Source organism: Muscardinus avellanarius, assembly GCF_963383645.1.
Source record: "Muscardinus avellanarius genome assembly, chromosome: 2".
In the NCBI taxonomy this organism is placed as follows: Eukaryota; Metazoa; Chordata; class Mammalia; order Rodentia; family Gliridae; genus Muscardinus; species Muscardinus avellanarius.
In genome coordinates, this window is record NC_137787.1 from 123122123 (window position 1) to 123266301 (window position 144179).

A 144179-nucleotide genomic window follows, 5' to 3' on the forward strand; every position below is an offset into this window, starting at 1 on the left:
ACATGCTTATAATTCCAGTACTTGGGAGGCTGAGTCAGAAGGACACAGCCTCAGCAAGTAGTGAGACACTTATCAACCCAGTAAGACCCTGTTTTAAAATAAAGATAAAATAGGGCCGGAGGTGTAGCTTGAAAGTAGAAAGTCCCTGGGTTCAATACCTGGTACCATAATAAGTAAGTAAGTAAATAAACAAATAAACAAAATAAATGGAGTCGGTTTTTAGCATCTTCAATTTTACTTAGTATGTGCAATGTTATAATCAATCTCTAATAAAAATTTAAGTGTACCTTAAAAAAGAGTTATGAAACATTTTAAAGACGTATAGAGATCTTAAATTACCCTGGAACAATGTGGATAACAGGTCTGCTTGTTTCTAAATGAACTACAAATTTAAGATGAGTAGTAACGGAGAGAAAATCGACTTTTACAGAATGTTTTTCTCCTGTTCGATAGACCTCCAACGATCCTATAACAGTATTCAGTTCTTCCGCTCTCAATTTCTGTTTTTTCCCTCTCAAAGTTGTAGTTTAAATGTTACTGAAAAATTACTTAGTAATACTTTGATGTCACTTCCTTTGGATTTACACTTTTAACAATCATAAAAATACTTGCTCATTCTCAAAATAAACGTCTCTCACACACAGAAATAAATATGGGATTTAATAAGTTCAACTGAGGAAAGTTCATCCGACCTTTTAAAATACGGTACAGCAAGCCTGCAGCGGTAGCAAACACCTGCAATCCCAGCGCTTGGAAAGCTAAGACAGGAGGATGGGGGTTTCGAGGCCAGTCTCAGCAACTTAGACTGCCAGCAACCTAGCAGGACCATTTCAAAAATAAAAAATAAAAGCAGGGCTGGGAGTGTAGCTCAGCGACAGAAAGCCCCTGGGTTCACTCCCAGTAACAACAAAAAACACGGCACAGCATTTCCGCCTTCTGTACAACTCTGTTAAGTATTGACATTAAGGATAATGTCTAAAGTTTGAAGCACAGAAACATTGGCAACCGAGACACCAAAGTGCCCAGAACTTACTGATCATGAGTCTACGACACGAGACAATGAAGCGTGAGCAAAGACTACATTACAGGACATATTTAATTTTAATTAGGAGAACACACCCGTTTTTCAGTATGCGAGGCGGGAACGGCTGAGCGCCCCCAAAGTTAAAGCGGCCCCAATTTTGCCCAGGAAATGCAGAGTTAAGCAGATAGCACCCATCTTCCAGGACTTCTCCCCAGACTCCCGAGCGGCTGAGACCCGGCGGCCCCGCGCCCAACCCCGCCCGCCGGCTCCATCCCGGCCGGCCGCCTCTGCGGTGCGGGACGCCAGCCCGCGATCGCCTCCCGCGCCCGGCTACCTTGGTCGTCCGGATGTGCTCCATGGCGAGGGGATGGCGGCCGGCAGGCGGCCTCAGAGGCGTAGCCTGGGGCTATGGGGCCGGCGGCGGCGGCGGCCCCGGAGCCTGCAGGAACCCCTCCACCCGCCGGCCAGCGCCTACGCCTTCAGCCCGCCCCGGCGGCGTCACCGCGCAGGCGCAGGCGCCAGCGCCGTCTCCTAGAAACGCGGCCCACCGCGCGGCCAACGAGGCGGCGGGCAGAGCGTCCCGGGCCACAGCGCCCCCAGCGTTGGAGGACGGACTGGCTGGGCCCGCCAACCCCCACCCCACCCCACCCTCACCCCACCCCTGCTGCTGGGTCCCGCAGCCCGGGGATTGCAGCCTAAGCAGAGCCCAGGCTTTGGAGGACAGATGCGAATACAGGGCATTTGAGGGTCGAGAACCAACTGGATGTTTCTGAAGTCCATCACCACTCCAGTGGACGACATCAGACTTCACTTGTGTTCCAGCAGCAAATCTGCTCATGAATATCTTTTCCAAGGAAATAACCAGATGTATTTAGTGGAGCCTTACTTGAAGTAATCTTATTCTCCAAGGCTACAGGATTCATTATGTAAAATACAGTGCATTCATTCAATATTAGTATTGAAAGGCTCCATTTTAAAAGAAAAATTATAAGCCCCTAGCAGCCAGCTAATAGTTAAAAGAAAAATATTTTTGCTGCAGTTTAAGAAATATAGGCTTAAGAATGAGTAATATGCAATAAGCCCACCCTGTTCCAGGAACGTACCTAGCATCTTATCTATACTGACCTTGTCAGCGCGTCCTGTGCTGGGAGCTTGTTGACTACATCTGGTATCTTATCTAACACTTGACTACAGAATGTACTTTTCAAATGATTCTGTAATGTTTTGTAAATGCATGTAATCGGGCCCAAACCCCCCCTAACTGGTGGTCTTTTCCCTATAAATACCCTCAATTCCAGTTGCTCGGGGCCGAACTCCTATACGAGTCGGCCCCAGTGCACTGGCTCCTTAATAAATCTTTATCTTTTGCTCATTGCATCAAGGACGTAGTCTCTCGTGGTACTTGACGTCGCTTATCCCGAGGTTGATTGAGGGTCTCCCCTCGGCGGGGGTCTTACAGTATGAGCATTCGTTAAAATTTTTCATATAGAGAGAGATAACTCATAGCAATTAACTGTGGCCCGGCGTGAGGCTAGCCTCAGCAAGTTACTGAGACCTGGCCCAAAATGAGTAATGAAAAAGTTGGAGGTGTAGCTCAGAAGTAGAGCACCCAGGTTTCAATCCCCAGCAATACACACACACGTTCATACAGTGATGTTTTATTATTGAGTTGGGGGAGAATAGCTACAGTACATTAAGTTCAACATAACTATGCTCTGCAATTTCTATTTGTCTAATCAAAGTTTATATTTCTAGATGGCAGTGTTAACACTGTTAACATGTAGGGCAAAAGGGTAATTTCTACCACTCTCGGCTCCACAAATTGGAGTTTAGTTGGCAGGAACATAGGTTTTAGTCAAAAGCAGCTTTGAATGAAGATAGAGGAAATTCTCATCTTCCAAATCTCCATCTTTGAAGGAAGATAGAAGAAACTTTCTTCTTCCAAATCTCCATCTTTGGAATCCAAGGATTCCATGGCTCCTTTCTCTGGGGCAGCCCTCGGCCTTTACTTTCTACATGAGGAAATACAGGATGTGGAAAGACAAAGTTATGAGGGAGTCTGTTCTAGTAGGACCCCAGGTAATCTTTGTAACCCTATGAATGCAGTAGTTACCCTAGCATTTCCTCCCTGGGGATGTTTGGCCAGATCTGGAGACATTTTCACAAGTCTTGATTGGGAGTATGCTACTGGCCAGCTAGCGGGTGAGGCCAGGTCTGCTGCTGACCAGGCTGTAATGCATCAGCCCAGTCCACAAACAGAGTTACCCCCAAGAAGCGAGCAGCCCAAATGCTTAAGCAGTCCTGCACCATGCTTCCTAGATGCTCTGCTCTGCGATGTTCCACATCTGTAATCAGAAAGGTTAAGAAAGGGGCTGAAAGTATAGCTTTGTGGGAAAGCAAGTGCCTACCATGTACGAGGATCAAAAAAGAAAAGCAACAAAATTTAGCAGGAAAATTATATCATCCTTCTTACTGTGGTTAGTATAACAAAGGTCACTCTAACATCCAATTTATCTTAAGTAAAAATTCTGTTTCATTTATTCATGTTTCTTCATGTTTTGGCAATATATTTCAATATATTGCCAATATAACTGAAATGGGTTTTTTTATTTTTTATTTTATTTTTATTTTTTAAAATTTTTTGTGGTACTGGGGTTCCTGGAAGCCCTTTTACCTCTGGGCTACACTCCCAGACCTATTTTTTATATTTTTATTTGGAAACAGGGTCTCTTAAGCCAGCGCGGCTGGCTTTGAACCTGCGCCATCCTCCTGTCTCCGCCTCCCAAACAAGAGGATTACAAGTGTGCACCACCACGCCCGGCGCATAACTGAAATGTTTATTAACGCAAATATATTTGTAGTAGAATTGTTGATCCCTTTAAGGTAATAAGATTGAGCCACCTAGAAACCAGTCTTGGTATAGTATCACATCCAGAAACACACACACACACACACACACACACACACACACACACACACCTTGTTCTGAAAAACACATTTAAAAAGTAAAGTAGATTTTTATGGAATGTCTCAAGAAAATAGAGGCAAATTATACTGCATAGAACACAGCAAGGCACTCTTAGTGAAACCTCTTTCCAACTCACTTTCCCTCCAGAGTTTATCTTGCCCGCTCCCATACAAGTCGCCCTCCCTCTTCTCATTTCCTAATGCTGGTCACTTCCTCTCTCTCACCAATTCTCAGAGAGACATTCATAGTGAGGGTAGCTAACATTGACTAAGTGAAAATCAGGTGACAGTATACTAAAATTTTACCTGTATCGTGAGGAAAATACTATTACTAGCCCTTTTTCAAAGAGAAGTGAAATGCAATGAAGTAATCTATTGAGTCTCACCCAGCAAAGACTATATTCTTGATACAAAACCACACAATTGGACTCCAGAGTCAGTATTCTTAACAATTATTCTGTATTTATTTCTATTTTAAAATCCATATTAAAATTCCTTTTATGAAAGTGTGATAGGCTAGAAAAATCACGCTTGCTTTGAAAATCTAAAATAATGAATAAAATTTTAAATAAAATTTTATCAAATATCAAATAACCAGCAAGTTAGTGAGACCTTACAAATGCAAAATGTGTTTGGAATGTCTCTGAAAAAGCTCATATGAAGCCAGACATGGTAGAGCATGCTTGCAATCCCAGTACTCTTGGGACACTGAGACAGGAGGATCATGGGTTTGAGGACAGCCTCAGCAACACAGTAAGACTCTCACCAACCTAGAGAGACGCTGTTTCAAAACAAAAAATTGAAGAACGGGTTTAGGGTATGGTCTAGAGGTACAGTGGCCCTGGGTTCAATCCTAGTGAAAAAGAAAAGTAAAAAAGCTCTGTTTAAAGCATAGTTTCCAATGCAGGCAGGTTCATGCTCAGAGGCGGGCCATGGCTGCAAGAGGTCCCTGGGGCTGTGGCCTTGGGGATTATATCTATCTCTGGACCCGCCTCCTTCTCTCTGCTTCCTGACACTCTGAGTTGAGCTCTGGTTTCCTCTGCCATGCCCTGGTGCCATGATGGCTCTGCCTTGGAGCTGGCCAACCATGGACTGAACCTCAGAAACTGTGAGCCTGAATAAATCTTTCCTCCTCTGAGTTGTCTGTGTTAGGTATTTTGGTCACTGCAATGAAAAGCTAACTATATACCCAGAGAGGTAAGTAGGACATGCAAGTTGTACTTTTGAGAAGCCATTTCAAAATTAGGGGAATTTAATATTTTTGATGCCCTCCTAAGACACAAAGTTCATAAGTCTAAGTGTAGAGCTTGTTTTAGATGAACAATCTACTGGGAAACTCTCCCTACATAAAGCCAGAGTCAGAAGGACACAACCAATCCAGCCACCAAGACTACAAGGAAATTGGCCTTGAGATCGGGGTGGAGACTGCCTGTCTTGGCAGTACCACACCCATGACAAGGTCACTGGGCATGTTTATAACTGGATTCAAATCACCTATGGGGTCTCAAAACCTTCAAGCTACAGATGTAGTTTAAGTGGTTCAGATTAATAGTGCCTAAGAACTTTACTACAGCAAACACAAATCTATTTTGATGGAACATACCTCTATAATAAGCCTTAAGTAAGTCATTAAATTTCCATGGAAAATTAAAGTCAAAATATAATAACAAATATACAAGGAAACAATATTCTAGGTAACTAGCAGGAACAATATGATAAAGTTTCATAATTATTAGGCTTAGTTTACAAAACAACTAAACTCATTGTATTTTAAGAAATAAAAGACAATAATGCTGGGCACAGTGGTGCAGGTCTATAATCCCACCTAGTAGGGAGACTGAGGCAGGAGGATCACAATTTCAAGGCCAGCCTGGGCAACATAGGGAGACCTAGTCTCAAAATAAAATTTTAAAAAGCTTGGATATAACTTAGTGGTATAGCATTTGCCCAGCATGTGAAAGGCCCTGGGTTCAATCCCCAGAACCATACACATATACAATAAACAATAAAAATGCCTGCAATATGTATATATTTGAGACGGAGTCTGACTACATTGCCCAGGTTGGTCTTGAACTCATGGGCTCAAGAGATCCTCCCACCTTATCCTCCTGTGTAGCTGGAAATATGCATAACCATACCTAGCATGTAAAAATAACTTTTAAATGACCTTGAAGACTTAGGATAATAAATAGAATTCTGTAAATGAAAATAAATACAGGCAGCACTCCATATTTGTGAGTTCCACATTTATGTAATCAACCAATCATGGACTGAAAATATATTTTTAAAATTGGGTCTGTACTCAGAGACTTTGAAGGGCATAGGACCAACACGCCAACATATAGGCACTGATAGAAACTTCCTAATTAAGACCTCCAAAGCTCAGGAAATGAAAACAAGAATTAATAAGTGGGTGCTAAATTTAAAAGTTTCTGCACAGCAAAAGAAACCTTCAAGAGTCTAAAGAGAGCTGGCAGAATGGGAGATCCTTGCCAGCTACTCTTTTGATAGAGGACTAATATCTAGAATATATAGAGAACTTAAATTACTTCATGATAAAAACAATCAAGAAGTGGCCAATTGAACCAAATAGACACTTCACAAAAGAAGAAATACAAATGGCTAATAAATATATGAAAAATGTTCAACATCCTTAGTAATCAGGGAGATGCAAATCAAAACTACACTGAGGGACTCCCAGAAAGATGGCAATGGAGAAAAGCGGGACTTACGAGCCCCACTAACAACCAATCTCTATTACCACAAAATCAGCGCCTTTCATAGCCAGAAAACACCATCAGCTAGAAACAAAAAATGTAATTACAAAGAACAGAGAAAAAGAGGGCTGGAAAAACGAGACACTAGAAAGAAACCAGACCGCAGTGCTGTGGCCGAAGCCACGGCACGGAGGGGCAGGCGCCATCTTCCCTTGCAGCACCAGGCCCCAGAGAGGAGGGGGACTCAGAACAGAGCTCAGAGCCACAGAAGAGATACGCCGGCCTCATGCCCAAGGACGTGGCAGCAGCGCCTTACTGCCAGCGGCAGTGGTAAGTTCACTGGACGGCTTTAGACCAATGCACTCAACAGCCCACCAGGCTTCAGAGAGGAGCAGCAGACAGCGAGCCAAGATGAGCGGCTGCGGATCAGGTGGGAGGAATTTGGTAGATTTTTCGATGCAGGAAGCATCTAAAGCTCAGCACACACTGCAGGGACTCAGAGCGGAGCTCAAAACCAGAGAAGAAATACACCAGCCTCACGGCCGAGGGCGTGGCAGCAGTGCCATATTGCCACCGGCGGCAGCAGCAGCGAATTCACCGAGTCCACTACAGCTCCATCAGCGCACTCAACAACAGTGAGTCAACCACTAAGCCAAGCATGGGAAGGAGGGATGGGGAGGGAATTGGGTGGGGATCAGGTAGGGGCTAATTGGAAGATGTGTGCATGTATGTCTACAAAAGTTTTTTTTTATCCCATTATGATATATGAATACAGTGCACCAATTAAAAAATTTTTAAAAACCTACACTGAGAATCCATCTAACCCCAATTAGAATGCCAGTCATTGCGAAGTCTAATGACAATGAATGATGATGAGGATGTGGGGAAATAGGAACTTATACATTGTGAAATTACAAATTAATGCAGCAGTTATAGAGATCAGTGTGGAGATTCCTCGGAAAACTGAGAATGGATTCACCATATGATCCAGCTATACCACTCTTGGGTAACTTTCCAAAGGGACTGAAATCAGAATATTATGGTGATATGTGCATATCTATGTTTATAGCAGCACAATTCACAATAGCCAAATTATGGAACCAATGTAGGTCTTCAAAAGATGAATGGATTACAAAAGTATGGGATATACACATGATGGAATTCTACTCAGCAATAAAAAAATTATATGATTTGCAGAAAAATTGATGGATCTGGAGAATATTATGCTGAGATTAGAAGACACAAAAAATGAAAGATCATATGTTTTCTCTCATATATAGAAGCTAGGGGGTAAATAGGATATAAAAGGGACTTTAGATAATGGTGGAAAAGCCCTAGTAGAGCGATGGAAGGGGCATAAGGGGAGAATTAATGAAGTAAATACTTTCATTAATGTTATATACATATGTGAAATCAATGCCAATCTCAGCATCATGTATGGGGAAGGGGAAAGAGTGGAAAGGGAGCCATGGGAAAGCTCACAAGTGCTATGTGCATGTATGTCCCTATCACTCTGAACTTACATAATAAGACTATAATGAACCAATAAAAGAAAAAAATAGTAATACAGACAATCAATTTAAAAATTGGGTCTGCATTGATCATGAACAGACTTTTTTCTCATTATCATTCCCTAAACAGTATAGAATAACTAAACAGCATTTACATTGTTAGGTATTTTCATCACACAGATGATTTAAAGCATATAGTGGGATATATGTAGGTTATATGAAAATACTATGCCATTTTATATAATGAACTTGAGTATACATGGATTTTGATGTTCACAGATACCAGAGGAAGACTATACAAAACTTGACATAAAAAACTGATTAGATGAGGCTAACAGATTAGATACAGAAATTTAAAAAAAAAAAAAAGAAAAAGAAAGAGAGCTGGGTATGAAGATGCACTCCTGTAATCCCAATACTTGGGAGGCTGAAGTAGGAGGATTGTAGGTTTGAGGCCAGACTCAGCAACTTAATGAAACCCTCAGCAATTTAGCAATACCTTGTTTCAAAACAGGGTCAATTCTGCCAGGCGTGGTGGTGGCACATGCTTGTAATCCCAGCATTTCGGAGGCTGAGACGGGAGGATCACAGTTAGACCATAGCCTCAGCTATTACTTAGTGAGGTCCTTTGTAACTCAGTGAGACCTTGTTTCAAAATAAAGAATGAAAAATAGGCTGGGGGTATAGCTCGGAGGTAGAATACCCCTGGGTTCCATTCCCAGTACCACACACACAAAAAAAAGGGGCGGATCAATTCTCAGTACAAAAAAAAAAAAAAAATGCCAAGAGTGATGGCAGGCCTAGCATTTGGGAGGCTGAGACAGGAAGATCATGGTTCTCAGACAGCCTCAGCCTCAGCCTCAGCTACTTAGAGAGGCCTTTTGTAACTCAGTGAGATCCTGGAGGTAGAATGCCCCTGGGTTCCGTCCCCAGTACAGCAAAAGAAAAATAAAAAAAAGCAAGCAAACTAGCAAACCCGAAGCTATTGAGAAAAAAATCCAAAAAGCCATACAGAGAGACAAAAATAGTGTATATATGAAAGAGAGGTTAAGAGAAATGGGAGATAGAGGGGAAAGGTCTAACATAAAACTAAGCACAGTTTTATAAGAATGGGAGAGAAAGAAATTGTAGCTAAGGTAATATTTGAAGAGTTAAAACCTGAGATTTTTCAGACTGAAGGGAAGACATTAATCCATAGAACAAAGAAGTCAAACAAATCCCAAGTGGAATAAACAAAGAGAAATTCATATGGAGACACATCATAGCAAGTTACAGATTCACCATGTTGAATTCATTATGGAGCCATCAAAGACAAAAATGGAGATCTCAAAAGCTTGCACAGGAAGTTGGGCAAGGTGGCAAAAGCCTGTGATCCATGTACTTGGAAGGCTGTGATAGGAGGATTGCAAGTTTGAAGACAGCCTCAGCAACTTGATGAGATAGTCATAACTTAGAGACATCCTGTTTAAAAATAAAAAGTAAAAATATGGCTGAAGATGTAGTTCAGTGGTGGAATGTCCTTGGGTTCAATATGCAGTAAAACACACACACACACACACACACACACACACACTCTTACACACACACACACACACACACCATTAAAACAAAAAAGCATTCAAAGGAAAAGAATAAATTATCTCCAGTAGGTCAACAATTAAAATTTCAGCTAACTTTTCTGGAGCAGCAATGGAAACCACCAAACATCGGAATGATATCTTCAATATATAGAAAGAAATGCAATCTAGAATTCTCCTCCAGGAAAAAATATCTTTTAAGAAATAAGAGTGGGGCAAAACATATCTAAGAAAATTTGCTGTGATCCATTTAAAAGCAAATTCTGAAAGTATATACTTCAGGATAAGGGAAGTGGTGACAGATCTAAATTATCAAAGAAACAAAGAATATATTAAAGATTTCTTTAATATAAAGAAATGAGTAAGCTGAGTATGGTGATGGTGCATGCCTGTAAACTCAAGAAGCTGAGATAGGAGGATTAAAGCCAGCTTCAGTAACTTAGTGAGGCTCTCAATTACTCATTGAGACCCTGTTCTCAAATTTAAAAAAAAAAAAGGGCTGGGTGTGGTATAGCTCGAAGGTAGAATGCTCCTGGGATCAATCCCCACCACCACACGACAAAAAAAAAAAAAAAAAAAAAAAAAGAAGAAGAAGAAAGAAAGAAAAAGGAAAGAAAGAGAAATGAATAAATGTAATTAAACACTGACTAACTGACTACATAAAATAATTATGAAGTTTTGTGATACTAAAAAAAAAAAAAAAAAAGGAGCTGCTTGGTGACTCATGCCTGTAAACCCAATACTTGGGAGGTTTAGATAGGAGGATCACAGGTTCAAGACCAGCTTCAGCAACTTAGTGAGACTGTTTAAAAAATAAAAAAGAAGCCGGGCATCGTGGTGCATGCTTGTAACCCTAGCATTTGGGAGGTTGACACAAGAGGATAGCATTTCATGGCCAGCCTCAGCTACTTAGTGAGGCCCTTTGAAACTCTGTGAGATCCTCTTTCAAAATAATGAATAAAAGGACTTCTGGGAAGATGGCGACTGAGAAAAGCGGGGCTTAAGAGCCCGCTAACAACCAATCTCCATTACCACAAAATCAGCGCCTTTCATAGCCAGAAAACACCATCACCAGAGAAACAAAAAAATCACCAGGCTCCAGAGAGAAAGCAGACTGAGAACAGAGCTCAGAGCCACAGAGGAGATACACCGGCCTCACGCCCGAGGACTCGGCAGCAGTGCCATACTGCCGGCGGCAGTGGCGAATTCACCGGACGGCTACAGAAAGCTGAGGTGAGCCGCTGCGGTACAGCCAGGAGGGATCTTTCGGCGCAGGGAGCATCTAAAGCTCCCAGTGGCTGAGCTCAGCACACGCTGCAGGGACTCAGAGTGGAACTCAAAATCAGAGAAGAAAAAATACGCCAGTCTCACGGCCGAGGGCGTGGCAGCGGCGCCATATTGCCACCGGCAGCAGCAGCAGTGAATTCACCGAGTCCAGTACAGCTACATTTGCGTACTCAAGAACAGTGAGTCAAATTGCGGGCCACAGAGGAGAAATCCCAGTACTGTACTCCCTGGGACATGACCCAGTGGGGGAGTGGCGGTGGCAGAGATATCACACCATAGGAGAACGTGCAACCTAGCACCCCCCATAGTCTAAAGCAGCCTCTATCGACTCCCTGGGTCAGAGACTCTGTGATACAACCCAGTAAAAGAGTAGTGGGGTCTGAGATACTACAGACTCGAGATCCAGAGCACCTTAAGCGAAGTCATAGTGACCCAAGGGAAGAACCCAGAGAAGGCACAAACTTCCGAAATCATGGGAAAGAGGAATAACACTGGAGAAATGAATGCCCACAACCCCACAACATCAGAACCCGATAAAACAGAAAATCAGAGAGTTCTAGAAGATCAAATCAGAAAAATAACTGTAGAAATAATAGAGGTGCTTCGAAAAGAATTCAGAGAGAGCCAAAAAGTGATAAAGGATGCAATTAATGAAGTAAAGGCCTCAATTCAAAGCATGAACAACCGATTAGACCACATGGAGAACAGAATCTCGCTCTTAGAAGATGATCATTCCAAAAATGAAGGCATAGTTTCTAATCTAGAAAAAAATATCCAACAGCAGGAATCTGACATTGAAGAAATATGGGCCCATTTTAAGAGAGCTAACCTAAGAATAATTGGAATAGAGAAGAGAAAAGAAAGTGAAAGCAAAGGGATCCACAATCTCTTCAAGGAAGTAATAGCAGAAAATTTTCCAAACATAGAGCAAGAGGTTGATACACAGGTCCAGGAAACTTATAGAACTCCCTTTAGACAGGATCGGAGAAGAGGATCCCCACGCCACATAATTGTCAAAATGACCAATGTGGAAGCCAAGCAGAGAATCTTAAAAGCAACAAAAACAAAGGGCCAAGTGACATTCAGAGGCAAACCAATTAGAATCACTCCAGACTTCCCAAACCAAGTCATGAGAGCCAGAAGGGCTTGGAGTAACATATTCCAAACTCTGAAAGAAAACAACTTCCAGCCAAAAATTTCCTACCCAGCAAAACTTTCTATCAAATTAGATGGAAAAATAAGAAGCTTCCACGACAAACAGAAACTGAAGGAATTTATGTCTTCAAAACCAGCGCTAGAGAAAATACTCAAAGAGATTAACTACAAAAAAGAAATAGGTAACACACACCAGAACCAGAGAAACAAGATTTTCCATCCAACAGACAACTAAGATTGGTTATCTGTGGAGATTCATTATTTATGTTAGTCTTTTACCTATCTCTAAATGGTATTGTTTGCCTTTATTGTTGCTAATTTTTAGGATTTCTAGTTGGAATACTAATATACCTTCAGATATAGCATTTGGAAATATTTCATCCCATTCTACTAGTAACTTTTAACTCTGTTTACATTGTCTTTGTATATACAGTATGCTTTTATTTTTTAGGGAGTTTGTTTACCCTTTTGTTGCCTGTGCCATTGAAATCATATCCAAGAAATCACTGCCAATTTCAATGTTGTGAGGTTTTATGACCCAGATTTTCTTCTAAAAGTTTATAGTCTTAAGATTTATATTTAGGTCTTTTATCTATTTTGAGTTAATATTTGTATATGGTGTTAGGTAAGGGTCCAATTTTATTCTTTTCCATGTAATTATTATTTTTCAACAATATTTAGTTAAAAGATAATTATTTCCTCCACCAAATGTTCATGGAAACCTTGTCAAAACTAACTTGACAATATATGGAAGAATTTATCTCTAGGCTTTTATTTAACTCCAATGGTTTATATATCTGCCTTTAGAACAGTACTACACTGTTTCAATTATTGTAGCTTTATATGGTTTGAAATCAGAAAATATACATCTTCTAGCTTTGTTCTTTTTCGAGATCATTTTGGGTATCTAGAGTCCATATTCCATATTAGGATAGATTTTTTTTTCTGAAAAATAAATATATAAATATATGATAGTTTCACCTAAAAAATAGAAAAAAAAATATTCTCTGGTAAGAAAGAAAGCAAAAAGAAATATTGAAATGTTTTCATGTAATTTTAATTTTTCAACATTATGTAGTTAAAAGATTATTATTTCCCCCACCAAATGTTCTTGGAAACCTTGTTAAATATAACTTGACAATATATGGAAGAATTTAGCTCTAGGCTTTTATTTAGTTCCAATAGTTTATATATCTGCCTTTAGAACAGTACTACACTGTTTCAATTATTGTAGCTTTATATGGTTTGAAATTAGAAAATATACATCTCCTAACTTTGTTCTTTTTCGAGATCGTTCTGGGTATCTAGAATCCATATTCCATATTAGGATAGATTTTTTTCTGAAAAATAAATTTTTGATAGTTTCACCTAAAAAAAAAATAAGAAAAAAATATTCTCTGGTAAGAAAGAAAGCAAAAAAAAAAAATTGAAATGTTATCTTTATGTTATCAAAAGCTTGGTATCAGACAAATGAAACTGTTATGTGAGATTATCATTTTTAATTTTGAATAAATTGCTATAATACTAGATGTCAACCACTAAGCCAAGCATGGGAAGGAGGGATGGGGAGGGAATGGGGTGGGGATCGGGTGGGGGTTGACTGACGATGTGTGCATGTATGTCTACAAAAGTTTTCTTTGTATCCCACTATGATGTATGAATACAGTGCACCAATAAAAAATTTTAAAAAATGAATAAAAAATATGGCTGGGTGTGTAGTTTGGAGGTAGGATGCCCCTGGGTTCCATCCCCAGTACTGAAAAAAAAAAAAAATTAAAAGAAAAGAAAAGAAAAAAAGAAAAACAAAAACAATAAGCCAGTGTGATGGCACATGCATGTAATCCCAGTACTTGGGAGGCTGAGACAGTAGGGTTGAAGGTTCAAGAACAGCCTCAGCAACTTAGTGAGTGCCTGTTTTAAAATAAATAAAATATGGCTGGCCGGTGTAGCTCTGAGATAGGAGGCCCCTGTGTTCCATCCCCCGTACCATACACACATAGAAAGAGGAACTCAAATATATGATATGTGTCAGGAGTGAGATCAAGAGTTCTGGGATACTTGTGTCATCTTGGAAGAGGAGTTAACTTTAACCTTTAAAAACATGTTCACGACCGGGCATGGTGGTGCTCGCTTGTAATCCCCGCGCTTGGGAGGCAGAGACAGGAGGATAGCGCAGGTTCGAAGCCAGCGTGCTGGCTTAGGAGACCCTGTTTCCACATTAAAAAAAATATTAAAAAATAGGTTTGGGAGTGTAGCCCAGAGGTAGAAGGGCTTCCAGGAACACCAGCACCACCAAAAAACAAACAAACAAAAACATGTTCACATGTTTTAATTTCTCCAGCAACTGCTGAGATAACAATAACACCAAAATAAGCTCCAAGTTACTAGAAGGAGGAAATGGAATTTTCAAAATGCATTTGTCACAGCATAAAAATTCAAATGTAAATGAAATTTTACAAAATAGCCTGAGATCCTTACAGAATATATTACAGAAGTAGATCTCTCTCTCCCCCTCACACACACAGAGAAATATGTGCTCTGTGATTTAGAAAACTTACTTAAAAATGTCAATTATTCCCAAACTTATCTATCTGTAAATTCAACATAGTCTGCATTAATATCCTAACAGACTTAGAATCTGTACACATTGTAGTAAGCATGGTTGCAAACGTGTTTTATATGTATGATAAGCTAACTCTACTGATTATACATATATGTGTATATATGTATAATATATATGTATATACACACATACATACATACATATGAGCCAGCCCCTCACCCCCTTTTGTGGTACTGGTGATTGAACCCAGGGGCATTCTACTTCTGAGCTATACCCTCCCGCCTTATTTTTTTGAGTGTGTGGGTGGGTCTGGGGATGGAACCCAGGGGCATTCAACCTCCGAGCTACACCCCCTGCCCTATTTTTTTATGCTTTATTTTGAAAGAGGGTCTCATTAAGTTGTGGAGGCCTCACTAGGTAGCTGAGGCTGTCTGCAAACTGCGATCCTCTGGTCTCAGCCTCCTGAATGCTGGGATAACAAGCTTGCACCACCACGCCCAGTTTGAAACAAGTTCTCACTAAGTAGCTGATACTGGCCTTGAATCTGCAATCCTCCTGTCTCAGCCTCCTAAGTAATGGGATTACAAGTGTGCACCACCAGGCCTGGCTTTCCCTCCACCTTCCCCCCACTGTTTTTGGAAATAGGGTTTCTATAAGTTGCAATGGCTGTCCTCCAAACTGTTATTATATAAATCCCAGACTCCCAGGTACTGAGATTACAGGCATTTGCCACCAGGCCAGTGCAATTTGCTATTTACATGTGGAAAATAAATGAAACTTGATCCTTACTCCACACCATACATTTACACGTGGAAAACCAGGATGTAAAGTCTTTCTTTTTTACTTTTTGCTAATAAGACAGACAGCAAAATGTATGAGATAGAAAAGGGTCTTCGAGGTCCAGTCTTGGTTCATTTAGAGAAGTGGTGGGCTGTGTCATTGTTCAGCATGTATTCCAGTTTGTTTCCACAATGACTCTTCCCTGCAGAATGTTGAGGTCATTCTTGACTTTTTGTGTGTGGGGGGAGTACTGTGAATTGAATCCAGAGGCACTGTACTTCCAAACTATACTCTCAACACTTCATATATATATAAAACACTTCAACAGAGATTACACTTTACACCAAAAAGGATTTTTAGTTCACCATTTGTTGAACAGGCTTTTTTCTAGTGTATATTTTTGGCCCCTTTGTCAAAAATCAGTTGGCTAAAAGTGTGTGGACTTGTTTCTGAGTCTTCTATTCTGCTCCATTGGTCTATATATCTGTTTTTGTGCCAGTACCATGCTGTTTTATTTTTTGTTTGGTTTTTTTTTGGTGGTACTGGGGGTGGACCCAGAGGCTTTCTACCTCCGGGCTATACTCCCAGACCTTTTTTATATTTTATTTGGAAACAGGGTCTCACTAAGTTGCTGAAAGCCTCACTAAGTAGCTGAGGCTGGCTTTGAACCCATGTGATCCTCCTGTCTCAGCCTCCCTAGCATGGGGATTACAAGCGTGTGCCACCACGCCTGCCTTCCATGCTGTTTTTATTACAATGGCTTTGTAGTATAGTTTAAAGTCAGGTATTGTGATTCCTCCTGCATGGTTTTTGTTGCTGAGAACTACTTTGGCTATTCTGAGCTTTTTGTTATTCCAAATAAATTTAAGTACTGATTTTTCTATGTCTGTGAGGAATGATCTTGGTAGTTTAATGGGCATTGCGTTGACTCTGTAGGTCACTTTTGGAAGGATAGCAATTTTAATGATATTTATTCTGCCTATCCATGAACATGAAAGATCTTTCCATCTTCTAAGATCTTTTTAGATTTCTTCTTTCAATGTTTTATAATTTTCTTTGTAGAGATCATTTACCTCCTTTATTAAGTTTATTCCTAAGTATTTTATTTTTTTGTGGGATATCCTGAGTGGAAGTGTTTTCTGAAATTTTCAGTGGATTTATAGTTGGTGTACAGGGAAGCTTCTGATTTTTTTTAATAACAATTTTTTTATTGAACATAAATAGTATACATTTACACTATATTTGGTGCCCTCCCCCCCCAAAGCTTCTGATTTTTTGAGATTGATTTTGTATCCAGACACTTTGCTGAATTTGTTGATCAATCTATAAGCCTTTTAGTTGAGTTTGTTGGGTTTTCTAAATATAGTATCATGTCATCTACAAATAGTGAAAGTTTGAGTTCTTCTTTTCCTATTTGTATTCCTTTGATTTCCTTTTCTTGACTTATTGCTCTGGCTAGAGTCTCTAGTACTATATTGAAGAGAAGTGGTGATAATGGACATCTTTGTCTCATTCCTGTTTTTAGGGGGAATTCTTGAAATTTTCCCCCATTTATTTTTTAAAATTTATTTTATTGGTGCACTGTATTCATAAATCATAATGGGATAAAAATAATACTTTTGTAGACATACATGCACACATTGCTAGTTAGCCCCTACCCGATCCCCACCCTATTCCCTCCCCATCCCTTCTTCCCATGCTTGGCTTAGTGGTTGAGATCTAGTATTATAGCAATTTATCCAATATTAACGTTGATTATCTCACATAACAGTTTAATTTGTCTGATACCAAGCTTTTGATGACTTAAGGATAACATTTCAATATTTCTTTTTGCTTTCTTTCTTACCAGAGAATATTTCTTTCTTTTTCTTTTTTAAGGTGAAACTATCATATATTTATTTATTTATTTTTCACAAAAAATCTATACTAATATGGAATATGGACTCTAGATACCCAAAATGATCTCAAAAAAGAACAAAGATAGAAGATGTATATTTTCTGATTTCAAACCATATAAAGCTACAATAATTGAAACAGTGTAGTACTCTTATAAAGGCAGATATATAAACCATTGGAGTTAAATAAAAGCCTAGAGATAAATTCTTCCATATATCGTCAAGTTAGTTTTGACAAGGTTTCCACGAACATTTGGTGGAGGAAATAATTATCTTTTAACTAAATATTGTTGAAAAATAATAATTACATGGAAAAGAATAAAATTGGACCCTTACCTAACACCATATACAAATATTAACTCAAAATAGATAAAAGACCTAAATATAAATCTTAAGACTATAAACTTTTAGAAGAAAATCTGGGTCATAAAACCTCACAACATTGAAATTGGCAGTGATTTCTTGGATATGATTTCAATGGCACAGGCAACAAAAGGGTAAACAAACTCCCTAAAAAATAAAAGCATACTGTATATACAAAGACAATGTAAACAGAGTTAAAAGTTACTAGTAGAATGGGATGAAATATTTCCAAATGCTATATCTGAAGGTATATTAGTATTCCAACTAGAAATCCTAAAAATTAGCAACAATAAAGGCAAACAATACCATTTAGAGATAGGTAAAAGACTAACATAAATAATGAATCTCCACAGATAACCAATCTTAGTTGTCTGTTGGATGGAAAATCTTGTTTCTCTGGTTCTGGTGTGTGTTACCTATTTTTTCTTTGTAGTTAATCTCTTTGAGTATTTTCTCTAGCGCTGGTTTTGAAGACATAAATTCCTTCAGTTTCTGTTTGTCGTGGAAGCTTCTTATTTCCCCATCTAATTTGATAGAAAGTTTTGCTGGGTAGGAAATTTTTGGCTGGAAGTTGTTTTCTTTCAGAGTTTGGAATATGTTACTCCAAGCCCTTCTGGCTCTCATGACTTGGTTTGGGAAGTCTGGAGTGATTCTAATTGGTTTGCCTCGGAATGTCACTTGGTCCTTTGTTTTTGTTGCCTTTAAAATTCTCTGCTTGGCTTCCACATTGGTAATTTTGACAATTATGTGGTGTGGGGATCCTCTTCTCCGATCCTGTCTAAAGGGAGTTCTATAAGTTTCCTGGACCTGTGTATTGACCTCTTGCTCTATGTTTGGAAAACTTTCTGCTATTATTTCTTTGAAGATATTACTTATTCCTTTGGTTTCACCTTCATTTCCCTCCTCTATTCCAATTATTCTTAGGTTAGCTCTCTTAAAATGGGCCCATATTTCTTCAATGTCAGATTCCTGCTGTTGGATTTTTTTTTCTAAATTAGAAACTATGTGTTCATTTTTTGAATGATCTTCTTCTAAGATCAAGATTCTATTATCCATGAGGTGTAATCGGTTGTTTGTACTTTGAATTGAGGCCTTTACTTCATTAATTGCATCCTTTATCTCTTTTTGGCTTTCTCTAAATTCTTTTTGAAACACCTCTATTATTTCTATAGTTATTTTTCTGATTTGATCTTCTAGAAATCTCTGATTTTCTGTTTTATCGGGTTCTGATGTTGTGGGGTTAGTGGGCATTCATTGCTCCATTGTTATTCCTCTTTTCCATGATTTCGGGAGTTTGTGCCTTCTCTGGATTCTTCCCTTGGGTCATTATGACTTCACTTAAGGTGCTCTGGGTCTCGAGTCTGTGGTATTCGGTCCCCACTACTCCTTTACTGGGTTGTATGGCAGAGTCTCTGACCCAGGGAGTCAATCGAGGCTGCTTTAGACCATGGGGGGTGCCAGGTTGCACGTTCTCCTATGGTGTGATATCTCTGCCACCGCCACTCCCCCACTGGGTCAAGTCCCTGGGAGTCAGTACTGGGATTTCTCCTCCAGGGCCCGCAATTTGAATCCAGGGCACACAATTTGTTGAGTGCGCAGATGTAACTATAGTGGACTCGGTGAATTCGCTGCTGCTACCGCCGGTAGCAATATGGCGCCGCTGTCACACCCTCGGCCATGAGGCTGGCATATTTATTCTCTGGTTTTGAGCTCCGCTCTGAGTCCCTGCAAGGTGTGCTGAGCCCAGCCCCTGGGAGTTTTAGATGCTCCCTGCGCCAAGAAATCTGCCTAATCCCGCCCGGCTGTTCTGCAGCGGCTCTCCTCGGGTCGCTGTCCTCCGCTCCTCTCTGGATCCTGGTGAGCTGTTGAATGCGTTGGTCTAGAGCCGTCCGGTGAGCTCGCCGCTGCTGCCGGCAGTAAGGCGCTGCTGCCACGTTCTCGGGCATGAGGCCAGTGTATCTCCTCTGTGGCTCTGAGCTCCGTTATGAGTTCCCTTTCTCTCTGGAGCCTGGTGCTGCCTCCCCCATTTAATATTATGTTGGCAGTGGGCTTGTTGTAGATTGCCTTTTTGATGTTGAGATATGTTCCTTCTATTCTAATTCTCTGCAGTGTTTTTTTTTATCATAAATGAATGTTGAATTTTATCAAATGCTTTTTCAGCATCTATTGAAATGATCATGTGATTTTTGTCTTTGACTATTTTTGTATGTTGAACCAGCCTTGCATCCCTGGGATGAACCCTATCTGGTCATGGTGTATGATTTTCTTTATGTGGTTTTGAATGTGTGTTGCTAGTATTTTGTTTAATAATTTTGCATCCAAGTTCATCAGAGATATAGGCCTTGTAGTTTTCCTTCCTTGAGCTGTCTTTATTCGGTTTGGGTATTAGTGTGATGTTGGCTTCATAGAATGTATTTGGGAGAGTCTCAGTTTTTTCTATTTCACAAAATAGTTTGAGTAGTATTGGGGTTAGCTCTTCTATAAAATTTTATAGAATTCACTTGGAAAACCATCTGGTCCTGGGCTTTTCTTTGATGGTAAGCTCTTTATTGCTATTTCAATCTCTTTATTATTGCTTGGTTTAAGTGTTTTATATCTTCTTGACTCAGTTTAGGAAGGTTGTATTTATCTAGGAAGTTGTCAATTTCCTCCAGGTTTTCCATTTTGTTGGAGTATAGTTTTTCAAAGTAGTTTCTGATAATCCTCTGGATTTCTACACTGTCAGTAGTAATGTCTCCTTTTTCATCTCTTATCTTCATAATTTAGGTTCTTTCTTTCTTTTTTGTAGTTAGGTTGGCAAGTAGTTTATCTATCTTGTTAATTTTTTCAAGAAACCAGCTTTTGGTTTTGTTGATTTTCTGTATTTTTTATTTTCTATTTCATTCATTTCTGCTCTAATTTTAATAATTTTCTGTCGTCTACTGGCTTTGGGGTTCGATTGTTCCTGGTTTTCAGGGATTATATATTCTTATGGTTCTAGACATTGGTTTGCTTCTACCTTTGACTACCATAAGTCAGACTGTTATAAGTATTGCTGTACATAGGAAGGTTTAATTCCATGTATGTATTCCTTCTTGTTGTGTGTGTATGTGTGTGTGTGTTTGCTGAATTACATATTTCGTAATAAGAAGTTACAGATATATATGGGGGAAATGTAAAATGTAAAAATGAGACAATTGAATTACTGAAAAATATCCTACAGTATCACTTTTCTAAAAGCAGTGTTGCCTAACCTGGTTCTTGATGAATGAGAGCGACCTCACAGGTTACCATTGAGGACCCACTGAGAAACATACGTTTATATCTTAAGCAAAAGATTATCTGAGGTCAGATTGCTGGCAACAATATTGGAGACTGAAAAGTGACTAATAAAGGATGTGTAGAATACCCACAGGAAAAAGAGAAAAAGAAGAGTATCTGTTTGTCAGAATTACTAAATAGTCTTATAAGCCTTTCTTCTTTAGTATTAGCAGTACTATATAAAATTATTTCAGTAAGTATATATGTACCTATATTAACTTGGCAAAACACAAATTCATTGCATTCAAACTGTTAAACAATATTCAAACTGATTTTTTCTCCCTCCCTCAGTCCTTCCCACCCTCCTTCCCTCTCTCCTCCCTTCTTTTTCTTTCTCTCTTCCATTCCTCTCTTTCCCTCTTCCACTCTCTTTCTTTTTCGTTTTGATTTTTTTTCTACCAGGAAATATTGTACCCAGGAGCTTTCTACTCCTGTTCTACACTCTCAGTCATATTTTATTTTTATTTGTCTCACAAAGTTACACTGTGCTGGCTTTAAACTTCTGCTCTGCCTGTCTCAGCTTCCCAAGGTCCTTCAACTGGATGGCTCAGCAGGTGGCTTAGGGGGACACAGAGGGGAAGTGCTCAACTCAGGAAGACTCGGTCAAGGCAAGTTTCATGTCTGAGTAGGAGTTCACCAAGAGCACCAAGAGGAAGGGAAGGCCCAGGTGGGCCAGAGGCGCCCATACTTCTACCCACATCACTGCAGACGGGAAGATGACTGTGTGTGTGTGTGTGTGCGTGCATGTGTGTTATTGGGGACTGAGCCCAGAGGCATTTTTATTTTTGTTTTTAAACAGCCTCACAAGTTTGATGAGAATCTCCCTGTGTTAGTCTCAAACCTGCAATCCTGTCTCAGCCTCCCAAGCACTGGGATTACAGGTGTGTGCCATACCACCTGTTTTTGAAGTGATTTTTGCTCTCCGGACACCTCCTGCTCTTAACTAGAGATACAGGCTGTGTGCATGGGCAGGCAGTCGGGAAGGCTCCTCTGTAGGAACCTGGAATATATCTACACAATGGCCACAGCCCTCCTGCACATGATACCTTAGCATGCCTGGACAAAGGTATAAGTGGGGCTGAGATACAGTTAAGCTCATCTCACTGAGCCAGGCCCCAAACACAGGTTTCTCCCACAGGAGGAAAGGGTGCCTTCCCCACGGCACCCAAAGGAGCCATGTGGTCTAACAAGAGCCCTATCGATCCTGCCCAGCAGCACAGGTTTGACACAAGGTCTCATGAAAGACTTGCAACTCCATGAACTAGAGACCATTAGCACCACATGACAGAGATGAAGAAACTGAGCTGAGAGGAAGGAAGAGACAAAGTCCTGCAAGAGACAGTCCTGAAAGGACCCCATCCTGCTCCAGTGTGACGCCTTCAGCTAGAATATTCTGGGAGTATCCAACAAACCACTTGAACATTTGGCCTGTGACAATCTACGTGTCTGTTTGTTACTTGGGATTGAACCCATGAGTACTCTACCTCTTAGCTACACCCCATCCCTATTTAATTTTTTTGTTCTAAAACAGGGCCTGACTTGCTAAGACTGGCTGAAAACCTGAGATCCTCCTGTCTCAGCCTCCCAGTATTAGGATTACAGGTGTGGTAACCACACTGGGTTCATAATCTCATCTGCATCTGAAGAAACTTCAGGTGGATATATACAAGTGACTTACTGTGGCCACTACATTCCATGGCCACAGAGGCCACAGACATGAACTTTAAAATAAAGATTAAGAAATCATTATTCTATTATTCTTACTCTCCCATCTCAACAGATTGTCTTAGTAGAAAAGGTCTCTCTAAAGAATGTCATAGCAAGGCACGGTGTCACATGCCTGTCATCCCCATACTTGGGAAGCTGAGACAGGAGGATTGCAGGTTCAGGGCAATCTACTGAGACTCTAAACAACCTATGGAGACCCTGTTCCAAAACAAAAATAAAATCTGGGCGTGGTGGCTCATGCTTGTAATCCCAGCATTTGGGAGGCTGAGACAGGAGGATTGCAGTTCGAGGACAGCTGGCTTAAGAGACCCTGTTTCCAAATAAAAAGTATAAAATAGGTCTGGGAGTATATCTCAGAGGTAGAAGCGCTTCCAGGAACTCCAGTACCACCAAAAAATAAAAATAAAAAATAAAGAATAAAAATATGACTGGTAGTGTAGCTTGGAGGTAAAATGCTGTGGGTTCCATCCCCAGTATGGCAAAAAATAAAAAACAAAACCAAAACAAAATAAAAAACAAGAAATACAATGGGTGTAGTTGGGCTGTAAATGTTTCTGGATTCAATCCTCAGCACCACACAGAGAGGATAGAGGAGGGAGAGGAAGGAGAGAGAAGGAGGGAGATCAGCTGCCTCAGGCCACTCCTAAAGACAGGGTCACATCTGCTTTTTCTCTTTACTTGCACTACTTTTTGGTTTTGTTGTTGCTGCTGCTGTTTTTACTGTTTTTGATTTTTATTACAATTCCACTGATTTTGAATGCAGTTCCATGTTGTGATCCCATCTAGATGGAGAGAAGCCTGAAGTTTCAACTAAAGGGAACTTCACTGAGAAACCATGGCAGAGTATGTGGTTTTGACCTACTACAATCTTTTTTTTTTAATTTTATTTTATTGGTGCACTGTATTCATACATCATAGTGGGATACAAACTTTTGTAGACATACATGCACACATCGCCCAGTCAGCCCCCACCCGATCCCCACCCCATTCTCTCCCCATCCCTACTTCCCATGCTTGGCTTAGTGGTTGACATCTAGTATTATAGCAATTTATCCAAAATTAAAAATGATAATCTCACATAACAGTTTCATTTGTCTGATACCAAGCGTTTGATGATTTAAAGATAGCATTTCAATATTTCTTTTTGCTTTCTTTCTTACTAGAGCATATTTTTTTCTGTTTTTTAGGTGAAACTATCATATATTTATATATTTATTTTTCAGAAAAAAATCTATCCTAATATGGAATATGAATTCTAGATACCCAAAACGATCTTGAAAAAGAACAAAGCTAGCAGATATATATTTTCTGATTTCAAACCATATAAAGCTACAATAATTGAAACAGTGTAGTACTGTTCTAAAGGCAGATATATAGACCATTGGAGTTAAATACAAGCCTAGAGCTAAATTCTTCCCTATATTGTCAAGTTATTTTTGACAAGGTTTCCACGAACATTTGGTGGTGGAAATAATAATCTTTTAAATAAATATTGTTGAAAAATAATAATTACATGGAAAAGAATAAAATTGGACCTTTACCTAATCCCATATACAAGTATTAACTCAAAATAGATAAAAGACCTAAATATAAATCTTAAGACTATAAACTTTTAGGAGAAAATCTGGGTCATAAAACCTCACAACATTGAAATTGGCAGTGATTTCTTGGATATGATTTCAATGGCACAGGCAAAAGAAGAATATACAAACTCCCTAAAAAATAAAAGAAAATATTGTATATCCAAAGACAATGTAAACAGAGTTAAAAGTTACTAATAGAATTGGATAAAATATTTCCAAATGCTATATCTGAAGATATATTAATATTCCAACTAGAAATCCTAAAAATTAACAACAATAAAGGCAAACAATACAACTTAGAGATAGGTAAAAGACTAACATAAATAATGAATCTCCACAGATAACCAATCTTAGTTGTCTGTTGGATGGAAACTCTTGTTTCTCTGGTTCTGGTGAGTGTTACCTATTTCTTCTTTGTAGTTAATCTCTTTGAGTATTTTCTCTAGCGCTGGTTTTGAAGACATAAATTCCTTCAGTTTCTGTTTGTCATGGAAGCTTCTTATTTCTCCATCTAATTTGATAGAAAGTTTTGCTGGATAGGAAATTTTTGGCTGGAAGTTGTTTTCTTTCAGAGTTTGGAATATGTTACTCCAAGCCCTTCTGGCTCTCATGACTTGGTTTGGGAAGTCTGGAGTGATTCTAATTGGTTTGCCTCTGAATGTCAGTTGGCCCTTTGTTTTTGTTGCTTTTAAGATTCTCTGCTTGGCTTCCACATTGGTCATTTTGACAATTATATGGCGTGGGGATCCTCTTCTCCGATCCTGTCTAAAGGGAGTTCTATAAGTTTCCTGGATCTGTGTATCAACCTCTTGCTCTATATTTGGAAAATTTTCTGCTATTACTTCCTTGAAGAGATTGTTGATCCCTTTGGTATCACTTTCTTTTCCCTCCTCTATTCCAATTATTCTTAGGTTAGCTCTGTTAAGATGGGCCCATATTTCTTCAATGTCAGATTCCTGCTGTCGGATATTTTTTTCTAGATTAGAAACTATGCATTCATTTTTGGATTGCTCATCTTCTAAGAGCGAGATTCTGTTCCCCATGTGGTCTAATCGGTTGTTTGTGCTTTGAATTGAGGCCTTTACTTCATTAATTGCATCCTTTATCTCCTTTTGGCTCTCTCTGAGTTCTTTTCGAAGCACCTCTATTATTTCTACAGTTATTTTCCTGATTTGATCTTCTAGAAATCTCTGATTTTCTGTTTTATCAGGTTCTGATGTTGTGGGGTTGTGCACATTCATTACTCCAGTGTTATTCCTCTTTCCCATGATTTCGGAGGTTTGTGCCTTCTCTGGGTTCTTCCCTTGGGTCACTATGGCTTCACTTAAGGTGCTCTGGATCTCGAGTCTGTATTATCTCAGACCCCACTACTCCTTTACTGGGTTGTATCACAGAGTCTCCAACCCAGGGAGTCGATAGAGGCTGCTTTAAACTATGGGGGGGTGCCAGGTTGCACGTTCTCCTATGGTGTGATATCTCTGCCACCACCACTCCCTCACTGGGTCAAGTCCCAGGAGGCCCAATACTGCAATTTCTCCTCTGTGGCCCGCAATTTGACTCACTGTTCTTGAGTACGCAGATGTAGCTGTACTGGACTCGGTGAATTCACTGCTGCTGCTGCCGCCGGTGGCAATATGGCACCTCTGCCACGCCCTCAGCCATGAGGCTGGCGTATTTTTTCTTCTCTGGTTTTGATTTCCACTCTGAATCCCTGCAGCGTGTGCTGAGCTCAGACACTGGGAGCTTTAAATGCTGTCTACGCCGAAAGATCCCGCCTGGCTGTTCCGCAGCGGCTCTCCTGGCTTGCTGTAGCCGTCCGTTGAGTTCGCCGCTGCCGCCGGCAGTATGGCGCTGCTGCCACGTCCTCGGGCGCGTGTGTCTCCTCTGTGGCCCTGAGCTCTGTTCTCAGTCCGCTTTCTCTCTGGAGCCTGGTGGTTTTTTTTGTTTTTCTGGTGATGGTGTTTTCTGGCTATGAAAGGTGCTCTTTTTGTGGTAATGGAGATTGGTTGTTAGCGGGACTCTTAAGCCCCGCTTTTCTCGGTCGCCATCTTCCCGGAAGTTGACCTACTACAATCTTGGGTATGAGACTTAAGGTACTTAATGGGGGGAATGTTCAGACTGAATTCTGACTTTTGACTTAGGAAAAAGAGAGCTGAGTAAACCTAAGCAAATACCTCAGACCTTGGACAAGTTTCCCAAAGAGCCTTGGCAAAAACACCCAGAAAAGAGGCCATGCATGAACCAAGCCCTGACCTGGCTTCTGAGTACAACTGTGGCTTGCTATCTGACACAGGCCAGGGAGTGAGGGCCACGATCCCCCTTCCTTTAATAGCTAAAAAATTAACATCAAATTCACAAGAGAGTCATACCCAAAATATAGGCTTTTTATAAAACAAGTGTTGGAGGCAGTACAGAAGTTTTAGGAACCTAGCCAGTGACCAGGGCATCTCTGGACCTCAGGCTCTGGGACACCCTAAGCCTAGGGAACCCTCATGCCCACCCTGTGGGCACATCTCCACATCCCCTGGCTGGGATCCCAGGCTTACTGAGCCCCTAGTGGACTGTTTAGACCTTCCAGAGCATAGCCCCAGGGAGCCGCCACACAGGTCTCCTCGCAGAGGGCCACAGCGGCTCATTCTAACCCATTAGTATATCAAACACTAACACATTATTAGCCCTAACCACTAAGGTATCAATCAGTTATGGGTTTGTGATTTTCTTTTCTTTTGTCATTTGTACTGAGTTGTACCTCTGTGTAACACCCCAGAACTCTTTGATTTTTAAAAATATTTCAACAGGGTCTATAATACTGAAGGTCTTGCTAAGTTGCTGGTGCCAGACTTGAACCTGTAATCCTCCTATCTCAGATTCCCAAGTACTGGGGTTATAGGCATGCATGACCATGCCTTCTAATCAGTCACTTATGTGGAGGAAGGGGCCCTGGCTTTCTTGACTACCCTTCCTCTTGGAGGAGGTGATAGATTGGGTTTGCTGATTTGATTCCTTTGTGGGGAGGAGCAGACAGGATCAGGTCGCAGGCTGGGCTGAAACAGGAGGAGGGCCCATCAATGCACCAGGGCCTCTCTTCAGCTCCCTCAGGGATCCAGCTTCACCAGCAGACATGAGGGATCTTGGGATTCACAGGAGCCCAGTGGAGATTTTCTCTGGTAGGAACAGCATTTGGTGGTCCCACAAAGAGTCTGGGGATGCCTCGAAGACACAGAAACCCCAGAGCCTCTGCCCCAGGTGACCCCTAGTAGCCAGGAGAGGGAAGGACAGAGATGCACAACTGGGCCATGCAAATTCCGCTTCTCCTGGGAGCAGGCGATTGCTGTCCATGGTGCTGAAAGGTAGACCTTGCTCTAGAGACAAGTGGGCAAAGAGCAAAGATAACTTGCCAGGGCCAAGAGGGAGCCCAGCACCCTTCTCCAGGCCTGCAGGTGCTGGTGAGAAAGCAGAAACCCAAGAAGGGAAAAGTCACTACAGCCACATGGGGACCTTTAGAGTATGGCTGGAAGCCGCCCTGATGCTTGCTCAGCCCCAGCCATGTCCCCGGAGCCCCTTGGTGATGCCCACAAAGCAAAATCAGTACTGGTTCTGAAACTCCAGACAGACCCCCCCCAGGGATGCTGGAGCCCACGCATCTGGAGAATGAACCCAGGCAGAATGGGCAGGCGCCCACTTTTCTCTGTGGCCCCATTTCCGGCTGCTTGTCTCCACACCGTCCTACTCACTCACCAGCTCCTGTCTGCCTCCGCAGATGGGATATGCATGCTATAGCCTGGGAACAAATCCTGCCTGCCACCTGTTTCTGCAAGGCCACCTAGCTCAGGTTTTACCCCAATATGACTGAGAACCACAAGAACCGGGATTGCTAAGTGGACGCCTCGCCCCACTTGTCTTCTGTTTCTTCTTCCATTCCCTATGCTCTCTCCTGTCCTGCACATCTTCCCTTCTTACTCTTCCTCCTGCTCCTGCAGCTCTACCCTCCCTGAGATTGAGCCCAGGGGAAGTCTAAATGACCTACCCCCTAGCCCTGTTTTATTTTTTATTTGAGAACAGGGTCTTGCTAAGTTGTTGAAGCTGGGATCAAACCTGCAATCATCCTCTCTCTGCCTCCCAAGTACTGAGATTACAGCATGTGCATGACCACACGTGGCTCTACCCTCTGTCTGTCTCCTTCACCCTTCTCTTCTTCCCTCCCTCTCCCTCCTTCCCTCCCTCATTTTTCTCTCTCCTGCCCTGTCTGCTCCCTTCTCTTCTTCTGTGTTCCTCAGTGTCCAGCATGCAGCAGGCCTCCTCTCTCTTGGGGATGATCTGGGTCTTTCTCTTGTTCGGCTGGGAGACTCTCCACTTCCACTCTGCTCAGAGCCCGCCACGCACCTTTACCCTGAGGTCTTGGGTGCCATCAAAGTGGACCCCTAGTCCGTGATGGACCTCCAGCAGCTCCCTTCTCTTACAAACACAACCCAAAGTTTTGTGTGGCAATGATCTTGAACTAGCCCCACCCACCAAAGCCTGGCCCTCATGAGGCTTCCTGAACATTCCTCAGGTAGCCGGAGAGAAGTCCATGATGGGTCTCTCCAACCAGGCGCTCACTGCAAGCCTAGGATGGAAACGCTAGCTCCTGGGCCTGGAAATTGCTTGGGCAACCCGCACCCAGGCAGCTCCTCCCACCATTCCTCTGGCTCTGAGCCTCAGGACACCTGGCTCCCTGCTGAGCACCCGGGGCACTTGGCATTGCTGAAGGGTCCACGCCTAGGTCTGGCCTCTCAGAGGCCTGTCCTGTGCTACCGCTCTAAAGTGAGACACTATTACTGTGGAAAGACCAAACTCACGCTGCTGTCCTCCCAGGCTGCAGGAGGCTGAGAAAGGAGGATGCAGGCTTGGGGCCATGTCCAGCCATTGAGTGAGCCCCTCTGCAAATTAGAGAGGCTGTGTTTCTATAAACAGAAATGAAAAGATCTGGGGGTACAGCTTGGAGGAAGAATGCCCCTGGGTTCAATAACCAGTACCCATAAACAAAAAAGCCAACTACACAACCTATTATAAGTTTTTCACCTCAAGTGTTTGTGCCACAGTGATGGAAAACTGACTAACACAACCCTCTAAGAAGGGGCCACACTGCTGGGGGACAGGAATGTCCCCACTGTCTGTAGCAACATGGCTTCCTTGTTCCCAGCCCTCCTGCAGGAAGGAAAGGCCACATGATTAATCTGCCACATAAGTAAGGAGTGCAATTGATGTATTGCTTCAGGTACAGACATGCACGCATGTGTGTACACACACACACACACACACACACACACACACACACACACACACGCACACACACACAAAGAGACAGACAGACAGACACATGGAGGATGAGAATTTGTGTGCGCATCTGTCCCAGGGGCATTCTACCTCCTAGCTACATCCCAGCGCCATTTGAGTTTATAGTTGAGGGCCTTGCTACACTGCTGAGGCTGGCCTTCAACCTGGGACCCTCCTGTCTCAGCCTCCCAAGTACTGGGATTACAGACATGCCTGGCTTCGGGCACACATGTTAGGATCAGTGGATGGCCTCTTGCTCCATCTTTCTTAACCATGATCACAGAGGGCCAGTTCTGAGCAGCCCAGGCCTCAAGTGGCAGCCAGTCCTCTTAGAGGATCAACCAACCCAGGACAGAGAATAATGAGAGTAAATAACAAACCTTTTACACCTCAAAGCTCTGAGCTTTCTATTTTGTTTTATGTCCTGAGATACCATAACACATGTACATCATAACATTTGTCACAAAAGATTCTTAAAGCAAAGAGTCACTACTACAGTTCCATATACCTAAATTCACTACGTAGGTATATCTGTTACTTACAAATTGGGTGCCACCAGATCTTATGTGTTTAAGTCTTGAGTGTCAAGTACTTCGGACTATGACTGTATTTGCACATAGGGCATAAAGAGGAGCCTGTTAGAATAAGGATGTCAGGAGAGCCCTAATCTAATCTGACTGGGGTACTGACAGGAAGAAGGCAAGCTCTGGACATGGACACAGCCTGGGGTGCACCTCCACGGAGGGGTGGCTCAGTGAGGATGCAGTAAGACTGTGGCCCTCTGTAAGCCTCTGAGAGGCCTTAGAAAAGTCAGATTGATCAACTCCTATGCACCCCAGCCTTCAGAACTGTGAGGATGGAATTATCTGCTGTTTACACAACCAGTCTGATGAACTACTTAAAAATGGCATCGCTAGCCGGGCGTGGTGGCGCACGCTTGTAATCCCCGCGCTTGGGAGGCAGAAACAGGAGGATCGCGCAGGTTCGAAGCCAGCCGCGTGCGCTGGCTTAGGAGACCCTGTTTCCAAATAAAAATATAAAAATAGGTCTGGGAGTGTAGCCCGGAGGTAGAAGGGCTTCCAGGAACCCCAGTACCACCAAAAAAAAAAAAAAAAAAAATGGCATCGCTAGCAAACCCCAGGTCTAGATAGGTTGTAGAGGCTGGCCTCCAACCTGTGATCCTTCCATCTCAGCCTCCCAAGTCCTGGGTTACAGGCTTGCACCAACCACCAAGCCTTGCTGTAATGAAGGTTTTTGGGTTTTGATACTAGGGATGGAACCCGGGGGCATTCTATCCCCGAGCCACACCCCTAGTCCTATATTTTATTCTTTATTTTGAAACAGGGTCTCACTAAGTTGTGGAGGGCCTAAGTAGCTGAGGCTGTCAGCAAACCAGGATCCTCCTGTCTCTGCCTCCCAATGCTGGGATGACAAGCGTGCGCCACCACGCCCAGAGCAATGAAGGATTTTAAGCAGGAAAACTAGGTGGCAGCCACAGGGAAGGAAGGTAGAAGACCAGGGTGAGACCATCCTCTGGGCTGCCTATTTTTTCTTTAGAAACAAGGTCTTGTTTAGTTATCCTGCAAGACCTTTTGTCTCAGTCTCCTGAGTACTGAGATTACAGGTGTGTGCCATCACACCTGGTTTCTTTTATCTTTTATAAAGACATTAACCCCATCCCAGAAACCTGCTTTTCTAGACCAAATTTAAATGAAATTTTACAACCCAAATACACAGGAGTAAGGTTTCAGTATATAAATCTGAGGGGTGTCTTAATTCAGTCCATAAGTGTACGTCAAATGGAAGCTCAGCACTGGAAGATTGACACTGAGGAATGTGTTGAATTGAGGTAGGAGAAGAAAAATATCAGGTAGAAAGGAGACAAATTGGGAAGGGAAGGGAAAATAGTTTTAAAATCCAGAAACTTCATAATCCTTAACTTCACCATACAGGGTCTGCTCTTTCTTAGACAAAAGCCTTAATGGGCCACACTTTTATTTATAACAGCCTATCTGGCTTGGCCTTTTCTTAGGTCCTCAATAGGCCTGGTCTCCACTTTTTAATGGTAATAACACCTGAACTTTACACCTGAACTTCCTGGAATATTTGACAAATAATAATAATAATAATAATGATTATTATTATTATAATGATTATTATTATTATTATTATTATTATTATAAAATACCCAAAGGAAGTCTCCGTATCTTCACACCTGAACTTCCTGGGATGCTTGGCAAACAAGCAAACAAATCCCAAAGGAAGCCTTACCTTTTGTCAAATTCAGGTATCACCCAACATCCACCAATAAGATGGTGAGAACCTGAGGATTTAAGGAAAGGAGATCCAGCCATCCCAGGTCACCCATCATGTCCCTAAGCACCCCTTCATAGGACCCCCTGGAAAAGAAAGACTACAAAGACCCCAAATGCCTCTTACTCTGGAAGTGGCCTGCATTCTCCCTTGAATGTATTCCCACTTTTAAAAAAAAAAAAAAAGAACCCTCTGTTTTTGTTGTTAGCACCTGCTGAAATTCTTTTCCCCAAGGACCCCGAGGATCCTGAGTTGAGTTTCCCATCCCCAAACCTGGGAACTCAAGACTCTCTAGGAAATCAATGCATTTTCCTGTAACACAATGAGGAGGAACTCTGGGGTACGAGGTTGGAAAGATTGGTCAGATGGAAGACACTGAGTGCTAGATTTATGAACCACTGGAATTTTTTTTTTTTTAATCAAGGCTCCGTCAATGTTGAGTATTGTGTTTTAAAACATATGTAAAAGCTGGGGGTGCTGGCGCAGCTTGTAATCCCAGCATTCCGGAGGCTGAGACCTGGAGGATCACAGTTCACGGTCAGCCTCAGCTACTTAGTGAGGCCCTCCGCAACTTAGTGAGACCCGGTTTCAAAATAAAGAATAAAAAATAGGGCAGGAGGTATAGCTCGGAGGTCAAATGCCCCTGGGTTCCATTCTCAGACCCGCAAAAAAAAAAAAAAAAAAAGTAAACACCAGGAGTGGTGGGGTGTGACTGTAATCTCAGTACTTGAGAGGCTAAGACAAGAGGACCCACGGGTTCGAAGACAGCCCCAGTAAGCAGTGAGACTCGTAGCAACCTAGTAGAACCCTGTTTAAGAATTTTAAATAAAAATAAAATAGGGTTGGGGGTGTAGCTCAGAGGTAAAATGCCCTTGAGTTCAATCCTCAATTCCAAAAATAAATCGGATAAGGGACAGAGTTTATTTTTAGAAAGACTGTTTGAGTGGGGTCGTGTTAACAATCCCTGAGGGAACGATAATGACCCACATTCTAAAGGCAGCCCTCCAGCGGACCGCCGCCAGGAGCCTTTTCGGGAAGCTCTAATGAAAGGGGTGCTCTTCTCTAAACCCATGTTCTTTTTATGCTGCAGAGGAAACCTGTATCTCACCTTATGTCATGTTTGTACTTTTCCTATACCTTCGACTTTGTAGATGTTCTGGTATTTTTTACCACAACCGCGAAGCAGCCATTTGGGAGGCGACCTTTGTATAAGCCCCAAATTCCTACCCACCATGATCCGCTGGTGTCCCCGTTGGCATGCTGGCACCACCGCAGGGCAGACTAGCTGCCTCGGAGCCTCTCCAACCGGCCTCACGCCCAGGAGCTCCTAGGTGCGGGAAATATTACAGATTGATCTCTGAAATGGTAAGGATTTCCCTTTCCTTCCCTTGGAAGTAGCGGCGGGCACCGCCCTCACAAGGCTTTGGAGATGCTCACTAGGGCCCTCCCCAGCTCTGTGGTTCTGGGCTTCTTTTTTGGCCAAAGGAAGGAGAGCAGCAATAATTGAGATGCATTAGTTATAAAGAGAAGAAAAAGAAGAATTAAAAAAGGAGATGCTTGTTTTAACCTCGAGATGCCTACCCCTTTAAGGGAGTAGGCCTGCTGGGAGCGATGGCGAGGCCTGTAATCCCAGGGAGATTGAGGATTGCAAATTCGCGGACAACCGTGACAATTTGGCGAAACCCCAGCTCAAAAAAAAAAAAAAAAAAAAAAAAAAGAGGAGTGTAGTCCTCAGAACAACAGAAAGAATGGGGAGACAGCACCGCCAGCACCACAACCCAGGTTGCCTTGCGCGGCGCGCGGCGCGCGGCGCGCGGCCCCGCCCCATCCCAGCGTCCCCTGCGCGGCAGGGCTGCTGCTTCCGGCGTGCCCCGAGCGTGGGAGCGCCGGGGGCTCTGGGCGTCGGCTCCGCCCCTCTGCCCCTGCGCGGCGCGGCCCCGCCCCGTCCCAGCGTCCCCTGCTTCCGGCGCGTCGGCGCGGCGGGCGTTGGGCGTGCTCTCGTCCGCGGCTCCGCCCCGCAGGCCCCGCGCGGCGGGTGCTGCGCCTAGAAGCTCCCGCCAGGCCGGCCCGGCTAGGGCGATGCTGCGCGGCCCGCCGCCCCTGTGAGGCGAGAGCGGCGCCCCGACCTCGTTCCGCGTGCCGACGGCCTCCAGCCCCGGGCCGCCATGTCCACCGGCTTCTCTTTCGGGTCCGGGACGCCGGGCTCCACCACGGTGGCCGCGGGCGGGACCGGCACCGGCGGCGGTTTCTCCTTCGGGACCGGGACGTCTAGGTAATGGCTCCTCCTTCAGGGCGGCTGCCCGCAGCCGGGTCTGGTCGGGAGGGCGGGCAGCGTCTGCGTGAGAGCTCCGAAGCTATGGGAGGCTCGGCCATTGTTCTGACCCCGGGGCTTCCGAGGAGAAGGGACCTAGGGTCCGCTCCGAGCCTTAATGGCGCATAGAATAATGTTGAGCGAATGAATGGAATCATAGCTCATCGTGTGCTTTCAGAAAGGGACAAGTAATAAAAGATCTTGAGGAGGACATTTAAAAGTTTCTTCTTGATAATTCAGATGTCATTGCATAGCTTTCATTTTATAGCCTCAGACGTTATAGTGTTTTTATAATTTTGTTTATTTTTTCATTTCACGAGCTCTTAAAAGCCTTTGGGGTACATGACCAGAGCCTCTATGGTCTCTAAGAAAGTACTTTTTGTAGCATTTATTGATGATTGTTGTTTTGCAATATATGTAGTTTGGTATGTCGCTGGCGAGAATGTTGTAATGATTCACATCTTTTACATAAATTACAAGACGTAGGTAATGTGCAACTTAGTAGTTCAGGTGAGGACAAAAATACTAGAGGAGTTCGGAAAGATAATAGAGGGAGATGATGATGATGATGATTTGTGGTACTGGGGGTGGAACCCAGGGGCTTTTCTATCTCAGGTCTATACTCCCAGACCTATTTTATATTTTATTTGGAAACAGGGTCTCACCAAGTTGCTGAGAGCCTCACTAAGTAGCTGAGGCTGGCTTCGAACTTGTGGGATCCTCCTGTCTCAGCCTCCCAAGCGCAGGGATTACAAGCGTGTGCCACCACTCCTGGCTGGGGGAGATTATTTTAATGTGAACTTTTTGAGGGATTGACCGCAGGGGTGCTCTACCTCTGAGCTACACCCCCATTTCTTTTTTATTTTGAAACAGCATCTTCCTAAATTGCCATCCTCCTGTTTCAGCCTCCCAAATAACTGGGATTAGGTCCACTGTGCCCAGTTAACGAGAACCTTAATCTTTAGAACTCAAGGTGTAGGCATTCATAAAAATCAAGAAATATGTGCTCAATGGATATAAATACCCCCCCCCAAGTCTAAAGGATATGGTTGTAGATTTAAAAGGCAAAAATACCATTACATTATATATATTTTAAGAAAGGAGGAGAGAGGAATCACAGACTATTTATTGAAGTCAGAAATCTGGGAATTCTGTCTATAATCCTTTTTCCTGTCTATAATCCTTTTTTTTTTTTGTATTTTTATTCAGCAAATTCTGGTAATTTTGCTTTTGCAATCTTCATTTGTTTATTTCTAATGCACCCTACTGCAAGCCATTCATTCACGGAACAACTACTTGAAAAAATTCCTGTGTTAGGCTCTGTTTTGGATTGTAAAATAAGTAGGAGTCCCAGTCTGCTGACCCATTCTTATGATAATTCTTAAGTTCTGTCCAATTTTCAACCATCAGCCTTACTTGAGTTGGGTGGAAACTACTCCCATCATCTCCTGCATAGTTTAGTTCAGTGGACTCCCAATTGCAATCTTTGGTATATTGTAGCCAGAGCGTTTTAAAAAAATCTCATAGCTTCTTTAGTCATTTTCTACTATCCTTAAATTGAAGTTAAATGTAGATCTCCCTGTGATCTTCAGGGCCCAGAATAATCTGGAAACTCTCCAGACTCATTTTAGGCCTGTCTTCTCATTTCAGTGATCCAGACCTAATGTAAAAACACACACACCCTGTAAATGGACACAAATAAGCAATTGAAATAATTTCAAGGATAGTGTCTTTGGATGCACTTTGCTGTTTCAGTTTTTAAATGCTGATTATGTCCTAAATTTAATTTTATACTCCTAATAATCCTGATCCTAGTTTGAGGAGTACTGCTCTAGCAGTATGGTCTTTTCTCAGTTTTTCAGTGGAGCTTGGCTGACCATTTCCATTTCAGGGCAGTTCTCTGTGCTTAGAATGCTTCCTTTTCTGACTCCCTCTGCCCAGCTAATGCCTCCTTCTCTTTTGGTACACAGATGATCTCCTCAGATAGGCCTTCTCTTACCTGTCAGTCCGGAAGATGTCCATTCTTGGTACCTTGTACTTATAGCAGTTACCACAGTTGTAATCATTTATCTATATTTATTGTTCACTTGTTTGTGGTCAGACCATGTCTCCCACTGTCAGGAAACTTCTGAGGTTAGAGTGAGTCTTCTTTTTCACTCTATCCTAGTCCCTAGGATAGTGCTTGGCATAGAAGAAGGTCTTTAATAAATCCTTAGTGAGTAAATGAGTTATTAATAATTAACTAAAAATTATTCAGGCATTAGACTAGGACAAAGTAATGAAAGGAAAGGCAGTCTAATGTGTCTGCTGGGGTGCTGTTAGGGAGATCAAGACTGGGTGGCTTGGTCTTTTAGAAGTAATTTTAAGGTAGTAGCCCTCTTTGCAGCAGTTAACAGATACATAATTATATTTCACCTGAGAGATTTTAGTTGAAGAATGTTAGGTATCTTGCCTGGCACTTGGATCATGTCTGGCACTTGCTAAATGCCCAGTAAATGTTAGCTCTTACATTATTTCCAAACCCACAGTGATGCAGGCTGAGAAGTTAAAATAACTTTCCTGACTTGATGGAGGCAGTTTTGCTTTTCTGTAGTACATTGCATCCAGTCCTTGGCAGATAGCACTGGATTGAGTAAATTATTGGCCAGGTCTAGGGTAGCCTTTGTTTTTCTTAAATAATTTTCTCTAGCCAGATGTGGTGGCGCACGCTTGTAATCCCAGCGCTTGGGAGGCTGAGACAGGAGGATCGCACAAGGTTCAAAGCCAGCCTCAGCTACTTAGTGAGGCTCTCAGCAACTTAGTGAGACCCTGTTTCCAAATAAAGTATAAAATAGGTCTGGGAGTATAGCCTGGAGGTAAAAAAGGCCTTGGGTTCCACCCTCAATACCACAAAAACAAAACAAACAAAAAAATAATTTTCTCTGCCATGAGGAAGGGGTTTTTTTTTTGTTTTTCTTTTTTTTTTGTTTTTTACTTTTGCAGAGTGGATTTCACTTTCTTTGGTAATATTTTCAATTTTAGTTAGGTAACTTCAGTGTTTTCAGTTATCTTTAAGTTGCCAAGAAATTATAAATATTTTGATTCATTTTCTAAAAATCATTTTCACTGTTCATCTGTTGTATATTTCTAGAACAGCAGTTTAGAAAAAAAATCACTGATTTGGGAATAAGGGGAATGTAACAACCATTTTCTTAATGGAATGTCTTCAAAATTTAAAAGAAGTATTTTTTTAAAAAAATACTCTAAAAGTACTTTTTCTAGCCTATGTTGTGTACATAGTAGATTGAAAAGAACAAAAACTATTAGATTGCCACCAGCTGCCAAATGCTTTTGTGCTTTTTAGTTGTACTGTCTATGTTGTTTGGACATATAGCCATCATATACTATCTCCTTTTTAAGTCACACTTTATAGGCTTTTTAAAAGTATATTTCAGTTTTAATTGTAGTCAGTAATGTTTCTGTGTGTGTGTTACTGAGGATTGAACCCGGGGGCATTCTACCATTGAGCTACATCCCTTTCCTTTTTTAAACTTTGAAATAGGTCTTGCTAAATTGGTGAGGATGGCCTCTAATTGGACTCCTGCCTCATTCTCTCCAGTAACTGGGATCATAGGCTTCTGGCACTGTGCCCCACAATAATGTTTCTTAAAATGCCTTTTTAATTCAATTGGTTATTTAAAGATCCTTTAATTGTGAGTGAGATTTGCAGCCTTACTTTGCCTCCTATCTACCCTTCATATACTTAGGGGCTCATACAGCATTTTTAAAATGGTGGTAAAACTTATAGAGTTCTCCTTTTCCATTGTTCTGTACAGCATCGGTGGTCCAATCTTAAGTTCCTTTTCTGTGAGCTCCTCCATTTCCATGCCCTGCACACTGGCTAGTTCTTAATCACAAATTTCTGCAATATTTGTTTGCCATCATTTGGTACTTATTATAAATTGCTTTACTGAAGGTGTGCATTTCTACACCTTCTGGAATCATATTTCTACACCTATGGGCCCCCCACGTATATAGAGGAATGAATAGGACTTAAGGCCAATTATGGAATTGATGACCTCTGAACCTAAGTGACTTGGTGAACCATTCTGGCTTGGTTTATAGTTATTTTAATCCTCCTGTATAAACAACATTTCTGGAATAGGAATTACTTTAGCCATCTTTGTTCCCCCTTTGCTATTTCTGACATACTGTCTTATACATAATATGTCGAATTTATAAGTATTCCTAATGGTAACAGTGCTTACAACTTTTTTTGGTGTGAATTTGCCCTGCACAACTTTTTAACTATTATAAAGAAATCTACTATGTAGATGCCATTATGTCTGTTTTGCAGATGAAGAAGTTAAGTATTAAGCTAAAAAAAGTTAAGTATTAGCCAGGGATGGTGGTGCACTCTTGTAATCCCAGCATTTGGGAGGCTGAGACAAGAGGATCCAGGTTTGTGGCCAGCTTCAGCTACTTAGTGAGGGACTTTGCAACTCAGTGAGACCTTGTTTCAAAATAAAGAATAAAAAATAGGGCTGAGGGTGTAGCTCAGAGGTAGAATGCCCCTGGGTTCCATCCCCAGTACTGCAAAAAAAAAAAAAAGTTATGTATTGTCACACGAGGACCAGCACATGGGGAAGCTGGTGCTGGAACCCAGCCACAGGACTGTGGCCTCCTGCTTACATTGAAACGTTTCAGATAATTTAAGATTTTTATAATGGTTGTTTTAGGAAGGGGCAGATTAACAAGTATATGGAATTTCTGATAATGTTATGCATGTTATAATACCTACTAACTCTCCTGCAGGCGCATATATATATATATATATATATTTTATTTATTTATTTATTTATTTATTTTTTTTTGCAATGCTGGAGATTGAACCCAGGGGCATTCTACCTCTAGTGTTACAACCTCCAGCCCTCTTTTTTTTATCCTTATTTTGAAACAAGGTCTCACTAAGTTGCAGAGGGCCTCATTAAGTACCTGAGACTGGCCATGAACCTGCAATCCTCGGGTCTCAGCTTCTTAAGTACTGGGATTACAAGTGTGCACCACCACACCTGGCCTACATAATTTTTGAAGTATCAAATTGTGAAAATTTTTTGCTTATTTTCATAATTTTTCCTCCTACTTATAGATGGTAAATTTGAGCTTCTGAGGCATGATAAGAGCAGTTAAAAAGTTATAAACTATGCAGGGCGTGGTGGCGCACGCTTGTAATCCCTGTGCTTGGGAGGCAAAGACAGGAGGATCGCGCAGGTTCGAAGCCAGCCGCGCTGGTTTAAGAGACCCTTTTTCCAAATTTAAAAAAAAAGTATAAACATAGGTCTGGGAGTGTAGCCCAGAGGTAGAAGGGTTTCCAGAAACCCCAGTACCACACACACACAAAAAGTAATAAACTGTTCACATAACCTCAACAGATGATAATTTTGCTTGTTTAATTTTTGCCAGGATGTGCACATGCCTTCCACCCTGTTTCAGTTCTTTTATTGTGGCAATATACCATATCTGTATCCTGTGAATATGGTAATATCTTAAAGAGCAGTGGCTAAGAAAGAGAAACTTTTAATGATTTGTGGACATATGTTTTTATATGAGTAATTGAGGAATAACTCAATTTAGAAATGTGAACTCTACATATTTCAAAAGGACAAGGACCCCTATTCATAAGACTTCCTATGGCCATTTTATGCATGGTTTCAAACCAAAACTGACAAAAGTAGAAATGTGTGGTCCTTGCTTATGATTCCTTTGGGTTCTAAAATCCTAATCAGTGTAGGCAGGGCTTTCCTTAAAGCTTGATATTCTTATTTACTAAATTTACATTTGGATTTGTTTTTTTTTTAAGGATAACAGATATTTGAACTTTTTGGTTCAAGGGAAATTTATTGTTTGCTCTTTGCACCTTAGATGTATTAGATGTGTTATATAAAAGGAAATAACCATGAAGAGCTAATATTTATTTCTTTTAAGTATATATTGGTTTTAGTGGACTTAATTTTATTGTTGTTGTTGTTGTTGTTTTTTAAATAAACAAGTAACCCTTCTGTGGGGCTTAGTTTTGGAACTCTGGGAAGTACCGGGACTCCAGCAACTACATCTGCTTCTTCTGGTGGTTTTGGAACTGGACTCTTTGCATCTAAGCCTGCCACTGGGTTCACCCTAGGAGGAGCAAATACAGGTAAGGAGATCATTGCATTTTGGGGAAGTAGGCTTGTAATATTTTTCTTTCCATTTTACTATCTTTAAGAGGTTGCCATTGGTACTAGAACTAAAAAGAAGAGTAAATATGAAGAAAAAAAGAATAGATATTTTTGGAAAAGAGCAAGGGATAGACCCGGTATTACACGTGATCTTTTCTAGGGAAGACACATACCTGTGTGCAAGTTATCTCTTGCTCTCAAAGATCTCTTTTTTTTAATTATGATGAATTAGGTCACTTAAAATTTTACATTAAGCCAAGTATGTTGGCACATGTTTGTAATCCCAGTACTTGGGAGGCTGAGACAGGAGGACCACAGGTTCGAAATCAGCCTCAGCTACTTAGTGAGGCTCTTCGCAACTCAGTGAAACCCTGTTTCAAAATAAAGAATAAGCCGGGCATGGTGGCGCACGCTTGTAATCCCAGCGCTTGCGAGGCTCAGACAGGAGTATCACACAGGTTCGAAGACAGCCTCAGCTATTTAGTGAGGCTCTTAGCAACTTAGTGAGAACCTGTTTCCAAATAAAGTATAAAATAGGTCTGGGAGGATAGCCCGGAGGTAGAAAATTCCCCAGGTTTCACCCCCAGTACCACCAATAAAGAAAGAAAGAAAGAAAGAATAAAAATAGGACTGGGGGGTGTAGTTTGGGCATAGAATGCCCCTGGGTTCGATCTCCAGTTCTGCCCCCGCCCCAAGAAAATTTACATTAGATTATGTAATGCTGTGTTTTTTCCTTACTAAACATTGTTTAAGCCAACTTTATCAATTTGGAACATTAACACATATGGTACAGTTGCTGAAACGAACTTGCTCAGTCCTGGGGAGCAATAAATCTGGCACTGAGTCCATTTGGGACCGAGATCCTCAGTCTGTAATATGAAAACCAGTGTGTAAAAAAAGCTTGTGTGAGTGGCTTTAGTGGCAGAGGTTGTGGTAAGTGTTGGTCCTACTAGAAGCCTTATCAGTTCATGAGGGTGACTCTTAAATCTTTCCCTTATGACAAATAACCTGAAAAGAATGCCATCATCATCAGTGCTTAAACTTTCTCTTTTTGTTTCCAGGCATAGCAACAACTTTAACTACAGGATTAACTCTAGGTAAGAATTTTTGAGGAAAGATCCCAGCTTTATGGTTTCTAATAATTGAAATGAATAGTCTCTATGTTCTCTTTTCTAATATCTCACAGAAACTGGGTATAGAAGAAAGTATGTAAAGAACTGAGTGTGGATACCAGATATTGACTTTTTGGAGACTTTCAGTATTTATTTATTTTGTAGAAGTGGATATTGAACCCAGGGGTATTCTACTTCTGAGTTACCCTTAGCCCTAATTTTTATTTTTATTTTTTGAACAGTCTTACTAGTTGCCAAAGACCTCACCAAATAGCTGAGGCTGGCCGGGCGTGGTGGCGCACGTTTGTAATCCCAGCTCTTGGGAGGCTGAGATAGGAGGATCGCTCCGGTTTATAGCCAGCCTCAGCTACTTAGTGAGGCTCTCAGCAACTTAGTGAGACCCTGTTTCCAAATAAATTATAAAATAGGGATGGGGTGTAACCCAGAGGAAGAAAGCCCCTGGGTTCCATCCCTGGTACTGTGTAAAAAAATAAAATAAAATAAAAATAAAAATAAATAAATAGCTGAGGCTGTCCATGAACCGTGATCTTCCTGTCTCAGCCTCCAAGTACTGAGATTACAAGTGTGTACCACCAAGCCCAGCTGACTTTCAGTATGTGAATACTTATAATAAATGTAATAAATGAATAACTTATACTTTTTCAATACAGAAAGTACAGAAATGGTTTTTAATTCTTTTCTTTGCAATAGTAGGGTTGGAACCCAGGGGCATTCTACCTCTGAGCTACACCCCCAGCTCTATTTTATTCTTTATTTGAAACAGGGTCTCACTGAGTTGCAAAGGGCCTCACTATGTAGCTGAGGCTTTCTTCGAACTGCAATCCTCCTATCTCAGCCTCCCAAACGCTTGGATTATAAGCATGTACCTCCACACCCAGCTCAGAGATGGTTTTTCACGTAGAAGTTTATTTCACATTACTTATTCAGTCATAATAGTTATTTGGTGGAAAACTATTAAACTAGTCTTGGAATTAAGCCTTGTTTGTATCTCTGTGAGTCTTTTAACAGTCACTTAGTTGTGTGTAAAATGATTTCATTGGTCAGGGGTGTAGCTTAGTGGTAGAATATTTGCCTAGCATGTGTGAGGCCCTGAGTTTAATGCTAGCATTATGGGGAAAAGAAATGAGAAAAAAATTAAAATGATATGGACTAGGAAATTTTCTGATTCTCTTCTGACTCAAAATAACAGTTTCTGTAGTAGTATGTTTAAGGAAATGTGAATAATGAGGGCTTCAGCAGGACTGAATCTGGATGGCACTAAATAATGGGTGACAATAAGGTAAAAGGAAAAATATGAAATGATGTTGAAAAGTCCTTAAATTGAGATTAAATTAAGGGTTAGCTAACTTCATTCACTTAGATGCATTTTGCCTGTTATCAACACAAAGCACTTCTGCTTGCCACAAAATTTTTAGACAGGATTTGCTACAACAATGAACAATTGACTCCTTTTATTTTCTGAGGATATAAACCCATCCATTTACGATTTTGAAGCATTCGTCTGGCAGAAACTTCCATTTGTGATTAGAGCAATTCAGAAACATAATTTATGACATTTTTTCTTAATGATTTTATAGAAGCCCATATCCACGTCATTTCTGCATTTAATACTGTTGGAACAGTTGCTTCTTAACTATGTGGCTGGGAGTGTATAATGCAGTGAACATTGTGTGTTAGCTTGTATTTGCAATAGTGAGGACGGTACTGATGTCAGGAACTGTTGGGTGCACAAGCAAAACATTTGTCTCTAGTGAGAAGAGGGAACAGCAGGTACATTAACATGCTCTTGTGCCATCTGATAAATCTCCTCATAGGCATAGAGAAGATACTGTGGAAGGCAGAGGAAGATGAGAATAGGGTTATTTAGGGAACAGAAAACAGAAATAGAAGGTGCAAAGGCCCAAACATAAAAGAAGCCAGGGGAATGTTAGAAGCATTTTACTTTGGGCTTGGGATTCAGAGTGGGAATGGTAGGAAGAATAGCAATTTGAGGAGCATGTTGGGAACACAGAAGAAGGGGCATTTATGTGACAGGTCTTTAGAATAGTTTTGAGACACTCTAGAGCTAATGGGAACCTTCAGTTGAGGTAGAATGACCAGGATATTGTTATTTTTAAGGTAACTGAGATAATTCTAAGCGGTTGGAAAGGACTGGCAGAGTATAGTAATTCTTGAGAGGTGGCCTAAATCAAGGTTTTTGAGGATGCCAGTAATCCAGGCATCCTCAAATATTTCCAAAGTAGAGATGACAGAATTTGTAACAAGTGGAATTCAGAGTAAGAAAGATATGTCAAAGAAATTTTCAGATTCTGGCTTAAACAATTGAGTTGACTGAGGGGAAGGAGTGGGGCATATCTAGGAATCCAAAGGGACGTCAGGGTGGAGCCAGCCAATGGGGATTCACATAGATGAGGAGTTAGACTCGGGTACCTGTAGTTGAAATGACAAGAAATGAGCTGGGTGTGGTGGCGCAGGCTTGTAATCCCCGCACTTGGGAGGCTGAAACAGGAGGATCGCACAGGTTCGAAGCCAGCCTCAGCTACTTAGTGAGGCTCTCAGCAACTTAGTGAGACCCTGTTTCCAAATAAAGTATAAGATAGGTCTGGGAGTATAGCCTGGAGCTAGAAAGCCACTGGGTTCCACCCTAGTACCACACACACAAAAAAAGAAAAAAAATGTGTAGGATTATTGGGAAGTAAGGAAACAGGGATGGAACCCTGGGGAATATCACTTAGAACATGCACAGGAGCAGGAGATCCACAAGAGAGGACTGCAGAGGAGTAGCTAAGCAGGGTAGGAAGAGAGCTGTGACTGACAGGTGGGACCTAGAAGAAAAAGATTTTTGGATTAGAGAATGGTTGTTTGCATAGTCTTGGAGAAGATAACTTTTTTCTGCTGAGGTTGAAAGAAAGGAAGGTAAGTACCATTGTAAGTAAATTTAGGTATAAAATTGAAGTTACATTATTACATTGCTTTTCTTAACTCAAAGGGCTGTCTTTTCTTTTTTACCACAAGTTATTTCCCAACTTGTAAAATTTTTCTCCTCTGCACACACATATATATCTTTATATTGACACAAAGTAAGATTGAAAATTTGTATAGATCCTGATTGAAATCAGCATATATACACTTAAGGTAAAGTGAGGTTTAATTAACTTATTTATTAAAACAGGAACACCAGCCACTACATCTGCATCTACAACAGGCTTCAGTTTAGGATTCAGTAAACCTGCAGCATCTGCCACACCTTTTGCTCTGCCTGTTACTTCTACCTCAGCCAGTGGTCTCACACTTTCATCTGCTCTGACGTCAACTCCAGCAGGTGAGGCAGAATGGGGAAAACATCGCATTCACTGGTTAGATGTAAATTTTGTTTGGTCAGAGTGCATAGATATCAACCTTTATTAAACATAAGTACAGTCTGGGAAGTGTTTATTTTGATCATTCAGCAATTTTAACCTACAAAATGGTTGATTTGTAAAGTAGAAAAGTTAGCATTAGACATTAATGTAGCAGGGGCCATCTTGGAATATGATCTTGATTTACAGAGTAGAGTGTAAATGTGAAGCTGTTAAATACCTCCTTTGTTTTCCTGTTTTTAAAATTTTGGTGCTGGGAATTGAATCCAAGGGCACTCTAACTCTAGCTACACCTCCAGTTTTTTTTATTTTGATTTTGAAATGGTCTTGCTAAGCTGCTAAGGCTGTCCTTAAATCTGTGATCTTCCTGTCTTAGCCTCCCAAGTACTGGGATTTCAGTCATGTGCCACCATGCCCCTCTGCTTTGTTTTCAATGAGCAGTAATTGCACCTTGGATGTACCATCGTACCATTACCCAAACGCTCTCTTTTTGTATGTGTGGTATTAGATAATTGAGCCCAGGGGCATTCTACCGCTAAGCTATACCTCAGCCTTATTTTTTATTTTGAAACAGAATCTCATTAGTTGCAGAGTGCCTCTTGAAGTAGCTGAGGCTAACTGAAAACCTGTAGTCTTTCTCTCTCAGCCTTCCAAGTAGTGGGATTACAAACATGTGCCACCATATGCCCAGCTAGCAAGTAGTTTTTACAGAGATAATTTTGTCATGGAAATCAATTTTTTTTTTTTTTTTTTTTTGGTACTGGGGATGGAATCCAGGAGCATTCTACCTCTGAGCTATACCCTCAGCCCTATTTTTTATTCTTTATTCTGAAACAGTGTCTCACTGAGTTGGAAATCAGTTTTTATGAAATGTTTACTTGTGCTCTTCTGTGCTATTTGTAAGTGATGTTGCCATGTAAAGGGTCACTATCTCACTTTTTATAGCATCCACAGGATTTACTCTAAATAATTTAGGAGGATCAACAGCAACAACGACCACTGCATCAACAGGCCTGTCTTTAGGGGGAGCCCTAGCTGGCTTAGGAGGTTCACTTTTCCAGAGTACAAATACAGCAACATCAGGTAATTGACAGTATTTATTCTTCATATAATATTTGTATTTAAATTTATTTTGGCCTTTGATCATATCACTTTTAATTTTCTTTTAATACATAATTGGTTATCTTCATATTTTAGAAATACAGTTTCCTTTTTCCCTAGTGTTAAGTAGTTAGATAAGGAAATCACAGCTTGCTTTAAGAGCCAGAAAACTTCCAAAACCCTTTTTCATCAATGGCAGTTAAATTGTCTTGAGGAGCTGGGGGCCTGGCTTACTGGTAGAGTACTTGACTAGCATGCACAGTATCCCCAAACCAGAAAAAAATCTCTAGTCATTTCCAGTCTAACTTCATTGTAAGGCAACTTCAGTCCTACTCTAGGTGTCATTTTCCAGATAGTCAGAAAAGAGCCTTAATGTGCTTTCAAGGGAATATTTTAAAACACAGATGTTAAATAACTTTATTATAGTCATTTGAAAAAATGCTCAAGTATCAATCCATCTGGCAGAATGCTGAATTAATATTTTGTAAAAGGTTGATTTCTCATTTCATGTTTATGAGATTTGTTTCGTGTTAAGAATTCTGTAGATGTGTAGTTCAGAATCAACTATAGCTAAGGCAATTATAAGAAATTTATTTATGTATTTATTTATTTTTTGGTGGTACTGGGGATGGAACCCAGGGGCTTTCTACCTCCGGGCTACACTCCCTGACCTATTTTATATTTTATTTGGAAACAGGTCTCTTAAGCCAGCGAGGCTGGTTTTGAACCTGTGCAATTCTCCTGTCTCAGCCTCCCAAGCACGGGGATTACAAGCATGCACCACCACGCCTGGCTAGAAATTTATATTTTGAAAAAGCCAACAAGGGCTTTGTGGGATTGAGAAAAGCTTTTCTTTTACTTGAAGAAATTCTGTAATTATCTCACACAGCAGTAAAACAGTAAGAATTTCTGTTTAGCCAGGTGTGGTAGGTAGAACATGCCTATTGTCCCAACTACTCAGGAGGCTGAGGCAGGGAGACCACTAGAGTACATGAGTTCAAGACCAGCCTGGCAATATAGTGAGACCCCATCTAAAAAAAATTTTTTTTAACAATTTACATAGTAGGAAATGTTGATAAATACAAAAACCACAGAATTCTGGTAATACTTGGGCTATTATATAATGGCTATTTAGTTTCAAAAGTTGTGTAGCACCTAATACGTATTTGTTTATAAATATTTTTGGTACTATAATACTTCTGAGCTATACCTCCAGCCCTATATTTTTTATTCTTTATTTGGAAACAGGGTCTCGGGGCCAGGATGTAGCTCAGTGGCAAAGCGCCTGCTTTGCAGGTGTGCTTCTCTGGGTTCGATCCCCAGTTCCAAAAAAGACAAAAAAAAAAAAAAAAAAAAAAGAACCCCTTTTAAAAAACATAAGCTAAGAAACAGAGTCTCACTGAGTTGTGGAAGGCCTCACTAAGAGCTGAGGCTGGCTGCGAACCTGTGATCCTCCTGTCTCAGCCTCCCGAATCCTGGGATTTTAAGAGTGTGCCATCACACCCAGCTCCTAATACCTATTTAAAACTTTACTTAATTATGTAGTAGAGATGAAAGAATATGAGATTAGTTTTTCTATTAAAGAAACTATAACTCTTATATGTCATCTATTCAGGTATCAGTTTGATAGAGGAAGTCTAGGTCAGTGGAGGAAAAGGGTCAAAATTACCTGTATACACAAAACTGACAGTATTTAAGTTTTCACTGGTCTCCCTAATAGTAATTTATGTTATTTCCTGATTTTGTAAATACCATACCCATACCTTCTAATAATCAAACTATAAGATTAGTATTTCATATATTTCTTTACAAGATAAATATTTACACATCTCTCATACAGAGATGAGGCAAAATGAAGAGGCAGAGAGCTGTTTTATGTCTCTCAATGAGTTTTTAGGTGTGCTCTGATTTTTTCCTAGACTTCTGACATTTAATACTCAATGCTTTTTTATATTCACATTAAAATAAAAGTTCCATTTAATTTTTTAGAACGTAATGATGTTTGAGGATCTCTTTTCTGAAGTGCTTGGGACCAGATGTGCTTTGGGTTTTGGAATATTCATATAGACTTTAGTAGATGAGCATCAGCATTAATGCTCAAAAAGTTTCAGATTTTAGAGCATTTAGGATCTGTGGCTTAGGGATGCTTAACTGCTATAACAATAGTTATTTACTTAGTTATTTTCACTCATATTGCAAAAATTAAACCCATTTCTCAGTTATCCACATGTTAATTACTATTTTTTGTTTTTAAAATGGGTAACATTTTGCCTAAAAGAATAACTTGCATCTTAGGAATACATGGATGTATAGAATTATGGGTTTACCAACACAAGGGCTTTTGTCTACTTGTCTCACAAATATACATTAATGACTTATGATTAACTATAGTCCCTTTGATTTTTTTTTATAAAATGAGATTTGAAAACCTTTATGAAGATTATCTCTTAAGTATGTTTTCTGAAAAGAACATGGGAAATATGTAATTATACTTAATGTATACTCAAATTTTATAAGTTGACAGTAGATTACTTTAAAAGTATGCAAAAATCCAAAATATGATTAGAAGATAAGATTTATTCACCTGAAAATATACCAACTGAATAGAAAAGGTATAAAAATAATAAATAAAGCTGGGTGTGGTGATGCACGCCTATAATCCCAGTATTTGAGAGACAAAAGGATCACAAGTTCAAAGCCAGCCTCAACAATTTAGTGAAGGTCTCAGCAACTTAGCAAGATCCTGTTTCCAAATAAATAAAATAGGACTGGGGATGTAGTTCAGAGGTAGAATACCCCTGGGTTCAATCCCCAGTACCACACAAATAAGTAAGCAAGTAAGTAAATGAATGAATAAATGTCTACATATATCAAGTTAATAAATACATTCTAGCCCTTTTAGTAATGAAAATATCATACCATCCAAACACCATATATCATTGTGTCCAAGCAAGATATCAGTCTTTGCTGAAGCACTCTTTTGATTTGTTTCTTTTTATTTGCCTAAGTGAAGTAAGAAGAAAATCTGGGGTATAATACAAAGCTTTTGAGTGCTTTGGTCAGTAAGGGGAAATTGTTATAAAATCTTTGAGTGAGCTTGTACATGGTGTTTGGTTTATTTGCAGGACTTGGACAGAATGCTTTAGGCTTGACTTTGGGAACCGCAGCAGCTACTTCAACTACTGGCAATGAAGGCCTTGGTGGTATTGATTTTAGTAGCTCTTCAGATAAAAAGAGTAAGTAATGTTACTATAATTTTAGGTTCTAGCAGGGAACTTCCAGATTACTACTCAAGATTACTGTATCTAAAAGATCAGTAGTACAGTTTTTTAAGATTGTTCATTACCGTTAAGATGTTCTCAAGTTTTTTTTCGAGCATTTGATGTTTAATTTTTATGATAGCATAGGTTCGTATGTGCATATGTCTTATGTAGCTACATTAATGTGTATATTACTATGTATTTTCAGATTGGGATGTGATACATATATTTTGTATCTATTTCTTTTTGTGTCACATCTGTCAGTAATAACATTAGGTGTTTGTTTTACTTTGGAGAAGAGTATGAGAAATGCAGGGAGTTAGTTTTCCTTTTCTTTTGCCCCTTTCCCCCTTATCTTGCTCTTATAGCTTTTCTAACCCGGAGTCAAACAGAATACATAGAATAACTACATGTGATCACACGTACCTCATCCCAGTTCCCTTTAATCTGCTGAGATACCTGTCAAAGTATTCATTTGCAGGATTTTTTTCTTTCTTTCTTTTTTTTTCTTACCAGCTGTATCTTTTAGCTTTGGGCCTGCAGTATCAGTGGAATTTAACCACATAGAGAGTGGTAGGAAACATTTGGTATAGGGGACAGAATGGAACAAGTCTTAGAAATGAGGAGGGGTTGCCGGGCGTGGTGGCACACGCTTGTAATCCCAGCGCTTGGGAAGCTGAGACAGGAGGATCGCAAAGGTTTGAAGCCAGCCTCAGCTACCTAGTGAGGCTCTCAGCAACATTGTGAGACCCTGTTTCCAAATAAAGTATAAAATAGGTCTGGGAGTATAGGCCGGAGGTAGAAAGCCTCTGTGTTCCACCCCCAGTACCACCAAAAAAAAAAAAAAAAAAAAAAAAAGAAAAGAAAAGAAAAAGAAAGAAATGAGGGGTTTGGCCCTTTTAAAGAACTAATAAGTCATTTTAGCCAGAGCACAGAAAAATAAAATTTCAGAGATTATTGAAAGTTTTCTGTGCCACAGTGAGTATTATTATTTTACTGAGGTTAGTTGGAATCTGCTAAAGAGATTTGATGAGATTTGTTTGATTAAGAACGTTTTGATAGCCATGTGGAAAAGAATTATAGGAAGGTTAAGACTAGACATGAAGAACTGTTAGGAAGCTTTTTGTAGTAGTCCAGGTATTAGGGCAGACATAGCTAAGTAGACTAATGAGGAGTTCTTAGCAATCTAGAAATAGCCCAAGTTTTACATGTTAGTGTGTATATAAACAAAAAAAGTGTAAAAGTGAACTATCAAAGAAATAGTACATTATTAAAAAATAAATTGGTTATTTGGAAAAACAAATCATGTCTCAAATCTTTTATTAACATGTCTCAAATCTAAGATATTATTTATAGAAGGGTATCAATTTTAGAAATATTAAAATGAAAAATAAATTTAGAGTTAGTGAAATAGTCCATATTTTATAAATGAAAAATGAGAAGTTAAAAAGTGAAACCCACAGTTTTTAAAACTTACTTTTTCACATCTTAATATCTCTGAAATTGAGATGTGTCTTTTATAGATCTAATTTTAGAAATAGATGTGTGTGAGACCATGCACATATGAGAAGAATTAATATACTTCATATTGAACTAGCTGTTAGAAATCAATAAGGAAAAATACAAGAAAAATGTACAAGTCAATGAATATAGATAGTTTACAAAATGAGAAAAATACTAGTCAGATATACATTTTCTTAAATGTTTTATCTCGTTAGTATCTTAAGAAAAGTGAAAATTATAATGACTGGCATTTTCACCTAAGTGACTGGCAGTGTTGAGAGTGTGATGGAAAAGATTGGTGAATGGGAGGTGTAAGTGGTCCTGGATTGTTAGATTGGAGAAATGTTGGTGATCTGACAGACAGTGTTAGATCCTAATGGGGTCTTTAAAAAATGTCAGCAAGAGCTATCCAGAGTTAAACTGGTAGGCAAGAAAATAAACTATCTCTGCTTATCTGTGAAGATGTCATTACAATTAAGCTATTGTGTTTACAGACTAAGAAGTGTTTCAGTTACCTTCATTTGTGTTAATTTAAAACTGATTTAGATACATTTTTAAATTTCCTTTTTTTACATGAAACTTTTTGAATTTTCTAGGTGATAAGATGGGAACAAGACCAGAGTAAGTTTGCAATTTAAGATATTTTAATTAAGAGTTTTGTGTATTATTAAATTGTTGGCAGATAGAATAGTTGGAAGTAAATAGAGCCAGGTACACATTTAGAAGAAAAATCTAAAATCAGTAGTTACCAAAACTGAAACAGTAACTAGGCGTGGTGGCACATGCTTGCAGTCCCAGTACTTGGGATGCTGAGACAGGAGGATTGCAGGTTCATGTCCAGCCTCAGCAACTTGTGAGGCCCTCTGCAACTTAGACCCTTTTTAAAATTAAGGAATAAAAAATAGGGCTGGGAGTGTAGCTCAGACATAGAATGCCCCTGGGTTAAATCTCCAGTATCACAAAAAAAAAAAAAAAGAAAGAAAGAAACAATAAATATATGTTCTGGGAAGATTATGAAAGGTCAGATCTTCAATTTTTCGTAAATGGTCATTTTTATCACCAACTGCCAGCGTAATATTTTATTACCAATCATGTTTTCTCACATAATTTATATTAAAGCATTTGTAAATATATGTTGCAGTTCATTCTTCAAGAAACATCTGTTACGTATTTTAGTTTGTTGCTAAAATAGATTGAGTTATGCCTTATGCAAAATGCTTAGAACCAGAGCCTTTCAGATTTGGAGTTTTTTAGGTTTTTGCAATATATGTATAGAATTTATTTGTTGAGCATCTCTCATCCCCAAATCCAAATGCTCTGAATCTGAAACTTTTTTATTTTTTGGTAGAACTAGGATTTGAAGCATTCTGCCTCTGAGTTATACCTGCAGCCCTATTTTTTGTTGTTGTTGTTTTGTTTTGTTTTTTGAAACAAGATCAAACTAAGTTGCTAATTTTGGTGAATCTGCTAGCCTCCAAAGTACTCCCAAGTGTGCACTGTCACACCTGGCTAAAATTTGAAACTAAACATTTACAAGAAGAGACAGACCTGTCTAAGGTTATAAAATCTAACTCATGATTTCATCACAGCATGCCAAATTTTAGTTGTTTCTATCCTCATTTTGATTCTCTTAAGCTATCCCTAGGTCATACTTTCCCATTCCAGTGCACATTGAAGAACAAATTGAAGTTATAAAATAATAATGCATTTTGAACACCTCATTATGAGAATTTTATAGACTTTAATTTTTTAACATATTTCTTGTCTCTTTATTTTTTCCCTATTTGTGCTGGGGATTGAACCCAGTGGCCTTCTGCTTCCGAACTATACTGCAGTCTTTTTTATTTTTGTTTTGAAACAGGGTCTGACTAGGTTGCCAAGATTCTCACTAGATTGCTGAGTGCTGAGGCTATCCTCAAACCTGTAGTCCTCCTATCTCAGCCTTCTAAATACTGGGATTATAGCCTTGCCTGGCACTGGATAAATGCTTATAAGTATATTTATAATAGCTGCCCTTTTTTTTTAAAGTAAGAAATATTGGTGTCAAATGAATTGCTAGAATTATTTTCTAGGTCAAGAAATGTTTTTAGAATAAAATCATATAAAAAAGCCATAAGAAAAAACTATAGCATTTGCTGTATTTTCTTATACTGTATATTCTAGTAAAAAAAAATTGGTTGTCAAATTTTCTAAAATCTCAGTGTTCCTAATAAATTTGTTATGCTCTGGTTTCTCTTCAGATTGCATAAATCTGGCTTTTTTCTTTTTTAGGGATAGTAAGGCACTGAAGGATGAAAATCTACCTCCTGTCATTTGCCAGGATGTTGAAAATCTTCAGTAAGTCTAAAATGTAACTAGATGAATAATACTTGAAGAATTATAGAATGCATTTTAGGGAGAACATTGCTTCCTCAACATTTTAACTTGAATTAAATTTTAATGCTTTTAAAAATAAGAGAAAGCAGAAAAACAAGAATGAAAACTCTGTACTTGCCATTCTATAAAAAAGCGTGGAATATAAGTGAAGTTTTAGTTTTTGTTTTAAGACACTTGAACTCTGACCAACCTATTTTAAATATATGTATTTTTATTCCTGTAGAATATCAAAGGTATACATTTTAAGAACTCAGATTTTTTTTTTTTTAAGGAAATTTGTGAAGGAACAAAAACAGGTTCAAGAAGAAATTAGTAGAATGTCTTCCAAAGCAATGCTTAAAGTACAAGAGGATATTAAAGCTCTGAAGCAGCTTCTGTCACTGGCTGCCAGTGGATTGCAGAGGAACACTCTCAACATTGACAAACTGAAAGTAGAAACTGCTCAGGTATACTAACTTTTTTTATGTGTGGTACTGGGGATTGAACCCTGGGGCATTCTACCTCTGAGCTACACCCCTCGCCCTATTTTTTATTATAATTTTGAAACAGGGCATTACTAAGTAGCTGAAGCTGGCCAGAAACCTGCAGTCCTCCTGTCTCTGCCTCCCAAGTACTAGGATTACAAGCCTGTGCCACTGCACCCATCTTCAGATATACTAACAGCCATTTACCATTTTTGTAATAACTCTTGATGATACACACAAACTGCAAGAAAGCCATATAGATTTTTTTTAACCTTTTTTTTGTGGGGTATATTGGGGATGGAACCAATGGTCTCACGTGTGCTAGGTAAGTGCTCGACTACTCAACCATTCCCCTATCTCATCATGTACTTTTGTGTGTGTGTGTGTGTGTGGCACTGGGGATTGAACCTAAAGACATTCTACCTCAGAGGTAAACTCCCAGCCCAATTTTTTATTTATTTTTGGAAACAGGGTCTCAATAAGTTGCAAAGGACCTTGCTAAGTTGTCGAGGCAGAATTCGAACCTGTGATCTTCCTGTCTCGGGCTCCCAGGTACTGGGATTACAAGCACGTGCCACCATGCTTGGCTTGCATATACTTTTGAGTTGCCATCATCATTGTAATTACTAGTTTTATTGAGTGCTTCTTGTGTATAAGTATCTAAGGAGATTATCTCTTCACTTAGTTTACTTTACATGACAATCTTTTCAGGTAGGTAGTGTTATTTTTATTGTAAAAATAAGAAAAGAGAAAGAACTCTGTTAATTAAAGAACCTTGATGCAGATCCTAGTAATACAACTCTCAAGCTTATAGCCTTAGCTTTTTTTTATATGAGTGCCTATTAGCTAAATTGATGTTACACAAGAATACCTAGTCAGATAGTAACTTGTTAGTTATTAAGAGTATATCATGCTTTGTAAATAACTATAGTTGACTGATGATGTTAGTCCTGGTTACATCTTAGTTAACATAAGTAATTTCTTTTATTCCTATAGTATATACATATTAAATGTAATATATAGTTCTTTGCTATGTCAGTGAGGAAGAATAATGATAGATGATTTACTTGTGTTGTAATGTATCATAAGTAGAAATTGTACTTGATGTATGGCTGTCTAGGCATCCTTCCCTCAAGTTGTTCCTGATCTTTTTTTTTTTGATACTGGGGGTTGAACTCAGGTGTATTCTGCCTTCGAGCTACACCTCCAAACACTGTTTTATTTTTATTTTGAAACAGGGTCTTACTAGGTTGATGAGTTGCTGAGGCAAGTGATAAGTGCATCTCAAGGTTGAGGGAACGCCAGAATAGACACTGAAATTTAAACTCTTAAAGGACTCAGCTTTCATGGTGAAGAACACCCAAAGGTGTTCTACATCCAAGCCACATTCCCAGTTCTTTTTAGATTTTATTTTGAAACAGAGTCTCTAAGTTGCTGAGGTTGGTCTCAAACCTGCTAGCCTCCTATCTCAGCCTCCCAAGTACTGGGATGGCAGGTGTGTGCCACTCCACCAGGCTAGGATGTGTCTTTTTACTGTGGGGTTGCTCTGCTATTCATAAGTGAAACGATATTATTTTATGTAAAAATTTAAATGCTGCTTTTGTGTCCTGTGTCTTTAAGTCAACCACTAGAGAATACTTTATGATCTTTTAAATAATGACACTAAAATAGCTATTTTAAAGAATTATTTTTAAAGAGAATTTGAGGGTATATTCACTTGAATCCCCCCCCCCCCGTGCCATTTCTGAATGGCATGGGGCTTTAATTGTCTTCTGTATTTCTGTCTTTTTAATAAACTTATTTAAATTTTCAAAAAATAAAAAAGAGAGAATTTGAAGACTTTATTTGTTCTGAGATTTTCTGGCCACTTACAAATTCTTTGGTTTAATATGAATAAAGTAGTCTTCATGTTTCCTTCCCGCTTTTAATTTTTTATCAATACATAATACTTTCTAGGAAAAAGATTTTTTTTTTTTTTTTTTTTTTTTTTTTTGCGGGTCTTGGGATGGAACCTAGGGGCATTTGACAGCCGAGCTACACCCCTGTCCTATTTTTTTATTCTTTATTTTGAAACAGTCTCACTGAGTCACAAAGGGCCTCACTAAGTAGCTGAGGCTGTTGGTGAACCGCAATCTGCCTGTCTTAGCCTCCCGAATGCTGGGATTACAAATGTGTGCCACTATGCCCGGCTAAAAGAAAATGTTAATTATGTTGTAGACAGGATAATGTTTAGGTTTTGATTAAATATTATATGAAATTACAAATTTTATATGTGAAATATATGAAATAGAAATTATAACTAGCAAAATAATGAAGGAAGCTGATTCTAGAGGAATGAACACTATGATTGGACCCACTGTCACTCTAAAACTGAATGATTTCACTTACAAATATATGTGGGACACCTGTTAGTTATCAGACTTGTTGATAAAAGATAATGAGAGGATGAAAAAACTTTTTTTTTTTTTTTTTTTTGTGGGTCTGGGAATGGAACCCAGAGGCATTTGACCTTCGAGCTACATCCCCTGCCCAATTTCTTATTCTTTATTTTGAAACAGGGTCTCACTGAGTTGCGGAGGGCCTCACTAAGTAGCTGAGGCTGTCCGTGAACCTCAATCCTCCAGTCTCAGCCTCCTGAATGCTGGATTACAAGCGTGCGCCACCACGCCCGGGTCAGAAAAAAATATTTACGTAGAGCATGGAAGCAAAGGGTGAAGGAAGTAGGAGTTAAACTTTCCTAAAGGAAAAAGCATCAGGGCTGAGTTCAGAAAAACTTCTTATTATAGCTGTACCAAGGAAATATGATCTGTGATTACTCTTAATTGTTCTGAATCTGTAGTGAAATAGTTATCAATATATTTTCTTTAAAAAAGCCTTCTTGGGAAAGATAAAATCTCTTGTTTAGTGAGGCAATTTAGACCAAAAATCTTATGAAAGCAAAGTGTTGTTTTTGTAGTACTGGTGATTGAACCCAGGGGTGTTCTACCTCTGAGCTATACCCCGGGCCCTTTTTATGTTTGTTTCTTTTGGTACTGGGTCTTATAGGTTGCCACTCGGTGAGACTGTCCTTATACCTGTCTCAGCCTCCCAAGTACTGGGATTACAGCTGTGCGCCACCATTCCCAGCTCTATATTTCATTTTTTTTAAATGTATTTATTTATGTATAGTGCTACTAGGGCTAGAACCCAGGAGTATTCTACCTCTGAGCCATACCTCTAACCCTGTTTTATTTTATTTTGGAACAGTGTCTCACTAAGTTGCAGATGGCCTTATTTAAGTTGCTGAGGCTGTCCACAAACCTTCGATCCTCCTGTCTCAGCCTCCCAAGTACTGGGATTACAAGTGTGTGCCACCACACCCAGTTTACATTTCTTTTTTTAAATAAGAAATCTCTTAGAGTTTGAAAAGTCAGTGAAGTGGTGGGAATGTGGAATGTAAGGGGATAAAGAAACAATTAGTGTTAGGTAGAGGTTAGAAATGGTAGAAAGAAATATAAGAATGGTTTTATGTAGCTTTAAAAGAATTTAGTTGCCTCTGTTCAGTTCTCAGGTCATGCAACAACAACAGTATTGGGCAAGTTATGTCTTCGTAGTCCTATTTCCTCATCTGTAAAAAGAAACACCACCTACTTCCTAGGGTTATTGAGAAGTAACCAAAGTAATATAGGTGAAGTATTCAGCATGGTATTTACTACATAGTAAGTACCCAAGTATTAATTGTTAACAAGATCAGCTTCAGATTATTATATCTGCTTGCCATTATTATTATTATTATTATTATTATTATTATTATTATTAGTGGTGGTGGTACTGGGGTTCCTGGAAACCCTTCTTCCTCCGGGCTACACTCCCAGACCAATGAAGGTGACCTATCTGAGGGGATGGGAGGGGGAAGAGGGAAACTCTCTAAAACATATGATGTACTTAAACATATCAAAGTCAATCAGGAAACCAAGCATGGGAAGGAGGGAGGGGAGGGAAGGGGTTAGGGATTGGGTAAGGGCTGATTGGGTGATGTGTGCATGTATATCTCCACAAGTTTTTCCTTTTATCCCATTGAGATGTATGACTAATGCACCAATAAAAATTTATTTAAAAAAACTTCATCCATAATTACTAAAATGAACCTCCATCTGGTATTTGAAGTCTCAGTTCAGAGTTAATTGATATTCTTAGCCTAACTCTTAATGGCTATTTTGTTTTTTTTAAACCTCTGTTGTATTAGGAACTAAAGAATGCTGAAATAGCTTTAAGAACTCAGAAAACACCACCTGGACTTCAGCATGAAAATACAGCTCCTGCTGAGTAAGTTACTGAATTTTTCTAAACAAATATTTCTCATTTTAAGTTAGCAGAACAGTACTAATAGTATACAAGTTGAGAAATTTATTTTTAATAACCCCTAAGAGTGCTTATTTTCCCTATTTTAGTGAAAGGTAAGTAAAGGCGCTAAGATCTGGACTTTAAAGCACTCACATGCAGTTACACTTTTTTTAAATGTTACAGGACTTGTTCCATTTTATTTATTTGCAAGTAGTTTAAATTCTTTTGTGTGTGTATGGTACAGAACCTTGGGGCATTCTGTCTTTGAACCACACCTCCAGCTCTATTTTCTATTCTTTATTTTGAAACAGGTTTCACCAAGTTGCAGAGGGCATTACTAAGTAGCTGAGGTTGTCCCTGAACCTGTGATCCTCCTGTCACAGCCTCCCAGCTACTGGGATTGCAAGTGTGCACCGCCATGCCCGGCTCAAGTTTTTATACATTAGAATGTTTAAGTTAGCTGGCATGGTGGCACATGTCTGAAATCACAGTATTTGGCAAGTGTTATACTTCCTAGCTACACCCCTAGCCTGAATTTATTTTTTACTTTGAAACCATGTCTTGCTAAATTGCTAAGGCTAGTCTTAAGCCTTTCATCTTATCTCAGCCTCTCAAGTACTGGGGTTACAAGTGTGTGCCACCATGCTCAGCTGAGTGCTATTCTTTCTGATTCTTGTCTCTCTTTTTACATATATATTTATTACTGGGGATTGAACCCAGGGGCATTCTACCTCCAAGCTATACCCAACCCTATTTTTTTTTTTTTTTTTTTTTTGCGGGTCTGGGGATGGAACTCAGGGGCATTTGACCTCCAAGCCACACCCTCTGCCCTATTTTTATTCTTTATTTTGAAACAAGGTCTCACTGAGTTGCAGAGGGCCTCACTAAGTAGCTGAGGCTGTCCGTGAACCGCGATCCTCCGGTTTCAGCCTCCTGAATGCTGGGATTACACGCGTGTACCACCACACGTGTCTCGCTATTTTTTATTCTTTATTTTGAAATGGTCTCACTAATTGTGGAGGGCCTCACTAAGTAGCTAAGACTGTCTGCAAACACATGATTCTCCTGTTTCAATTTTCCAAGTACTGGGATTATGCCACCACACACAGCTTCACTTTTAAATCTTTTTATTATGTTTTTTATGTTAGAGATGAAGCATGTGTAAGGCCTTGGGTTTGATACTCAGTACTGCTCCCTTCTCCCCCCAAAAGTAAATTATTATAGTAATGTTTCAAACTTACAGAAAAGTTTCAAGAATAGAACAGAACTTCCTGTATGCTTTCAGCCAGATCCCTGCATCTTAACATTTGTCTCGTTTGTTTTGTTCTTCGTCTTTCATATGTAGACACACCCCCCAGTTTGATATTTGTGGACATACTGCTTGTTAGGCATAAATACTTTAGTGTGTATTTCTTTAAAGTAAACCTAATCTTTTACATAACAATATAATTACCCAAATCAGGAAATAAGTGACAGCAAAGCTCCTATTACACAGATTAGCATGAAGCATGTTTTGCTAGACTTTCTCTAGTATTTTATTCCTCCTCTGTCTTGTTCTTCACACTGCCAGTAGAGCTGATTTTGCAAAAAGCTTTTACAGTTGTCTATTTCATATAGAAAAATGTTCAGATTCCTTATAGTATTATAAGAACTATAAGTAGTCCATTATGAAATCTAGTTGACAGTTGCTCTGTCTTTTTCTTGTACTGGGGATTGAACACAGGAATGTTCTACCTCTAAGTACACCTCCAGCCCCATTTTATTTTTCATTTTGAAACAGTATTTTGCTAGTTGGTTGAGAGTCTAGCTAAATTGCTGAGGCTGTTCTCAAACTTGCAATCTTGCAATCTGTCTCTGCTTCCCAAGTATTTGGATTATAGGCATGCGCCACCATGCCTGGCTGGGTGTTTTTTGGTGGTACTGGGGTTCCTGGAAACCCTTCTACCTCTGGGCTACACTACCAGACCTATTTTATATTTTTATTTGGAAACAGGGTCTCTTAAGCCAGCGAGGCTGGCTTCAGACCTGCATGATCCTCCTGTCTCTGCCTCCCAAGCATGGGGATTACAAGCGTGTGCCACCACTCCCGGCTTATGCCTGGCTGTATTTGATATTTAATTTTTTATTTTAAAAGCCAGGCATGGTGTTGCACGCTTGTAATACCAGTGCTTGGGAGGCTGAGACAGGAGGATCACACAGGTTTAAAGCCAGCCTCAGCTACTTAGTGAGGCTCTCAGCAACTTAGTGAGACCCTTTTTTCAATAAAGTATAAAATAGGTCTGGGAGTATAGCCGGAGGTAGAAAAGCACCTGGGTTCCACCCTCAGTACCACAATCACACACACAAAAATTATTTTAAATTCATTTTAAACTTATGGAAAACTTGTAAAAATGGTAGCGCAAAATATTTCCTTATAGGGCTTGTTTCCACTAATGTTATATACCATATAACTACCATATGATTATTGACAGTAGGCAGCTGGCATTGGTACAGCTTTTTTTTTTTTTTTTTTTTTTTACTATATCACAGGCCCTTATTGGAATTAATTGATTTTCCCACTGTATTTATTCTTTTCTAGGATCCTATCGGGTGTTCACATTATCATTTCTCCTTAATCTTTTTCTCTGTGTGTCTGTGTGTTACTGGGGATTGAACCCCAGGGTCATTCTACCTCTGAACCACACCCCCAGCCCTATTTATTTTTTAATTCTTTGAAACAGGTTCTCACTAAATTGCTGATGCTGAGATCAAACCTGTGATCCTCCTGTCTCAGCTCCAAGTACTAGGATTACAGGCATCTGCCACCACACTTGGCTTCGTGTGTGTGTGTGTGTGTGTGTGTGTGTGTGTGTGTGTGTGTGTGTGTATGGGTGTATTGTACTAGGAATTGAACCCAGGGGTGTTATATATCTGAGCCACATTCCCATTTCTTTTTATTTTTTATTTTGAAATGGGGTCTTTGTAACTTGCTGAGACTAATCTTATACTTGCCATCCTTCTGTCTCTGTCTCACAACTACTGGGATTATAGTCATGTGCTACCACACTGAGCAGCGTTTTCCTATCTTTTATAATAGTTCCTCCGTTTTTCTTGACTTGGATGACCTTGTTACTTTTTTTTGGGGGGGGGGTGGTACTGGTTCCTGGAAGCTCTTCTACCTCCGGTATACACTCCCATGGGCTACATTCCCAGACCTAATTTTTACTTTTTTATGTGGAAACAGGGTCTCTTAAGCCAGCATAGCTGGCTTCGAACCTGCGTGAACCTCCTGTCTCTGCCTCCCAAGCTTGGGGATTACAAGCATGCGCCACCACGCCCGGTGACCTTGTTACTTTTAAAGTCTATTAAGTTATTTTGTAGAATATCCCTTACTTTGGATTTATCTCCATTGATTGGGAATTATAATTCCTTGATAATTTATAATGTTTGGGTTTTTTTTAAAATGATGATATCTGTGATATATCCTCAAACCAATTTCAAAGGTCTTTCTCATAAGGGGACTTTTATTTGCTATTTTGAATATAAAGATTTAGAACATTTGTTTTCTGATGTGATTTGTTAACTGTTTTTTGTAGCTACTTCAGAGTCTTGGTCCAGCAATTTGAGGTGCAGCTTCAGCAGTATAGACAGCAGATCGAAGAACTAGAAAACCATCTTGCCTCACAAGCAAATAATTCACATATAACCCCGCAAGGTAACAGTCTTACTATGATTTTTTTTTTTTTTTTTTTTTTTTTTTTTTAATGTGGGTCTGGAAATGGATCCCAGGGGCATTTGACCTCCGAGCCCTGCCCCTTTTTTTATTCTTTATTTGAAACAGGGTCTCACTAAGTTACAGAGGGCCTCACTAAGTAGCTGAGGCTGTCCGTGAACTGCGATCCCCTGGTCTCAGCTTCCAAATGCTGGGATTACAAGTGTGCGCCATCATGCCTGGCTGGTATTTTTTTTTTAGTAGTACTGTTACTTTATTGGTAGGAGAGAGATTAAACTGTGGTTGTACAGTAAGTATACAACTATGAGTAGTTTTCTTAAGCTGCTTTAAGAGAATTTCTTTAAAACTCTTTAAGTCTTTATTCTCTATAAACAAAATACTTTCTTGTGAAGTATTACTCTGTTAACAAGGGCAAAAATCCTAGGGACTTCCTCCTTCTTCCTAAATTACTGATGTAGATGTTCTTTTCTCAGTCTACTTAGTTGGCTATCTTCTATAGCCATCAAAGTAAAGAAATATTTCATTTGTAGAAAAAGCATTTTACACATTTCTTTTATACATTAACTGCAAAAATTGGACTTAAGTAATAGAAAATAAAGTTGTCATTTATTATGTGATAATATAATTTTCTTTTATAGATTTGTCAATGGCTATGCAGAAAATTTATCAAACATTTGTAGCTCTAGCTGCACAACTTCAGTCTATTCATGAAAATGTAAAGGTAAGTTTTCATTGCCAGTTCATGTATCTGGATAGATACAAGTATTTGTGGATTTGGGAACATGCTTATTACAGAAATGGCTCAAATTACATAGGAGTAAAAAGAATAAGACTACTGTAGTTCATATTTATACCTAGATACAACTATTGATAAAAATCTTTTTTTGGCTGAGTGTGGTGGCGCATGCTTGTTATGTCAGCATTCAGGAGGCGAAGACCAGAGGATCTCGGTTTGAGGACAGCCTCAGCTACTTAGGGTGTGGTGGCGCACGCTTGTAATCCCCGCGCTTGGGAGGCAGAGACAGGAGGATCCCGCAGGTTCGAAGCCAGCCACACGCACTGGCTTAGGAGACCCTGTTTCCAAATAAAAATGTAAAAATAGGTCTGGGAGTGTAGCCCGGAGGTAGAAGGGCTTCCAGGAACCCAGTACCACAAAGAAAGAAAGAAAGAAAGAAAGAAAGAAAGAAAGAAAGAAAGAAAGAAAGAAAGAAAGAAAGAACTAAAAAAATAGGGCTGGGAGTGTAGCTCAGGTACAATGTCTTTGGATTCTATCCCCTGTACCACAAAAAAAAATCCAAGTTTATTATACAGGCTGTTAACTTTTTTTCAGTAATAATTTGGGAATAACTTTCTATGTAATGCATACTTTCCTCAACATCATTGTTACTAGCATGTGGGAATCCACGATATGTGTGTTGTTCATTTAACCCATGCACTATGATGGACATGTAGATTGTTTCTATTTTTTATTTTATTTTTTGGTGGTACTGGGATTCCTGGAAACCCTTCTACCTCCGGGCTACACTACCAGACCCATTTTTATATTTTTATTTGGAAACAGGGTCTCTTAAGCCAGTGAGGCTGGCTTCGAACCTGTGCGATCTTCCTGTCTCTGCCTCCCAAGCGCGGGGATTACATGCGTGCACCACCACGCCCGGCATTGTTTCCATTTTTTACCACTATAAATAACACTACAAAAAATAAACATTCTTAGTAATAAAACCAAATTATTTTGCATTGCCTTAATTTTGTTTGTATTTTAAATGTTTATTGGCCAGTGTCTTAAAGAACTTGTAGTATTTCTTCCTTCTAAGTATAGGAAGAATTTTGTGTTTATCAGTCATTATTTTAACCCTCATATAATAATGTTCATTTTTAAAAATTTATTTAAATGAAATGTTAAATATAAGTATACTTTCTAACTACCAAACAAATATAATTGAGAGTTGTATGTAGTCCAGAAAAACCTTTGAAATTAAAAGCAGCCCAACCTGAGTCTAACTAAATGTATATAATAGTTTTGATGAGATTCACCAATATCCTTGTTTCTTTTAACCTGATGCATGGGAACCGATTTTAAAAAGTTATTCATGTGAATAACATTTAAAAAAATGATATTATACTTTGGATCTTTCATTTTAAGTTCTAAATCAGATGTTTGGAAAAATCTTTATTTAGGAGGAATTTTTATCAGATTTTTTTGAAAATTTTATCAGTCTACAATAAATGGACTACAAATTCTTATGAAAGTTTTCAAATACTTGAAAACATTAGAGTACTGTTTAAAAGTAGAGTACTGTTCTAATGAGTGCCTGGGCAGCTTCATTAGACTTCAGCTATCATCAAAAGCCTGAGCTTATTTATCAATTCCTCACACGCAGATCCTTTGTTTTGTTCCTCTGGGGTATTTTAAAGCACAACACACATTTCTTTTTTTTATCCATTTATTTTATTTGTTTACTAATGGACTTTCTCTTCTGGTTTTTGGCAATATGACCATAGAACAGTGAGACTGAGATTTGCATAAAACAGCTCCAGGTCATGTTGAATAAGCAATGTGAAAGTTTGACCAATTCCTTATTTATTTATAATATTTCAAGTACATTCCCAAGAAGCAAAGAATGCCTTATGGTTAGATTTAGCATGTTAGCCTTTATTTACAGCTTAGTTTAGTGAGCAAGCTAAGTGTAAGTTCTAGACTTGTTCACTTATTATTGGAATTTCAAAAGAAGTTGATTTCCGGGCATGGTGGCGGACGCTTGTAATCCCCACACTTGGGAGGCTGAGACAGGAGGATTGTGCAGGTTCGAAGCCAGCCTCAGCTGCTTAAGAGACCCTGTTTCCAAATAAAAAAATATAAACTACGTCTGGGAGTGTAGCCCGGAGGTAAAAGGCCCTTGGGTTCCATCCCCAGTACCACCCCCCAAAAGAAAAGTCGATTATTTTTGTTGTTGTTTTATTAGATCAATGTGTTGAAATTAGAGTTAAACTACCTTATGCAGGCAGGCCTTTGTGGCATTAACAAATTGGAAGTAGCTGGGCTTGGCGGTGCACACTTGTAATCCCAGCATTTGGGAGGCTGAGACAGGAGGATTGTGGTTTGCGGTCAGCCATAGCTACTTAGGCCCTTTGCAACCAATGGGACCCTGTTTCAGAATAACGAATAAAAAATAGGACTGGGGGTGTAACTCGGAGATAGAATGCCCCTGGGTTCCATCCCCAGTACTGGAAAAAAAAAATTGGTAGTTTTAGGAATTAGTAATATAAATCATGGCTGATGTCAGGTTTTTTTTTAAACTTTTTTTTTCTCCCAAGTCTTCAAGGCAGGTCATTATTTCTAATTGTCTGAACTAGAACTAAAATTTTTTGAGATGCTAATGGAAATGTACCTAAAACTACACAGGAAAAGCAAGGGTGAATTGAGGGACATCAGTAATAAGGTCTGTTACATCACATCCTCTCCTTCTGACTGCCTCTTTCCCCCAATTTTCAGTTCTTGGCAGATCCAAATTAGTCCACTATGAAGGTAAAGGTAGCAGAGTTTGGGACTGAAGCATTTCCTGTGGCCATCTAAACCATAGGATGGCAATAGCTTTTGAGCACTCTAGCAAGAGATCTCTGAGTGCTGCATCTGTTGCTAAAGAGCCCAATAGTCATTCTATTAAGAAGGATAAGGAATGTGAAAACTGGGCATCTCTTTAAAAATGACATAAAACCTATCTAAATTAGGCACATATTCAATAAAAATATTAAACAATTCTAATGTGATATAGAATCATTCCTATTAATATCTTTGGTCTTACTCTAGAGTTATAAACTCAAAAAAGCTTTTGAGGTTAAGGACAGATTGGGTATATAAGCTCAAGCTTCCTTATGTGCACTTAGTCAAACAGTATTGATAAAGTAGAAGCCCCAGTTGTATCCTCCCTTCTGCCTGCTTGAGGTGTGACATTTTAGCATGTGGCACTCAGGCCTGTGTGTGTGTGTGTGTGTGTGTGTGTGTGTGTGTGTGTGTGACTAAGGATTGAACCCAGAGGCATTTTACCTCTGAGTCAAACCTCCGAGTTAAACCGCCAGCCCAATTTTATTTCTTATTTGGGAACAGGGTCTCATTAACTTGCAGACAGCCTCGTTAAATGGTCCAGGTTGACTTCAAACCTGTGATCCTCCTGTCTCAGCCTCCCAAGTACTGGGATTACAAGCATGTGCCACCACGCCCGGCTCCTCAGGCCTCTTTTTTGCATGTATGTGGTATTAGGGATTGCATTCTGTGTCCAAGCTACATCCCCAGCACTATTTTATTGCTAACAGTCTCACTATGTTGCTCAGGTGACCCTCAAACCTGAGATCCTCCTGTCTTTGCCTCCCAAGTACTAAGATTACAGGTGTGCATCACCATGCCCTGCTCATTTTTGTAAAAGTGTACTTAACAAGTATATATTTAGTACTGGTTTTTAACCTACAGGTTATGAAAAATATGGACATTTTAGAGAAATTTTTCATAACTGTAATGTTAAGTATTCTTTTTGCTTAAAAGCTTAGCTGACTAGTTTTAAATAGTCCCATGAAGCCAGAGTATTTTAGGCAGCATATAGTAAAGAGGCAGAAATAGATGTTTTAGTCAGCTTTCCTAACACTGATCAAAGTATCCAACAAGAACAACTTAGAGGAAGAAAGGTTTACTGAGCCTCACGGTTTCAGAGGTTTTGGTCCATAGAGCCAGCTCCAAAGCCTAAATTGCAGTGGTAGCAGCAGAGTGCATGGAGGGCAGTATTCTCATGCTACGGAGGCAGGAAGTGGAGGGAGCAGAGGGAAAGGGTGAGGGGCATATGTGATCCCCAGCCACACTCAGCCTGCCTGTGTTACCACGCAAAATACATATTTCATATTATTAACTCATCAGTGGACTTATCCAGGGATGAAATGAGAACCCTCATGATTCAGTTATTTCACCTCTGAACATTTTTGCATACAAATTCATGAGCTTTTCCAGGAGCCACTATGTCTATACTAGGGAGTAAAATATTGAGAACTCTTAAACTCACCACTTCTCATATCAATGTATATTATTAGCTTTCTAATTTGCAGTTTTAAGTGGAATGTATAATGTGGGCAAGAGTTTGATGTTTGGTTAACTTATTTCATAGCTTTGTTCATTTATCTACTATCATAGTCAAACTAGAAGTTGATTAGCCTCCCCCAACCCTATTTCTTTAGGTGCTCAAAGAACAGTACCTTGGCTACAGGAAAATGTTCTTGGGAGATGCTGTAGATGTGTTTGAAGCCAGGCGAGCAGAAGCTAAGAAGTGGCAGAATGCTCCAAGAGTGACGACTGGACCCACCCCCTTCAGCACCATGCCAAACGCTGCAGCCGTTGCCATGGCTGCCACACTTACACAGCAGCAACAGCCTGCTACAGGTCTGAATGCATTCAAGTTATAGCTTCTTACTGTTCAAATGCAGAACGTTTATGTGCATTTTATAAGTCTTCCTTTTGTGTGAGCACTGAAGAAATTTCTATCAATAGCTGTTCCAATACAATCAAAAAATTGTGATGGACACAATTATAAACATACCTGATAAAAAAAAAAACGCAGGGTAGTCTAGCAATAATAATACATCAGATATTGAATATTGTGAATTTACATGATGTTATTTGCTGTATTGCTATAAATGCCCTTTAGACCATGGTGTTTCACTACTGAATTACATTTAAGAATACCATTAGATTCTAAAATTGTGATTGTGTCATTTATTGTTTTAAAGTCAGATCCATATGTTGCATTTTTCACATACAATATTGATAGATGGTGCACTCTCATTTTCTTATATTAATGACTGCAAAGCACCCACATTTAGGATACAGAATGTTTTCATTGACTAAAGCCTTCTTTGTATGTACTTTGACGAGAAACAGAATATAGGCCCTCTACACCAAATTTTGAAAAAGATAAATGCTAGAATTTTTTTGTACCTTTCAAAATGAACAGAACAGTAGCTAGAGCCAGAAGATGTTTGTGAAGTAGATTGCATATGAAGTAGGAACTGGGAAGGTAAGCAGATGGAAATGATTGGTGAGATACTCGAAAGCAGATCTTTTAGTCCTTGGTTTAATTCTATGTCTCGTCAGAGAAACACTTATGGTATGTAGTTCTGCAATGTTTCATTTGGTCTTTGAGAAGTAAAGAGTCTTTATTTCTACAGTCCCTTTTGTCAGGCCTGAAGTTTGACATAAAAAATATATAGTTTTAATGGGTATTGATTCTCTTCCTTTTAATCATTTATACATTTTTGAGTGAGGCTTATTTATTCTATAGCGCGTGTCTTAGAATTCTGTGTAGTCCACTAGTAAATTACAATACAAAAAAATAAAAAAATACATATGTAGGCTGCCTGTATTAGAGAAGCATTTTCTGGTTACTGTTGGCAGTTTAAAGAATTGTTTTTCACATTTGGAGATGACAGGATTGACTCACATAGGCACTGTCGTATAGCTCTAGCTGGCTGGAGTGTAGAGTTCTCTTCTGAAGTTACGGAGAGGAAGTCTTGCTTTGAAGACTCAATCCCATAAATACCACCACCAGTTCTCATGGTTTCAACCAGCTAATCAAACCAATTATAGTCCCAGGTTACTTTTTAGAGCCAATATTAGTCTTTTTTTCCTTTCTTTTCTTTCTTTCTTTTTCTTTCTTTTTTTTTTTTTTTTTTTTGCGGGGAGAGAGGGAGACAGGTACTGGGGATTGAACCCAGGGGCATTCTACCACTGAGCCACCCCCCCCCCTTTTTTTTTTTAGATAGGGTCTCACTAAATTGCCCAGGCAGGCCTCTAAAATGCAATCTGTCTCAGCCTCCTAAGTACTGGGATTACTGGCATGAGCCACTGCACCCTTCTTAAAGCCAGTATTAATCAGTGTAGGTTTTTTCCTAGTGGAATAAGTAAAGTCAGTTATCTAAAATATTATGCTGTAAGTGAATATATACTATATACTAAGTAGCTAAACTTGAAGCAAAACCACCCATCAAGGTTTTTTGTTTTAACTTTCTTGTATAGACTGTCTAGTCTTGAGAAATTTGTAGGTTTTCACTCATATGTTTTGTGCTTGTGGACATAGTAAGGTATTTGTTCATTTTACAGATATGAGTGCCTACTAATGTGCTTGAATTGGGGGATAAAAATGTAGATGATGATGGTCTTTGCTCTCTGAACATTAGCCTGATTTGGAGTCAGCATCTGTTAGGAGCCTCCACTCATGCTTTAATATTATAATGACTTTTTTGCCACGCTTCTTTTGCTAGTTCTACTTTCACTGAAAGTAGCACTGCTTTTAGTGTTCTTGCAGTTTTGGGAATTTTTAGAAAACTAAGGGTTTTTTAATTAAGTGGCAGGAATTGGAATTTATCAACCTTAACAGTTTTGCAGTGTTTTCATTTTGAGTTGTATGAATTTTTAAAACTGAGTTCAACAGTGGTGATAACAGCTTTGCATTATGTTTCTTTCCTTTTTTCTCATGCCTTCCCATTCAGAAAGCTAGTTATTTTGGCCATTAGTCGTGTCACCATGATGTGAGATTTATGAGCTCTGTTAGATAAATATCATCTAGTAGTGATTTTATGTCTGGTCAGTTATGTGCCTATTTATTACATTTCTTTTGTACCCAAGGAGTCATTCTTTGTGCCCTGTTAACTGTAGTCAAAATTTTTTAAGTGCCAGCAGCAAGTTTTTGACCACCTAGGTGAAGCTGGATAGAGCTTGTGCACTGTTTCTATACATCCTGTTGATCTATATGAAGTTTTAAGTTATTAGAGGATTTTTTGTTTAATTGCAGTATAGCTTTTCTTGGAGGATGGTGGTACTATGGGTTAAGCCCAGGGGCACTCTACTTCTAAGGGCCCTATTTTATTTTTGAAACAGTATATCACTAAGTTGCAAAGGGACTTGCTGTGTTCCTGAGACTGGCTGCAAACCTGTGATCTTCCTGTCCTAGACTCCCAAGTACTGGGATTACAGGTGTGAGCCACCATACCCGCTTGTACATTATAGATTCTTGATTTTGTTAATATAAAAATGGGCACAAACAGATAGCTTTACTTAGACTGCTAACTTCTGAGGTTCGCTGTTGTCTTTCCTAGAGGTGGAAGAATGGACTTAAATAAGAATACTTTTTGTTTGTTTGTTTGGTGGTGCTGGGATTGAACTCAGGGTGTTGTGTGTGCTAAGCAAACTCTCTGCCACTGAGCTATCTCCCAACCCCCAAATATTTTTTAGTGAAAACAGTATACAGTCGGGCTTAGGCATGTATAATTTAGGGTTCTGAAGGCTGAAAACCCAGCAAGCTGTTTTTGTATGAAGTGAACATCAGTCTGTGGATAGTTACATGTTGACAGGTTTGGAATACACTTGTCTACAAGTGTTCCCCACACCTCCTAAAAACTTAACACATTTAGATCAGGCTTTTCAGCATAATTTTAACTTAGGTTAGACTTTTTAAAGCAGTATGCTGGGGTTGAATTTTGCTGTTGTGTTTTGACACTTTTAAAAGTTCTTGATGTTTACATAAGAAACTTCTCATGTGACTTAGCTGCTGTTTCTAAGGAGAACTGAGACATTTGTTAGGAACTTCTAGTTTCTAGCTTTTAGTGAAGGTTTGGACATTTAAAGTGTAGTGTTAAATAGGAAACTTTAAGTATTTTATCTTAGTTTCTTGTGATTTTTTTTTTTTTTTAATTCAATAACCAAAGGAACATTCCCCATTTAATCAGTAAGAGTAGAATTTTTTAAGCTGGGGAAAAGGCTTTTTTTTTAAGAAAAATTATTTTAAAAGATGACTTAGGAATTAATCATACTAAGTACTTTTAGGCATTTTTAGTGATCATGGAGAATTATAAAAATATTAGCACTTTAGTCCTTTTCCTGTGAGTATAGTTTTGCTTTAAAGAAAGTAGAATTTATTCTGGAAAAATCTAATACAGTGCTAAACTTGATTTTGTTGTGTGTGTCTATATCAAGTGGTAACTTTTGTAAAATGTTATTCCACATGAAGATTTCACTTTGGGCAATCATTGGTGTATATTACTATTAACTTGATTTTATTTATGGAACCAAGAGCCTCTCACTGAATGACTATCCAGATTTTAAAGCAGACTTGAATTGTTTACGTAACTTTTGCCTGAAGGATTTAGATTCTGCTATTAGTGAAACTAATATATTGGTGGCCAGAGTGTAATATATACTAATACTTTGGCATGGGAGATATTTATCATGAGTTTTTACTATTAAAAAATGTTATACATTTGCCTACTAGTTTTATAAATGATGTTGCCTTCCGAATTTGTGTGAAGGTATCAAACTAAAAATATTATGTATCTGTTGTGCAATGGAAAGTCTTGTCATTGTTATATTTGAGTTCTTAATATCCTCACTTTTGATGATTAGAAAACCTGTTTTGTTGCTCTTAAAATAGACCCACACACAACAAAAGGCATGCTATTTGAGTAACTTACTACTTGTAAGGCTGAGGGCTGTGGTGTGCATTATTCTTTAGGGTCTTCCACCAGCAGTGCCTCCTATTAACATGTGACACTGAAGTCTCTCAATGTTAAAGAAACTGGACCTGTGTTTTCTACACATTATTTTTGTTAGAAATAAAAATGTAATGTACTCAGTTTCTTTTTCCTATAGTAACATTTTACAAAAGAAATGCCAGGCAGGTGTTATATTCTCGGATTGATCACAAACTGGATGTAATAATTTAAATTCTTTTTTAATTTATTTTTTTAATAGTAACAGAACTCTGGCTGCTATTGGTTGTTATTCTTTATTTTTTTGGGTAGAAGCTATTTGAAAAGTCCAGTTTCTGTTCCAGTGTAGCAAAATGTAGTTCCTTGTTTTTTTTTTTTTTTGTTTTTTTTTTAGTGCTTTATAATTTTACACTACCTTTTGAATATACAAACCTCATTCCTTATTGGACAACTTGAAGGCTTTGATTCCTTTAAGAGTTTAAATTTTAATATGTCAGTTGCTCTGGCGTTCCCTCAGCCTTGAGATGCACTTATCACTGTGCTTGAAAAGACAAGACTGAAGATTGTACTATGAAATTTATCGAGGAATTTTCACAAATTATTTATCAAATGATGAGAGATTTTTAGATTTTTGTATTCTGCTTAGTCTACAAAAAAAAAAAAGTAGTTAAAAGAGGCTAGTAAGTTTGATGCTATTCTTGCCAAACAAACTCAGCCAAATTCTTTAACAGATGGGAAAAGGATGACTAATCGTTCTGTATCTGAGTACATTTTCCAAAATGTTGGAAAGACACTTCTGAATTGAAATCTTGAATGTATTGAATTTGTCAAGGTACACAGCGGTGCCTTTGTAAATGTTCACTATCTATCTTATTTAATCAGGTGATAAGTGGTGTAATGTAGCAGAGCTAAAGAATAGAACTTAATTACCACTTTTTGTGAACAAGTTGGAATTGTCATGTTACTGTGTAATTGGTTTGCTTTTCAAAATGAACAATAAATTTAATAAAATAAAACATTGTCTTGTTTTTTATCTATTTATTGCATATTTATGTATGAGAAACCATGCCTAGTTTTTTGGGTACTTACTCTTATGAAGTAACATGATAGTTTTGCCACATTATTGTCAGTCTTGTTTGATCAATTGAGACTTCAAGCTAATACTAAGGAGCTTTTTATTTTAAAGTAAAATCTTTTACTGATTATGCCAGCTATTTTTATTAGAAAACAGGTGGTAAGATCTAAAATAATTGGAAGTAAACTCTAAAAGAACCATAATGTATGATACTAAAGATTTTAAATTATTTAGTATGTTAAACTAAATCTTTCATTGTGCTAAGCTTCTTCTAATTGTATAGTCCTGAGCAGGTTGATTTAAAAAAATTTTTTTTTTTGAATAGGTAAATTACTTGGGACCAGATGGGCTAGGTCAGAAAGACATCTTGAAAACAAAGTTTTAATAAATGAAAGTTATTAGAAATAATCACTGTTCGACTTAAAAATAATTTCATAAAGGAACTTTAATCTTGAAAGAGTAAGGCAAATTTGTTTCCCCTCCCCCATTTTTTTTTTATACCAGGGCCACAGCCGTCTCTGGGAGTTAGTTTTGGAACACCATTCGGCTCAGGTATTGGCACTGGCTTGCAATCAAGTGGCTTAGGTTCTTCAAACCTTGGAGGTACACTTTAATTTTTCTAATACTTCATTGAACTATTATACATATGAATCAGTACTAGTCTGTAAAATGATTTCTGAGAGGATCTGCTGCTAATTTGGAAGTTAAGGTTCCATCTGGCAAAAATGATTCTCACAACATAATCATTGTTTTCTAGTATTAGATATAGAACTTAAAGAATCACTTTATCTTCTGTGATTAGTAAATATAAAAAGTGTTAAAACTAAATGTTCAATATGCTGAAACATGAACTTGAGAATTAGTCTTAATAAAATTAATTTTAATTTTTTAAAAATTAGTCATCTTAATAATAGAATTCAGCCTTCTGGATATCATACATTCTCTGGATTATTAACTTTTTTTTCCTGAAAATGAGCACTTTAAGTGGGAAATTAATTTTATTATAAATTAAATTGCTTGACTTCTGTCCATTTTAGGCACTTTTGACATATTTGTATACATGAGCAGTTGAGCTTATTTTAATAATTGCATAAATTAACTAGTGAACTTAATTAGTAAAGGTACATCTCTGCAGAAACATAATTTAAATACAGATGCACTTACAATTTGGTATTTGTAATTGAAAGTTCGTTGTATTTTGACAAGTGCATTGTAATGTAATGAATATAAACATGAGGGAAGGCCTATAATCTATTGTGATTAAGTGCTAACTGCCAATCTCAACATTTTAGATAAGCTATTACTAAGTATCTTAAAAGACTTTAATTTGAACTTTATTTACATAGAGCATCTGAGAAACTAGTCTTTAAGTATATATATCTGCTCATGAACTTTGCATGATGAAAAATATTTTAAGTTGTGAACATAATACAAGAGGAGAACAGTGGTGTCCCCACTCTCAGCGTGTCAGAGTTCAGACTGATGGTAGCATAGTGGGAATATGCTGTGAAGGAGTGGACTTACAGTGATGGACTCTTATGTAGTTGAGACGTTTTCAGTGTAAAGATTCCTAATTAACAATGTTTTGGTAAAGAGCAGAGTAAAATTATAGTACTTAGTGTTTACATTGCTGTGCATGTCATGCTTACTTACGAGTTAAGTCAGACTTTTTTTTTTAACAAAATGAGATATTCCTCAAATAGGTTCGGTTATAACTTTTTGTCTAAAATCATATTTGAATGATCGATAAAATTTCTAGCATATTTAGGTGAAAAATACCAATATAATCTTGATTTTTATGGTAGCATTCTTCAAAAGTTACTCATGGATCATAAACTCAGTCTAAATAGTTGTATATGTTTTATTTCAGGATGAATTTTTTTTCTAAAATGTCTTCTACATAGGAATAGATTTCCTTAATAAGTCCATTTTTTCAACGCTGTATTTGTTAGATCTCTAATGGTTTTCAGTTTTACTTGTGTGTATCCTTTAACTTGTGTTTTATGTACCATTGTATATTTCTCTATTACCCTTCCACTAGGATTTGGAACTAGCTCTGGTTTTGGATGCAGCACCACAGGGGCCTCCACATTTGGATTTGGAACAACAAATAAACCCTCAGGAAGTCTTAGTGCAGGTTTGTGTGTTTCTGCCTGAATTCCAGGCAAATTTAAAAGTGCAAATTATTTGAAAGTATAAGTGTTGTTTCCAGTAACTCCAAAAGATCCTTGATTCAGTTTCTGCTCCCTGGACAAAGCATGCAAACCTAACTTATTATATAGCTTTATTTTATAAACTAAAGGGCAGGTGTGTAAAACATATTTAACAAGCCTTAGTTGATTAAATAAATTTTTCTTTTTTTGTGTGTGTGGTACTGGGGTTCCTGGAAGCCCTTCTACCTCCGGGCTACACTCCCAGACCTATTTTTACATTTTTATTTGGAAACAGGGTCTCCTAAGCCAGCGCGATCCTCCTGTCTCTGCCTCCCAAGCGCGGGGATTACAAGCGTGCACCACCACGCCCGGCTAAATTTTTCTTAACTAAGTGAAATTCATTGAATCCTACTGACTAACATCATGGCTAGACAGTTTTCTTTATTATTACAGAAATAGACCCATTATTGCATAAACGTTTAACTTAGTTTTTTTTTTTTATCATTATTCATCTAGGATAACCACTTTTATTCCAAAAAGATGTTCATGGGGGAAATTCAAGTGCTGTGTGCATGTATGCCCCATCACTGAATTACATTATAATGTGAGACTACAATGTACCAATAAAAGCATATGCATTAAAACACACACACACACACACACACACACACACACACAGATGTTCTTTAGTTACAAGTCTCTCTGATTTTAAGAATACCATAGTCTTTTAAATGATGATTAATTTGGTTCTTTGTTCCATTTTTGAAATAGGTATAATTTTTTGACATTACTAGTAGAAAATTCCAAATTCTGTCCACTTTTTATTTACTTTGTAATGTAAATAATGGTTTGCTTTAATGTGTAATGCTTAGGGATAAATAGCATGACAAATAATGATGTAACACTGTTAAAGATGTGCTTAAATTGGGGAAATTCTGCTTATAGTTGGTAGTGTTTAAAAAAAGCAGTTCCAGTGGAGTTAAGATACAGAATTCAGTGGTATCAGAACTATAATTTAAATATTGTGTTAGTTAACTGGGCAGTAATTGTGTGCGTGCTTGTGTGCATGTTTTACTGGAGATTGAACCCAGGGGCGTTCTACCTCTGAGGTATACTCTCAGTCCCATTTTATTTTTTGGTTTGAAATGCTCTCACTAAGCTGGGCATGCTGGTGCACACTTCTGATCCCAGTACTTAAGAGGCTGAGATAGGAGGATTGTAGTTTTGCTGCCAGCCTCAGCAACTTGTGAGCCACTCCACAACTTACTCAGACCCTGTTTCAATATAAAGTATAAAATAGGGCTAGGGGTAAAGCTCGGAGGTAGAATGCCCCAGATTTCATGCCCAGTATCACACAAGGGGAGGGGGGTCTCACTAGGTTGCTGAGAGCCTTAGTATGGTGCTGAGGCTCTCCTTAAGAACCTGCTATCCTCCTGTTTCAGCCTCCAAAGTACTGATATCACAGGTATGTACTACCATGCCCAGCTGTAGTATGAAAGGGCTCTTATAAAATTAAAACAATAAGTACTGCTCTGAACACTGTGGGTTGAGGTTTTCTTGGAAGATTTTCAATTGCAGGATTTAGTCCAGATTCTGTGCAGGTCAGAAAAGTTTCTGGCAACTTGAAGTTTTCAGAAGATTTCAGTTATTTTGTGCTAAAGTAACTTCTGTCTTTCAAGATGCCACTTAGTTGTACGCTAAATTATTTTTCTGAGAAATTCCATGTTAGAAATGCAGGGCCCTTATAAATTATGTATTCTTTCAGGTAGGAGTTTATTACTCATCCTGGTTTTTTTATGTTTGTTTTTTGTGACTTAACTTCTGATGTGAATATTTTCTTCCCTAAACATAAGGCTTTGGCAGCTCAAGTACATCTGGGTTTAACTTCAGCAATCCTGGCATCACGGCCTCAGCTGGTTTGACATTTGGGGTGTCCAATCCTGCCTCTGCAGGTTTTGGAACAGGAGGACAACTCCTTCAGTTGAAGAAACCTCCAGCTGGAAACAAAAGAGGAAAAAGATAAATACAGGGTTGATGTATTAAGAGAATCCTTAGCATCACTGTCCATTCTGAGTCTATTTTTCTAATGATGCAGTAATTAAATTGTATCCCAGGAGATTTATAAAGTTTTGATATTTTTCCCTATTCTGGAATTTGAACTTTATTTGCCCTATTGAATATCTTTTTGTCTTGTGAATTTAAAAAACCAGTTGTGTTTTTGGTTTCTTATTTCTGATTCTCCATGTAAGAACTGTTGTGATTATATTACTGATTGATGTTAAAAATTTCATTGACCTAAAGCCTATTATTTAACCTAGTTTTAACAGCGATGTTTTTGTTAATATGGTTTACATTATTGAATAAACACATTGGTTTCTTATATAGATGGTATAAACTTTAGGGCCTATAGTAGAATTAGTTTGTTCTTTGATAAAGGCCTTTGAGCTACACTGCAGGGCATCTTGTGAATATGTATGTAAATACATTAAGAATAACACACACATAAGATATATATTTACAGACCTACAACTTTCGCCTCAGACTGTTCCCTTTTCTAAGGTATTCACTTTTTACTAAAAGCTTCAAATCCTCACTGCTTGTAGCTAGAGGTGCCCTGTCATTTCATTTGTTTGCTTTGAAAGACTCATTAAATGGTTACTGGTATAAATATTTGACAGCTCAACTTCATTGCCCTCAGTCCTTTTCATTTTGCTTTCCACCTTAACCTTCAGCAGCTACTCCAAGTGAGGAATGCTGTAAGACTCCTCAGATTTTAACAGTTTTTATTACCCTATATATTCTCATTATGCTTCTACAAGATCTTTTTTCTTATTTGAGGTGGACTTTCAGGAGCATATTTGGACTCCAGACTGTTTGTTGTTCTGGGGGCAAAGAGCTATTAAGCCAAATTGATTCTATGCAGGTGAAGGATGCACTATTATTTAGTGAGAACTTTTTCTAGCTATTCCAATGCAGAGTTTTTTCTTATAGGGCTATTGATACTGACACCAAATGGAGTGGCTTCTTGGCCTCTTAATGTCTTAAGCAAGTGCTTAACTTGGAATAGAGAAAAATATATTTTAAGAAAAAATATTCTTTGTAGCAACTGTAAACTCTCTCCCATGTTAGCAGTGAACAGAGCTCCAGATAATACTGTGTAGGCATGGCAAGTTGCATCTGTAGTGCCTGTGTATAAGTAGGGTCAGTGGTGGTGAGTGGGTAAAAGAACCCTTGGGAAGAGAACTGCCTTAGCCACGATTTCAGAGAGAAACCAGTAGGCAGCCCTATTTATCTTTCACGTACAGTTTTCAGATGAAATGTAAACATGGAATCTCATTGAAAATAGTTTAATTTTTATACAGAAGGTTTTGTACATAACTGTGCATCAGTGAATATTTTCAGAATCATTTTCACCAAGGTACCTTTTTTTCTAAAATAGGTATTGCGTATATAAGTATATACACACATATATTTTTAGCATAATGTTAGTTGGATTTAATTATAAAAGTGTTGTCATCTTGTCTTATTTATCTGCATATAGCAATGATTCACTTTCTTGAATTGAATTTTTTGTGCTTTGATGCATTAAAATCAGGAAATTTGTCTCTGAGCACTAATTTTTTTTTTTTATTCTTGCATATTTCTCTAATAATACTGCCATCCCCAGATCCAGATCATGGGGCAGGTTAGGAAAATGGTTTGATTTGTGTTTTGAATTATTGTCAGAGTTACACAGTTATAACATTTTTTTTAAAGGACATTGCATTGTGCTGCAAAAAATCTTGAGTATTCATATTTTCCCTTTATACATTTTACATTTTAAAATGTAGAGCCACTGGAAATTTGTAACAGATTGTGATAGGAGTTTAAGTGTATTGTCATTGTCTCCACTGTCTTCACTTTGTCCAGAGCCTATTATTATGGAAACAATAAAATTTATTGTGTCAGTTGCTTTGAATCTTTTTAGGTGTCAGTAGTTGTTCTTTTTGTGTGTGTGTGGTACTGGGGATTGAACCCAGGGGCAGTCTACCTCTGAGCTACACCCCCATCCCTAATTTTTACTTTTTATTTTGAAACAGGGTCTCACTAGCTGCAGAGGGCCTCACTAAATAGCTGAGGCTGGCCGCAAACCTGTGATCCTCCTGTCTCAGCCTCCCAAGTGTTGGGATTATGAGTGTGCGCCACCACGCCTGGCAGTAGTTATCCTTAATATGTAATTTATTATTTGACTTTTAGTCTCTTCGGCTGGTTTTTAGTGTTTTCTTATCATTAGTTTATACATCGCCCCCCCCCCTTCCTAAACAAGACTGGTCACTTGCTTTTGTCTTCTCAAAATTACAAACATTAAATATTTTAATGCATAGAAGAGTACTGAGTAAAAAGTAAAACTCCTTTGGCTCACAGGCCCAATCCCATCTTCCCCAGAGTGTCTTCTGTAAGTTTGATGTGTGTCCTGGCAGACCTTTCTACACAGTGCTCTTTTTGTTACTTTCCACTTTTGTTTTTGGTTTTGTTTTCATTTGTTTTGTTTTTGCAGTACTTGAAATTTAATCCAGGAACATTTCCACCACTGAGCTTCATCTTCTGCCCCTAATTCCCCCTTTTTTAAAAACTTATTTTGAGCCGGGCATGGTGGCACACGCTTGTAATCCAGCTCTTGGGAGGCTGAGACAGGAGGATTGCACAGGTTCAAAGCCAGACTCAGCCACTTAGTGAGGCTCTTGGCAACTTAGACCCTGTTTCCAAATAAAATATAAAATAGGTCTGGGACGATAGCCTGGAGGTAGAAAGCCCCTGGGTTCCACCCCCAGGACCACCAAGAAAAACCCTTATTTTGCCAGGGCTGGCCTCAAACTTGCAATCCTCCTGCCTCAGCCTCCTGCGCAGCTAGACAGTATGTGTCCACCGCAGCTCCTTTTCCAACATGTGTGCTGAAATGTTCATTCTTGTTTCTCATTTTCTTTTATATTCTCTCGTTTTCTCGTTTTCAGGTTCTTCTTTACCTAGCAGGGTTTTTTTTTTTTTTTTTAAATCTATGTATTTGGTGACTAGCTTCCCACCCCCCAGTATATCATCAGCATCTTTCCATGTCAGGCCGTACAAATTTGTTCCAAATCTTACAGTGGATGTCCAGTGATCCATCCACTCAGTGATTCTCCTGGTAATGGGCAGTTAGGTTCTTTCCACTTTAACTTTACAAAAGAAATACGTGGCTGTTTGTGCTCATGTTCGTTGTTTCTTTGGGATTCATTCAAGAAGAAAATATTACTGGAAGGGCGTATAAATTATATGCCTTAAAGTTAGATTACCATCCCCAAATACTATATAAATATAGACTCTTACTAGAGTCTAGGAATACCCATTTCCTAGCATTATCTGTGTTCTTAGTTATCAATCATAATAAGTACTTGTGAAGTTGAACTTTTAAATAGATATGTATATATAGAAGCTCTTTACATATCAATATAACTGCATGTTATAGCCTTTTTATATTTTCATTTCTTATTTATTTTGCAGTACTGGAGATTGAATTCAGGGGCATTCTACCCCTGAGCTATACCTTCAGCCCTACATTTTATTCTTTATTTTGAAACAGGGTCTCAATAAGTTGCTGAGGGGCTCACTAAATAGCTGAGGCTGGCCGTGAACCTACAATCTTTCTGTCTTAGTTTCCCAAGTACTGGAATTATAAGTATGTGCTACCACACCCCAGCTTACAGCCTTAAAAAAAAAAAAAAAAAAAACAGGTTATTTAGGGACTTTAAAAAATGATTTTCAGGAGCTTACTTAATGGATATTAACATTTTTCTCTTAAGCCACCTGGAGTCAACTGAGTGATAACTTTAGCCATTTATGGTGGTGCACACCTGGAATCCCAGTACTTAGGAGGCTAAGATAGGAGAATCCCAGGTTTGAGGCCAGCTTGGCAATTTGGCGAGACCTTCAGCAGTCCTATAAAACCCTGTTTCAAAACAAAACAAAAAAAAGGGCTAGAATGTGTAGCTCAGCAGTAGAATGTCCCTGGGCTCAATACGCGCACACAATATCTTTAGTACACATTTTGTCAAATTAGATTTTTCTTTTAAAAACCTATTGAGATTTTGGTTGGATTCACACAAAATGATGTTAGCATTATGGTCTGGGAAACACTGACCTCACAGTACTTGTAGGCCTGGTATAGGCCGTAGTTGTCTTATTTCTTCAGCAAGGTTTTGCAGTTTCTCTTAGATTTTTGGTTAGATGGTTTTCCTAACAGCATCTTGATTTTATTCCCAAGTTGGTTTTAATCCAGGTAGTTACAAGGTCATTTGCATTATTATATCTTCCATCTCAAGATTATTTTTGGAGACTGGCCAAGTTAGCCCCAGAGTTTTGTCACCTAATAAGCTTGTCTTGGATTGAACATCAAGACGTGCAGTGTAAGCCAGGCGTGGTGGCACAGGCTTGTAATCCCAGTACTTGGGAGGCTGAGACAGGAGGGCGGCAGGTTTGTGGCCAGCCTCGGCTACTTAGTGAAGCCCTCTGCAACTTGGTGAGACCCTGTTTCAAAATAAAGGATAAAAAATAGGGCTCAGGGTATATAGCTCAGAAGTAGAATGCCCCTGGGTTCAATCTCCAGTACTGTTAAAAAAAAAAAAAAAAGTACAGTGTAGCCCAACTTAATTTTCTCATCTCAGATAATTGACTTTTATAATTAGTGAATTTGAGCAGTGCCTTTAGGAATACTGTAATGTAGCCAGGCATGGTGGCACACACCTGTAATCCCAGTACTTGGCTGAGGCAGAAGGATTTCAGGTTTAAGGCTAGCCTCAGCAACTTAGATCCTGTTTCAAAATAAAAAATAAGATAGGGCTGGGAGTATAGCTCACAGATAGAATGCCCCTGGGTTCCATCCCCCAGACTCCAAAAGAGAAAGAAAGATTATGATAGGATTTTTTTTTTTTTGTAGTGTTAGTGGTTTATCAGATGACATTTTGTTTTCCCCTCTTTCCCCTGTTCTTCCTGTGAATAAGTGCCTATCCTAGTTTAAGTCTCCTAGTCCTCACCTATCACATATCCCTGGCTACTGACTATGTAGTTTCTTCTGGGCACTTCCTGTACTTGACCTTCTTTGATCTCAATATTGACCTTTGGCAATTTATAGATGAAGGCACTGAGGCTTAAGCAACTCCAGGGCACATGCTATTAAGTCATGGGGCTGGGTTGGGAAGCAGATGTGTTTAATGCAAACAGCAGTAGATTGCCTGTGTGACACGGCAGTAGCACACTGGTGTCCATGCTTCACCTCTGCAGAAGCACTGAGCACCGTGAGCATGTGTTTATATGGGAACGTACAAGTATACGGTAGACTAGATCAAGGTAAGTACTGAGTGGTGTGGGATGTGAAAGGCAGGACTTGAATTATGCAGTCCATCTTTGACGTTCTCACCGTTTCCTTGAAGAGGTTCATGGAACAGCCAGTTATCCTAGCAGTGGGAGGTGGGGTGGAGGAGTCTGTCCACCTTGGAAAGGGAAATGCAGTTTTAACCATTTGAATCTTAAGAGCTGTCCAAGAGAAGTTGATAGGGAAGACTTTCTAAGAGCGTGCACATCTCCTTTAACCCAAAAGTGTTATGTGCCCCAAGCTATTCCCCCAACCCTTCATATTTATTTTTTATTTACATATTTGTGTGTGGGGGGTCTGGGGATGGAACCCAGAGACATTTGGCCTCTGAGCTACACCCCCTGCCCTATTTTTTTTTGAATTGGAATTTTTTTTAATTTATTTTTTAATTGGTGCATTGTAGTCATATATCAATCACATTGGAGTACAAGACTTGAGAGGATATACAAGCACACATCATCCAATTAGCCCTCCTCCAGCCCCCATCCCATTCCCTCCCCCTCCCTCAATCCCATGCTTGTTTAGTGATTAACTTTGATACATTTGTTTATGTACCTCCTGCATTTTAAAGAGGCTCCGTCCTCCACTATTCCATACCCTCTGATTGGTCACCTTAGTTGCTTCACTATAGGGCCCTTTCTATAGCTCAACCTCTTCCTGTTGATTTGGGGAAGCATCTGATTTATATTTTCTGCGATATTTCTCTGTGCATGCCGCATTGCAAGTACCGATCCCACTCTTGATGGCTCCAGTAGTGGCCTGGCTACCCGGTGGACTGATTCAGACCTCGCTGGCTCAAGCAGTGGCCTTGCCTCATGGGAGGCCCCAATTCTGGTCTTGCTGGCCCCAACACCAGCCTAACCCCTCAGCTGGCTCCGATCCCGGCCTCGGAGGCCGCAGTAGTGGCCTTGCCTCACGGCAGGCTCCGATCCCGGCCTCGGAGGCCCCAGCACCGGCCTAGCCTCACGGCAGGCTCCGATTCTGCCCTCTCTGGCCCCAGCACCGGCTTAACCCCTCGGCAGGCTCCAATCCTAGCCTCGGAGGCCCCAGTAGCAGCCTTGCCTCCTGTCAGGCTCCGATGCTGGCCATTGGCTCCAGCATCGGCCTAACCCCTCGGCAAGCTCCGATCCCAGCCTCGGAGGCCCCAGCACCAGCCTTGCCTCATGGTGAGCTCCGATCCCGGCCTTGCTGGCCCCAGCACCGGCCTAACCCCTAGGCAGTCTCCGATCCCGGCCTTGGCCCCAGCATCGGCCTTGCCTCACGGCAGGGTCCAATGACAGCCTCGTTGGCCCCAGCCCCGGTCTAACCCCTAGGCAGGCTCCGAACCGTCCTCAGAGGCCTCAGTAGCAGCCTTGCCTCATGGAAGGCTCCGATGCCAGCTGTTGGTCCCGGCACCAGCTTAACTCCTCAGCAGGCTCCGATCCCAGCCTCGGAGGCCCCAGCACCAGCCTTGCCTCACGGCAGGCTCCGATGCCAGCCGCTGGCCCCGGCACTGGCATAACCTCTCGGCAGGCTCTTATCCTGGCCCCAGAGGGCTCAGCACCGGCCTTGCCTCAGGCAGGCTCCAATGCCGGCCATTGGCCCCAGCACCAGCCTAACCCCTCAACAGGCTCTTATCCCGGCCTCGGAGGCCCCAGCACCGGCCTTGCCTCACGGCAGGCTCCGATGCTGGCCGCTGGCCCCGGCATCAGCCTAACCCCTTGGCAGGCTCCGATCCCAGCCTTGGAGGCCCCAGTAGCGGCCTTGCTTCATGGCATGCTCCGATGCCGGCCATTGGCTCCGGCACCGGCCTAACCCCTCGGCTGGCTCTTATCCTGGCCTCGGAGGCCCCAGGACCGGCCCTGCCTCATGGCAGGCTCCGATGCCAGCCTCGCTGGCCCCAGCACCGGCCTAACCCCTCGGCAGGCTCCAATCCCGGCCTCGGAGGCCTCAGTAGCGGCCTTGCCTCACGGCAGGCTCTGATGTCGGCCTCACTGGCCCCAGCACCGGCCTAACCCCTCAGCAGGCTCTTATCCCGGCCTCGGAGGCCCCAGCACCAGCCTTGCCTCACGGCAGGCTCCGATGCTGGCCGCTGGCCCCAGCACCGGCCTAACCCCTCAGCAGGCTCCGATCCTGGCCTCGGAGGCCTCAGTAGCGGCCTTGCCTCACGGAAAGCTCTGATGCCAGCCGCTGACCCCCCCCCTGGCACCGGCCTTACCCCTCAGCAGGCTCTTATCCTGGCCTTGGAGGCCCCAGCACCGGCCTTGCCTCACGGCAGTCTCCGATGCCAGCCTCGCTGGCCCCAGCACCGACCTACCCCCTTGGCAGGCTCCGATCCCAGCCTCGGAGGCCTCAGTAGCAGCCTTGCCTCACGGAAGGCTCCGATGCTGGCCACTGGCTCCCTGGCACTGGCCTTACCCCTCGGCAGGCTCTTATCCTGGCCTCGGAGGCCCCAGTACCGGCCTTGCCTCATGGCAGGCTCCAATGCCGGCCTCAGAGGCCCCAGCACCGGTCTTGCCTCATGGCAGGCTTCGATGCTGGCCATTGGCCCCGGCACCGGCCTAACCCCTCGGCAGGCTCCGATCCTGGCCTCAGAGGCCCCAGTAGCGGCCTTTCCTCCTGTCAGGCTCCAATGCTGGCCGTTGGCCCCAGCATCAGCCTAACCCCTCCCCTGCCCTATTTTTTTATTCTTTATTTTGAAACAGGGTCTCACCAAGTTGTGGAGGGCCTCACTAAGTAGCTGAGGCTGTCAGCGAACCACGATCCTCCAGTCTCAGCCTCCTGAACATTGGGACTATAAGTGTGCACCACCATACCCGGCTCCTTTTTATTTGTAATTTGAAAAAATTCTTGTTAAAATGCAGAAGGCCTCGCTAAGTTGCTGAGGCTGGCTCTGAACCTGCAATCCTCTTGTCTCAGCCTCCCAAGTACTGAAACTATAGGCATGTGTCACCAGGTCCAGCTGAAAATAAACTTTTTAAATTAATTAGTTAATTAATTAATTAATTAATTTTTGGTGGTACTGGGGTTCCTGGAAACCCTTCTACCTCTGGGCTATATTCCCAGACCCATTTTTATACTTTTTAAATTTGGAAACAGGGTCTCCTAAGCCAGCACAGCTGGTCTCGAACCTGTGCGATCCTACTGTCTCTGCCTCCCAAGTGCGGGGATTACAAGCGTGTGCCACCACGCCCAGTGAAATAAATTATTTTAAGTGGACTTTCTAGACTAAGTCCTTGTTAGGTATAATGATTTTATCTTTTAAAATAATCCATTGAGAAGTTAAAACTACCACTTTTATACTTCTGGTATTGTGCTGCCATATTTTTCTAAAATTATTGTATATATATGTATAAAAAAATATAGAGAGCTAGGCCTGGTGGTGCATGCTTATAATCTCAGCATTCGGGAACCTGAGACTGGAGGATCACAGTTTGTGGACAGCCTCAGCTACTTAGTGAGGTCCTTTGCAAATCAGTAAGACCCAGTTTCAAAATAAAGAATAAAAAACTGAGGCTGTGTGTATAGCTCGGAGGTAGAATGCCCCTGGGTTCCATCTCCAGTACCGAAAAAAAAATAAAATAAAAAAAAGAAGCTGGACATGGTGGTGCATACTTGTAATCCCAGTACTTGGGAGGCTGAAACAAGAGGATCACATCAATTGAGGCTGTCTGCGACTTAAACCCTGTTTGAAAATAAAAAATAAAATAGAGCTGGGGGGTATAAAGCTCAGAGGTAGAATGCCCCTAGGTGTTCTCTCTCTCTCTCTCTCTCTCTCTCTCACACACACACACACATACACATTAAAAAGTTAAAAAAAAATTTAAATTTAGTTCTTGGTATCAAAGTTACATAGAGACCACAATTTAAAAAGTCAAATATTAGCTGCATGTGGTGGCATATACCTGTAATCTCAGAAATTGGGAGGCTGAGACAGGAGGACCTCAGATTCAAGACCAACCTTAGCAAGTTAAGAGAAACTCAGCAACCTAGTGGGGCCCTGTTGCAAAACAAAAATTTTTATTTTTCTCTTTTATTGTATTGGGAATTGAACCCAGAGGCATTCTACCTCTAAACTACATCCCAGCCCTACTTTATTTCTCTTTTGAAACAGTCTTGGCTGAGACTGTCCTCAAACCTATGATCCTCCTATCTCAGCCTTCCAAAATACTGGGAGTACAGGCTGGTGGTGTAGCTTACAGATAGAGTGTCTCTGGTTTTAATCACACACACACTCTTAAATATTTCAAACATGGTTTGTTACAAAGGTAGCAGCCAGCCAGGCATGGTGGTTCATGCCTATAATCCTTAGTACTTGGGAAGCTGAGACAGGAGGAACACAGATTTGAGGCCAGCTTCAGCAACTTAGACAGCTTGCTGAGACCCTGTTTCAAAAAAATATAGAAGCCAGGTGTGGTGACACATGCCTGTTATCCCAGTGCTTAGAAGACTGAGACAGGAGGATATAATATATATATATGTGTGTGTGTGTGTGTGTGTGTGTGTGTGTGTGTGTGTGTGTGTATGTGTATGTATATATATACATATATGTGTGTATGTGTGTATGTGTGTGTGTGTATATATATATATATATATATATATATATATAGTAATATTTTCTCTGCATTTTGAAGCGATCATTTTTGCTTCTTTTTCAGGGAGAAAGTCCTACCTTCCCCCTGACTTGCAAATACAAATGGTTTTATTCTTAGGTTTAAAATTTAGCTCCCTTGATCTGTTAAGTCAATTAGTTGACTTTTGCTTCCTATATCTTCCCTCTTTTGCCATTCTTACTGTCTTTGTGAAATGGAACCATCTTTGAAATTTTTAATCTTAGGATAACTTTATTGGAAGTTCAATGTTTTATGGAAGGGGTACTGGGGATTGATCCCAGGGGCATTCTACTTCTGAGCTACACCCCAGCCCTTTTTTATTTTGATACAGGGTCCTGCTAAGTTGCTGAGGCTGGCCTTGAACCTGTGGTCCTCCTGTCTTAGCCTCCCAAACACTGGGATTACAGGTGTGTGCCACAGTGCCTTGCTAACTAATTTAATTTTCTCACTTTTGGAGTTCTTATTGGTCCTTTAAAAAATGTGCCTGGCCAATTCAGGGGTTTCTACCAGAATACACCCCAGCCCTTTGTATATTTTATTTTGAAGCAAGGTCTTGCTAAATTATAGCGCTTTGGCCCAAAACCTGTGATCCTCCTGTCTCAGACTCCCAAGCACTGCAATCACAGGTATGTGCCACGACACCCATCTCGCCTTTTGATAATCTCGTTCCTCATATTTGTTCAGGGTGATTCATCTGCTCCCTTGCTTGTTTTGCGACTGTTGTTTGTACACTCTTAACTGGACCTGTTAAGTACTGGAGATTGACCCCAAGGGCATTCTAAATACCTCAGAGCTACACCCTCAGCACTTTTGATTTTGAAACAGGTTCTTGCAAGGTTGCTGAGGACCTTGCTAAGTTGCTGAGGCTGACCTTGAACGTGTGATCTTCCTGTCTCAGCCTCCCAAGTACTAATTTTCTTAATGGGGATTTATCTTTAGGAATTCTTGGGGTCTGAAGATATGTTCCTTTGGTGAGAATTTGCATTTGTTTCTACCCGGCACCTGGAGGTACTGCCAACCTAGGACCACATTTTATTTAAAAGGTCCCACTCTGAGGAGACTTGGGTTGTGTGAATTCACTCCACAGCCCCTTCTGTTAGCTAAGAGTAATGGCTTCTCAGGGCCTCATTACCTTTCCCTTCGGAGGGGCCGCTGTTCCATCTGGTGGTGGTGGCGGTAGTGGTGGTGACAAGGGTCGGCCAGCTGGCCCTGGGCTGTCAAACCTGTTCTACTGCAAGCAGTCTCCACCTGGCCCCCGGATGTCTGAGCTTGAGGTGCCTCTGTGTTACAAGCGTAGAGTTGGGCAGCTGGGACCGAGACCATGTGAACTACAAAGTCTAAACCCATGACAGCAAGTCTGCTGACTCCCAGTACAGATCTTTGGTAACGGTGTTTCCTACGGGGTTCTCTGATTTTCCCTGGCATGGTTCAGGTTACTTGGTTATGATAAAAAGCTGTTTTACTAAGAGACTCAAACACCATGGCTTCAGCAAGATTGTTTATTTCTTGTTCACATGATGGTCCAAGGAGCAGTCCCGAGTTGATGGTCAGTGGTGCTGGAGGCCAGCCTCTGAATCGCATTGTTATGCCATTCTGCACTCAAGGCCTCTCTGGCTGAGGGGTGGAGTAGATTTACCTTCTAGCCCATGGGAAGAACCAAGGAGTGAATGCAGAGAACACCTCCTTTCCTTTCTAATTATTATTATTATTATTATTATTATTATTATTTTTTTGATACAGGGTCTTGCTAAGTTGCCCAGGCTGGCCTCGGACTTGTGATCCTCCTGCCTCAGCCTCCCAAGTAGCTGGGATGAGGGTGTGATCCAGAAGTATGATCCAGAAGTCACACACCTCACCTCTGCTCTGTCACACTGGCCTAACCTGGTCACACACTGCCAGCAGGATGGTGACCTCTGAGAGGTGCCAGGCCTCAGCTGCAGCTCCCTGTGGAGAGAGGGCGGATCCCTGGCAGCTGCCCTGCCCAACTATACTCCGCCTTCCCACAGTTAGCCTCACTTCTTTGCTCACTCAGCTATGGGTTTAAAAGGTGATTTTTAAAAAAATCATACCCAAAAAATAAAAAAACAAAAAAATAAATAAAAAATAAAAAAATCATACCCAACATTTTCTGACATTTTGTAGTAAGACTGATTTATGATATCTAATCCAAACAGAGAACATTATTTTGACTTAAAGTTCTATCATGGGACTTTTTTGTATGTTTTTATAGTTTATTAAGAATGGAGAGTGATTCTTTCAAATCATTGTTTATGTCGCTATGTGCTGAGTATTTTTTCCTTCTGGACTAAAAAAAAAATATATTTTTGGTAATGAGAATTGAACCCAGAGGCATTCTACCTCTGTGCTTTACCCCCAACCCTATTTCATTTCTTATTTGGAAACAAGGTCTCACTAAGCTGCCAAAGGCCTTGCTAATTACTGAGGCTTGCTTCAGACCTTCAGAGCCGCCAAGGCCTCAGGTTCCCAAGTTCTGGGATTATAGGCATGTGCCACTACACCTGGATACCCTAGTCCTTTGTGTTTCTTGTTTTGAAACAGTGTCACAGGTTTTTTTTTTTTTTTTTTTTTTTTTTTAGTTTTGTTATATTGCTGAGGCTGCCCTCACACCTGCAATCATCCTGTCTCAGCTTCCAAGTACGGGAATTATAGACATGTGCCACCATGCCTGGTTCTTTTTTTTTTTTTTTTTTTTTTTTTTATCTGTTACACCAATTGTAAAGAAGTCTCATAGTTGTCATTTCCAAATGCAAATAGGATCGCATCACCCCCTGACACCTGGCTGTTCTGTTTGTAACTCCTTGGTATGATGCATAAGGCCCTTTGCATCTGCCAAGCCCTTCCCCTGGCGCTCTCACGCCAGGCCCGTCTGGAACCCTGTGCACTGTCATGCATGCCACTTTGCAATTTCATTTCTCATCTCACACCACTGGTGTTTTTTTTTTCTCCTGTATCTTTTTCTTGCTTGGCATGGGGTCTCACTGTGTTGCCCCAGGCTGGGCTTGAGCTCGCAAACCTCCCACCTCAGTCTCCTAAGTGTCTAGGATTGTACGTGTGTGCCTCCATGCCCAGCTAGGCTGTTCCTTTTGTCTGGAATAAATGTGAACATTCCAGCACCCTCTTATCCCTATCCAACTCCTCCAGCACCGTCGCTATGCACCTGCTGCCTCCGGCTGGACTTTGAACCTTATAACCCATGCTTGCCATGCTACGTTTTTATTATTTGATGGTATATTTGTCTTCCACATTAGACTGTGTAATTCTAGGCGTCCTGTCTCCTTTTTATATGGGTTTGTTTTTGTATGGTTATTACTTAGCATCTAAGTATGAATATTTATTAATAGATATTTAATAACTAATCTCAGAACAGACATTAATTCGACAAATACTGATTTTATGAATATTCTAGAACAGTTATTAATTGGTTAAGCAATGCAGTAGGAAAAGGGTTAATTCAGTGACCTCTACTGAGCTTTGTCTCTAAAGGCATTGAAACCAGGCTGCTAAAGTTAGAATCTCAGCTTCATTACTTGCTTGCTTCTTGACATTAGGCAAATTGTTTAATATTTTTGTGTCTTATTAATGACATGTAAATAATAAAATTCATCTTGTAGGTTGATTGTGAATAGTCAAATAAGCTAGCAAAAGTAAGGTTTTAAATATGTTCCTTTTACAAACTAAGCATACAATAAATATTAACCATTATTGCCACAATACAATCTAATCTATTTTTCTCTTTCAGGCCACAAATCACAGGTTTTAACTGGATTTCGAAAACCTAGTGTTACAGAAACCAATGAAGTAGGAAGAAAAATCCAGTTCTGAGCAGTCATTGAGTCAACAAATATCTACTTTGCAAGGAGCTTCTAACATTCATTTTGTGAATACTGTTGTTTAAGAAGAGCAATGTAAAACTTAGAGTGAGTTTGTTAAGATGTTAGAATTCAGGGAAGAAAACTTGACCTTGGTTTAAGGATAACCTAATGGCTCCTTGGAGCCATTAGGAGTGGCAGAGTCCAAGAGAATTAGAAAGTGGACTACTAATTCAGTGTGTATTCATGGATAAAGTAGGAAAAGTTGATACAAAATAAAATTGGCCAAGTAGAGTGAATATTTGTTAATTTTAATTATACTTCTCACTCTTTTGGACAAAAAAACTTGAGATACAATTTACATATCATACAATTCACCCACTAGAAGTATGTAATTCAATAGTTTTTAGTGTATTCACAAAGTGGTTTGAAATCATCACAGTCTAGTTTGGGAACATTTTGTTCGCAAGGAGAAGAACCTCAGACACAGTAAGAGTCATTCCCTAGTCCTTCCTGCCACGCTCTGAGCCCTCGGGCACCGCTGACTGACTCCATTGACGCGCAGCCTCCATGTTTTGTCTACTCTGTCTTTCACGTAGATACGACTGCATTATTTTAATTAGCAGGTTGGTGTCCAGGGCCATCCATATTAGAGTACATGTCACTATTGCATTCCTCTCGATTGCTAAAGTGTTCAGTTTTCTGATATAACATCTATTAGCTGTTGTGCATGTGTGCACTATAACAGCTTTGGGGCTGTTGTAAGTGATGTTGCTGTGAACATCCGTACACAGGTTTTTGTGTGGATAAATGATGTCAGCTGTCTGGGTAAAATTGCCGAGTCATGTGATAATTAAGCATTTTTAACATTTGGGGTAACTGCCAAACTTCAGAAATGGCCACACCACTTTACACTCTTCCCAGCAATGTGAGTTCTTGCTTCTTTGCATCTTACCGGTTTTCTGTCTTTTTGTCGTAGCTACTATACTCTCCTAGGTGTGAAGTGATATCTCAGTGTGGTTTTGCTTTGCATTTCCCTGACGAGTAGTCATGTTGATCGTCTTCTCAGATGTTTATTGGTCGTTTGTACATTATGCAACTAAATATAACACACATAGCACTCTGCTGTTATAGAGCAACCCCTGGAGAGAGCACTCAGATTTAGTTGAAGCCAAATAGAAAGTCCTTATTAGCCGGCCAGCGACTACACTGCAGGGTGTTTAGTCCTGAGTGCAGCCCCAAGCCGTTTCTCAGGGCTCTTTTTATACGTCAAAATCACAAGCTCAAGAGTGAAGAGTTTAGGTTCTCACAGATATGGACAAATCCCAACAGTTTCTTTCAGTGGGTGTGCAAGTCAAGTGGAAAGTACAGAAACCAGGAACAGCATCGTGCAGGAGTCAACAACCCTTGTCAGTCCCTTCTACTGTCCACCTTTTGATTGTCTTAAGGATAGAAAGCTCCTAATGGCCTTTGTTTCTCTGCAGGCGCAAGCTCAGCAGGAGTTACAGAAGCCAAACAGGCAGTTATGTGTGACTAGCAGGGTACCTGGGAGGAACGTTAGTTCTCAGGCTGAGTGCCTTGGGGTCGCCTGAGTAGCATCATGTCAGTACTGAAGCTAAGGCCCAGGCTCACTTCATCACACTGCTTTTGATATGCCTTCCTCTCCAAGCTCCATCATTTCTAGCTTTTATTTATTTGTTCATTTTATTCAGTTTTTGATACTGGGGTTTAAACCCAGAGGTATTTTTACCTCCAAGCTATATTACCAAACTTTTTTCTTTCTTTCTTTCTTTCTTTCTTTCTTTCTTTCTTTCTTTCTTTCTTTCTTTCTTTCTTTCTTTCTTCTTGTGAAAATGGAGGTTGAACCTAGGGGTCTTCTGCCTCTCAGTAATTTTTATTATTTATTTATTTATTTATTTTTATTTATTTTTTGTGGCACTGGGGGTTTAAATCCAGGGGCTTTCTACCACCAAACTATATCCTTAGCCCTACTTTTATTCTTTATTTTAAAACAGGGTCTCACAAAGGTAATATGCCCCTGGTTTCAATCCCCAGTACCACACACACAAAGAAAGAAAGAAAGAAAGAAAGAAAGAAAGAAAGAAAGAAAGAAAGAGGCAGGGGAAAAAAAGAGGCTGAGGCAGAAGGATCGCAAATTTGAGGTCAGTCTCAGCAACTTAGTGAGACCCTGTTTCAAAATAAAATATAAAAAGAGCTGGGGATTTAACTTGGAGGTAAAATTGCCTCTGGGTTCAACCCCTAGTACAAGAAAACCCCAAACCCAAACCAGAACAGCCTCTTGTGGCAAGTGGCCACCATATATTTTTGTGTGTGTGTGGCACTGGGGATGAAACCCAGAGGCTTTTCTATCCCCAGGTTATACTCCCAGACCTATTTTATATTTTATTTGGAAACAGGGTCTCACTAAGCTGCTAAGAGCCTCACTAAGTAGCTGAGGCTGGCTTTTAAGTTGCGCCATCCTCCTGTCTCAACCTCCCGGGTACTGGGTTTACAAGCGTGCGCCACCACGCCCAGCTGTGGCCACCATCTTGAACCACTCGGAGCACAGCGTTTCTGTCATCAGCAGTGGCTCTACCACTCGTCCTGGGCATGTGACCATGGGACTGAGTGGGAGCATAAAGACCAAATCCATGGCGGAGAGGGAGAATGGCCCGGAAGCAGTGGTGAAGAGCAGGATGATGCTAGGTCTTCTACTGGCCAAGTGTGTGTTTAAGGGACAGAGGGAAGCAGGTTCCTTGGGAGAGAAGTGGTTCTCTGTCACAGTGAGAGGGAAAGGCAATGTTTAGAGCAGGAGGGGACTTTGTGGCATAGGACATGGGATTTCATGACTGGCAGTGAACTGGAGATGTGATGGGGGAGAGAGTCACGCACAAAGGCTCTGGGTCCCACTGTGGGCAGAGAATGGCAAGTGGGAGGCCCTGAGTGATCTTTGGGTTTGACAGAAGGGTTAGGGCATAATGAGCTGTCTTCATCGTCGCCATCATTGTCGTCGTCGTCGTCGTCCTCCTCCTCCTCCTCCTCCTCCTCCTCCTCCTCCTCCTCCTCCTCCTTCATGGTACTTGGGGTAGAGCCCAGGGGTTTTTCTACATCTGGGCTATACTCCCAGACCTATTTATTTTAATACTTTATTTGGAAACAGGGTCTCACTAAGTTTTTGAGAGCCTCACTAAGTAGCTGAGCTGGCTTCAGATCTGTGTGATCATCCCGTCTCAGCCTCCCAAGTGCTAGGATTACAAGTGTGCACCACCACACCCAGCCATAAGCCTACTTCTCAACGTATCCAAGTGGTGAAGTTGAATGTTTGGGAATCTTGCCTGCAGCACACAGAATTTGTGCCTTTTTTAGGAATTGCTAATGGAGATTTGGACCTGGGATAAAGTTCTTGCTCTGAGCATGTGAGGTTTCTGCTGTGAACTTGGACCAAATCTACATTTTCTTTCATTAAAAAAAAAAATAGACCTGGGTGCTGTGGTATATGTTTGTAATTCTAGTACTTGGGAGGCTGAGACAGGAGGATCACAGGTTTGAAGTCAGCTTCAGCAACTTAACAAAATCTTTAGCAACTTGTTAAGACCCTGTTTCAAAATAAGAAGGGCTGGGGTGTAGCTCAGAGGTAAAATGTCCCTGAGTTCAATCACTAGTACAAAAAAAATGGAGACTGGGGATATAGCTCAGCATGTGTGAGGCTCTGGGTTCCAGCCACAGCACTGGGGAAAAAAGTATCATATCTGATATATACAAAAAAGGAAGTATAAGTTAAAATAAAATGCAGGTATTATAAATATATAATAATAACAACAAGCAAATGTTATATAATAACTACATAAACTAAGAGTATGCATAATCATTCAATAATTATAAATTATGAGAGATAATGATAAATATAAAATCACTACTCAGTTTAGAAGCCGGACCATGATCACTGTTGTTGAAGTCACTTGTCTTCCTATCTCATCTCTTCTGGTTTCCCACAAAGGTAACCATTGTCCTAAATTTTGTTTTCATTTTTTTCTTTAGAATCTTAAAATAGCATTGTCATTTATGCATATCTTCCTAAATATTTCATTTGCTTGTTTTTTAGTGTTATAAAATGGCACATTATGTAGTCTTTTACAAATATACTCTCATCAACATTTTATTTTCAGTATTTTTTTTTTTTTGTGGAACTAGGAATTAAATTCAGGAACCAGTACCACTGGGCTATACCTACAGCCTTTAAATGTTGTTTTTGAAATGGGGTCTCATTGAGTTGCTGAGGCTGGCTTCAAAGCTGCAATCCACCCGTCTCAGCCTCCCAAGTACTGGGCTTACAGGTGTGTGCCACTGTGCCGGGCTTATGTTCTCATATCCACCCAGGTTGCCATATCTCTTTTTTGTTCACCAGTTTTCAATGACTGTGCAGCCAGCCATTGTATGGATACTTAACTGTTCCTGTTCTCAAAGCAGGTGCTTGGTTGAGTCGATATTGTTTTCTTTTACGGACAGACGGTTGTCATGAACCTTCTTGCATATGTTTCCTGAAACATCCTGGAAGAGATTCTCTTGGGAAGTGTTTTTTTCAAACTCTGGGCCACGATTCATATGTAAGCCACGAAAATAAACAGTAGAAGGCAGCCAGCCTCCACAGCAGAGAACAAGGAGGCCGAGGTGAGCAGGAAGGGTTTCAACCAGGCAGGCCATCTTTTAGTATTCAACATGGTGGTAAACAGGGAGGGAAAGGAGAGCAGCACTTTGTATAATTCCCTAGGCCTTTTTAAAAACATGGAACTGTTTCTTTGGCTACATAATGGGAATCCACAAGCAGATCGATACTGTAGACATCAAGGCAATCAATATTGGTGTGTGGGGTGGGGTACTGGAGATCAAACCCAAGGCCATTCTACCACTGAGCTACATCCCCAAACCCTTTGATTTTTTACTTTGAAACAGGGTCTCTATAAGTTGCTGAGACTGGCCTCAAACCTATGGTCCTCCTCATCCTCCCAAGTACTGGGATTGCAGGCGAGCACACCATGCCTGGCTAAGAATTTATATGATTCTGAAAGGGAGACTTCACAAATGTTACCATGGCAATACTGGAAGAACCTAGAATGTTAGATACCATGCTGCTGAGACTGTCGGACTGAGAAGCTATTACCAAGAGAATCTGAACATATGAAGTATTGCCACGAACTGAGGCGGCCTGCTGAAATGTGATGTGAGAACGAGGGGAACGGAACGCAGATCGAAAGAGAAAGGCCTCTGTGTTCAAATGAAATGCCAGCAGGCTCCATCGCAAGACAGCCCCCAGGGCAGGGAGGCTGTGCAGCACAGACGCTGCGTATACGAACTCATGTGGGATCGGCAAAAACGAAGACTTTCATATGAAGAAATAGCCAATGTCAAAGCCTGTCCCACCACGAATGGTGAGTATCGGGAAGTAAATTTTCCTCGAAAGCTCGGCGGGATTAGAAGAGAGTTTTTCACTGTGGCCGATGGTCAAAGGATGGAGCGTATGTGGGTGCATAGATGTTGAAATGACTAGTCACAGTGTCATTTGTGCCCCCACTGACATTTAGCAAGTCCCTCTTCTTCTGTGTCCTCGCCAGCACTCATTCCTGCTGAGATCCGTTCATTCTTGCCAGTCCAGCTCGTGTTACAGTGGTGTTACATGCTCTCTCCTGGTGGCTTGCCTTTTTAGCCTCTAAATGGCTAATGAGGTTAAGAATGTTCTCATATACTGTTAGGCCATGCATGCTATCTTTTCTGTTAAATACCTTTGATATCTTTTGTACTTATTATTACTGGGGATTGAATGTAGGAACATTTATCTCTGGGTTCTATTTCCAGTTCTTTTTATTTTTATTTCAAAACAGGACTCACTAAGTTGCTGAAGATCTTGATACATTGTTGAAGCTGGCCTTAAACCTGCAATCTTCCTGTCTTGGCCTTTCAAGTAATGGGATTACAGATGTGTACCACCATGCCTGGCTCCTTTTGCACATTTTAAAAATTGTATTATCTTGATGGGCATGGTGGCACAGACTTATAAAATATACCAGTACTTGGGAAGCTGAGACAGGAGGATCACAGGTTTGTGGCCAGCCTCAGCTACTTAGTGAGGCACTCTGCAACTCAGTGAGACTCTGTTTCAAAAATAAATAAATAAATAAAAATAGGGCTGGGGGTATAGCTTGGAGGTAGAATGCCCCAGGGCTCAACCTCCAGTACTGCAAAAAAGAAAAAAATTGTGTTATCTTTTCTTATTTACGCAAAAATTCTAGCTGGTTGTCATTTGTTGGTTATCTATACTACATGTTTAGTCCCAGTTTGTGGCTTTTTTTCCCCATCTATGATGTCTTTTTTTTTTTTTTTTTCAGTACTGGGGATGAAACCCAGGGGCATTGTACCTCCGAGCTACACCCCCAATCCTATGTTTTAGTCCTTTTACTTTTGAAACAGGGTCTCAATGAGTTGCGAAGGGCCTCACTAAGTAGCTGAGGCTGTCTGTAAACCGAGATCCTCTAGTCTCTGCTTCCTGAATGCCTGGATTACAAGCCTGCGCCACCACACCTGTCCTGCAGAAGTTCTTAATGTTGTTGGGATTATTCATTTTTTCCTTATGATTTATACGAAATTTTTATTTAAAAAATCTTTTCTTACTTAAAAGGATAATGGCATTCTCCTGTATTACATTATTATAGTTTTGGTCTTCCAAAATGGAATTGACTTTTGTATATGGTTTGAGAAATCCTATTTCTTTCTTATCTACATGGAAACTCATCACTGTTTATTGAATAATCTATTCTTTCCTAACTGCTATGAACCCGACCTATGTTATAGTCTAAAATATATTTGTTTATTTATTTATTTATTTATTTTATACTGGGCTTGAACTCAACAGGGGCATTCTACCTCTGAGTTATACATACCCCAGTCCTTTAATATATATATATATATATATATATATATATATATATATATATATGTATATGTATGTACTGGGCTATACTCCCAGACTTTTTTTTATACTTTATTTTGAAACAGGGTCTCACTAAGTTGCTGGGAGCCTCACTACATAGCTGAGGCTGGCTTCGAACCTGTGTGATCCTCTTGTCTCCGCCTTCCAAGCTCGGGGATTACAAGCGTGCACCACCACACCCGGCTTAGTCCTTTAATTTTGAGATAGCTAAGTTTCTTAGGGTCTCACTAAGCTGCTGAGACTGGCCTTGAACCTGTGGCCCTTCCATCTCACTTCTCCCAGAAGTACTAGGCTTACAGGTGTGTGCCATTTTATGCCAAGCTTAAATGTCTTAAAAGTTTTATATAATAGGACTTGCACATTAAGTTACATTTACTCACAAGTTATTATTTCTATTTTAGATGGTATTGATTTTTTTAAAGTCAATATTTCCTATTGAATAGAAATGGAATTGAATTTCATATAATGAATTTATATCCTGCTAACCCTTTATTAATTCTAACATTTTATCTGTGTATATTTTAGAAATTTTCCCTGTGATAATCACACCTGCAGATGCTTAGCTTTGTTTCTCTAATACTTTCCTCTTTTTTCTGTTCTGGCTGAGTGCTGTGTGCTCAGTACAGTGTTGAGCAGAGTGCTGATGTTCAGTGTCTGTGTCTCCTTGGTCTTAAAGGAGTGCTGCAAGGTTCCACTAGATAGTGATGTGGGTGTTTAGATCCTCTTTGTCAGTTGAGAAAGTTTTCTTGTAATTCCTAATTTGTCTGTGTGTGTGTGTGTGTGTGTGTGTGTGTGTGTGTGTGTGTGTGAGAGAGAGAGAGAGAGAGAGAGAGAGAGAGAGAGAGAGAGAGAGAGAGGAAGGGAGAGAGAGAGGGAGAGAGAGATGGGGATTGAACTCAGGGGCATTCTACCTCCAACTACATCTCCAGTTCTTTTGCATTTTTTGTTTGTTTGTTTGTTTGTTTTGAAACAGGCTCCCTAAGTTGCTAAGGCCAGCCTCAAACCTTCAATCCTGCTGTTTCACCTTCCCAAGTACTGGGATTACAGGCATGTGCCATCATTCCTGGTATCAAACACATTGTTTTAAAAAAAACATAAAATAGTATTGAATTTATTTCTTCCTTTTTCTGCATGCATTAAGATAATAATATAGCTGTCTCCTTTAGTGTGATAAGTTGCCTTATCTGCCCACCATCGCAGCTTTAGGATGCGTGGTGCTTGTATCTGTCCTAGAATGCAAGGGTAGTTGAGTACAATAGAATACATATGTGCTGTATATTTAACAGAAACGAAATTAAGGAAATATATGTGTTTGAACTTATATCATTGTACAAATTAATGAGCTTCACTGACATCTTCACACATCCATGTATTGTGCTCTACCACCTTCCTACTGCCCTGTCTCCCCTTCCCCAAAACTCCCTTCCCCAGCAGTCGTCTTCTCCTTTCCGTTCACCTTTTCTTTAAATTCATATGACAGAAAACACTTAGTACTTGTCTTTCTGTGTCTGGCTTATTTCACTTAACGTGATGACTTCCGGTTTCATCCATTTTCCTGTAGACAACAATGATTCCTCTTTATGGTTAAATAACATCCTAATGCATATAAAATACAGGTATATAAAGTATCATATTTCCTTTATGAATTAATATGTTGATGGGCTCCTAGACTAATTCCATAACTGGCCTATTATAAGCTGTGCTGCAAGAAAGACAGTAAGCAGGTGTTTCTTTCATATGCTGACTTCATTTCCTTCTTTCTTAAGCTTTTTTTTTTTTTTTTTTTTTTTTTTTTGGTGCTTGGGATTAAACCCAGGAGCATTCTACCCCTGAGCTACATGAACCACAGCCCTTTTATTTTTAATTTTGAAACAGGGTCTCACTAAGTTGTTGAGTTGCTAAGTTGCTGAGGCTGACCTTGAACCTGTGGTTCTCTTGTCTCAACCTCCCACGTACTGAGAATACAGGTGTGTGCTGCCGTGTCTGGGTATTTTTTAGATTTTTGAGGAGCCTTCACACTATTTTCCACAGTGGCTGTGCTACTTTATATTCCTGTCAGAAGTGTGTATGTGTTCTTTTTTCCCACATCCTTGCTATCATTATTTATTTATTTTATAATAGCCATTCCGCCTGAAGTGAGTTGGAGTCTAATGTAGTTTTTATTTGCATTGCCCTAATGGCTAACGTTGCTGAGCATGTTTCGGATATTTATTGGCTATTGGTACTTTTTCTTTCAAGAAGTGTCTGTTCAGCCGGGCGTGGTGGCGCTTGCTTGTAATCCCAGTACTTGGGAGGATGAGACAGGGGGATCGCGCAGATTCGAAGCCAGCCTCAGCTACTTAGGCTCTCAGCAACTTATACCCTGTTTCCAGATAAAATATAAAATTGGTCTGGGAGTGTAGCCCGGAGGTAGAAAGCCTGTGGGTTCCATGTCCAGCACCACACACACAAAAAGTGTCTGTTTAGATCATTTGCCCATTTTTCTTGGTTTATTTTTTACTGTTGGGGTTTTGAGTTCTTTGTATATTATGGATATGAATTCTCTGAGAAGAATATCTGGCAATGGCTGTCTCTTCACTCTGCTCATCACTTCTTTTGCTGTGCAGAAGCCTTTTAATTTGATGCAATCCCACTTGTCGATTCTTGCTTTTATTTTCTGTTCAGGAAATTATTACCTGTGTGTCCACCTAAGATCCATAGACCCCTGCCCTCCCACATAATGGCTAGAGCTTACAATTAATGATTGCTCACAATAGATAAGAAGTGTGCGCCATGATTTAATTCAATCCACTTCACTTTCATTCTAGATTACAAATGAGAAAAAAAAGGTTATAACTGTTGAGCAATTGCCCAAGTTCCGAGCAGGTATGTGGAGGTCTGTGCTCTTAACGTCTCTACATTTGGCATCACAAATAACATAGTCAGTGTGTGTCTTTTAGCTTCCAGAGTAATTTTTATTATCACAGTTAAGCTGCAGTATTTCTCCAAAAAAAAAGCCTTACTATTTTTTTAGCTTTCTGTGACTGTGACTTAGTACCTCAGATAAAGTACTTGGAGGAAAGGTTCATTTTGGTTCATGGTTTCCGAGGTTTCAGTCTATGGCCACGAGGCTCTGTTGACCTGGGGCCTGTGCTGAGGCAGAACAGCATGGCAGCAGTGTGTAATCGAGCAAAGCTGCTCCCCTCAGAGCCGGGAAGCAGAAGAGGAGGAGCATAGGGACCTCTAGACCAGCATCCTAGAGGTCCCACCACCCCTGGCTGAGGACCAAGCCCCCCACACATGGGCCTTTGGGGAACACTTAATATACAAACCAGACATTAATTAATGGCTTGGTTACATGTAGTCAGGGTATTATTTTTGCTATTTCTATTTTATGGAATTATGGATGCCTTTGTGGTGTGTGTGTGTGTGCATGCTGCTGGGGATTGAACCGCAGACCTTGTGCATGCTAAGTAAGTACTTTACCACTCCCTCCCCAGCCCTCTGATGCTTTCTTAATTATCTGTGATCTGTTTTTGTGGCCATTCCTGGTATAGTTGACAACAAGGTATACTGTTTATGATCATTGTATAGAATTCCTGTCTTACTCCGTGAATCCTACTTTATTGGTTGTATCACTTAGGTCTTCATCATCATTATTTTTTTACCACTTTACCTAAGCATATTAAAAATGGTGCCTGGAAATCTATATTATTATTAGTGTATATCCCCTTGTGTTCCCTACTTTCCTGCCTTGTGTGACTGATATTTCATCTGGAACACAGACATTCATAATTGTTTATCTCTATCTCAAAGTAAGGCTTTTAGAATTATAGCCTGTTTTCTGCTGAAATTCTGCTTTGATATCATAATCTCGACACTGGCTTGCTTACAGTTTTCATGTATTCATCCCTTAGCTCTTCTGCAGCTTGTGTTAGATCCCCTTTGCAAGCTTAATTGAAAGAAATTCCTTCCTAGAATATGTTAATTGGGCCCATAACATTCATTGATATGATTAATATATTTCAGTGCAACTCAGTCATGCTGTTTCATGTTATAGTTATGATGACTATCTTATTCCATATTTGCTGTTTCTTCTATGTATTCTTCCATTATGCTTCCAATTTTATTTTTTATTTTTGGCACTAAGAAAGCATCTAGCCTTTGTTCCAGTGAATTACTTTTGTACTTTAAGCCTTCTCATAGCCTTTGGTTCCTAGCTTTTGACTTAGCCTTTCCTATCTTGTTTGTTGATTCCTAACAATATCCTTTGATTTTCACCTACTGCCCGTACAGTAACCAGTGTGCTTACCCTCCCTTCCTCTCCCCGCCCCATCAACTCACTGTGATTCTCTCCGCCCTGCCTGGACAGGTGAGCTGTGTGTCATTCACAGACCCTTCCTGTTTTCTTTTCATCTCAGCTTCACATGTAAACATATTAAACACTAACTCTCCACTTCTTTGCTTTTGGTCAGAAAAGTTCATTCATTCTCTGGTATGCACTCGAGAAAGACTTGTGAGCTCAGTGTTGTTTGCACTTTTCCATGCTTAAAACAGTTTTTGCATAGACCATATATATATGTATATGTGTATATTTATTTATTTATTTATTTATTGTACTAGGGATTAAATACAGGGGCACCCTATCTACACCTGTGGCCTCTCTCCTCTCCCTTTTATACAAACAGCATCTTGCTAGTTGCCGAGGGGCTTGCTGAGTTGCTGAGGCTGGCCTGGAACCTGAGGTCCTCTTGTTTGAGCTTCCCGCATCCTGGGATCACAGGTGGGTCACTGCCGGTTATGTGAGAACAGATCCCAGTGTTGCTTCACGTGTATCCTGCACATCCAATGGAAGCAGAGAATTGACTGAGACGCAAGCGGAGGAGAACAGAGTTCTAAGCCACACGACGGGGCAGGGCTTGTCTGTGGATGGATAAGAGGGGTTGCTACATCAATCTTTGTAAAAAATCGAATATAGAAAATTCATAGAATTCTATAACAGTACTACACTGTTTCAAATATTGTAGCTTTATAAGGTTTGAAATCAGAAAATATACATCTTCTAGCTTTGTTCTTTTTTGAGATCGTTTTGGGTATCTAGAGTTCATATTCCATATTAGGATAGATTTTTTCTGAAAAATAAATAAATAAATGTATGATAGTTTCACCTAAAAAAAAAAAAAGAAAAATATTCTCTGGTAAGAAAGAAAGCAAAAAGAAATATTGAAATGTTATCTTTAAGTCATCAAAAGCTTGGTATCAGACAAATGAAACTGTTCTGTAAGATTATCATTGTTAATTTTGGGTAAATTGCTATAATACTAGATGTCAACCACTAAGCCAAGCATGGGAGGGAGGGATGGGGAGGGAACGGGGTGGGGATCGGGGAGGGGCTGACTGGGCGATGTGTGCATGTATGTCTACAAAAGTTTTTTTTTTTATCCCATTATGATGTATGAATACAGTGCACCAATAAAAAAATCAAAATGAAAAAAAGAAAATTCATAGAATTCTGTCAATTTAGCAAAGTAGCTATGCAAGAAACAGCTCTGACTGGGCTTTTTTAAGGGATAAAAAGGCGCTGGTGTGTGGCTCTCGGTAGCCAGCCTCTCGTGCTTGGCAGTTCTGAGTTACCTCTTCTCTTTATTTTTCCCTTCATCTCTGAGTCTCCAAAAGGAACCTCACTTGCTTCCTCACTAAGCATCCATCCCACCCCCAGAACCCATGCTCTCCCGTGTGTGTGTGTGTGTGTGTGTGTGTGTGTGTGTGTGTGGCTGGGGATTGAACTCAGGGGCATTCTACCTCCAAGCTACATCCTCAGCCATTTTTATTTTTTATTTTGAAACAGGGTCTCACTAAGTTGCTGAAGGTCTTGCTAAATTGCTGAGGCTGGCTTCAAACCTGTGATCTTCCTGTCTCAGCCTCCCAAGTACTGGGATTAAAGGTGCCACCGCGTCTGGCTCCGTACACACTTTTAAAAGCCTTCCCTGTTGTAGAGCTCTGATGTACAGGACTCTCCAGCCTTTTCACACTTGGGTGAAGTTTTCTTTCTTGTGGTGCTCTGGGTGAAACCTCAAGCCCTTTCTTCCTTCATTCTTTTCTTTTCCATGGAGACCTCCCAGAAGCCCACACAGACTCATGGAGGGAAGTTAAAAATAAATCTTTTCTTTACACACAATTTGTAGTTTATAACCTTTGTTGTCTTCTAGTTCTGTTGATAATATCTACTTTTTTGGTGCTAGGGATTAAACCCAGGGACATTCTATCTCTGAGCAAATACTGTTTCATTTGTCCTCATTGAACATTATTTGCTGAAGGGTATATGCCATTTCTACTTCAAGAGTAATGTTCCGCTGTGTATGGGGGTGCACATCTCTAGTCCTGGTACCTGGGAGGCTGAGACAGGAGGATTGCAGGTGTAAGGCCAGCCTCAGCAACTTAGCAAGACCCTGTTTAAAAATAAAAAATAATAAGCCGGGTGTGGTGGCGTACGCTTTCAATTCCAGCATTGGGAGGCTGAGATGGGAGGGACGCGGTTCATGGACAGCCTCAGCTACTTAGTGAGAGGCTCTTTGCAACTCAGCGAGACCCTGTTTCAAAATAAAGATTAAAAAAATAGGACAGGCGGTGTGGCTCGGAGGTTGAATGCCCCTGGGTTCCATCCCCAGCCACCGCCCCCCAACAAAAAGAATAAAAAATAGGTCAGGGGTGTAGCTTGAAGGTCGAATGCCCCTGGGTTCCATCCCCAAACCCACAAATAAATAAATAAATTAATAATAATAATAATAATAATAATAATAATAATAATAATAAAAAGAAAGGCTGGGATAGCTCAAAGGTAGAGAGTACCCCTGGTCCAATCCACAGTGAAGGAAGGGAGGGAGGAAGGGGAAGAGGAAGGGTCATATTCCATTTGAGGGTTCCAGCTTATCAAGAGTTCAAAGTTCAATTCTTATGCTTTGTGTTTGGTTTTAGGAGATGAGCCTGCCTGAAGGGAAAGCAACACTTACCTTACAAGATGGCTTGTTGCTTACTATATTCCCATTTTATCTTACTGTCCTTTTTTATATTTTCCCAACTTTTCTCCTGCCCACCCCAATCCACGCCTTTTTTTTTTCTCCTAGAGCTGAGAATGGAACCTGGGGCTTCATGCATGCTAGGCAGGTTCTCTACCACTGAGCTATACCCCTTTCACCCCCAATTTTAAAAAATGCCTTTTGTGCTTGCTTATGAACTCTAGTACTTTAAAAAGTTTGATGATGGAAGCCAGGTGTGGTGATGCACACCCGTAAAAATCCCAGTACTTGAGAGGCTGAGACAGGAGGATTGCAAGACCAGCCTCAGCAATCTAACAAGATACCCAGTACTTAACAAGACCCTGTTTCAAACCAAAAAGTAATATAAAACAGAACTGAAAGTGTAGCTCAGGGGTATAATGCTCCTGAGTCAACCCCCAGTGCCAAAAAAAATAATAAAAAAACAGAGTCTGACGACAGTCATTTACCCAACACTTAGTTGTTTCTGACGAAAGTCCTAAGTTCCTGTTTTCTGTTGCTTTTTCTTCAGTATCACCAGATGATTCCAGCACCTCTATCCTAAACACGTGGGGATATTAAAAAGGCAAAAGAAGCCAATCACGGTGGCACATGCTTATAATCCCAGTATTTGGGAAGCTAAGACAGGAGGATCACAGGTTCGAGGACAGCCTCAGCAAGTAGACCATGTTTCAAAATAATAATAAAGTAGGGCTGGGGGTGTAGCTCAGAGCTAGAATGCCCCTTGGTTCAATCTCCAGTGCCCCCCTAAAAAGCAAAATAAATGGATTGGGAAGCCAGGGGTGGAATCTCTGTATTTGAAAGGCCTTTACAGGGGGATCACGGGTTCAAGGCCAGCATGTGGTAATTTAGAGAGACCTTGTTTCAATATAAGAAATAAAACAGGGCTGGGGATGTAACTCAGAGGTAGAGTGCCCCAGGTTCAATCCTTACTTCCACACATACAAAAAATAAATAAATAAATAAAAGTCATTGTGAAATGTAGGAGTCGCAGTTGCAAACAGGTACAGCAGGTTTCAGATCAAGGGTTTCCCTTGGGATCACCTGTGACCGGAGGCAGCCCAGGACGGGGCTTTGCTTGAGAACTAGAATATGCACCGTGTGGAATTGTCTCCGAGGAAGTTCAGCAGCAATGCTTAATTTTGCACATTAAGCTCTTATTTGAGAACAGGGGAGTGTAATAGGTTTAGTTGTCTTCCAAGCAAGTGAGTCTGATGACCTGCATGAAGGCTCATCATCCATAAGTCCTGTTGAGCAGCGATTAGGCCTTTCCTTGTTCTCACTCAGAGGGCAAGATGCCTTTAGATTCCTTTGAACATTAGGTCCTGGGATTCTGTTCTTTGGCCATTTTGCTTCCTGATGTTTATAAGTCCCTGGCTTCCTCCCAGGAACCTTAGCAACAAGACCTCTGATTCTCCACATTCCCAAATCATGGTGGACAGAATTTTCCTTACATAGGGTCAGGGAAATGTTTGTTTCCACTAGTCTTTTTTCTTATGAATATACTTTCATTGGTGCATTGTAGTCACACATCACAGTAAGGTTTAATATAATACAATCACACTTGCACACAGTGCTTGGTGTGACCCCCTGGGGTCCGGCCCCACGCCCGCACTGCCGTACGTGTGAGTGAGACTGGCGGTGCCCACCCTCACGTGTGGACACAGCAGTACTCAGACTCTCATCATTCCTCCCTTTCGCCTGCCCATATCCCCTTCCACTATTGTTCTTGTCTCTCTTCTCATTTATCTGAAGCCACTTTTGTTTCCTATTCTCTTCTGAGACTGGCTGATCTCTTAGCAGAAAATTCTTAGCAGAATTTTCCTGCAGATGACATAATTTTGTTGTTCTTTATGGATGTGTAAAATTCCATTGTGTGTATATACTACATTTTCTTTATGCATTCATCTATTGAAGGATACCTAGGCTGGTTTCATAATTTGGCTATTGTGAATTGTGCTGCTATAAATATGAATCTACATATATCGCTATAGCATTCTGACTTTAATTATTTTAGAAATATACCAACAAGTAGTATAGTAGGGCCATATGGTTCCATTCCTAGTCTTTTGAGGAATCCCATACTGATTTGCATAGCAGTTATACTAATTTGTAGTCCTACCAACAGTGTGTAAAATTTTCCCATGTCCTTACCAGCATTCATTACTGTTTGCATTCTTGATGATTATCATTTTAATTGGAGATGAAATCTCAGCATAGTTTTGATTTGCATTTTCCTGATTGCTAATGATGTTGAACATTTAAAATATATATATATATATATTTTGGTGTACTGGGGTTCCTGGAAGCCCTTCTACCTCTAGGCTACACTCTCAGACCTGTTTTATATTTTTTTATTTGGAAACAGGGTCTCCTAAGCCAGTGAGGCTGGCTTTCGAACCTGCGCGATCCTCCTGTGCCTCCCAAGCATGGGGATTACAAGCGTGTGCCACCATGCCTGGCTCATTTGTATTTTAAATATAATTTTATTGGTGAGTTGTAGTCATATCATAATGCAGTTCAGAGTGATCACACAGCACTTGGTGAGCTTCCTCCAGCTCCTTCTCACTCTCTCCCCTTCCTCATAATAACACGAGATTGGCATTGATAATTTCATATATGTATATAACATCAATGAAAGTGTTTTTTGATTAATTTGCCCCCACACCCTTCCCTAGACCCCCATCATTGCTCCACTGCGGTTTCTCCTCCTTTATCAAAAGTCCTTCTTGTATCCCGATCACTCCCTAGCTTCCACGTATGAGAGAAAACATAAGACCATTCCGTTTCTGTAACTGGCTAATCTCACTTAACACAATGTTCTTCAGGTCCATCCATTTTCCTGCAAATGATATAATTTTTTCTTTACTGATGAGTAGAATTCCTTGTGTATATAGCCCATAATTTTGTAATTCACTCATCTGTTAATGGACAGGTAGGCGGGTTCCGTAATTAGGCTGTTGTGAATTGTGCTGCTGTAAACATGGATATGAATGTGTCATTATACTATTCTGATCTCAGTTCCTTTGGAAAGATGCGCAAGAATGGCACAATTGGTTTGTATGATGGCTCCATTGCCAGTTTTCTGGGGAATCTTTTATTTCTTCTTTTGAAAGGTGTTGATTCAGTTCAATTGCCCATATAAAATTTTTTTTGTGTTAAATTTCTAAAATTCCTTGTATATTCTAGATATTTGTCTTCTATAAGATAAGTAGTTGGCAAAGATTTTCTTCTATTCTGTAGGCTCTCTCTTCAGACTCTTGGTTGTTTCCTTTGTTGCATAGAAGTTTTTTAACTTAATGTCATTCAATATATTGCTTCTCAGTTTTTTCCTGAGCTTTGCAGGTCTTCTTAAGGAAGCCTCTATGAGTGCCTATGTGTTGGAGAGTTGCTCTTATGTCTTCTTTAGCCATTGAAAAGCTCCTAGTGTAAGTCTCATGTCTTCCATCCATGTTGAGTTCACTCTTGTTCAGTGTCAGAGGTTGTTCCCATTATCTTGATTTCTGATTTCACTATTTTACTGGCATACTTTGGCTTTTTCAATATATTCCATTCTATCAGTGATTTCAAACTTCCAGTGATTTCAACCTTCCAATTTTCCTTCAGGATAGGATGATGATCATTCTTCTTTGGATGGAGAGAGGACTTAAATGATTCCTCTTAGTTTACAAGCTGTATGTAGCCCCATGAGGGAGTTCAAACTTTCCCCAATATTGCTGCAGTAGCAAGCTTATTGTATTACTGCACTGAAACTATTAGAGCAGTGCTTTGGGTGGGATGTTTGTTATTGGCAGTGGCGGAGGTGGGGGAGAATCTTCTTTATATAAATCCACTTTTTCCTTAAGGTCTTCAGATAAACTGGCTAGCTGTGCATTTGAAACAACTCTGCAGGTCTCCAAAAACAGCTTTTCTGTGGTGCAGGGGGGAGAAGGAGACAGAGTTTAAAAAATGCAAAACAGTTTCCTATCTTAGAAATTATTCCAGGATAACAAAAGACAGGACAACTGAAAGTGCTGCCCTGTCGAGGTATCACCGGAAACTCAGTTCAAGGCTGAAAGACAAAGAGCCAAAGGTCTGTGTCCGGTGCTTTCCAGGAAGGCCAAATGCTGTGGTCCCTGAGAGGGCCAAATAGTTCATTTTCCCAAATTATCTACACAGTCATGATTGCCAGTGGTAGTTGTATGCCCAGGTGGTAGAGATGGGTCTGGCTTTTCAGTGGTTATATCAGGCCACACGGCAACCTGCCTAATCTGATGTCTCCATATCTACATTCTGCAAATTGGATGTAATTAAAAGCTGGATCTTTACAGTACCCAGGTTGGTGCCTATACTCCTGTTATATAAAGCTGTCTCTTTTCTTGTGCAGGGTTCAGAACATTCTCTGGCATCGTCTACCTATCCTTGTTTCATTTGCCCTTTCAACATCTCTGAGCAAAAGGGGCAGCTACCTTTTGCAGATGAATTAAATGAATGCCTTCTTTCTTTCTTTCCTTCCTTCCTTCCTTTTTTATTCTTTTCAGCCCATTTTTTCTTTTTTCTACTTACATAAAAACACATTTGGAATTTGTTGTAATTTGTGGTGAAATAAATGATAAATTCCTAAGTAATCTAGGAGTGCTTAAAATTATTTTGGAGATGAAATATTTGTGAGTCCTATATCTATCAGAAAAACATTTTTTAAAATTACATCATCTTAAACCTTACTTAGATGAAGAACAGGAAAAAGTATATTGTTAGTCAAGGTTATTATTCTATCTTTTCACAGGATTATAAACTTTAGAAAATATTTCTCTTTGTTCACTTTAATATTATTTTACCTTGAATTCAAGTTAGTTTGATTCTCCTTTGTTAGCATTTGCATTTTGTTTTAACTATTGGTTTATAAAAATAACACATTACTTTTTAAATAAGGCAATTTAAAAAATGTACGTTACTTTTTGTTTGATGCCATCCCACTTATTAATTCTTGTTTTAATTTCCTGAGCTTTGGAGGTCTTGTTGAGGAAGTTACTGCCTGTGCCTATATGTTGTAGTGTTGAGCCTATGCCCTCCTCTAATAGCTTCATAGTCTCTGGTCTGATTTCCAGGTCTTTGATCCATCTCAAGCTGATTCCTGTGGCTAATACCCAGAATATACAAAAAGCTCAAAAAACTTTATGCTAGCAAAACAAATAACCCAATCAAGAAATGGGCAATTGAATTAAATAGACACTTCACAAAAGAAGAGATACAAATGGCCAGTAGATACATGCAAAAATGCTCAACATCATTAGCCATCAGGGAGATGCAAATAAAAATTACATCGAGATTCCATCTAACCCCAACCAGAGTGGCAAGCATAAAGAAGTCAAATAACAACAAATGTTGGTGAGGCTGTGGGGAGGAACTCTCTTACACTGTTGGTGGGAGTGCGAACTAGTTCAGCCACTATGGTGGTCAGTGTGGAGATTCCTTAGAAAACTGGAAATGGATCCACCACACGATCTGGCTATACCACTCCTGCGTATCTTTCCAAAGAGGTTGAAATCAGAGAACTACAGTAACATATGCATACCCATGTTCATAGCACCACAATTTGTAATAGCCAAAATATGGAACCGACCTATATATCCATCAACAGAAGAATGGATTGCAAAATTATGGGAAATACACACAGTGTAATTCTGCTCAGAAATAAAGAACAAAATTATGCTATTTGTAAGAAGATGGAAAGATCTGGAGAACATTATATTAAGTGAGATTAGCCAACCATCGAAAGAGAAGGGACATATACTTTCTCTAATATGCTCGAGCTAGGGATTATTTAGGATGCCAGAGGGAGTCCAGATAATGGAGGGGAAACCTCAGTGAAGCCAGGGAGGAAGGGTAGGGGAGGAAGAAGGCTGAGGTTCACTAATGGAAGTGCTACATGCGACTATGTGTATACATGTCAATATAACATTGTCAACCTGGACACACAGTAATGGGAGGGAGGGGAATGGGGAGGTGGGGGCTGGTGGGGGGAGGACATCAAGTACTGTGTGAATATATGCCATTGTCAACATGATCCATATTATGATGTGAGACTATAGTGCACCAATAATATATATATATATATATATATATATATATATATATATACACACATATAAAATTTAAAAAGCAAGTTAAATTTACTTTTAATCCTACTATCTTACTGCCTATAAGGAATCATCATAAGTATTAGATGTATATAATCCCAAACAGAACTCTCTAACTTATAAACATACATACATAAGTAGGTGCATAGAGAAAGTAAAAATAAGTTCATACATAAAATGCTTTAAAAAGTATCTTAATATTTTAAGTACTCAAAATATTTAATTCAACTTGAGTTTACCAGAAAAAATAAATCGATATACATAGAAATAACTGAAACTCATAACTATTTCTTGACCACAGGAAGCATTGAGAGCATGAAAGGATAATGTTTCAATCTTGTGTGTGTCTGCCTCTCCTGCCTGCTTCAGTTTAAACAGTGATTATTGACTTATTCCTGTGAGGGACGAGGGACGCTCGCTCCCATCTCACTTCTCCCATTTCCCATCATTCCACCCCTAATTTTTGTTAGCTATATTATTATTTTTATTTCAGTGTAGTTTATATTACTTACTTCCTAGAACAATATTTGCATAATTGTGTGGCTGTAATTTTATAATCATTGGAATTTCAGTCTTATCATTGAGCTTTGGTGATGTGCATTCCATTTTGACCCAACATTGGTTGAATTAGATTTCATCTCTGGAATTTTTTTTCCCCCAGAAGACTATAGGTGCTGTGTTGCCAAGCTCCTATATCCTGATCATCTTATTTGTCTCTAAACTGTCTGCCTTTTTTGCTCACTTATATATATATTTTTCAAATTCCTTAAAATAGAATCCAGTCTCTCAAATCTCTATTTTCTCTCCCTCTTTCCTGAAGTACTATCTCCCATTGCATTGATCTGGTCTGATCTCCATCTCTACACATTATTGTCATCTAGGACTTTTCTATTCTCCTGGGTAGAATCTGTGGGTTCCTAAACTCATGTTTTCCTCTTTTATAAAAAATTTTTTATTTATTCCCTTGCTTTGTGCTAGTAATCTTATAGTCACTTCTTTATTTTTTGTGGGACTGGGGATGGAACCCAGGGACATTCTACCTCCGAGCTCCATCCACTTCCCTATTTTTGATTCTTTATTTTGAAACAGAGTTGTGGAGGGCCACACTAAGTAGCTGAGGCTGTCCGTGAACCACGATCCTCCTGTCTCAGCCTCCAAATGCTGGGATTACAAGTGTGCACCACCACGCCCAGCTTGTAGTCATTTTTTAACCAAAGGAGTGTAGGAGGAAAGCATTATGAGTAATTGTGAGTCTGAAAATGGCATTATTTTATCCATATACTTACTCACTGGAAAGTTTGATTGGGTATAAAATTTTGGTTAAAAATAGTTTGCCTTCACACTTATTTACTTTGTAGCATCATGTAAATAAAGAGGAAAGTTGTCTCTTCTGAGTTCATTTCTCCCACAGTAATCTTTTTTGGGGGATTATTGTAGGATATTCCTCCCTAATATTCTGAAATTTCACAGTATCTTGTATAGATCTAGAGATTTTTTTAAAAAACATTTCTGTGTTGGGCACTATACATGGGGAGGGGGGGGGGTTGAACTCAAAGGAATTCTAACTCTGAGCTATACCCCCAGCACTTTTTATTTTTTATTTTGAAACAGGATTTCATTAAATCGCTGAGGGTCTTGCTAAATTTCTGAGGTTGGTCTCAAGCCTGCAATCCTCTTGTCTCAGCCTCCCAAGTACTGGGATCAGAGGCATGCACCATGATGCCCAGCTTGACTTTTTTTTTAATTAGGAAACTTGTGAGCACAACTTTAGAAATGCACCAAGTGCTGTGTACATGTGTGAATGCATCGCTTTGAATCTCTGATGTATAATTATAATGAACCAACTAAAGTATAAAAGTAAAAATTTAAAAATACTTCCCACCTGTTAATTTTCTCTTTCTGGAATGCCTATTAGTAACTACTTTAGTTTTTTTTTTTTTAAATTCTTTCTGTCCTATTTCCCTAAATGTGTGGCTGCCAGAAGTTCTATGCCTTGAGTAGGCAGACATGTCTGGATGTGTGTTGGGAGTTTGGTCTGAGTTTGTGTCTGTGTGCAGGTGTCTGTATGCACACATATGTGTATATGCATGTGTGCCTGTGTGTGTACTCATGTGAGTGCATTTCCCGTGTGTGTAATTGTGTGGGCATGTAGCATATGCACCTTCAATGACTCTTCAGGGTTTCTTGAACTTCCCATTTATGGTTCTTTATTACCCCTCCCTGAGCTGCAGCAGTTCTGAGCTCTGAACCTGGTGGAGGGCTCTGGGAGGCCATCGTGCTCTGATCCGTTCTCTTTTTTACTCCCCGGAGGATGCAGCTTCCTCCTCCTGGAAAAGGAGAATTGCTCGTGGAGGAAAAGATAGTTTTCAGAAACAAACAAGATCTTTGTGGAAGTCCAGAATAGAACGGATTTCCAATGAGCAAAGAGGAAATGGTGAGTTTAATAAACTGGACATTCCTGCTCACCATTGAGAAAACAACAGAATCAGGCCTCCACTTTTTCTCTAAAACAAAATCAATTCCAAATGAGATGAAGGTGAAAAAGGAGAACACAGAAATGTGCAAATAAATGGATGTTTTTTTGGGGGGGAGCAAGGTTAATGGGGATTTAGTCCAGGGACATCCTTCCTCTGAGCTATACTTCCAGCCCTTTATATTTTTTGTTTTGAAACAGGGTCTCACTAAATTATCATATGCTGCTCTCAAACCTGTGACCTTTCTCCTCTGCCCCCCAGTACTGGGATTACAGGTGTGTGTCACCACACTTGGCTAAATACATGGATCATAGTGTGGAGGCTTTCCAACACATTCTGAAATCAGGGCAAAGATTATAAGGAATTTGACAGCCTGAACACGAGGCACCTTGTTGTTGGTGGGCTTTACTCCCCAGTCCTTTTTCTCCTGGGATGCATGCTGCCTGTGACTGTGTGGACCAACCTCTTTTGATCCTGCTGCCCCTGCCTCCTGTCCACGAGGGCTTGGCTGGGGATGGAGCCTGGGCCACTCAGAAGAGTCCCAGAGATGGTACCGGAGCACAGGGGAAATATTTACAGTCAGAAAAAGTATCAGAGAAAAATAGGCTAAGAACTTCCCTGAGTAGTTCACAAAAGAAAAAATACTAACCAATAAACATAAAAATGCTTAATACTTTTACATTTTTTCTTTCTTTCTCATTTTTTTTCTGGTACTGGGGATTGAATACAGAAGAGCTCTATCACCAAACTACACCTTCAGCCCTTTTTATTTTTTATTTTGAGACAAGGTCTCGCTAAGTTGCCCAGGTTGGCCTTGAACTTGCAATCCTCCATTTTAGTCCCTGAAATGACAGGCTCCAATTGAGATGACAGGTGTGTCCCACCATGCTCAGCAATGTTTAGTTTTTCTTTTCTTTCTTTTTTTTTTTTTTTAGGTATTAGGGATTGAGCCTAGGGGCATTGTACCTCTGAGCTGCACCCCTAGCCCTATTTTTTATTTTGAAACAGGGTCTTACTAAGTTGCAGAGGGCTGTACTAAGCAGCTGAGGCTGGCCGCAAACCTGTGATCCTCCTGTCTCAGCCTCCCAAGTACTGGGATTATAAGCGTGCGCCATCATACCCGGCTGCAATGTTTAATTTTTCTAATGGGCACAGCTATGCACAATTGTAAAGACAGATATTTAACACCTTGTTATGGCACACTGATAGAGTAAAGCTCAAGTTAGATTGTTGTCAAGACCAGTTGTCAGCACTGGAGTCTTTCCTTCGGTGAAATCTCTCCTCCCTTAACCTTTCTGAATGTATTGTTCTGTTTTCCAACTCCTGACCTCTCTGAGCTTTCCCCTTGTTTCTAAGATGTGACATTCTCTGACCCCGAGTTGGGGAAGATGAGCAGCTGGTTAACTCTGGGATCGGCGAGGCTGTGCTCTGGGCCCGTAGCTCGGCCAGCCAGCTGCAGCCCTGTGGTCACTCTGCAGCAGCCCCATATCTCATCCACACAATGTTGGCCAAGCCAGGGTTCCAGAACCACAGCTCTCACCGGGGAGTGATGGCGCCTGGCTCTATTTTGGATATTTGCAATGGGTCCTCTGAGAAAATTGCTAACACTCATTGGGAGGCCCCGAGCGAGCAAGGGGCAGGAGCTGAGTGAGCTGGAGCCTCCAGGTCTGCAAGGGAGTGTGTGGACTGGAGAGAAGGGAAGGGAGCTGAGGGGAGAGACCATCTCAGAATGCAGCATTAAGATGTTGAGGACAGGCACAGGGCTGGTTCCTGGAAAAGCTTGTGTGTGGTGGCGGTGTGCATACCTCTGCACACCTGTTAGTACATGCGAGGAGGAATCTGAGGATGTGTGTGCACAGACATGCACAGATGGTGGCTGAGCTGGCCTGGGCATCCATTGCAGCCTGCATGTGGGGGTCTCGGGGGTGCCTCGAAATGGACAGATGTGTATGAGTCTTTGCCAACCTGGATATCAGACACATAGCACTCAGTCACTACATTTTATTTATAAAATGGGCACTTTATTTTCCATAATCTGAGGGGAAAGCTTCAGTAGACATATTTAATCAACTTGTTTTTAAAAGTTCGATCCTAAATGAAATGGCACACATCGTCACTGTCCTTCAGGAGGACATAAATGGATCCGGGCTGGCAAATGTTCACATCAGCTGAACCAAAAGGGCTGCTCAAAAAAAAAAAAAAAAAAAAATCACAGAAGTGATGCGCAGCTGAATTGCATGGGGCCAGGGAACGCTTCTGTCTCCAGTGGCCCAGGACAGCGGCTGCGGGGTAGGCTGTAGGTAGGCAGGGTGCAAGGCCGCAGAGGGGATGAGTCCTGCCTCACCTGGGTGCTCAGAGGGGTCCTCGCTCCCAGTGTTTTCACTTTTCTCCTTGTGGGGGCTTCTCTCCGTCCTGCCTGGGCGGTAGGCTGGAAGGTACTGAGAGCACTTTGGCTACTCTGCCAAGAGGCAACTTAAAGCACCGTGGCCATTAAAAAATTCATCAGCAGCCTCACTTGGAGCATTCATTTCCCTCTGCTGCTCCCCTTAAAACTCAGAGCAGGAAAGAAGAAAATGGCAAGAAAACTCCACTGACCATAATCTTATTGGAGCATTAAGGTGTCCAAAATATTTTTAGCCCGCAGAAGTGATGAAGCAGATACCTTCACAGTGTGAATTTCTCAAAATGTTAATTTTTATTTTATGAGGCAAGGAAGACTTTATTCAAGTTTCTTGCAATAGGGTCAAGACTTTTTCTTTTTTAAATATGTTTTTATTGGGGCACCATAATTATACCCCATCATAAGGCTCAGGGCGAAAGAAACATTCATGCGCACAGCACTTGCTGTGTTTCCCTCTGGATCTCACCCTGCTCCCTTCCTGTCCCAGTGAGCGGTGTTGAGACTGGTACTGATGACCTCATATATGTACACAGCAGTATTTGAACTGCTCCTTTCCTCGAGTTTCCTCGTTCCTCTCCCCAGCTCCCTCCCCAAGTTTCCTTCTACTCTTCTACTAGTATCTCCTTATTTATCTGAAGTCCCTTCCCCCCACCTCCAAATTCTCTCTAGTTTCTACATATAAGAGAGAACATAAGACTTCACTTTCTGAGACTGGCTGATCCTAGCATGATATTCTCTATTTCTATCCAATTTTCTGAATATGACGTAATTTTGTTCTTTTTTTTTACAAAATTTTTTATTGAACATATTTGGTTTACATTTAAGCTATGCTTGGTGCTCCCCGCCCCCCCACCCGTCCCATTTTCCTGTCACCCCTCCCTCCAATTATTTTCCAGGGTAGCCATGTCACATTCATAATTTTACACATATTCGGATGTAGACCCTCATTAAACAAGCTCAGCATTCCTCCTCTCCTATCCTTCCATTCAAACTTTGCTGGTATTTCCCCTCCATTATCTGGAGTCCCACTGGTATCCTCTGTGTTTCCTAGTTTGGGCATATTACAGGAAACATACGTACCTTCTCCTTCTGTGCTTGGCTGATCTCACTTAACATAATGCTCTCCAGGGCTTTCCATCTTCTTGCAAATGATATGATTTTGTTCTTCTTTATGGCTGAATAGAATTCCATCGTGTGTATTTCCCAAAGTTTTGCAATCCAGTCATCAACCCAATCAAGAAATGGGCAAATGAGCTGAATAGACACTTCACAAAAGAAGAGAATTTTGTTCTTCTTCATGGCTGAGCAAAATTCCATTGTGTGTATATTCCACATTTGCTTATCTATTCATCTGTTAATGGATGCTGAGGCTGGTTCCATAATTAGACTATTGTGAATTGTGCTGCTCTAAATATGGATATGCATATTTCACCATAGTACTCTGAGTGATTTCAATTCCTTTGGAAAGATACCCAGGGGCGGTACAGCCGGGTCATATGGTGGTTCCATTCCCAGTCTTCGGAAGAACCTGCAAACTGAGCTCCACAGCAACTGTACTAACTTAGTCCCACCCGCACTAGGTAAGAGTTATTTCCCTACATCCTCACTAGCATGCATTATTATTTGTATCATTGACATTCTAACTGGAGTTAAATGGAATCTCAATATGGTTTTGATTTGCATTTCTCTGATTGCTAATTTCATTCAGAATAGCCTAAGAAAATAGTTGAGAATAAATCTAACCAAGAAGGTAAAAGACCTCTACATTGAAAATTATAGAACACTAAAGAAAGAAATTGAACATCTTAGATGGAAAGGTCTCCCATGTTCTTGGATAGGCCCAGTCGCCAAAAGCGATTGACAGATTCAGTTCAGTCTCTATTAAAATACCAATGTTATTCTTCACAGAGAAAAATAAGTCCTAAGATTCATAACAAAAGCCCCTAATAGCCAAAGCAACTCTCAGCAATAAGAACCATGTTGGAGGCATTGCGATTCCCAACTTCAAATTAAACTATAGAGTATACGGTAATAAAAACAGCATGATATCGGCATAAAACAGATACATAGGTCAATGGAACAGAATCAAAGATACAGAAACAAATCCTCATAGTCAGTTGCTTTTTGACAAAGCAGCCAAAGTATATGCTGGAGACAAGACAGCCTTTTCAACAAGTGCTGGGAAAACTGGTTATAAGTATGGAGAAGAAGGGGACTAGATCTCAACCTCTCATCCTGCACAAGAGTCAACTTAGGATGAATAAAAGACCTGGAAGGCAGACCAGAGGCTTTTCAATTACTAGAAGAGGGCACAGGACCAACTTTCCAACATAGAGGTGCTGGCAGAGACTTCCTCAACAAGACCCCCAAAGCTCAAGGAATAAAAACAATCAGTGAATAGCATGGCATTAAATTTAAAAGCTTCTGCACAGTAAGGGAACCATCAAGACTCTGAAGAGAAAGTTTACAGAATGGGAGAAAATCTTTGCCAGCTACTTCTCTAATAGAGGTTTTATAGTTACCATAGATAGATGACTTAAACTTTATAGTAAAAAAGACTAATAAAAAGGGCAACTGAATTGATTATACACTTCTCAAAAGACTTTTTCAATCAGGGAAGAAAAATGAACTTAACTGGAACAAATACAAAACATTTTTTATTTTTAGAAATTTTTGCGGTACTAGGGATGGAACCTAGGGGCATTTTACCTCTGAGCTCTACCCTCAGTCCTATTTTCGAAGTCTTTTTATTTTTGAAACAGGGTCTCACTGAGTTACAAAGGGCCTCACTAAGTAGCTGAGGCTGTCTGCAAACCACAATCCTCTGGTCTCAGCCTCCCCAATTCTGGGATTGCAAGTGTGCACCCCCACGCCCAGCCAGGAGGATTTTTAAATACTAAGGAAAATGAATGAAAAAAGTACCCCAGGGACCTTAGGGAGGAATTTGGTCAACATGATTGGGCTTCTTGTTTGCTAAGGATGTGTATCAGGGTTAGGCTCCTAACCTCCCTTAGAGGCTGGCAGATAGAGGCCCCTCCCTCCCCCTCTCTCTTATTGGTGCACTGGTGAGGTTCAAAATGATACAAATATGCACAGGTCCCAAGGTGTGTTTCCCTCCATGTCCCACCCTGCTCCCCTTCCCACCCTCCCTGTACATGTTAGTGAGATTGGCAGTGACACCTTGGCGTGTGAACGTAACATTATTTAAACCTTTCCTTCCCTCAAGCCTCATCACTCAACAGATTTTTTTTAAATCGGTGCATTGTAGTCATACATCTTAATGGAGTACAAGATGGTGGAGGCACACATGCACACATCACCCAGTTGGCCCTTCCCCAATTCCTACCCCATTCCCCCCTTCCTTCTCGTGTTTGGCTTAGATTGCCTTTGATATGTTTGTGAATGTATATCATGTACATTAGGAAATTTCCCTCTTTCCTCCTCCCATCACCCCCAAGTCAACACATTTTAAATGTTAATTTCTCCAAGTATTGCCTTTGCATTCTGGCAGCACTTTGTAGTTACAATGCTTATGTAAGTAATCCCCTAGTATTCAGGAGCCACTTTGCCAAGAGTGATGCGTTGCCTCATCTGCCTTTCATTCTCTGGAGCGACAAGGGGGCTGTGAGCCAGGCGGAGTTCCTTCATAACATGCTTATTGTATTCATTAGGGTTGCTCCATCAGGGAAGGGGGCATGGCACTTTTTTTGCAAGTGCACAATAATTCTTGGATGTCCTAAATTAAGCTCCCAGCTGGATGATGGAAGCGGGGAGAGACAAGATAAGGACCTTTCAACTCTCAGCTTCAAGCTAAATGAACAAAGGAAAAGAATAAAAGCCTGCTCCACATTCCTCCCATGTGCTGGAGATCAGCCCTCAAGGCTGTGTGGTGCATTCTGCTTTTAGACCTAGAAGCAACAGAAACTTCTTTTTATGGACTGACCTCCTTTCCTGGGACTTTGCCTGCTTTGACTGGTCCTGCCCCTCTTACCAGAGCCTGTGGAGCGCCAACGGGAAGTGTGTGTGTGTGTGTGTGTGTGTGTGTGTGTGTGTGTTACTGGGGGCTGAGCCCAGGGGTGTTATTCTTCTGAGTTATACTCCCATCCATATTTTATTTTTTTATTTTGAGACAGGATCCCCCTCGGTTATTGCGCACTGGCCTCAAACATGCACTCCTGCTGTCTCAGACTTGCAAGTTACTGGAATTATAGAAATGTGTCATGGCACCGGACAATTTATGTTTCTTCTTCCCCAAATTTTATTGTGAAACTCTCTAGATCCTTAGGTCCAGCAGACATTTCTCTACTCATTCCAGGTGGCTTAAGGCATATATCCCAAGACTAGACCTTTCACCTTTGGCTAGCATCCTAATAGTTTGACACATTCCTTACTTCAGAGACCTCCTAGTCTCCCAAATTTGATTTAATACAAGTAAAACTGAGTGTTCTTCATGCTGGAGGTTTTAAGAGTGTTGTTTCTGTCTTCTGGTCACAGAATGGGCCACACCTGTACTTTGAAACATGTGAACAAAAACAAGCATTCATCTTCATCACTTGCAGAAGAATCATTTAAGCCCGATAATTAAAAAAAATAGTTGGGTGTGGTGGTACACACCTGTAATCCCAGTATTTGGGAGGCTGAGAAAGGAGGATCAAAGGTTTGAGGCCAGACTCAGCAATTTAGAGAAACCCTGTTTCAAAATTAAAAATATAAGGTGGAGGTGTACCTTGGAGGTAGAATACCCATGGGCACAATTTCTAGTACCCCCCCCATAAATAAATACATACATATATGTATATAATCAATTATAAAGCACAAGGTTTATCATTCATAACTAATAAGACTATTCATTTTTGTTGTACTGGGGACTGAACTCAGAGGCATCCTACCTCCAAGTTACACTCCCAGCCCTATTTTATTATTATTATTATTATTTTTTATTTTTTATTTTTTATTGGTGCACTGTATTCATACATCATAGTGGGATACAAACTTTTGTAGACATACATGCACACATCGCCCTGTCAGCCCCCACCCGATCCCCACCCCATTCTCTCCCCATCCCTCCTTCCCATGCTTGGCTTAGTGGTTGACGTCTAGTATTATAGCGATTTATCCAAAATTAACAATGATAATCTCACATAACCTATTTTATTATTTTGAAACAGGGTCTCACTAAGTTGCTGAGTCTGGCTGTAAACCTGCGATCCTCCTGTCTCTGCCTCTCAAGTACTGGGATTACAAGTGTGCACCACCATACCTGGTGAAACAAAATTTTTTTTGTGTGTGTGGTACTGAGGATGGAATACCTCAGGGATTTTTCTTTTGAGCTACACCCCAGTCCTATTTTTTATTCTTTATTTTGAAACAGGGTCTCACTGAGTTGCAAAGAACCTCACTAACTAGTAGCTGAGGCTGTCCTTGAACCGTGATCCTCCTGTCTCAGCCTCCCAAATGCTGGGATTACAAGCGTGCACCACCACACTCGGCTCTAATGAGACAATTTAAAAACAGCTTTCACCTGCAAGAACAAAACCAGCTGTTAACCTGGATCCCACGCCCTTTCTCCTAGTGTCCCTGACACGCAGAGTATAAGCCAGAGGAACTTCAACATGTGGCTTCTCTGGTGGTGTCCAGTTAGGAGAGCAGGAGGGAAACCTTCCCGAATCAGGATATTGGGGTTCCACCCAAGAGCTGATTGTCTCTTTTCCAGAAGGGAGGTGCTGTCCCCAGCTTTCAGGGTTTGTGGAGAAATGTGTTCTCTGCTGAGCACGGTATGAAACTGTGTGGGCAACCCCAGCGCTCCAGCACATTTTTAACATTAGGAAGAAAATACAATTGCTTTCTGTTCACGGGTTCTATGTCCATGGCTACAACCAACTACAGATGGAGAAATACGTGAAAAAATTATACCTGCACTATGTACAAACTTTTCCTTGCCTAAACAACACAGTATGATAACTTTTTATAGTATTTATATTATATTAGAAATGATATCTAAGGATAATTTAAAGGATACAGGAGAAATGAGTGTAGGTTTGATGCACATACTATACACAGAAGTCCCTGTATGTAAGGGACTTGAGTCTGTGGATTTTGGTATCCACAAGGGTCCTAGAGCCAGTCTCTCAAGAACACCAAAGGACAGTGGTCCGTGAGCAGGGGAGCCCACCACCAGGCGTGACTTGGACCATCACGGTCTCTTTCTGATTTAGAACAGGATAAAAATTACAAGTCTTCAGTGGCACCCGTGAGACGGTAACCAGCCACACAGAGCAAGCAGGTCTTGTTCCTACTTTTTATCATACAGGCAAAGCACGTGTCAGTGCTTAGCAGTGAACAAACCAGTGCAATACTCGACACGTGTAAAACAGCGGGTGTGTTAGCATCTTCCTTGCTCCCAGGTGAAAGTCCTGGCGGTTGAAGCATGGGCCGCTCGGGATTCCTGGGTCCCTTCCTCACACCTGCTAGGGTGGGAGGGCCTTTCCTTCTCTGTGAGCTGCAGGCCAGTAGCTCAGAATCCACTCTCTCCCTTCTCGTTGTACCTGGAGGTACTAGGTGCTGGTGAGCTTGGCGGGGCTGGAGCACCAGGGCAGCGCTCAGCCTGGGGACACATTAAAAGTTCAAGTCCTTAGCTGAGTGTGGTGGCACGTGCCTGTAACCCCAGCTTGAGAGCTAGACAGGAGGATCTCAGGCTTGCAACTTAGTGAGACCCTTAGCAACTTAGTGAGACCCTATTTCAAAATAAAAAAGTTTTTTTTTCTTTTTTCCTGAGTTGGTTGTGGGGTCTGGTGTGGCCTGAGCCATTGGTCCTGCAAAGATGCTTCAAACCATTTTTAAAAAGTTCTGGAGTCGGGTGTGGTGGCGCATGCTTGTAATCCCAGCATTCGGGAGGCTGAGACCTGGAGGATTGCGGTTTGCGGATGGCCTCAGCTACTTAGTGAGGCCCTCTGCAACTGAGTGAGACCCTGTTTCAAAATAAAGAATAAAAATTAGGACAGGGGGTGTAGCTCGGAGGCCGATGCCCCTGGGTTCCATCCCCAGACCCGCAAAAAAAAAAAAAAAAAAGCTGTGGATCCCCAAGAAGCCCACTACACACAGGAGATCTGTAGATGTGGAGGAGATTTGCTTCATCATTTATACAGTCAGGAGTGCTGATACAACAAGCAAAGCTTCGAGAGGTCTTGTGCCTGCTCATGGTCATCGCTAACCAGCTTACTGAGTACACATGGGAGGAAACTCCAGTCTGCCAGTAAGTTTAAGCAAACTGCGTTAGATGAGAACACCAAACACCGCTGGACCTTTGGATAAGTACCATTTACTACGTGGCACGAGGAAATATTTTTGTTAACTGAAACAAAACCCCAGCACCCCAAAACAGCAACAACAACAATAGCAACAACAACAACATGCTTGTAATCCCAGCATTCGGGAGGCTGAGACCGGAGGATCACAGTTCGAGGACAGCCTCAGCTACTTAGTTACAGCCCTCTGTAACTCAGTGAGACCTAGTTTCAAAATAAAGAATAAAAAAATAGGGCAGAGGGTGTAGCTCGGAGGTAAAATACCCCTGGGTTCCATCCCCAGACCCTCAATAAATAAATAAAAAATATAAATAAATATAAAAAAGACAAAAAATAAAATGTATTAAAAGCTCTGTAATTCTAGGTGGAAGGTTACTGTTTGGATGCTTAGGCTCCTAAAATGCTTTTAGAAAAAGAAAATGACAGAAAATATTTAGGAGCCCCATCATTATTAGAGTTAGAAGGATATTTTTGTGGAGAATTGTGTAAATGAAGGGAAGCCACTGATGGAGGACATTTAGGCCTTTTTTGGATCGTGCGGCAGATTAAACCCCAATGGCATTCTAACTCTGAACTACACCCCCAGACCAATTTTTATTTTATTTATTTATTTATTTATTTATTTATTTTTTGCGGGTCTGGGGATGGAACCCAGGGGCATTCGATCTCCAAGATACACCCCCTGCCCTATTTTTTATTCTTTATTTTAAAAGTGGGTCTCACTGAGTTGCAGAGGGCCTCACTAAGTAGCTGAGGCTGTCCGAGAACCGCGATCCTCCAGTCTCAGCCTCCCGAATGCTGGGATTACAAGCATGCGCCACCACGCCCGGCTCCCAGACCAATTTCATTTTGAATCAGGGTCTTGTTAAGTTGCTGAGGTTGGCTGTGAACCTGCAATCCTCCTATCTCAGCCTCCCAAGTATTAAGATTCCAGGCATGAGCCACCCAACAGGATTTCTTTATGTCCACTGTGGCCTTAATTACGTTTCTAGTAAGCATTGCATACAGAAACAAGATACAAATAAATGTAGAATACACACTTGGAGGTATTTTTCCTTTTCTTGATATGACAGCAAGGCTCTTGACTAGAATGATGCTACTCAGTGTCCATTCAAATAAATTAGTATTTTCTGTGACTAAGAGGCCCACCAGTCAGCTTAGTAGCTAGTGCTCACATGCACGCGCTTTCCAAGATAAGAGGACTGAGAAACTCGCGTGAAGAGTGCCATTGCCTTGTTTTTATGCTGATGTCCGTTCATCCACACACAATGTTCTTTTTATTTTTTATCTTTTGGTCCTGGGGATTGAACCCAGGGCATTCTACCTCTGAGCTATGCTCCCAGCTCTTTTTATTTTTTATTTGAAAACAGGGCCTTGCTAGGTTGCTGAGACTGGCCTCAGGAACCTAAGATCCTTGTCTCAGCTTCTCAAGTACCAGGATTAAAGGTGTGCGACATCATGCCTGGCCACACGTGCATATCTTTGAAAGAAATAAGGATAGGGATTTTGGCGTGGTGGCACACACCTGTAGTCCTAGTATTTGGGAAGCTGAGACAGCAGGACCGCAGAGTCAGCCTCAGCAATTTAGCAAGATCCCCAGCAACTTAGTGAGACCCTAAAAATAAAAATAAATAAAATAAAATATAAAATAAATGGGGATCAAACCCAGAACGCCCCTGGGTTTGATCCCCAGAACCACACACACAGTCCTTGCTTTCATAAAAGAGAGAACATGCTTTTCTCCCACTGTCCCTGTCACTCTGACTTTTAATTTACTCTTCTTTGCTGTGAGCTCCGCTGTCTCCTCCAGTTCCGGTCTAGGCTGCCTCTGTTAACGGTGAAAGGATTTCTCCAAGTCAACCACAGGGGGGTCCTACTGGCATTTGGATTCTAAGCCTCGTAATAAATACTGGCCATCACTTGCTTTGGCTTTTATCTTTTGTGCATATACTTTCCTTGGACACTTCAGAGATGGGGTTGAGGTTTGGATTCTGTGGCCTCTGCCAGTCTAATCTCTGCAGCTTTCCAAAAGGCAGCTAGATGAGGGAAGGTAACCGCGGCCGTGAAGGGCATAACAAGTTCAAGCGAGACTTTGAGCAGTCTGTGCTGTGATTTTCAAGGCCTCCTACAAAGTCATCAGGCCAGTTTTGGTTACTGGAAGATAAACTTGGAAACAGAGCTGCAACCCCATTGCATGAAGTCAGGGTAGGATTGGATCCCTCTGCGGTGACCCAGGAAAAATGTTCTATGTTTAATATGTTCTGCTTTTCCGTGGTGGCGCACGCTGGTAATCCCCGCGCTTGGGAGGCTGAGACAGGAGCATCACACAGGTTCGAAGCCAACCTCAGCTACTTAGTGAGGCTCTCAGCAACTTAGTGAGACCCTGTTTCCAAATAAAGTATAAAAAAGGTCTGGGAGTATAGCCCGGGGGTAGAAAAGCCCCTGGGTTCCACCTTCAGTATCACACACACACATACACACACACACACACAGCCTTCATCTATTCCTTCTGTTCCCATCTCGTTATGGACAAACAGAACACACACATAGAACTAAAATATTTTCTACTAATCTTAAAGTTTGGGAATAAAAAAAAAAAAAAAAACCTTTTCCCCCTTCAAATTTCTTTGAAAACCTTGCTGAATCCCTAAGGTGTTACTGTAGAGGAGCATGCCCTCTAGAGAGGACCATCGCAGGACAGGTCCCCTCCAGCTTCAAGAGCAGCATCGGTTCGTGTATGAAGTGCACAGGAAACATTTCCCCACCCCCAAGCCCAGCTCAACACTTTAGAAATTTTTTCTTTATCTTCCTGCTAAAAATTAATTTATCAGAAATCAGTTTGATTTTTGAGAGTCCAGACTAGACAGGACAGGAATTACTTGAACCTGGATTTTGGTGCAATCCGTCGCTAGCCTTCAGTCTTCCGTACAAGCTTCCCATCCCTTCTGGATTTTCCCAAGAAAACTCCCTGCAGAAGCCGGTGAGGAGGCACCAGGGCCTTGTCTTCCCCCCTGGTTCTCTTCTTGTCAGTCCCTGATCTTACTTGATGTAAAATGAAAGATAGCGATCACATCAGTACACACAGGGTCAAAATCTGCTCCTTGTTTTCTTGTACGCTGAGGTCAGACTTTCATCAGATATGATGGAGATTCAGCTTTACCCCCTTCCCTACAGAAGTAGCCCAGAAAGACCAAGCACAGTTTAAACATTAACTGACAAGGAAAAGCAAATAGAAATAGCCCCCATGACCTTGGAGAAGGGACCTTACCGGGGGTAATTTCGTTTCTTTGGAAGAAGTGTGTGTGGTGGGTTCACTAAGATGTCCCCTAGGGTGGTCCCCGGAGTTTCTTACAGCGTCAACCGGCCACTAGTAAAATTCTGGGCAGTCTTTGAGAGTAAAGATGGGCAGTGGCTGCGGCCCCCGGAGCTCTGAGTTCCCAGCCACACGTCAGGCGCCCTGGAAATACAGGTCTTGAAGAACCTGCGCAGACCCCGCCGAGAAGGAAAAGGGCAGGAGGCGCCTGACCAGGGGGCGCCGCCGGCAGGTGAGGCAGGTGAGTGGGAGGGGGGCGGCCCCGGGAGCCCACCTGCGGGCACGGCCCCGCCCGCCCGCCGGCTCGGCTGCCGCATTGGCGGCGGCGGCGCGGACGCGCAGCCTCGCGGGGCGCGGGCGGGTCCCCGCAGCCAGGCGCCGCGATGCTGCGCGGCCTGGACCAGGCGCTCAGGATGGCGCTGCCGCGAAGGGCGAGGATCGGCTCCTCCGTGGGTGAGCGGCGGCGGGGCTGGGGCGGGGCGGCGGGGGCCATCGCACCCCCGGCCCAGGGCCCCGGCCCGGGGAGGGGCGCGGAGGCCGGGGTGCGCGCGTGTGCGCGTGCCCGTGGCCCTGCGCGGCGCCGCGGCCATGGACGCCGCCCGGCTGCGGCGGCCCCCGCAGAGCTCCGAGGGGCCCCGGGGGTCCCGCAGTGTTGCCTGTCACCCGGGCCAGGGTTCTTGCCACCAGCAGCGTTGCACTAGCTCACCATTCCTCAGACAGACACTGCGTAGGGAACACACACACACACACACACGCACACGCACACGCACACGCACTAGCAGGCCCGTGAAGCGGGGACACCTCAAATTAAAAAACAGCTTAAAATACAGCTCTCCGGGCAAATCTTCGTTAAATATAACGTAGCACCCCAAGTTATATTTATATAACATACCGAGGTCCTGAGGCTAGCTCCTCTGTGGTTCTGACACAGGTGCGATTACTTAGACACCGGCTCAGGATTCCACGCAGGTGTATGGGTGCTTGACACCAGGCAAGTCCAGGGTTTGTCATCTCTTGTGCTTTTGTTTGTTTTGACAAAATTGGCATGGAAAATAAGCAACCTTCCTATTCCTGTAGTTGAGTAATTTGAGAAGGGACCAGGCTTATTGGTCAATTTCGGGCAATGTTTGTTAAATTCGAGTAAAGTCAGGGCACTGTCGGGTTTATTGGGAGGAGCATTCCCTCCTGAAAGGTCACCAGGCTCGGGGTCCAGACCATGGGGACAAGATGGGCAGTAAGATGGGGTGGGGTGGGTGCACCAAGGTGGGAGCCTCAGGGGAGACAGGACAGCTCGCTGTTCTGGAAGGGTCACGGCTTTGGGTGTGAGGCGTGTGCAAGGGAAGAATCAAAGGTGGCTCCAAGATGACTGGTCTGAGAAACTGGAAGAGGGGGGGCACTTCTCGAAAAGGGAGACTGCAGGGGACCAGGGTTCTCGTGGGGGCGGGAAGGTGGGAGGAGCCTGGAGATACTCAGTAGAGCACCGGATTTATGGAACTGCAGTCCAGGGCAGTGCTCAAGGCCAGAGATCTAAATCCCAGAGTGGTCTGCAGGACTGGCAGGCTCCAGGGGCACTTGCCCTGCAAAAGGTTAGCACCCTGCTCTTAGAAAACCCATCCACTTGCTTTAGTGCTTTGTTTTGAAATCATAATCATTTTGGAACAAGATGCCCACAGTTTCCTTTTGCATTGGACACTAAAAATTACATCACCACTCCAGGCTGTCAGTGTATACAGATGCAGCCTAGAAAAGAGGGGCTAAAGGGGTTCTGGGCATTGCAGTGTTTCGGGGTTGGGAGACTAGGGCAACAGACCAGGCCCAGCAGGAGGTGCCAGGAGGCGAGAGGTGCACACAGCTCAGTGAGGCAGCGATGTGGCCTGGAGCTCAGGAAGGGCCAGGCTTGGGACAGGGCTTGATTCAGCCACACAGAGGTCCTTGGCGACCTCAGAAGGCTGCTGCTGCTGTGGTCTGGGAAGAATTCTGAAAGTGCAGGTGCAGGAGATGGTGGGGACAGGAACTGGAAACAAGCCCAGAAAACTCTTTGGGGGTGCATTTTGCAGAATAAGGAGAGGGAGGACAAAACAGAGTAGTAGTGGAGGAGGATGTGGGTTTCAGAGAGGATGTCTTAAGACTGATCTTACCATGTGATGCCCTGAATGTCAAAGGAAGGGGCTTGTAGGGAGGGCACAGTGGTCTGAGAGCAGGAGGAGCAGGGCCTTCTGAGCAGAGTGATTGCACAAAGAAGTTTCCGGAGTGTTTGGAGGCAGGCGTCAGGGGTCCTGTTGATAACAGGTAAGTGTTGCAGAAGACAAGGAGAGACATCTCGGTCTATTTAGAGCATCTACAGAATATTGGGGCAAGAAGGAGCCTGGGGAGCGTGGACTTCTGGGGGCAACTCATAAAGGGCCTCGTAAAGGGCCTGGTAGTCGTGCACTCCAGAAAAAATTTAAAGATGTATGATTTTTTGTGAAGTCTCATTTTGTGTAGACTATCAGGGAAAGAATTGTGGATCACAGTCGACTTCATGGATTAGGCGCTGAGCACATCCGCTTAGTAAAGCGAGTCTGAGACGGTTATGTTTCTATGGAGATATCTTTGACTAACTTTTTAAAATAATCATGTTATCGGTGTACTGCGATTATACATCATGCTGAGGTTCAGTGTGTTAAGAAAATACATGCACACGGCTCTTTGGATGTTTCCCTCCACATCCGACCCTGTGTCCTCCTCCTCCCTCCCCTCTTGAGTTACATTGGTCCTAATACGTCACATCTTGTCATAGTATTATTTGAACTGTTTCCTTCCTCAATCTTCCTTTCCCCCCTTCCTCTCTCCCCTGGCCCTCTTCACCTACTCTACAGATCTCTCTGCATTTTTTAAAGTTCCTTCTGTGTAATCTCTTCCATCTAGCTTCCACAGATAAAACATGCTACCCTTGACTTTCTGAGACTGGCTAATCCCACTCAGCAGAATATTATCTAGTTCCATCCATTTTCCTGAAAATGACACAATTGTATTCTTCTTTTGGCAGGTAAAATTCCATCGTGTGCATGCACCACATTTTCTTTATCCATTCACCTGTTGGTGGATGCTTAGGTTGGTGCCATAGTTTGATTATTGTGACCTGTGCTGCCATAAACACAAGCGTCCATGTATCGCTGTAGTATTCTGACTTTAGTGTTTTGGAAAAGAGACTGAGGAGTGGGATAGCTGGGTCTTGCGGGGTTTCCAATTCCTCAGTTCTGCCTTCCCCATGGATCTCCTTTGTCACAGGGCATCTTAGACATTTTACAAATGTTAGGACTTCAAGCACTAGTAACAGGGGGGTCCCCCGCCCTTGTGGGTCTTACAGTTGTTCATGGTAGATCCTTTTATTCTAGGAAGGGAGATAAAGTCTTTGGTTTCAGAGATAAATATTGACCACCTACTTTGTTCCAAATCCTGGCCTGGGTTCTGGAGATGGGTCGACGAATGAACCTAGCAGGTGTGTGCTCATGAAATTCATGGTCTAGGGGCACAGCTTCCCAAACTTATTTGGCTTACTGCCCCCTTTTCAGAGAAAAGGTGCTCAGCACTCCCTAGAGATCTTCCTTTAAAACAATTTTAGCATTGGGCATTGAACCCAAGGGCATTTTACCTCTGAGATAAACTCCCAGCCCTTTTTTAAAAAAAATTTTGAAATGGGGGTCTCACTAAGTTTCTGAGGCTGATTTCAGAGCTTCAGTTCCTCCATCTCCACCTCCAAGGACTGGGCTCACCGGCGTGTACCACCACATCTATCTGAAACCTGCTCTCTTTAATTGTATAAACGGAAAGATATAGCAAAAATTTTGCATTTTCTAATATGTCTACATTTCATGTGAGCACCTTCTGGGGTGTGGTATCACCCACTTTGGGAACTGATAGCTAGGGTGTGATTATAAAACAAGTGGTGAGTGTTATCCAACCCTTATCCGGCCTCCGGTTTGCACTCAAAGGCAGCGTGCACGGGGGGATGGAGAGGCGAAGCGGGCACCTGAGTGTGTAGGTGTGCGGGGGCAGGGGCAGAGGGTAGAGGGCACGGGAAGGGAGGGGAGCTGTTTTCTGTGGATTACATCTTCTATGCTGTCTAGATCAGAGGCCAGAGATTCCCTCCCTGGCTTATTGAACGTCAGTATTTGCGCAGGCCAAGCCCTGAACCCAGATGACCACACATCTTCCAGAAACCGTCCCCGACCTCTGTCCATTCATCTCTCCTGCCCTCTCCTGGTCATTAAAGGGGATTTTTAAAGTAAGTTATAAGTGGACTTAGTTTTCTCATAACACCCTGCCCCACGTTTTTAGAACTGTGGCAGTTGAAAATACAAGGAGCTCTAGTGTTAGGATGTAAAAGCTGGAAGATATCCCAGAGGTGGAATCTCTGCACCTCACAGGTGAAAAAAACAATTCAGAGAAATTCTCTGCATGCCGCTTAATTTCCAGCAGAGGCAGCTGATCTCGGAGTCTGGCGTCTTCCCGCCATCTTCAGGTGCCTGGCTCGAGATGAGACCTCAGCCGACCAGAGCAACTCCATGTATTCCACATGATTTCCTCTTCCATGAAAAGATATACAGATACACATGGGTCTGAGTTCTCCTGCTACTGGTTCCTGTGCTCCCCAGTGGGTACTTAATAAAGATTTGACTGCGTGTGTCCTCCTGTGACTTGTTTACTTGATGTTTGGAAGTTTCCTAGATACAATGTGTGTGTGTGTGTGTGTGTGTGTGTGTGTGTGTGTGTGTGTGTGTGGTAGGGGTCGGGGAGGATAAAACACTAAACTTAAGGGTTAGAGAGAATTGAGTTCAAGTTTTGGTTCTGTCGTTTGCTACTTACGTGAACCTATTAGAAAGGCTCCTTCGCTCCTGCTACAGTTGAGGATGAGAAAAAAGGGTGTCCACTTAGGCCTTGCATGTTGTAGTTGCATGTGTGTATATATAAATAGTTGTAGTTGTGTCCGTAGTGTACACAAAAGTACATGCATTCATTATTTGATACACAAGATTATAGAGATGATGTGTCATTTCTGTGTGTGTGTGTGTGTGTGTGTGTGTGTGTGTGTGTGTGACTGGGGACTGAACACAGGGATGCTACCTCTGAGCTATACCTCTAGCCTGCTTTACTTTTTGTTTCTTTTTTCTTGGTGGTACTGCAGGTGGAACCCAGGGGCTTTTCTACCTCCGGGCTATCCTCCCAGACCTATTTTATACTTTATTTGGAAACAGGGTCTCACTAAATTGCTGAGAGCCTCACTACCTATCTGAGGCTGGCTTCAAACCTGTGCAATCTTCCTGTCTCAGCCTCCCAAGTGCTGGGATTACAAGTGTGCACCACCACACCTGGCCTGTTTTACTTTTTGAAACAGGGTCTCACTAAGTTATCACATCACCGGCCTTGAGCCTGCGATCCTCCCGTCTCAGCCTCCCAAGGATGGGTATGACAGGTGAGCATCACCGCATCTTGCTGATGACATATATTTCTTGTGCTTCCGATTATCTTCCAAGGCAAACTGCCCTGCCTAGATATGTATCCTAGAACAGCAGAAAACATAAAACTTCAGCGTCATTATTGGCCCTCTAAATCTAATGGTGAAGGGCCTGTGAGGAGATGACTGCAAAGAGCCATGCCAGGAGAACTGAAGTTTATCCAGGTGTGCATGACTCAGAAGTAAACACTCACTGGCCACTCCGATTCTAGAATGTCCACCCTCTAGCGTCTCCTGTTGAAAGTCTTGTCTGGCCTGTGCCCACAGGTGGCCAATATACACCTCGGTTGATGGCTTCGGTTGTTTAATAATTGATTTTACTTTTACAACATGTGCTTTTTCTTAAGACAGAGGTGCCAGCTAGACAAATGGATTAAATTAAAATTATTCTCTGAAAACTCTTCTAACATTTATGAGGGGTTGCGTACACAGCATCTCCAAAGATGAGCCTCTATCCTCACTCCTCAGATCTTTACACTTGCTAAATATAACTTCTAGTCAATACCATCACACTGATACAAGATGTTATTTACGTTTTTTTAGGCCAGTAAAAGCACTCAGAGCAAATGTTAACAACCATTAAGAAAGGCTAAAAATAAAAGTGATCTCACATCCAGGCCCTGGGAATTTCTCCTTATCTTTGTCAAGGGCAAATGCAAAACAGGACCCACTCCAGGCCAGAAGTGCCCTCGTGGGGCAGAGCGGCATGGGCATGGACGTGGGGCAGAGGTGCGGAGCAGAGTGGCTCCCTGGGTCTACCCACACAGATGTGTCCAGAGGATAGCTCGTGAAGCCAGGCACAGCGGTGCACGCCTGCGCCCCGGGCACACTGGGCCAGACTGGGACAGGAGGACTGCTTGAGCCCCAGAGATCAGAAGGAGTTTGGGCAGCACAGTGAGACCCATCTCAAAAAAAAAAAAAGAAAGAAAGAAAGAAGGAAAGAAAAGACAGTGCAAGTGTGTGATTTATTCACCAGCTACCAGCTGTGTTGCTGTGTTGCGGAGGGCCGGTGGCGCCAGCGTATTACCGCACATGCGTGCGAGCATGTGAGTGTCTTGTTCTTAATGCGTGCCTCTAGTTCTGACAGTTCTCTCTTATTTCTCTCCCAGCCTCTCTGTTAAGAACCACCATCTGATGCATTATCTTATTTCACCCTAAAAAGGAACCTAATCCTCATTGATTTTGATGCCCAGATTTTGTATTTGGAAGTAAGTTTCCATGCGTGTGTAGCCTTTTTTTGGGAATACACTTATTGGTGCATGGTAATTGTACATCGCAGCGCGCGTCAATGGCACATTCACACATGCACACGTCCCTTTGCATCCACTCTTGTGTAATTTTATGCCAGACGATCGGCACATGCGTCTCTCGGTGTATTTCAGAGGAATGTTTGAATGCTGCTTTCCCCTTTTCTACCCCTGGGGATACTGTGCTGGCCAGATGCAACACCTGGGATCCCAGGATTACTGTAAATATTTTAAGCACATTACTGAGGCTGATTATGTGGGAAACTAGGGTAAGCAAACTACTCCGGGGAGACAGTGCTTCTCTGCGTTGATGTTGGAAATCTGACAGCAGACACTAAGTTCAAAGACAATGGCTGCTTTTGCTGTCCATGGTGAAGCCCTGAAATCATGGGACAGGTTATTCTTAATCAAAGGAGAAGGAGCGGGCTCCTGCGGATGTGCTCACTAGGTGAGCCAGGGGATCAGATCTTTCTAATCAGCTATTTTTAGCTGCATAATGATTATCCTTCTTTAAGGTTCTTATCAATTTTCTTTATTCTGATCCATGGAGGATGTATAACTTTGGCTTTTAAACTACAGAATTTTTGCCTTTCAATCCCTGTAGCAGTAGCTAGGCATGGTGGCACACACCTGTAACACCATACTTGGGAGGCTGAGACAGGAGGATCACAGGTTTGTGGCCAGCTTCTGTTTCAACAACTTCATAAGGACCTCTGAAACTTAGTGAGACCCTGTTCCCAAGTAAAAAATTTAAAAGAGGGCTGGGGATGTAGCCTCCGACAGAATGCCCTGGGTTCAATCCACAGTACCCCAAACAAGAAACTCCCCACAGCAGTGGTTACTGTGTGTAGCATCAAAACACTTGCTACTACGTAGCAAACAGTGCTCTTCTCTCTGGAATCTCAAGAGATTTACCCAGCAGTTGGGCTCTAGCTGGGAGCCTATTGCTAAGGGTTAAGATAGTGTGCTGTTTTAAGTTAGTGTGCTGTTTCTGCTGCATCTCAGGCTCCGACTGCCGCTTCCATAAATTACCCTGCTGCTTATTTGTGCTGAAAAGAAGAATAAAAATAAATATACTTTTCTAGATCTAAGTTAATTTTCATGTTGCCCTTTCTGAGTGCTTGGGGATGAATTTTTTAAAACCTGTGTTTTTTATGCTGTCTAGTCTCTGGAAGGGCAACACCATTGTGGACAGGCAACTGCAAAGGGTTCTTCAGCAAGAATAAATGGGGCTGGAGCTTGGCGTGGTGGTGCACACCTGTAATCCCAGCGATTGGGAGGCTGAGACAGGAGGATCTCAGGTTTGAGGCCCGCCTCAGCAACTTAGTGAGATCATGTCTCAAAATAAAATAACTGTGTAGTGGCACACACCTATAATCCTAGTAATTAGGAGACTGAGACAGGAGGAGTATCTCAGGTTTTAGATCAGCCTCAGCAACTCAAGACCATTTCTCAAAATGAAAAATAAAAAACAAAAAAAGGGCTGAGGGTGTAGTGCAGAGGTAGAATACCCTTGGGTTTAATTCCCAACACCAAAAAAAAAAAAAAAAAAAAAAAAAAGGAAGGATGAAAGAAAAGAAAAGAAAAAAGAAAAAAAGAACAAAGGGGTGATGTAACTCAGTGGTAGAGTACTCCTTGGTTTAATCCTCAGTACCACCAAAAAGAAGAAAAGAAAAGAAAAGAAGAAAGCAAGGGAGGAACTAACTTCCTGGGCCTCATTTGTTTAGTGTTTGTCTTTGAGAGCCCAAGATACTTTTGGTACAGAGTTTGGGCACTTTTTTTTTTTTTTTTTGGTACTGGGGAACGAATCCAGGGGCATTCTGCCCCTGAGTTAAATCCCCAGCCTCCCTTCCCTTAAAAAACAAAACAAAACAAAAAAAACAATTGAAAGCCGGGTAAGGTGGTACACACTTGTAATCCCAGCAATTGGGAGGTCGAGACAAGGAGGATCATGGTTCGAGGACAGTCTCAGCTACATAATGAGGCCCTTTGCAACTCAATGAGACCCTGTTTCAAAATTAAGAATAAAAAGTAGGGCTGGGGGTGGAGCTCGGAGGTAGAATGCCCTGGGTTCCATCCCCACTATTGGAAAAAAAAAAAAAAAGAAAGAAACACGCTCTTTAAATTGTGGAGGCCAGGCGCTCCCTAAGTCGCTGAGTTGCTGAGAGTGGCCTTGAACCTGCAACCCTCCTGTCTCAACCCCCAAGTACTGGCATCACAGGCGTGCCACCGCTCCTGGCTCCGGAGTTAGACACGAGTAGAGTTGAAGGTGGCTTAACAGATGGGCTCCGTCCATCCAGTGTGGCCCCAGCACCTGTGGCTTGAGGAAGGCGTCTTGGCACAGAGGGGGCTGCAGCTGACAAGTACACACTGGACTTCCAGGACCTGGCACCACAGGAATTCAAAGCAGTTTATTCACAGTCCGGCGTGGTGGCACACACTTACAATCCTAACATTTGGGAGGCTGAGACAGGAGGATCGCGGTTCGCGGACAGCCTCAGCTACTTAGTGAGGCTCTTTGTAACTCAGTGAGACCCTGTTTCCAAATAAAGAATAATACAAAATAGGGCTGGGGGTGTCGCTTGGAGGGAGAACGCCCTTGAGGTCCGTCCCCAGTACTGCAAAAAAATTTATTCACATTATGGGTTATAAACATTAAAGTAGTTAGAGTTTAGGTATCTTAGACTAAAAAAAATGTGTTGTAGAAGTATTTTCTGAATTTCTTTTGACTTTTTAAAAGTTAGTGTGGCTACTATGATTTTTTTTGTTGTTGCTGTTGTGATTGGGAGTGAAACCCAGGGGCATTCTACAGCTGAGCTACACTCCCGGCCCTTTTTATTTTTTTATTTGAAACAGGGTCTTGCTAAATTGTTGAGGTCTTCCTAATGCTGAGGCTGACCTCAAACCTGTGGTCCTCCTGTCTCAGCCTCCCAAGTACTGGATTATAGGCATACACCACTGTGCCTAGCTTGGGTTTATTTTCAAGAAACATATTTAGAAACATCTCCTCCTTCATTTGTATCTTCTCCGTAATATACTGCTTTCTCAAATAAGTCTGTTAGAAAATAAATACGCAATGTAAATGTCGAGGGAGCAAACTACGAGTGGACAGTGTTTGCAGTAGTTTGGATGTGGCTCCCACGTGGAGGTGCTAAGGGATGAAGGTGGTTCTTTTTCTTTTTTTTTTTGAGATACCTAGGATGGAACCCAGAGCCTTGCTCACGCTAGGCAAGTGCTCTACCACTGAACGACATTTCCAGCCCTTAAGGTAGTTCTTATGAGACCTCTGCATCCAGAGGGATGTCGTACAGCAGCAAGCCTGGTCTCTCTGGCTTCCCCCTGACCATGAGCTCTCTTCCTCTCGTGAGAGGTCCCTCCACCGTGACACATGCACCCTGTGTTCTCACCACAGCTGAGCTGATGCTGGCGTCCCGGCCTTGAACCCTCAGGACTATGCACTAAATAAACCTTTTCTTTATAAATTTACCTGGCTTCAGGTACTTCATTACAGCAACAGAAAACCAATTCATACACCACTGGGTCGCTAGCAGCTGAGTCTTGTTGAGAAGACAAAGATTTTTTTTTAACGGGTCTGGGGATGGAACCCAGGGGCATTTGACCTCCGAGCTACACATCCTGCCCTATTTTTTATTCTTTATTTTGAAACCGGGTCTCACTGAGTCGCAGAGGGCCTCACTAAGTATCTGTGGCTGTCCGCAAACTGCGATCCTCTGGTCTCAGCCTCCCGAATGCTGGTATTACAAGTGTGTGCCACCACACTTGGCTAGATTTTAAATAGTAGATAATACTAGACTTTTCAAACCATTTAGGACTTTTGAGGGTTTTTATTTTGTGTGTGGTCCTGGGGATTGAACTCAGAGGCATTCTACCTCTGAGCTACACCTTAGCTCTATTTTATTTTTATTTTTAAACATGGTCTCCCTAGGTTGATGAGAGTCTTACTATTTGCTGAGGCTGTCCTCGAACCTATGATCTTCCTGTCTCAGCCTCCCAAGTACAAGTGTGAAATACTTGGACATATATTTATATGTGTATAATACTTATACACATAAATTTTTATTTATTTTATTATATGTGTATAATATTTCCAGAGTGTATTATAAGTGTGCACCACCACACCAGGTGACTTTTGAGTTTTTAGGATTTTGTTTTAGCTGAATTGATGAAATGTGTATTGTGATAATAAATACAATGATGGTAATTAAGATGGTGCACTAGTAGTCTGATGTCTGGTATCAAGAATGTGTGGTTACTGTGCTTCTGCTTGCAATCCATAAATCTATATAATGAAGAGCTATGCTGCCTGTAGCCTATGATTATTTTTCTTTTTAATTTTTTGTGGTACTGGGGCTTAAGCCCAGGAGCAATCTATCTCCAAGCAACAACCCCATCTCCTTTTTATGTTTTTGTTTTGAAACAGGGTCTCACGAGGTTGCTGAGACCCTCACCAAATTGCTGCAGCTGGTTTCAAACCTGTGATCCTCCTGTCTCAACCTCCCATGTACTGGAATTACAGGCATGCGCCACCATGCCGGGCAGCCTAGGATATTTTTCAGTGGAGATCTTATTTTCTTATTCTGTGGTGCTGAGAATTGAACCCAGGGTCTTACACATGCTAGGTAAAACCTCGACAGGAGTTGTGCCCAGCCCGAGATCTTGGCTTTATAAACAAGGGGAACGAGTGTGACTGAAGGTACCTGGGTAGGAGAGGTATTCTACCCTGACTTATTTATGCAGGACAATATGTTGATAAGATACACAGGGCAGTGGGTACAGTGCTGTGCAGAAGCATGGAGATGACATCCTGGGTGTTACATCATCTCTGTGATGTCAGACTGCAGTGTCACATTGTGTCAAATGTCTGATGACATGTGTCCCTATGGCAGTGTCACACGGGATGGCTCTCATCCCCTGAGAATCCCTGTCCTCTGACATTTGTCCTTCCCTCCCTCCAAACCCTAAAACACAAAACAGAGCCGGGCGAGGTGGTCCAAGCTTGTAATCCAGCATTCGGGAAGCTGAGACCGGAGGATCGCGGTTCACGGACAGCCTCAGCTACTAAATGAGGCCCTCCGCAACTTAGTGAGACCTTGTTTAAAAAAAATAAAGAATAAGGCCGGGCGTGGTGGCGCACGCTTGTAATCCCCTCACTTGGGAGGTGGAGACAGGAGGATTGCGCTGGTTCAAAGCCAGCATTGCTGGCTCAAGAGACCCTGTTTCCAAATAAAAAATATAAAATGGGTCTGGGAGTGTAGCCTGGAGGAAGAAGGGTTTATAGGAACCCCAGTACATATATATATATATATATATATATATATATATATATATATAATAGTATATATATATTTGGTAGTATATATATATAGTATATATATATATATTTGGTAGTATATATATGTATATATATGTGGTATATATATTTGCTGATATAAAAAATAGGGCAGGGGGTGTAGCTCAGAGGTAGAATGCCCCTGGGTTCCATCCTCAGTATGGAATAAAACAAAAACAAAAACAAAACAAACAAAAAACACCAAACCAAACCAAGCCAAAACCAAACCTGCCTCTCTGGCTTTACCTTCCCCAGAATCCAGGTAGCGGGACCGTTCAGCCCACAGCCTTTGAGGACCGCTCCGATCACTTAGTAACGTGCACTCGAGACGCCTCCATGCCTTTTCATGGCTTATTTCTTTTCATCCCTGAATAATGTTTCATTGTCTGAATGTCCTGGGGTTTCCTGACTCATTCAGCTCCTGAAGGACATCTTGGTTGCTTCTAGTTTAGGGGAGTTGTGAATAAAGTTGCTGTAAGCACTCCTGTTCAGGTTTTGTGTAGACATGGGTTTTCAGCTCTCGCGGGCAAATACCAACCAGCTCAGTTGCTGGACCGCACGGCGGGAGTGGGCTTGGTTTCCTAAGAGGCTGCGGCGTGTGGAAAGGAGCTGCACAGCGATGAGATCCTGTCCCTCCACCTGCTCATCGGCACTTGGTCTTGTCGGTATTTCCATCCAATTGGTGTGTAGTGGTATCTTGTGATTTTAATTTGCAATTCCTTGATGACATATCAATATAATATAGAACATCTTTGTGTGTGTGTGTGTGTGTGTGTGTGTGTGTGTGTGTGTGTGTGTGTGTTACCAGGGAGGGTTGAACCCAGGAGCATCTTGTCTCTGAGCTACACCCAAGTCCTATTTATTATTCTTTTCTTTTGAGACAGGGTCTCACTAAGTTGTGGAGAGCCTTCCTAATAACTGAAGCTGACCATGAGCCTGCGATCCTCTTCTTTCAGCCTTCCGAGTACTGGGATTACAAACCTGTGCCACCATGCCTGGCTGTCTGCCCACTTTTGAGTTGTTTTCTTCTTGTTGTTTTAAGTGTTGTTTATGTATTTAGGAACCAAGCCCTTTATCAGAGCCGTGTTTTCCAAACATTTCCTCCCAGTCTATGACTTCATCCACTCAACAGTGACTTGTGTCGAGCAGTTTTTAATTCTAGCCGAATCCAGCTTATCGGTATTTTTGTTCACGGATAAGGCTTTTGGTGTTTCAAGTTTTCTTCAATAATATTTTACCTTTTTGAAATGTATACATGTTTGCTTATCCTGAAGATCCTCTTAAATGACAAATGCATATCTTTTAGTTATTTTTGCCCCTGATGATGGCTATAGTTAATTAGGACATAGAACCTTTCCTGTCTATAATTACCCCACAGAACACCAAGAAGACAGAAACCTCGGTCAGTTTGACTCCCAGCCGGGCCCCACTGCTGGCCAAGCTCACCCGAGCTGGCGGCTCTGGAGAGCACTTGGGGTTTTGTCCTGTTTGGCCACTCTGCCCGCTTGGTAGGTGTTGGCGAGCCTCTCGGTGGAGCCTCTTGGCTTGCCAGCGATTCCTGGGCCTCACGCCTCTTGGTGAACAGATCCCCGGGGATCTTCCAGGGAACATCTGTGCAGGGCAAATGGTCTGATTCTTTGTGCCCCTCAAAATGCTCTCACGTGTCTTTGCAATTAAGCGATAGTTTTTTTGTGCTGCATATGGAATTCTAGACTTGAAGTTCTTTTTCTTCAGCACTTTAAAGATACCACTTCACCATCTTCCTGTTTCCGCGTTTGCTGAGAAAAATCCCTGTAAATCTGCTTCTTGTTCTGTTGTAGCTGAGCTATTTTTTGGTTTGAGTCATTTTTAGTGATAGTCATTCTTGATGTTTTGAAATCTCAGCATGATGGCCTAAGTATCCCCCCCCCCACTAGTTGTCTCTTCAATGCTGGAAAATTCTTTTATTCTGGGAATTATGTCTATTCTCAAATCTCTATGCCTTCAAGTCTGCCCTCTCCTGAGTTTAAGTTTTACTTATTTATTTTTTTATGGTACTGGAGATTGAACCCAGGGATGTTCTTACTATCATTTACACCCCCAGCCATTTTAATTTTTTGTTTTGAAACAGGGTCTTGCTAGGTTGCTGAGAATCTCACTACGTTGCTGAGGCTGCCCTCCAACCTGTGATCCTCCTTTCTCAGCCTCCCAAGTGCTGGGATGTCAAGTGTGCCACCGCACCCAGCTCCCTTCAACTTTAGAATTGTTCTCCCCTTGCCACTGCTGTCTCTCCCCAGCTTTCTGGATTTTTCTTTCATCATCATCTCTTTGTGCCCCACTTCAGACACATTGCTTGGTTGTGCCTGTGAATTCAGTAATTCACTCTTCAGCTTTGATTTATTTATGTTTTTCCTCTCCAGTTATCAGTACCCAGTGAGCTTTTACTTCAAGTCACACATTTTTATTTGAAAGATTTCAAATTGATTCTTTTTTTCCTTATGTTCCAGGATTGACTCCTGCGTTCAGGACACAATTGTTTCTGGGATGATATAAATGGCAATGGTCAAAGTCTTTTTCTGATTGCTTTAGTGTTGTTCTGCTTCCTCCTTTCCTCGGTGGTCATGCACCTTCGTTACCTTGCGATTCCAGACTTACGTATTATCTCTTTTTGCAGCTGGGCATTCATAGAAGGGGCGAGGGAGAGCAGCAGGGCACACGGTCTGGAGTGAGTGCAGGGATGGGTGGGCTGGGCAGCCCTTGGACTACACAGCTGAGCTGGATTGCTGGTCCTTCCTTTCCTGTGGTCAGCGGGTCCCAAGAACAGAGGGGAAGTCCTCTCCAAGGGAAGTGTTGGCCTTTCCAAAGGGCTCAGCGCTTACCCAGGGTTGTTGAGAACTAGGTTGGCCAGGCGAGGGTTCTCTTTCTCTTGCCTCTCTTTTGCTGAAACTCGAACTTGCTGGTGGAGGAGAGGAAGCCAAATGTGCCGTGTTGTTTTTGTGAGATCTAGGCTGAATTCATTCTTTCTTTAGGCAAAGGTGTTGCACAGACAACTCCAGGTAGATTTGCTTTTGAGTTTGACCCTGACACTTACCATCTAGGGATTTTTAGGGAAGTGACTTGATGCTCTCAACCTTACTCTCTCCATAAAATGTGGCTAATAATACCTCCTCATTGAATTACTGAGCAATTTGAACATGATAATGTATATAAGGCACTTAATGGTACCTGAAACTTAGTGTTACTTATCATTATAAAATCAATTATTAAAGCAGTGACTATAAATAAGATACTGTGATTATTTTCAGAATAATATGCTCCGGATATTGGGACTTGGACTGTCTTTTATTTTGTGTTTGTCTAGATTGTTCACTTCTCTCCTGATCACTTGCACTCTGTATTTGCAATGTACAATGTCTTTGAAAAGTCTAATGACCACCATACATCAGGATGGATTTTCATTGATTGTTTGGTACTGGGGATGAATTTAGGGGCATTCTACCTCCAAGCTACACCCTAGCCCCATATCATTTTTATTTTGAAACAGGGTCTGGATAAGTGGCTGAGGCCGGCCTCCAACCTGTTTCAGCCTCCCAAGTGCTGGTATTACAGGCATGGCCTAATTTTTAAAGAGCATTACAAATACCCATTCACATTTGTGTGTGGGAATTTCTCTCTTTGTGAGTAACAAAACCTATTTTTTTTGTGTGTGTGTGTGTGCTACTGAGGTTCCTGGAAACCCTTCTACCTCCGGGCTACACTCCCAAACCTATTTTTTAGACTTTTTTAAAATTTGGAAACAGGTCTCTTATGCCAGAACGTCTGGCTTCGAACCTGCGCGATCCTCCTGTCTCCGCCTCCCAAGTGCGGGGATGACAAGCGCGCGCCACCACGCCCGGCAACAAAACCTATTTTCTGTGTGGTTATGGTGCTTTGCTAAGCTTAGAGGAACTCAGTGGTTATGCAGAGTCCTGTTAACCATCTCCCCATCACTTGATGGATACAAAAGAGGCTGAGTTGACACCAGGGCAGAGCTGCATTTCGGCGGGTGGTGCAGAGCTGTGTGGTGGGTGGAACATGAAGAGGGTGGGTGTCTCTCTACAACTCTCAGGCCCTTCCTAAGGGGAAAGAAGAGACCATCACATTAACTCTAGGTTCTGAATGGTTCTGAGTCGAATGATTTCAGTTTTTCTGCCTTTATTTCCCCATAGAACACACCATAGAGGGGATCTTATCTCTTCTTGGCTGGCCCTATAAATACAGAAGTAAATAACTCTACCTTTGGAATGTGATCGGGGTTGACCCCCCCCCTTTTATTTCCTTCCTTCCTTCCTTCCATCCTGTCTTCCTTCCACTGGGAATTGAATGCAGGTCATTCTATCACTGAGCTAGACCCACAGTCTTATTTTATTATTTCCTGTTGAAACAGGACCTTGCTAAGTAGCTGAGGGTCTCACAAAGTTGCTGAGGCTGGCCTCCAACCTCCTCCTGTCTCAGCCTCCCAAGTACTGGGATTACGGTGTGCACCACCATGCCTGGCTGTTTTCCACTTATTAGGTCTTTGGAAATAAAGAGAACAGGCTTATTGTGTGCTTGAGACTGGGGTTCTAAGTAACCAGAGAACTTGTTGCTAAGGTGGGGGTGTGGAAAGCAATTGAGGATTTGCAGGGCTGTGGTGAGAGCCAAGCGCCTAGGACCGCCTAGGCTCAAGATGGCCTCGGTGGGTCCAGGCAGCAGAGTCTTAAGAGACACATTTTCTCCACGTCTGAAGCTCTAGTTCTTTTTTTTTTTTTTTCTCTTTTGTGTGTGCACATGAATCTCTATAAACACTTGCTTCTGCTTACAGCGGTGGCCCTCAGTGGTCAAGTCCTCTCCACATTCTGGTGTTGTCAGCACATCCCCGTTGTCACAGGTGTTGGGTTGAGCTCTTGGTGACCTCGGTGGAGCCTGTGTTGAAGGGCAGTCGACATCACAGTGGAGATCATGTAGCTGCACAGCCTCAGGCCCTTGCTGGTCTAAAATGGGATTGCTGGCAAACTTCTTCAGTAGCTCACCTTAAGCACCTCTAGGAAGACAGGAGAACTGTTGAAGCAACTGAAACATAATTTATAGCTGTAACTTCCTAAAACTCAAATGATAGTTTTGTGATTTTAAAGAGTTTTTGATAGCATTTAAAGTTTTAGACGTATAAAAATAGGCATTTTTCTATATATTTCTAAGTATTTTATATACTTCTAGAAATATAGTCATTAATATATACATTAGTCAAAACTTTTTCTCTTTGCTGATTGTGTAAGTCATCTTTTTTTATTTGATAATGTTTTTGACAAGTGTTTAAAGATTTTGTTTAGCCAGGCATGGTGGCACACATTTGTAATCTCAACACTTGGAAGGCTGAGACAGGAGAATCTCAGGTTTGAGGACAGCCTTAGCAACTTAGTGAAACCCTGTTTCAAAATTAAAAAAAAATTAAATAGGACGGGGGTGTAGCTCAGAGGCAAAATGTCCTTGGGTTCAATCCCCTGTACCACAAAACAAAGCCCCTTTTCTTTTCACTGACTGTGTTAGTCAGCTTTCTGTTTACAATAAAAATTATCTGAGAGCCGGGCGTGGTGGTGCACGCTTGTAATCCCCGAGCTTGGGAGGCAGAGACAGGAGGATCGCGCAGGTTCAAAGCCAGCCGTGCTGGCTTAAGAGACCCTGTTTCCAAATAAAAATATAAAATAGGTCTGGGAGCGTAGCCCGGAGGTAGAAGGGCTTCCAGGAACCCCAGTACCACCACCAAAAAAAAAAAAAAAAAAAAAATTATCTAAGATAATCAACTTCTAAAGAGAAACAGTTAATTTTAGGCGCTCGGTTCTGGATTCCCAGCTCCATGGTGGGCCAGCCCCTTTGTCCTGGGTCTGTGGTGAGGCAGTGTGTCATATGTGGGTGTGTGGCAGAGAAGACCCATTATCACATGGCCAGGAAGTGAGAGAGAGGGCAGGCCCCAGGGTCCACTGTCCCTTCAAGGAACATAGCCATGGTGACACATAGACCTCCCACCAGGCCCTGTCATGGAAAGGTCTCGCCACCTGGAGACCAAGCCTGTAACAGACCTTCAACATTCTAGCC

At 41.2% G+C, this 144179-nt stretch overlaps 1 protein-coding gene across 5 annotated transcripts; it reads left to right on the forward strand.

Moving 5' to 3' along the window:
• Nucleotides 1–34244: 34244 nt before the first annotated feature.
• Nucleotides 34245–90381, forward strand: NUP58 (nucleoporin 58; the record flags this gene model as incomplete). Of its 5 annotated transcripts, none has more annotated exons than XM_080719898.1 (16): nucleotides 34245–34351; nucleotides 40420–40562; nucleotides 41646–41681; nucleotides 44890–45039; nucleotides 46022–46159; nucleotides 49303–49413; nucleotides 51537–51561; nucleotides 53212–53277; nucleotides 53588–53762; nucleotides 58006–58085; nucleotides 61679–61797; nucleotides 62454–62536; nucleotides 67033–67234; nucleotides 72914–73012; nucleotides 74451–74546; nucleotides 90299–90381. In XM_080719898.1, 16 exons carry the CDS (start codon nucleotides 34245–34247, stop codon nucleotides 90379–90381), a joined length of 1713 nt encoding a protein of 570 aa, XP_080576024.1. The 5 variants fall into 5 exon arrangements, with proteins under 5 accessions (XP_080576024.1, XP_080576022.1, XP_080576026.1 ...); XM_080719896.1 differs by lacking the exon at nucleotides 90299–90381 and adding an exon at nucleotides 76416–76585; XM_080719900.1 differs by lacking the exon at nucleotides 41646–41681.
• Nucleotides 90382–144179: the final 53798 nt, after the last annotated feature.